Raw genomic sequence first — 134,254 nt, 5'->3', positions numbered from 1 at the left:
GAGTACAACTAGATGTTTTAATAGTGTAGTAATAGGAATAGGTTAATTTGATACTGGAGAACAAAAAACTCAGAAAGGGAACACTGACATAGATAACTATAGGAAGCAAGTACCATGTCTGGAGCTGAGGGAATGGAAGATAGAGGTTGAGATTGCAGAAACTAGAAGCTTGGAGGAAAGGTTCTATAGAGCAGGGACTTGGGGACATTTGAGGAAAGGGTATTGTCAGTATTGGGTAATGATAAGAAGCTGGAGGCTGGAACCAAGTGCTGCCACTGGAATGATGAATTTTTGCCCTGGACATGCGGATAGGAACAATAAGCAAACAGGAAACAGCAGGATTCTTTCCCCTGCTGCCTTTCTTTTTCACTCTTCTAGTCCTCCCTAGTGAAGCCCAAGAAAAATTCAGCTAGCAAAGGAGAAATGTTGTTTACAGAGGTCCAACCCCTGTATTTTGTAGTTAAGTATAGAATTGTGGTTTGGAGCTATGGAGAAAACATAGCTTAATAACCAGCACAATTGGCCATATATATTTTTTATCATTGGAACTAGGTTATTAGTGTAGGGGGTTGAGGGAGACTGTCATTTATGTTTGGGGCAAAAGGTGTTCAAAACTGGCTTAGGCAAAGTCTGAGATCTGGATACTTGATCTCTGAGGATAGTTACCATTGTTAATTTAGAGAAGATTATGTGTTTTCCTTTACACTTAGAAGAAACTATAGAAATAAAAGGTTTTTTTTCACATGAATATTGTATGTATGCTGTGTAGCTAAGTTTTATAAAGGAAATGTCTTTTTAAAAATTTAGTAACATTAAGTGCTGCAGTGTTCCAGACACACATAGGTATGTACATATATTATAAATTTTAATCTTAATAAACTTCTGGGATAGATACTATTAGATTGACTTTATTCTACACACAAGAAAGCCAAAAGCTTACAGGGTTTAAGTTATTTGTTCCAGGTAACAGGAATTGGAATTAGAATTTGGTCCTAAGCTTTTTCTGACTCCAGGTCTATTCAGAACCACTAGATTATACTTTCTTACAGTAACTTTGATGGAGTATCTCAAGGTATAAAGGATCACACTTTAAAAAATATAAAACTAAAAGAATCTGGAATTCAGAAGCTCAGTAGCAAAAGCATTGATTAAACATGTATGCTTAATCTAGCATGGCATTCATTTTATTATGTGTTCTTCCTTGGGAGTTAGTGTTTGGTGCCATACCTCTAGAAGCTAATAATCTTAGTTGATAGTTATAGGGCAGCGCATTGAAAAACTAGATGTTTGGGAAAGAAACATATTAATTGAAAATATAATATTAAGCAAATACTTACAGAGAAAGTACATGTTGAGTAGTGAAGACTCAAAGCATTGTCATTTTGAGAGTGGCGCCTGGGTGGCTTATCCCATTAAGTGTCCAACCTCAGGTCATGATCTCATGATTCATAGGTTTGACCCCCTGTGTCAGGCTCTGTGCTGACAGCTCAGAGCCTGGAGACTGCTTTGGTGTCTGCCTCCCTCTCTCTCTGCCCCTCCCCCACTCTTGCTCGGTCTCTCTCTCTCTCTCTCTCTCTCTCTCTCTCTCCCTGAAAAATAAAGATTAAAAAAATTTTGTTTTTAAAAACATTGTCAATTTGAGAGTAAAATTTAGAACATTTTTTTCCAATTTGCCTTTGTGGAAAAGATTGGGGGAGGGAGAATTGATTGAATAAAGAAAAAACTCTTAAATTCTTAGTAGGGAAAGGAAGGAAGCTTGGGTTTAGGAGTTCGGTTGGTAAGAGTATGTGTGGGAGGGTCTTTGAGACATCAAGCTGGAGAGGAGGAGGGTTTATGGATTGGACATGATACTCTAAAGCAAAGCTCTTCTAGGTCTCAGTGGAGGTGCATGTGTTAGAGAAGGGGTCAGTATAGGTCATTTTAATAGCAGAATGGTGAATTGTTCAGGATTTGGGTTGCAAGCAGGAATTCTTGGAATGCAGCATGGCAGTCATGTGGATGACAGTTTAGTTAGGTCTTGGAGATGTTGGTTAATTAAGCAGGCTAGGTTCACCCATATCCAGTTGAAATAGATCATTTGTTTACATTTCCTGATTCTGTGTTCAGTATCTGTTGTCCTATAGTTAAAGCATTCATTGAAAGCTTCATCTAAGACTGAAAGTTTGCCAAGTTAAATATAAAACTAGTGAAATCAAATCTTTTATCTGAGATAATATATTTACATTCGAGTTACCTCTGTGAGGTGTGCTCTGTTAAGTAAATCATTAATAATATTATCTGCCTACAAAAACCCAAATTATCCTTTTCTTCAGAACCCTGGAAACCTGTATGTCTTGTGCTAGTCTGAGAATATGTAAGATATTTTTTCATTATATGATAATTTTAGGAAGATTACTGACATTTTATAGAATCAAAGATCAGCAGGGTTACTTTCATCTTATACTTAATTAAAAATATTTAAAAGTGGGTTTTTATTCTGTAATGAAAGAAATAAGGATACTTAATGGAATCCCTGGAGTCCGACATTTCTGCTTTTAATATGCTTGTAACATTTGTCCAGCACACCACTGTGTTCTCTGAAAAGAGCGATCATTTTCACTGTATGGCGTTAAGATAGGCTATATCCCCAAGGTCTTCCAAAAGGTCTATGTAAGCCTAACAGGAAACGTGTACTGTTGTAGAACATAAATTCTGGCAACTTACTGATGCAAGCCTACTCCTGATGGATGGCTCTTTAGAGTAAAAATCACTCTACATATATCAGCTAAATGCTAAGTGATAAAAATATTTCCAAATCATATTCCGTATCATTGAGGACCTCCTGAAATTTAACAGCAGGTTAAAGATTTGGGGTTGTCCTACTGAGGAGCAATCTTTTGCTAGAAAATATGCATTTGCTTGTCTTGAAAGTTCATTCATTGAAAGTCCCTGCCAACCAGGTAGATTTAACCATATTTTAAGCAAGATCTGTTTTCTTTTTTCATTTTCCGTTAAGATAAAGTGTTCAATTAAATCTGAAATAGCTGGCCCTAAACTAAACTTTCCAGGGGACCTTTTCTATACCAGTCTTGCTGGGAGATAATTGTTATTAATCTAAGTCCTAAGGGATGGTGGAACATTGTTCAACATTGGCAATAAAAAACAAAACTCCCTCAAAGAGAAAAAAAAAAAGCAAGATTTGGGTTCTAAAATTTTGTATGAAGAACGCTTCAAATCTAATTGGTTGGTTTCACTGCTATAGCAAAGATTTAAAAGATAAAAACTGGGAAAGATTTAAAGAAATTAGAAAATGTAATATCTATCCTATCTACTTATTTGGTTTTGGGAAAAATAGATTATACTTGTGAAAAAAATTTTAATGTTCTTTTTTGAGAGAGAGAGCATGAGCCGGGGGGGGGGGGGGTGCAAGAGAGGGGGACAGAGGATCTAAAACGGGCTCTGCACTGGCAGTAGTGAGCCCGATGTGGGGCTCAAACTCCTGGACCATGAGGTCATGACCTGAGCTGAAGGTGGATGCTCAATTGACTGAACCACCCAGGCCCCCCAAAAATATTTTTTGAATTGCAAAATTAAAACATAAATTGTTACAATTAAGCTTGTCCTATAGTTAGAATTATTGGTCTATGGGTCCAAGTGAACTATAGTTCTGTAATCTTATACTGGTAATTCTGGAATCTGCAAGGCCTCTTGGGGACTCTTGGGTGTACCCAGACCCAAGTAGCTAGGATATGCTGGGACTAAATTTTAAACCCACATTACTTTATTTTTTGGAGTATTCATAAACATATAAGCAAGCCAAGTGGAAGTCTGTTTGAAGGAAGTATTCTTAGAGAACCTGGGTATCTCAAAGTAGAGAATTATATAAATCATATACTGTTAACATCTGGTGGAAGTAATACTGTTAACTATTTCCATTTGGTCAAAACAAGCTTAAAAATCATAATTTGTTTTTCTACTAAGTAACTACAGTCAAAAGATTTTTTAAAAATTATCTTAAAACTTAATCTTGATTTTTATCAGCTATTGGGGTCTTCACATCTAAAGGGTTAATTCATGTGAAAAAGAGAAAAGGCAAACCTTTTCTGAAAAGAGCTTTGTTTCTATTTAAAATTTGTATCTTGTCTTTTTCTAAAGAAGTACCTATAACAAACATCTCTAGACAAATACAGTAAGATTATTAAGTTAGAAACAGTAGATCACAAACCAGATAGAAGGAAGAAGAGACAAAGTCAACTGCAGTTATTTGAGGTTAATTTAAACCCTGAAATTAACTGTGGCTAAAAGCAGAGACCTCGGACTTATATTTTCATTACAAATTGCTGCTTTTTACCACTTTTGCTCTCTCCTTCTTCCCTTGTCCCCCCAGGATAGAGAAGTGTTAACTGAAGCAGCTTTCATTGAAGTGAGGGTCAGAACCTATAGCAGCCCACCTCATTCTTCAGCATCCCCCTGCCCCAACTCCCAGCACCATGAGGAAGGGAAAATGCTAGTCCCTTGCTATACCTTAGTGTTGTTAATCTAGTTAACAACTGATTCAAGAAACTTGTTCCAGGAATCCACACTGAGGTTAAAGATGAGTGAGGGCCAAAAGGTGAAAGTGACTTAGAATATGACTTACAGTATTGATGTAGAAGTTTCTAAAGTGCTGATTAATTCACATACTCATTATTTGCGTAATGACCCACTCCATATTCTAATTTCTAAGGAAAATCTAAAAACATGAAATTAAAGGAAAGTAGAATTGCTATATTGTTTGGCCTTGTATCTTAAAACACGGCTTAAGATTCTGAGAAATTAAGCATTGAGGAATGCGCTATATCAATAGTTGGTCAGGGGTTCCTAGGCCTCAAGGAAGCCAGAGATTTGGGAGTGCTGTGGGAGAAACTGGCAGGAGTTGGAATGAGGAGTGGCAGAAAGACACTGATGGCAAAGGACTGCTGAGTAGTTACTGGCTTGTGTGTTCAAGTGATTTATAGATTTACAATCTGATCTTGGATGTTCTGGGATATCCAGGACCTCAGGGTGTGGGGGAACAGCTAAAGAAAGACTGTATCTTCTAAATTTGTTTTTGCCTTGGTACTGACTCTGATTGACCTCAGTTTTCAAAAGGTTACAGAATGAAATCTGAATTTCATACTGTTCTAAGGTGATTGTGGGTGGCCATCTACTGATGGAATTGAACAGGAACACGTGATTCTGGTTTCATTTCAAGACCTGTTTCATTCCTGCATCTGATTGTGCTTTCAAGCCTAAAGGTCTCATTTGCCTTGTATACATTAATAGATACAGACCACTAAGAGGAATCATTAGCTAGATTCATGTAACTTATGAATCTAATTTTTAGAAGTGTTATTGTGTTGCATATTCAATTATGTTAATCTATTAACTAAATCTTTGTTTTGAGGCGCCTGGGTGGCTCAGTCGGTTAAGCCTCCGACTTCAGCTCAGGTCATGATCTCGCAGTCCAGGGGTTCCAGCCCCGTGACGGGGTCTGTGCTGACAGCTCAGAGCCTGGAGCCTGCTTCGGATTCTGTGTCTCCCTCTATCTGCTCCTCCCCTGCTCACACTTTGTCTCTCTCTCTCAAAAATAAACATTAAAAAAAAATTTAGATCTTTGTTTTGAGGGTGTTCTTTTTTGGGGGAGGGGTTTTGATTCTGATAATTATGAATGTATTAAGAACAGATTTACACGTAGAGCAGATGCCATTCAATCCAGAGGCCTTCTAATCTCCACCTTTAATCAGCCAATTCTTCTCTTAAATTTTTCCCTATGCATTTTTTTCAAGGAAGGATGTACTTAATCTCTTAAAATTAGAATAGTGATTTAGAAAGACAGAAAAATGGGACAAAATATATTTTCAACCTCCACCAGGGGGACCTATTGCTGCAACTAAAAAATTAAATCTGAGAAAACATGCATTTCATATGCCAATTACATGACAGTAATTTTTATTTTTTTTAGAACTATACATACATTTGAAAAATGCTACTATATTCCACACAATGGTATTTCTCATAATTCCTTTTTAAAATTATATATAAAATTAAAATATAAAAATAGGTATATGAGGGGCTTTTTTGATTTGTTAACCTTTTTTAGAATGACTATAAAATGAAAATATAAAGTCTTTATCAGAAATAATTTATATTTAAAATACCTAGGATAACATACAGAAAACAAAATCTTTTTCACAAAACATGTTTCTAAATTTTTTCAATTCAGTTTATTTTATTCCCTACTCTGGCTTTTGTTTGGGATCTCAAGGCTTACAGGTTTTATGAAACATTTTCGTTCATACTATAATATCCATAACCACAAAACAGGTAAGTTTTATAATCACAAAATTGGGAAATCTGTATTTTTGCTTCACTTCTAGTTGTGAGGACATTCTATTTTGTGCTTTCAAATTATACATGCTTTCTTAGCTTCACTTATTATTGTATTTGTTTATACTAATGTCCCTTAATACTGCTTAATATTTTTTATGGTCAACTAATTCCATTTCTATAATTTTAGCTGTTTTTATCTGACTCAACTATCTTCTTTTTTATTTTATTGATTAGAAGTAATTTAATGGTTTTCACTGGTGAGCAGAGTTTACAAATTTGTGGGGCAGATATTACTATTCCTATTTTTCAGATCAGAAATTGAAGCTGAGAGTGATTACACTACTTAAGTAGTATAAGGTACTCTGCCTTCTGATTCTAAGCTCAGTATTCTTTCTGCAATAGCATAATTGATTTTAACATATTACAGTTATGAACATTATAAACATTGTCCCAAGCATATTTCCTCAACCTAAACTAGTGAACTCATAATTTGAGTTAGTGTGCCTTCTAACCAGATATGTTCTTCTGTAAGAGAAATACCTTGCTCTAGATAACACTTCAGATAATTTCCTTTGTCCTTAATAAATATCAACATATGGTGTTTTACATACAGTAAGATATTTTTTGTAAATACTAGAATAATACACTTAGCTCAACAATGTTGTAATGATGCCTTTGAATTTTTGCTTATAACACACACACACACACACACACACACACACACACACACCATTTTTCTCTCCAAAGAAAAGTTTTAACTCTACATTATGAAGAATGGAATGCAACTTAAGCAGAATGAAATGAAAATGTATCCTAGACAGGAAAATGTTTACTTGTACTAAGAGAAGTGCATGGTAAAGTGCACTGAGATACAATTTCATGTGTTTGGTTACTTTTGTAATAAATTATGTTAAATGCTGGGATTTGGGAGAAATAAGCAGACATTTCTCCATGGTTGGGATTGAATATTGATACAACCACCATGGAGGACAATTGATAACATCTATCAACAGTATAAATGATAGACACCACCTGGCTCAGCAACATGTTCTCTGGAATTTAGTCTATGGCTATACTTGTACACACACAAAATTATTTTGAAGATTATTCATAAGTTTTTTATAGCAAAAATTGGAAACAAATGTTTCTTGATAGGAATTGATTAAATAGAATACTATACAGCTGTTAAAAGAATGAGAAAGCTCTATACTGAGCTATACTATGCAAAGAACTTTAAGCAACATTAAATGAAAACTGCAAGGTACAAAACAGTCTTATGTTACCTTTTGTGTAAAAAGGGAAGAATAAGAATATGTATTTTTCCTTGTACCTACATAAGCTCTTGAAAGATGTACAAGGGATTAATAAGAGTGATTACCTGGTTAGGTTTGGAGGCAAAAGAGGCAACAGAATAGCTGAAAGATGGGTAGGAGAGACACATTTTCTCCAGAATCATAAGAATATTTTACCTATTTTTAAAATACATGTGAGAAAGAATATATAAGCCAGAGACTAAGTAGGCACATACACTTTTGCTTCCTAAAATGACAGTAAAGGGATATATATTTTTAAATGCATACACTTGTAAGGACAGAGAATGGAAGAGGAAGAAACAGCAAGTTTTTTAAAGCTGGAAAGCAGGTGAATGAATGGTACTGACTCAGCAGACCTGGAAAGCCAAATTCTTTGCTGACGATGGGAAAAACTGAGAAGCTTTCACATTGTAAATTCTCCAGAAGGTTCAGGAATTGGTTTTACCAGTTACCTCTGGAAATGAGATTGAAGGTGGGGCTAAAAATAGGAGGATTGGATGACAGCCTCTTTAAGAAGTAGTTAAGTCCCCAGTTGCACAGCCAGGCAAATTCTCTTTTCCATTCTTCAGGTTTAGCTTTGGAGTAGAAGGGGAAAAAAAAACAACAGAAACTAAACAAACTCCATGAAGCTTTCTGGATTGAGATGTACCAGGAAGTGGTGGGGATGAGAGGGGGCAGTAACTTGATGAAAACGAATGATTAACTGATCATTTGCATACTGAATACCAAGACCCTCTCCTTCCCCTCTCTTTTTCCTCTTGGTACTCAGATTGTTGACAATCCAATCTAGACAAAAGATGCTTCATTATGAAATCTGACCAGTCAAGAGAAAAGTCATCTGGGGAACCCAGTGAAGTTACCAGCCAGAACACCCTACTATAAGGCTCACAGTTGACAAATGGTAGCATGAACTTAGAGGTTTTATTTATTTATTTATTTATTTATTTATTTATTTTCAATATATGAAGTTTATTGTCAAATTAGTTTCCATACAACACCCAGTGCCCATCCCAAAAGGTGCCCTCCTCAATACCCATCACCCACCCTCCTCTCCCTCCCACCCCCCATCAACCCTCAGTTTGTTCTCAGTTTTTAAGAGTCTCTTATGCTTTGGCTCTCTTCCACTCGAACCTCGTTTTGTTTTTTTTTTCCTTCCCCTCCCCCATGGGTTTCTGTTAAGTTTCTCAGGATCCACATAAGAGTGAAAACATATGGTATCTGTCTTTCTCTGTATGGCTTATTTCACTTAGCATCACACTCTCCAGTTCCATCCATGTTACTACAAAAGGCCATATTTCATTCTTTCTCATTGCCATGTAGTACTCCATTGTGTATATAAACCACAATTTCTTTATCCATTCATCAGTTGATGGACATTTAGGCTCTTTCCATAATTTGGCTATTGTTGAGAGTGCTGCTATAAACATTGGGGTACAAGTGCCCCTATGCATCAGTACTCCTGTATCCCTTGGGTAAATACCTAGCAGTGCTATTGCTGGGTCATAGGGTAGGTCTATTTTTAATTTTTTGAGGAACCTCCACACTGTTTTCCAGAGTGGCTGCACCAGTTTGCATTCCCACCAACAGTGCAAGAGGGTTCGCATTTGTCCACATTCTCGCCAGCATCTATAGTCTCCTGATTTGTTCATTTTGGCCACTCTGACTGGCGTGAGGTGGTATCTGACTGTGGTTTTGATTTGTATTTCCCTGATGAGGAGCGACGTTGAGCATCTTTTCATGTGCCTGTTGGCCATCTGGATGTCTTCTTTAGAGAAGTGTCTATTCATGTTTTCTGCCCATGTCTTCATTGGATTATTTGTTTTTTGGGTGTGGAGTTTGGTGAGCTCTTTATACATTTTGGATACTAGCCCTTTGTCCGATATGTCATTTGCAAATATCTTTTCCCATTCCGTTGGTTGCCTTTTAGTTTTGTTGGTTGTTTCCTTTTTCTGTGAAGAAGCTTTTTATCTTCGTGAGGTCCCAATAGTTCATTTTTGCTTTTAATTCCCTTGACTTTGGAGATGTGTCAAGTAAGAAATTGCTGCAGCTGAGGTCAGAGAGGTCTTTTCCTGCTTTCTCCTCTAGGGTTTTGATGGCTTCCTGTCTCACATTCAGGTCCTTTATCCATTTTGAGTTTATTTTTGTGAATGGTGTCAGAAAATGGTCTAGTTTCATCCTTCTGCATGTTGCTGTCCAGTTCTCCCAGCACCATTTGTTAAAGCGACTGTCTTTTTTCCATTGGATGTTCTTTCTTGCTTTGTCAAAGATTAGTTGGCCATACGTTTGTGGGTCTAGTTCTGGGGTTTCTATTCTATTCCATTGGTCTATGTGTCTGTTTTTGTGCCATGAAAGTACAGGTTTTAAACAACTTTTTAGTATCTCTACTTTTGTATATGAAAAGAACCAAGATCACTAAGTTCTAAAGGAGAGATTTTAACTTGAGAAATAAAGACTATAGTGGATGCTGTGTTGCACTGCTTAGCTCTGCCCTTCAAGGACTGAGGCATTCTTTTCTTCAGCTGCTGTTAATGTTGACTTAAAGGCTCACAGCAGAGCGGCTACGTAGTATTACTTTACCTCAGGGTTACATCCCTTCCCCAGAGTAGCCCATATACAGTCTGGCTGAGATTTAGGGTCTGAGTCATGGGCAGAAAGGTGTGTTTCCTTTGCCTCAATTAGGAACGCCTCAAAAGCATCATCCTAGCTCCAGAGCTCCCCGTGGGATTTCCTGTTGGAAGTGCCTCACAATTCAGTTTCTTAGTCTCTTAAGGTTATTTCTCTTGAAGGCACTCCCCAATTAACAATCTGCCCCTAAATCTGTCTCAGGAAACCCTACTTACAACAGGATCCAAAATGAATCAATAGAAAAAAGTGGGAAGAAAAAGATTAATAACTTCAGGTATATAAGATATTAAATCCTTGAGATAAAAACAAGATACCATAGAAGAAACATTGAATGAACATAAAAGAGCTTATGGAAATTAAAGAAAACATATGATGGCAGACATGAAAAAACTTGATATGTAAGTTGAAAGATAAAGTTGAGAAAATCTCAGAAAGTAGAAGAAAAAGACAAAGAGGAAAGAAAAGACGTTTTGAAGGTCAGTCTCATTATCTGGCATCTGAATAAAAGAAGTTTCAAAGAGAACAGAGAAGTGGTGTCATGGGGAGGATAAAGGGAAAACAATTATCAACAAAATAATTCAATAACATTTCTCAGAACTTAAGAATTAGTTTCCAGGTTGAGTACATGGCCCAATTATGAATAACTTTCAGAATCCTGAGGGGCATAAAGAAGATTCTGGAAGCTTCCAGGGAGAATATATAGGTCACATAAAAAATATTGCAAATCAGAATAACTTCTTAACAACACTGGAAACTTGAAGACTATAGGTCTATAGGTTTATTTTTTTTTTTTTTTTTTTTTTTTTTTTTTTTTTAAAGTAGGTTGGAGTTTGCGGTAACTCCTCTTTATTTATTTATTTTTTTTTTCAACGTTTTTTATTTATTTTTTTTGGGACAGAGAGAGACAGAGCATGAACGGGGGAGGGGCAGAGAGAGAGGGAGACACAGAATCGGAAACAGGCTCCAGGCTCCGAGCCATCAGCCCGGAGCCTGACGCGGGGCTCGAACTCACGGACCGCGAGATCGTGACCTGGCTGAAGTCGGACGCTTAACCGACTGCGCCACCCAGGCGCCCCAGGTCTATAGGTTTAAAATGGTGAAGAAAAATGACTTCTAAGCTAATACTTTATACCTAGCTAAACTATTAATAAAGTGTGAGATAGAATAAAGACATTTGCAGACTTACAAGTTCTCAAAAAATTTACCTCTCTGCTTGTATTTTCTGGAAGCTCATGGAAGATATACTTCCCTAAAAGGAGGGAGTGAAACAAAATACTAAAAGATATGATGTTCATGAAAGAACCATCAACACAGAAGCAAGGCAAAATCTCTATGATGTGGATTAAGAGCAATACCAAGATGCTAGCTCTAGGCTTAGGGAGTGATAGCCAGATTAGAGCAGGTCAGAAAGGGGTGGCAGAAATTATTCAGGAAGATCAAATTACTAGAATACCTGATGTGAATAAAACATTGAGAAGAGATTTAATAATTCTCAGGGAATTTGGGGTTAAATTTGTGATAACTACGTAGAAAACTAAGCAAAAGTAAAAATAATTCCATTATTAACTCCAGGGAAATGAAAATCTATGCAAGAAAAAAAGTAGTAATAATGTTCTTTATTGCTTGACTACAAAAAACACATCATAAAAGGTAAATCTGAACACTGATCTAACCAAAATTTATGAAATCATATTGGGAGGATGAAGGAAAGTGTGTTTTGTACACGTGTGTATATGCTCCTGCATGTGTATTTGCTAGAGTTAGAAAGAGAAATAATGTTCCTCTTCTATAGATAGAACTAGCAATGTAAGAATGGAGTGTACTTTAGTAATAAGAGCATAAACCAGGTCCAGACTACCTAGGTTTGAATTGTGACTCTGCTACTTTCCAGCAATATGACCTTGGGCGAATTACTTCTCTGCATATCAGTACTTCTACATAAAATGGAGATCATAGTAATAATACATATTACACAGGGTTATTGTGAGGATAATACAAACATGAGTTTATAACATCACCATACTGCTATATAGTAACTACTATATAAATATTTTCAATTTATGTTACCTGTTATGGACTAAACGGGGTCTCCACAAACTCATATGTTGAAGCCCTAACCCCCATTACCTTACAACTATAGGGAAGCCTGTATGTGGGGGGAGTTTGCCACACATGCTTTTAAACAGGTAATTAAGTTAAAATGAGACACTTAGGATGCACCCCAATCTAATCTAACTGGTGTCTTTGTAAGAAGAAGAGATTAAGACATACAGAGAGAAACACAAGGGATGCATGGACACAGAGAAAAGACCATGTGTGGACTCAGCATGTCCTTCTCACAGATGGCACACAGAGAAGGTGGATGTCTGCAGGCCAAGGGGAAATGCCTTAAGAGAAACGGAACCTGCTGACACTTTGATTTTGGATCTTCTAGCCTCTAGAATTGTAAGAAAATAAATTCCTGTTACTTAAGCCACCCAGGCTATGATACTGTGTTACAGCAATCCTGGCAAACAAATACATTATCATATTATTGAAATATTTTTAATTGAACACCAAAAGATTCAATTTAAAGAGCTGAGAGTGGTTGCCTCTGAGAAGCAGGATATGATGGTAGGGAAGAGACTGCCTTTTTGTGTTTTTTAAGTGAAAACTTTGTAGAGGTCATCAACTTCTTAAACTATGTATATTTACAGCTGACAAAAGCACAAACAAAAAAATGGAGGGCAGTGTGAAAAAAATCAGAATTATCTCTTGCCTTTTTTGATCTGAGTGAGAACTCTCTGAAGTTTTCTTTCAAGCACTGTGGACATCTGGGGTTCTATCAAAGATGCCATCAGATGGGGACTAACGGCACTTTGGGCACTCTTTATTAATGCAGGCTAGGTTTAGTTGAGTCTCAGTACTATCCACGTAGCTAATTGGGACTCATTGCTCCTGGGTAGGAACCTGACTTCACCAATAACTCTTGTAGTTGAGCCCCTTCAGAGAGAATTTGAAGCGATACTATATATTTGTTATGGGGATACTTTTTAATTATATTTCATATAGTTTCCTTCATCTGGCCTCTGTTTTCAGAGAAGATATAATCAGTTAGTATTAGAAAAGCCAACCGGAAGTGTTTGACCATGAGGAAATATTCTCATACACAAAAAGAAATCTTGAGATGGTTGGTTAATAAGTGGGGTATCTTGTTCAATGGCTCAGTGACATTATTAAGGACCTGGGTTTCCTATCCTTATTCTGGGCTGCAATTTGTAGCATGTTGGCCCCTCTCCTTTTAGGTGCAAGATAACTGACTGCACCAGTTCCAGGCCTCATGTCCTCATAAACATTAACCAAAGGCTGCAGAAGAGGACATCTGTATTCATGTCCCTCTTTAAGAAAGGAACCTTTTGCCAGAAGTCCCCAGCACATTCTCCTTACATCTCAATGACCACGATTGCATAATGTCATCTCTAAACTAAGTAGCCAGAGAAATGGAATCATCAGCGTTGCCTTAATCCAAATAGTACTCTGAAGATGAAGAGAGACACAGGCTTTCCTAAAACACACTCCTGACTCATACTTGAGTAAAGTCGGGATGATTTTAGCAAGGAATAAGTATTTTAGCAAGGATTAAGGGAGGAGAAGGGCAAATGCCATGGAATAGGGAAGAAGAAATATACATTTTAGCAGCAGTCCTGGTGTGATAGGAAGGGAAAGTAGAAAATTCTTTACTGGGAAGGAGAGAGAGAAAGGAAACTGGTAGATCAGAAATAACATTCTGGCTCCCTACCTTGGGGTTTGAATTTAGGGAGGGGTGTTTTGGGCAGAATTTAAGGGTGATAGAAACACCCAGATTCCTGGTGAAGGGAACATTAGTCGTGGCTTCTCAAGACATAGCCTAGGAAATTGTAAGCTTTTTAGGGAATCCTGAAATTGGGATGAAGCCACAGTCCATCTAGGCCACTGTGTCAGATGGCTGAAGAATGGGGCTAGGTGAAGGGTCTGATATTGTGTTTGAGTCCCATATGGTCTGAAGTTTTTGCAGAAAGTGGATTTTATGCCTAGAGACTCTGGCTGAGGCCGAGGACTTTCTGGACTGTGTCCAAAAGAATTGACAAACCCTGCTGCACTACAAGGGAGCTCCCTTAAGTGACAGCCTAAGGATAATGAAGACTTCAGTCTGCCTTTACTTTTCTCAGGAAGGAAAGGGGAAGAAAGGGGACTGAAGGGAAGGTGAAAAACAGGCCTAACATGTTCTTGACATTTGAACTTTGCATTGACTGAATATCCACAGCTTAAGATGCAAATAGATGGAATTATATTTAATTGGTAAGTTGCTCTCAACTGGAGGAATGTGATTCCAGAATAAGAGAACAGCTAAGGAGAAAAATGATCATTGTTCCTCATCTCAAAGCGTATGAGTTTTGGCTTTGCTATATTTTACATGTTTCAGGATTATCTTTCTTTTTTTCACCTTTTGAGGAAACATTCTGGGGAAGTGGAAAGACAAACAATGTGAAGATGGAGATGGATAGGATCCTCTTGAGAAAGGGCTAATTGCTAGATTTACATGAACATCAATTTACAGAGCATTAATTAGGATTTATATAAAAATGATGCAAAATTATTTAGCTGGCCACTTTCAAAAGTTAATATGGTTAATAAAATATTTTTAGTGTAAGTATACCAAACATGATGTCATTTACCTGGGTTTTTAAAAAATGCATGTGTTAAGATTTTTTTTTTTACTCTGTAAAGATAACCATGATTTGATACAGAAATAAGCAACCGGGTTACTTACATTTATTTTGTTTGCATTATGTTTTCTCTTTACTGCATATGTTTAACCAGGTGGAAAACAACAGAAAATGTTCATTTTCAAAAACAAATATAACCTGGTCGGGAGTCGAATTTACATTCTAATTGCATTATAATAAATCAGGAGATTTTTATGGTTTCATCTAGCACCCAGTTAAAACTCAACACATGTACAACAATAATAAGAAAATTTGTTGGCCAAAATGTTACAATAGCTACTAAAAATACAGGAATAAATTTTAATATTCAGACAAGAAATAACAGACATACAGAGTGTATTTGAGGCACATGTATCATTTGAACAAGAGCCAGAGTTATGTAGCTAAAGATTAAAGTGTGATTTAGAGATAGATTCCACGGCGTATGCACGTGCATCGCCTCCATTAACATTAGTAGAATTTACATGTACACAGAGGAGACAACTGGAATTTGTTGAAAGGCAAAGGATGAATGATTTTTAACTTTGCCTGTAATTCTAGAAGCATGGGACTGCATTATTAAAAGCTCTGTGAAAGGCCTTAATTTAAGAACTGAGATATAGAAGCTCTATATCAAAGTACTACTTTGTATACAAGCATACTACATGTGTACTTCATTTGTATTATTAGAAAAAAGCAAGCCAGGCAGGCTAAAGAATTTGTCAAAGACTGTTCTGGAGTCATAGGGCTTCGTGGGAAACAATATATGCATTTTGTTGTAGATCAATTTGAGGAGTATGAACAATTTTTAATCTGAGACAAAATGTAATTGATGTTATTGTAAGCCATTAGCAGGCACACGCGCGTGCACTCACACACACACACACACACACACACACACACACACACACCAGATACTTATATTACCTATATATCTCTATAAGCACATGTTTCCTACCCAGGTTTTAGGAGAATATAAATATTTTCAACAAATTGAGTATATATTTTTTTCTTGCTGCAAGAGTTGTTGCGTCCTAAGGTTGAGTCCTAAGATTCCAGGGAAATTTTGGAGGGAATTGGAGGGAAGGTAAATTTGTATCCTTCTCCCATGTACTACTTACCAGGAAATGACTGTCATTAAATACACCTATTCCTTTACTAAGTATCAGGAAGAAATAAATTACCTAAATAATGAATCAGACCAAGATGGTGACAAGTGATAGACGTAACTTTCTGTGGGAGTAATTGTATTGAATGTACAGTTTATTTTGGAAAGCCCCTTGGTAATACATTCATTCATTCATTTGGCACATTCTTAGTGAATGTCTACCATGTGCCAGTTACTTTTCTGACTTTGCTGACACAGAGGCAAATAAGATAAACTTCCTAACTTTGTGGATTTCACAAGTGAACAATATGTGTTAAGGACTTTAACAAAACTTCCGCGCTTTTTGATTGTTAATATATTTGTATTAATTCCATCTGATAAATACTTAGAGATTTGCACAAAGATTGGTGCACGTTAATTCCATTGTATCATTATTAAATGCCTAGGTACTTTTGCATATGTTTTGAAATTCTCTATAATAAGAAATGTATATTTCTAGCTGGTAAAAAGGAGTACTCTTACTCGTCTTGATTTTTTTCTGTTATTTTTGAAATTTCTGAGCATACATTGCCTTTTTAGTTGTAAATGTTTTTTTAAATGCCCTTTTAATCTAAAGATGTAAAACTGATGAACTTTGGGGGTAGAAGATATTTGTAAAAAGCAGATCCTCGCTATTTCCCTTGCTTACACAAATCATCTTCCCCTGATATTTGAAATATTGCTAGTTCCTGTGCCAGAATCCCTTAGTGGATTCCTCTGTATCATAAGAAACTAGCTCAGAAATGTTTGAGGTGCTGGCTATGAGTAGAAATATTTGGGCCAGAATTGAGCTTTAAGTGAGAAGAAACCATGGAAGGAGCCTGAGTGTTTTCCTACTTCTTACTAAGTAATGTGAATTGTCAGGTGCTCAAATACAAAATATGTCGTAATGTATTCACAGATTTTCCATTCTACTTCCAGGCAATGGAAGGGTTGAAAGTCTCACCCCGGTGGACTATGTCACATGTTTTGGCTAATGAAATCTGAGCAGAAGTGCTATGTATCAACCAGAGGTGGGAGTAGTAAGAGCCTGTCTGCACTTTATGGTGTTCCCCTGCTGTGATGATCATGAAACTCTGTGCTAAGATGGAGATTCTTTCCTTTCTTTCTTTCTGTCTCTTTCTTTCTTTTTTCCTCCCTCCCACACTCCCTTCCTTTCTTTCTTTCTTTCTTCCTTCCTTCCTTCCTTCCTTCCTTCCTTCCTTCCTTCCTTCCTTCCTTCCTAATGTTTATCTATTTTTGAGAGAGAGAGACAGAGAGAGAGAGAGAGAGAATCTGAAACAGCGTCCAGGCTTTGAGCTGTAAGCACAGAACCTGACACAGGGCTCGAACTTACTGATTGCGAGATCATGACCTGAGCCGAAGTCAGACGCTTAACCAACTGAGCCACCCAGACACCCCTACAGCCTGGGTTTCTTAGGGACTTCATGATAGTATTGAAATCTCCTGTGTTCCTCTTTTCATATTTAGTGTGGAAAAATTAAATGGGTTAAGTTGCTACATTTTAGAAGTTGTTTATTATCACATCATAGTACAGTCCTGTTGAACTAATAAAAAAGGTAAACAAAAATTATGATACTTAGTTATCTTAACCACACAGATTTCCATCCACAGATTGCTCACTGCATAGTTGGTCTTTCAAATGAATTATTTGATTTTTTTTTAACCCAAATGGTTATCATACAATAATGAGTCAGGAAGAGTTGAAATCTCAGACATCAGGTCATTTATAGTTTCAGTATCTACCCCCTCTATAGCAAAGAATGTCTCTAGGTTTTAACTTTAGCTTTCTCCATGGGCCATATCAGTCACAGGCAGTTCATAGGATGGTGGGGCTTGTTCCAGAATGGCTGTAAAATAATAACAAATATATATATTGTTCTCTCCCCCTCACCCTCATTCCTGACACAGAGCTCTCAAAACCCTTGTAAATGGGGTGCTAGGAGAATCTTTTTGTCCTAATATTTATCTTTGACCCCAGTTTCTGGCACAGAGCTCTTAAGACCTTTGTAACCAATCTCCCGAGCAGTAAGAGTGTCTGCCACAGAGCACCTAAATTCCTTGGAATTTCCTGGGTAATTGGAATGTCTTGTTCTAATGAGTTGACTTGAGATGGACTCCTGGGTGGGGCCAGTCACCAAAAAGGCCAAGTCATGATTTGAAGTTTGAAACTTTCAGCACCACCCTTCATTCTCTGAAGACAGGAGAGAGGCTGGAAACAGTATTCCATCATGCCTATGTGATGACACCACAGTACAGGATTCATGGAGCTGCTGGGTTGGCAAATACATTACTGCTGGAAGGAGGTATGTCTTCATGGAGAATGAATCTCCTATGCTTGAGATCTTCTCAGGTCTTGTCCTATGTATCTCTTCATCTGACTATTCATCTGTGTTTTTTTAATCATATCCTTTATCATATTATAAATTGGTAGACCTGTGTGTTTCTCTGAGTTTTGTGAGCTATTCTAGCAAATGATTGAATCTGAGAAGGGGGATCATGGGAACCTCTAATACGTAGCTAAGTTGGACAGAAGTTGTGGGCAACCTGGGATCCGACTACTTACAATTGGCATCTAAAATTGGGGGCAGTATTGCAGGACTGACCTCTTAACCTGTAGGGTCTGCACTAACTCTAGTTAGTGTCAGAGTTTAATTGAATTATAGGACACACAGGTAGTATCACAGAAAATTGCTTCGTATGAGAAAAAAAAAAAAACCTGCATACGATGGGTGTCAGAAGTATTGTGAGTGTGGTAGCAGTGTGAGAGTAAAAGAGAAAAACACAGAAGTGAGTTTTTCTTTACAAAGGGCCCATTACCTATAATCAGATCTGCCCATAGAGGGTCAGAGAGCAGCATGTGAGTTCTTTTGTGGCTCAGCCACAAAGCCATCTACAAAGATAGGGCCATTGCTTTAGATGTGGGCAAAGATTCCAAGATGTAGGATCTTGGAAACTTTGACCTTGGAGAATGGAGAATTTTTCTTTGTTTACTTATTTTTATTTATGTTAAACTAGAAGTTTCTAAGTATGATCCTGTGACTTACAATTTATCTATTACTTTGTAACCATACTGTTCTATTTTAGGTAAGTAGTTACAAACTGAAGGGACTTTTCTTTGTTAATTCTGCCAAGTATCCATTATAAACAAGTGCCATAGTTTTATAAAATAGATAATTAGGAAGCACCTTTCTAAGATCATGCACACTTCCCTTGGAGTGTATGTTTTATTGGTTTTCTCCACAGATTGATTTTTTTCTTTTTCATCTAAATAGAACCCCAAAGTTCCCAAATTTATATGGGCTCAGTTTTTACCACCAGCAGAGACAAGCTAGAATTGTTTAATCCTAAATACAAATTCCTGGAAAGAGAATCTGATTGGACAAGCTTTAGTGTAGTATCCAAATCTAGCCCAATTAATTGTAGCCTATGGCAACAGGTTACTGAGTACCACATTGGTTCCATGACCCATTTCTGGATGGGGTGGAATATTTGTTCTCAGAGAAGGAGGCTAACAACCTACAATGTGTAGGCTGCAGTGCAGAAGTTGGAACACAGTATCATTGGAAGTCATTGCCCTAGTGTATTATTAGTATAATTAAATTATTAGTATACTCCCAAAGGATTTAACTATCACAGTCATTTTTATATAATTTTTCCTTTGAACTGTTGTAGTTGTTAAAATATTTCTGTATGGTTTTTACTTAAGTTAATAATACATAGAGAATGTATGTGATTTGGGGGATGTAATTTTAACAACCAAGTTGTACTTTATAGTAAAAAAAATTACTTTGTACACAATCATAATATCAATGAATATATAATAACATAGAGATAAGAATGATATTGAGTTAAGTTTATAGGAAGTATATGAAATACTGATTTAAAAGATTTAAATATAACCAGAAGAGATATTTTATAAACCAAACAATACACTTTAGATTTCAAATTCAAAGAAGTAGTGATATCATTAAAGATTTACACTAGGGCAGTGTTTTCTAGAGTATTAGCTTTACAAGTGGCTCCTCCCAAAGGTTCTATGCTGTATGTAATAGAATCGTTCATTACATTCACTTCTTGAAAATTCACATTTCACATTAGTATATCAAAAGCTCTGATATGTCCAGTAGGAATGACAATTGTCTAACTTTGTAACCCCAAATCCTTGGAATACAGACTTTTCATTTAGCTAATTAAAAATGCTACAGAATTAATATTATGAACTGTCTTATTTTGAGGGCTTCATATCACTACCTGTTAGTTTTTGTATACTCATATAATCAATTAGAGTTACCATTTTATGAATAATACATATTTTAGAATGATAAGAACAAATGTCAGGCAAATGTTAGCATTTGCCAGCTTTCTCAAATCCCCTTTTGGTATTCAAACAGCCCTTAATAAGGACCATATCACTAGGGGGACATATTGTTGATGGCTGGTAATTGATGGATTATCAGTTTGTGTTGAACAACTTCACAGACCACCTAAGTGAGCATATGTTGTAAAGTCAGGCTTAGTCATTTTAATGTATACTTTTATATACTACAAGCATCTCATCTCCATGGATACCATAACAAACAGATGTTCTTAGCTGAAGTCACTTTGAAAGAGTTCAAGTTCAAGTGATGATAAATAGGAAAGAAAAAAATACTCTTTACCAAATAATGGTTATGTATTTAGTCATTCTTATAATTATCCAACTAATTTTTATTGAACATTTATTATGTGCTGGGTACAATGTGGAGATAGGCAGTCTCTGCCCTTTCAGAGTTGATATTTGTCATGAGAAAGAGGTTTGTCTACAATCTCATGCTAATATTATACTATCTTCCAAGAATAAATACAGGTTTCTTGGGAGGTAGGAGTTGGGGCTGGTATTAAGGAGGTTTGAGGTTAACTGTTAGCCAAATTACCGAAAACTTAGCATAATGGTCCTCAAACTTTAGTATGAGTATGCATTAGAATCATCTAGAGGGCTTGTTAAAACAAATTGCAGCCCCTCAATCCCAGAGTTCCTGATTTAATAAGTCTAGTGTGGAGCCTGAGAACTTGCATTTCTAGCAAGTACCTAGGAAATGCTGATGCTGCTGATCTTGGGACCACATTTTGATAATCACTGACATGGGGAGTTTATTACTTATCTATTGCTACTATGACAAATTCTCCCAAACGCAGGTGACTTAAACAGTAAGTATTTACTATCTTACATAGTTTCTGTGGGCCCAGGAAACTGGAAGTGCCTTAGCTGGGTGGTTCTCTCTTGAAGTCTCTCACGGGGCTGCAGTCATCTGAAGGCTTGGCTGGGACTGGAAGATCCACCTCCTACGTGGTTCACACACACGACTGTTGCAGGAGGCCCCAATTCCTCACTGGCTGTTGGCAGGAGGGTTCAGGTCCTTGTCACATGGATTTCATCATAGGGCTGCTTGCAGTGTCCTCATGTCATGGCAGCAGGCTTCCCCCAGAGCAAGTGATCTAAGATCCAGAGCAAGACGAAGCTGCGAAGACTTTTATGACCAACTTATACGTGATTACATGGATCACATTAAAAGTAAGTCACTAAGTCCAGCTCACATTTAAGAGGAGGGGAATTAGGATCCACCTTTTGGAAGGAAGAGTGTCAAGAAATTTCTGAACATATTTTAAAACCAGTACAGAGATTATACTGTAAGTAATTATTAGTTGTTAATTAATTATTAGTGAATTAATCAGTGATTAACTCTTCAAGGATGATAATATGATAGAAGTAAAGATGCTGAGGAATGGGAATTCAATATCCAGAATTTATTATTGTTATTATTTTTATTATTTAATTTTATTTTATATATAGAAAGAGAGAGCACAAGGTGAGGGGGAGGGGCAGAGGGAGAGAGCAATGTAAGCAAGCATCCACCCCACAACCCTGGGATCATGACCTGAGCTGAAACCGAGTCAGTCACTCAACTGAATGAGCCACCCAGGTGCCCCAACCCAGAATTTATTATTACTGTGCTTTTACTTTTAGTGATTTTAAAATATTTTGAAAATTATAGTAGTATAACAATATTATCCACATTTTGAATATTATTCATATTTTGAATATTCCTATTTTATAAAAATGTATTTTGTTTAAATAAAGAGGCATTCAAATAAAGAGACTAGAATGTCTCTTTATTTTATGTATGTATCTATGGATGGATGAGCCTATTTCGCTCCAAACATATGTTTGAACCAGGAAAGGTTAGGAGCATGGGGTCTTGTGTTTGAATTCTGGCTCCATCACTTACTACCTGTGTAATCTTTGGTAAGTTATTTAGCCTCTCTAGAATTCAGCTTCCTCATCTGTAAAATGCCCCTAATAATAGTACCTACTTTATAGAATTGTTTTGAAGATTAAATGAGATAATAAATGTTAAAGAGCTTAGAGAGTACTTGAATATTATTGTTTCATTGTTTATGATACATACATTAAAAATGGAACAATTCAGAAGGGGTTAAAAGGAAAAGTATAAGTTTCATTTAGAGTAGAGCAGCCTTCAGTGAATGTTTGGAGAGATAAAAATAAGTTTATATCTAAGCCAAACAGATAACTTTAAATTGTATTAAATACTGCTATACTTAAAAAAAACAACAACAACAAAAAAAAAACTTGGCTATTTCTTATAACTGGTACTCTAGCCTTTGCTATACTGTTTACCTTTATCCCTCTCCATCCTTCCTCCATTCTTAAGGAACACCCCCTTCCCCAAATTTCTTACATTTTTCATGCAGAGAAATTCTGTCCTCCCTTTCTTCTTTTTTTTCCCTTCTGACATGAATATTCCCGCCCAAATGGGTCAGCAGGATATTTTCCTAAACAAATGTTCTTTCTCTAAGAAGAATTTTGGTGCCAGCTATTTAATATATATTTTAAACTGTGTCACTTATACATTAATTCTTAAAATACCTATTAGCAACCATGGCTACCGATCACGCGCTGTTTGTTGTAACCATGAATAAAGTGAGCCTATGAGCTACTCAAATAGAAAGGTGTGAAAAAGTAGTTCTGGCGTATATCATGTGTGATGCTTGCGTATATTTTTGATAAAACCTGAAGAAGGATGTATCACGAACATTGCTTTTAGTAATGTCAATTGTGACTTTGTATTCCATGTCACCTAATTCTGACTAACGAAAATCTCAAAACCTCAATTTATCAGAAGGCAATTAACCTCCGTTTGGAGTTTTAAAATACACTTTCTTTAAAGGGCAAAGGTAAAAGCCAGGGTTATTGACTCTTAGAATCTGGCCCAGGATTCTGTGCCTTTAACATCAGGGGTTTAGAAAAAAAATGGTAAGTGGTCAGGATGATGACTGAGGTGTTATCAAGTCTTGTCATCAAAAAAGGCTTTAGTATGTTCTATATCCTTTACTTAGTGCTTCTCAGTTTCATCTTAAGATCGGAATCAGAATCACTCCAGAATTACACACATACATATAGTGTATCGTCTCTTAATTCAAGTGTAGTCTTTTAAGATAGAGCCCCAGAATCTACTATAGCAAGTTCTTCAGTAATTCTTCTGTACTATAAAATTTGCTCTGCTTAGTAAAAGAGTTTTAGATAGATGTCCAATAGCAAAGTTGAATCTACAAAAAGGATTTTCTATTCATGATTAGTTAACCAAAGGTTATATTAAACAATCTCCTAATTGTTCTAGCTAATTGAAATTTTATTATCATATGGTGGGTTGATTAATTTTGTTTTAAAGATTCTATTTGTACCCTTTAGTTAGACGTGAGTGAGTCAATGAATATTTAATGTCTGGTTTTAATGAGCCAGGTATTAGAAGAGTGGAGAGGTACAGCATGAGAAAAAGTCCAGAACCAAGGTCTCCCTACTTCTAGTCCAGTGCTGTTTGTGTTGGTTTTATCTAAGATTTTTTTTTTTGCCTCTCATGCTCTGTTTTTAGTTTGAGCATAATTAAAACTTCACTCAACTATTTTGATTTTATCTTTTTCAGATTTTATTAGGGGTGTGTGTGGAGGGGCGGGTACAGTTAGAAAGATCATTGGCTTTGAAATCACACTAGATTGTGAACTCCACTTCTGCCACATACTTGCCGAATTGACTGTGAACAAATGTAGTAAGTTCTGAGTCTCAATCTATTAAATGGGATAATTCCTACATTATAGGGTAATTGTAAGGATGAAACAAATAGATGCATACACTTCCTAGAGAAATTCTGCTCAATATAAAAAAAATACTTAGATTAATTTAACTTGACTGAAGGTATTTATCATTTTCAAATTACCATTTGTGTTTACTTTTTTCTAATAGGCAGTTTGAAGATAAGTAAAGGTGTTTTTCGGATTAGTTGGTTGTCCTTTCAATTCATAGTATGTAATATTGATCCCGCTTCTTTGTACGGAAAGCATGATTCAAAGTTGCAAGGTAACGAACAGTCTCATACTCAAACTGTATCTCTTTGAAGCAAATACCATGATACATGCTTTAGGAAGTGCAAAGGAAGGAATTTTAAGATAAATTCAGGTGTGTTGGATTCACTAGTAGAGAGACACAATAAATGGATGGAAAGGTAAATAAAAAATAGAAGATTAAAATAACATTCAGAGCAACTTTAGAAGAGCTGACTCAGGCAGTGACTGACTAGTTGTTAGAATACCCACCATTAGCGTGAATATGTGCTAATGCAATTCTCTGAAGAATAGTCAACTTTTACATAAAATAAAAAGCATCCACCTGAAGCTGATGTTGACAACCAGAATTATATCCCCCCTCCCCGCCGATCTCCAGGGCAACCCAGGGAGGGCGAAGGAATGCTGTCTATAGTTATTTATCAATCTCTATTGTAAGTTCCTAAGACATAAAACTGGACCTTACTTTTAGTTTTGGAAATTATTCTTGAGAACAGCATTGAAGTATGCAGTATTTAACCTTTCTTTGTAATGATCATAATAGACAAAGAGAAGAGGATTAAAATGATCAAGTACATGGAATGTTTCCTTTGTCCTGCTTATGGTATTAGAGCACGTGATATAAATTATAGCTTATATTTTTATTCTAAATACTCATTAATAAGTGAGTGGGGAAGCTGGATATGTGTACCTAGACAAAGTAAAATTAAAAAATCAAAGGCTAAATTAATTAATTTTAGGCATCTAATTTGAATATTTCAGGTATTTTTCTCCATATTTTCCCTTGCCACCAGTGATTTTTTAAAAATTTCATATATTTTCCTTCTTTATTTCATTTAATTTAGGTTTTGTGCAATTTGTGTGTGTGTATGTGTGTGTGTGTGTGTGTGTTATCTCTATGAACACTTCCATATTTTCTGGTTCCATTAAATGTCCCATACCCAGACAGAATTTTCTCTGCTCCAGCCCTGGAATCAGCCATTTTTCCAACGAGTCTCGGTTCCTTTTATTTATGTCTTTAGAAACCAAGATCTGGAGGCTAGATGTGTTCATTACTACTCAGGTGTCATTGCTTCTAGACCCTATTAATAGGCATCACAGAGAAACCCATTCTCTCTCTTTCCTCATCTCACTGTATAATAAAAACTGTGATTCATACCAACATCTCCAGTTCTAGTCCATCACCACTGAAGCCATTCTAGCCTTCCCCCTTCCATTATTTGTAAATCCTTTTTCTAAAAGTGAGATAGATACCACAGTGTATTTATTTGCTCAATTGTAGAATAGATACAGTTTCAGAACAATTTATTAATTAGGGTATAGTACTTCTATCAGTTTCTTTTGTCTTTAAAAGATTTTTCTTTTACATTTATTTACTTTTGAGAGACAGAGACAGGGCACAAGTGGGGGAGGGGCAGAGAGAGAAGGAGACACAGAATCCGAAGCAGGCTCCAGGGTCTGATCTGTCAGCACAGAGCCCAACGCGGGGCTCGAACTCACAGATCATGAGATCATGACCTGAGCCAAAGTCGGACGCTTAACCGAGTGAGCCACCCAGGCGCCCCTCTTTTGTCTTTAGAGTTAAAATACATATATTAAAAATGTTGTTATCCACAATGACTTGGATTAGTTCTTTTTTTCTTTGTCTCCTTAAATAGGGTTATGTTATTCATTTCTAATAGAATTAGGCTCATTTGTTGCTGTTTATATTTCCATTATGACTTTCTCCAAGTCTTGCTTAATTTTTAACATTTATTTGTATTTTGTGTATGTGAAACAAAGTCATTTTTCTAAAAATCAGAACTGTGTGTGAAGATAAATTTAGAGATAATCCCACTCATCCATTTTACCTGTTCCTTTTCCTCCATTCCTTCCATTCTGTTCCTACCCCTGTAGTTTCCCAATTTCATTTGTTTCTAGTTTATCCTTTCTATGTAACTTTTTGCTAAAGCTGGCAGATATATGTATATTTCCTTATATTTCCCTTTACTTTTTCTTACACGCATGGCAAAATACTATAGCTACTCTTTTGCATTTTGCTGTTTTCTCTTAACCATGTATTATGGATGTCCCTCTATATCAGTTCATAAAGATTTTTCTTATTCTTTTTTTAATAGCTGCATAATTCTCTGTGGATGTAGCATGATTTATTCATCACCATTCTATTTATGGGCATTTAAGTTGTTTCTAATATTTCACAATTATAAACAGTGCTGCAATGAATAACCCTGTACATGTATATTTTTCTATTGTTGTAAGTGTATCTTCAGGGTAAATTCCTAGAAGTGGAATAATTAGGTCAAAAGGTAAATGTATAAATAGTTTTATTAGACATTGTCAAATTCCTCTCCAAAAGGGTGTACCAGTAATGTACGAAAGTGCATGCCTTTCCACAGTCTCACAACAGAATGCATTCTCATGCTTTTAAATTTTTATTAATCTGGCTTGTGCAATACACTTTATATTTCTTGATTTTTAAACCATGTAACTAACTGCATTACCTATTAAAATAAAAAACAAATTAAAACCAAAAAAATCTTGTTTGTGCAAACCTTCTTTTTAATTCTCTTAAAATTTACTGTTGATTTGGAACTAACACTTTAAGAATTCCTCAAGGCACCTGAGTGGCTCAGTCATTTGAGGGACTAACTTCGGCTCAGGTCATGATCTCACAGTTTGTGAATTCAAGCCCCGTTTTGGGTTCTGTGCTGACAGTGTGGAGCCTGCTTGGGATTTACTCTCTCCCCCTCTCTCTCTGCCCCTCCCTTGCTCACACACTCTCTCTCTTTCAAAAATAAATAAATAAACATTAAAAAATAATAAAATTATACAAAAGAATTCCTCTTCATTGTTTAGGGTCTGTCAGATGATTTTTTGAGATCTTGTCATTTTATGAATTTTTTTTGGTCAGAATCATAAAATTTGCTCTATCCATTCACTGACTACCTATTGAAAAAATATCTTGAGTGGCCTCTATTTCCCAGACTATATGGTAAGACATAGTACTTGCCCTCAAGTTGCTTACTGACGGAGAGGAACATGTTAGCAAATAAATGGACAGTTATGAGATAGACACAGCTCTACACGGAGAAGCCCTTCCAGTGAGGGAAGACAGCCAGGTATATTCTGAAATTGCAAGTAGTTTAATGCAATTGGCATATAGAATTCAAGTATGTGCTCATAGATGTGGTGCAATGAGAGAGGAGCAGAGAGAAATATGGTTCGAGAGGCATGTTGAGAAGCTTAGATATCATCTAGAGGACAAAGACTTACTAGAAAGTTTTAAACAGAATAGAGGTATGATCAGGATTTTTATTACAGCAAGAACAATGAGGGGTTGCCAAAGAACTTCTGGTTTATCCTCAAAGTGTTAAACTATATCGTATACACAGAGTTATACTAGGTCATGCAAAAGAAAGGAATAATCCCTAAGACCAGAATTGACTGTGATCTTCTAGAAAGAAGTAACCTCTTTAAGAAAAAATGGTTCCATCAGAATGTCATCAGCAATGAAACAAGGTAAAGGAAGATGGTATCTGAGAGGAAGCCTTTGCCTGCTTTGGTGGTTTGAAGTGCGTCCTTTATTCAGAAAAGGAGCTGCTCTTGGTGTCTGGGCTTTTCCAGTAGAATTTCAACAACACTAGTGATTAAGGTGTTGAAAACCAAGACCATGTATACCTGTAACAGCTTATGGTTTACATTACAATGACTTTAAAATTCAGATGCTTCATAAATGGGTAAGGGGCATTAAGGACTCTATTCCTGAAATCATTATTGCACCGTATGCTAATTTGGATGTAAATTAAATAATAAATAAATGAAAAAAATAAAAAAAATTCAGATGCTTCATTAATGTGACTTTATTATTCCACTCTCTTCATCAAACTGATTTTACTGTTTCAGAAATTTGCCTGGGAAGATCAAGTTGCTAATAACTTTAGTGTTCATTTCAGAAAGTTCCTGAAAATCCTTTTAAACTGATATTAGGCTACTCAAATAAAGCAACATTAAAGGACTGTTTACTCCTCAAAATTGTTTTGAAGCCCTTTCTTTTTAAACCTCCCCCATTTTGTGTCTACCAATCTTAAACTATTAGATCATAGATTTGCCCAATCATAATGAAACCCCTCTTCTCATACCAAAAGATCCATCTTAAACCAAACTTCCCATATCTTATACATATCTGATCTTTATTTTACCTCTTCTGAAACTCCACCAAGATTCATGTCAAAGTAGTGGTCTCACTTACTGTGGCAAGCAATAAACTCAAGTTTGCTTTATGAAAAGGTTATTTTGGTGATGTTTTCAGGAAATAAAGTACCTATGAGAGTCATTTCTTATTCTATCTGCAAATGATGCTTTTTGCAATAAATGGTGACCAGTAGTTTGGGACCATAAGCCTAAATTGACAATCCAAGAATATCTCAGTTAACTTACTAATTTTTTGTCTTTCTTTCAACCTGGCACATGACATTTATAGCCAGAGACCTCAAGGAATGTCATTGTGCCCCCCTCATAATTATTGTTTTTCAAATTAGTGAATTTGGAAATGTATAATCAGTTCAGAAAGAAATAAGTGACCTATGTATCCTAGCCAATCAGCCTACACCAACCAAGAAAGATTTTTGAAAAAAAAAAAAAAGCTGTATAGATTTTATGTAAATTTGGTATTTATGAACACCAAAGTTTTAGCACTGACATCTGCCTGAGAAGAAACTTCATTTACAGCAGTGGCAGAAATGAAGTTCACTGTGAACTAGTTTTGGATACCATATGCTTTAACATGCAGAAGAGGAGGGGAAAAGAGGCATTCTCAAACAGATTTTTCTTGCTCTCACTGTGTATGATGTTGCATGACAACATTGTGACATCATAACTTAGGCTACTTTATTTGCTGTTGCACCAATATAGCGCCAAGGCGTGGAGTAGCACCTTTGGATGCATACGGTGCTTTCCTTTCATGAAACTTAAGGCACTTCGCAGGCATTTTCTTTCTAAACCTCACAACATCTCTCAAAGGTATTGCCAAACTGGAGACAAATTTCACAGTTTAATCATGTGGAACACATTGGTAAATATAGATGTGCCTTTTAGAAAGTTGCTTCAAAGTGTATTTGCAGCTCACGCGCCGTTCCTCAGGGTGTAAACCAGTGGTGTAATGTAAAGCTTTCGGCCCTCGCCCTCCCGCACGCGAGCTGGGAGGGTAGATGTGTTTGGCAGCGAGCAGTGGTGCAGGAGGGAAGGAGGGTGGGGCAGAAAAGGCAGGCTGTTTCGTTACCCGTCCTTCCCTTTCCTTCTTGTCTCCCCACAGGGGTGCCTCCTTTTCCCCTTTCTTTTCCTTTCAGCATCAAAAAGAAGACTGAGTTATAAAATTTAACTTGTAATTAAGAGTTTGGTTGGATTTTCAGGGCAGAACACAGCTGTCCATTTAATTCACAAGGCCTGTTGATTATAATCCTGGCAGTCTCTCTCTCTCCCTCTCTCTCTCTCTCTCTCTCTTTTTTTAGTATATGTGCTGCCGAAGCAAACACTATAATCCTGGCAATCTAACCAGTGCAGATAATATAGCTTTAAGGGAATATGAATTCTTTTGAAATGGGAAGTGGCAATATTACAGACCTGTTTCTTGCTCTAATCTCTTCAAATCAAGTATGAAAGGGAATGGGCCTTTTCTCAGGATATTTCTGCCTCTCAAACCCACACTTTTCCTTCCCTCACCCCCACACCTCCTAATCCCCTAGAAGGGATCCCTTCACGTGGAGCAGAGATCTGGATGTGAATCCTAGTTGCATCACTTAATAACTGTATGAACACTGAGTCGTTAAACCTCCCTGAGCCTGTTCCCGCATGTGTAGTTTATACATACTACTAACTCCCAGGGTTGTTATGAAGATTAAAATAACATGTATGGAAGAGCTGGAGGGCTGCCTGTAGAAGACAAGAGTGTGGTCAATGAGAAATATCTTTGACCTTCTGGTTTTCTGGGGATGATTAGTTCCAGCCTTTTGGGTATGATGCAAACCAGGACATTTTTGAGAGTGAAAGAGGGAGCCTCAGGACAACAAGAGGTATAAACTGGGACTGTCCCAAGCAAATCGGGATGTGTGATTGGTCTGTATAGGGAGAACTTTCAGATGGCAAATGCCTGTGCCTAATTGCACATGTAATTATGGAGATGGGTTCCTGTATTTTATGAATAAGAAGACATCATTTATTGCCCACATACAAGTTGAACTTCACTCCTATTTTCATAACTCTTTGTATAGCTTGTATTTCCCCAAATGTGCCACATAGACAACAGCTGACACATGAGACTGTTTCAAGTAGTATACAGCAAACATTATTTTTTTCTAAACTATCAAGTCAAATCTATAATTTTGGAAAAAATTTTTAAAAATAAGTTCATGTAGACCAACATTTGAATTGATTAAAGAAAACGAATCAAACTAAAATTGGATTACAGATATAGGAAGGTTGACCCGGAATGACTGATAGGTGGGAAAGCCTTCCTTGACAGGGTACAGCCAGTAGCATGAAAGAACAAGCTTCTCAGGATTTGGATAAACAGTATTATAATATATCACCTTTCATTCCAGGAAAGGTGCTTTGTAAGAGTTGGAGCTGAGGTAAATACCCAATTGTGGCCCAGGTGAGGGGAATAGAAATAGAGTAATTGCAGTTGAATATTAGCCATGGATACATTTTCTTTTTCTTTTTTAAATTTTTTTATGTTTATTTATTTTTGAGAGAGAGACAGAACACAAGTGGGGGAGAGGGAGCAGCAGAGAGAGACGACACAGAATCTGAAGCAGGTTCCAGGCTCTGAGCTGACAGAACAGAGCCTGACGCGAGACTCAAACTCAGAAATCGCGAGATCATGACCTGAGCCGAAGTCAGACACTGAGTCACCCAGGCGCTCCTAGCCATGGATATACATTTTCTGGTGAGTCTGGGGCTTTACCACACCATTTTTACACATTATTAATGTAAACCATGAATGAAGAATTGATAAAACTTGGCAAAATCTAATACATACACTGTTTTAAACTTTGTGGGGACGTTTTATTTTTGTTTATTTTTTGAGAGACATAATTTAGGGTGGAAACTAGTTTGTCTTGTTTTGAGAATTTCAGGAATAAAGACACCTCAAACTCCTCAAATTAAGTGAAAAGCTCATTTAATTCCCTGGTAATCAAAAAGGAATTTCTGATTTCTAGTCCCAGTCCGTTTCTAGTTTAAGCGCAGTCTCCAAAGAAAGAAAAATTGGGAAGGTGTTGCCACTCTGCCACTCAATATTTGTTACAAAGACCACTGACAGCAGTGGACTTCCTAAACTTCACCAAAGTTGTTTATACTTTGTTTTCTTTTTATTTGTGATGTCTTTCATCAGACTTGAATGCTTCTTATTCTGTTTGTAAAATGGAGACAATTTAGCTAATGTATCAAGACACCTGAGTATGAATGATTAGAGGTTAGTCCTTAGCAATTATATTCTACTTTTTCCTGAAACACATAGAAATATTTGATAGATGATCATTCACAGATATCTGTGTGCACTTGAGCTTAGGGTTTGTAAAGGTTTACAAGTATTTATGTATGATTTTATGTGTATTTTCAGAGATTTTTTTTTCTTGTGGAACTTTGAAAAATGAAGAGAATTAAGTTGTTTCTAAAAAGCCAAAGCAGCCTGCCATCTCTTTTTCTTTTCTGGGCTACGGTCCAATTTGCACAGCAGTTGCAAAGAAAAAGCAAACGCATCACTAGATTCAGCGAGAAATATTGTAACAGTATGTAATCTCTGTCAAGATAAAATTGCTTTGTGATTTACATTACAATAAATCCTGACCTTTAAGTGCTGCAGACTAAGCTAATCTGTGAAGTACTTTATTCCAACACTGAATCAGCGAGTGAAGCTCAACCAAATGGAGTGTATTAGTCCCACTGTGGTGTGGTTAAAGAGCCTATATATATCGAAGCAGATTACAGTGCATTGTTCTATGTGTACTATAATAAGTAGAATAATTGAAATATTCAATCTGTTTCATCATTGTGAAATAATAGAATTATTTTAACCTCCCTTCTGTTTGCCTATTATGGGAATTACAAGTAGCTTCATTTAAATATCATTAGGGCCTGATTTAGATCGATGAGAACAAGGAAATTCAGAATTCAGGCTAAAGTACCACATGACATTTCAACCTTAATTCACTTCTTATGGCTGTTAATTATTTTCTTTCTTTCTCTCTCTCTCTCTCTTTTCCCCCTTGATAACACAGTTAAGACATTGTGTTGAATTTCTCAGTACTAGCTTTGAATTTTTGGCTTTTTGTCTCCCCAAGTCAAGTGTTAGGTTTATCAATCATTGGAGAATAGAATTTTCAGAGATACTGTGAATTTAAAACTAAGTAGAATTTACCAACTTTGGGAGATTTTTAGCCATTATTTCTTCAAAGATTTTTCTTTCCTCTGTACTCTTGGCTTTTGTCTAGATTTTGATCACACACGTATTATGACAACTTGATATTATCCCAGAGGTCAGTGATACCTTTCTTCCCGCCCCCTCACCCCCAGTTTTTTTTTTCTCCGTGCTTCATTTTGGATAGTTGCTTTTGCTTGTCTTCAAATGCGCTCCCCCTCCCCCATGCAGCTCCTAATTTGCTGTTAATCATACCCAGTGTATATATTTTATTTCAGGTACTCAACTTTTCATCTCTAAGTGTTCCATTAAAAAAAAACCAAACCTCATTTCTCTCCTCATCACACTTGTGTTTGCTAATTCTATTATCTCTCATGTATGCTTCTTTTCCTGTGTGGTGAGTATTGATTGGATACTGGATATTGTGCTTTTGTTTTTGAGTGCTAAATGTTTTGGCATTTCTATAAACAGTGTTGTATTTTGTCCTGGCACACAGTTAAGTCTTAGGAACCAGATTCCTTTGAGGCCGAGTTTTTTTGTTTTTTGTTTGTTTTGCTTTTATTATTTATTTTTGAGAGAGAGAGAGAGAGAGAGAGAGAGAGAGAGAGAGAGATGGGGGGAGGGGCAGAGAGAGAATGAGGCAGAATCCAAAGTAGGCTCCAGGCTCTGAGCTGTCGCACAGATGCGGGGATCCAACTATGAGATCCTGACCTGAGATGAACTTGAGGCTCACCCGACTGAGCCACCCAGGTGTCCTGAGGCTGAGTTTTAAGCTTTATTAGGCAGATCCAGAACAGCCTTTAAACTAGGGCTAATTTGGCCTGGCAACAAAAGCAGTATAACCTGAAGATACTTCCTCTTGTTTCGAGTATTATGAGTCTTCTCACCCTGGTTGGTTGGGACAGGCAGAGTTTCTGGCCCTGTCGGAATGGAAAATTGGCCTTCTGCTTTCTGCTGCTTCTTTATTTGGTCAAAGGCACTACTTTCTCTTGCACGTACAGATTGGTACTCAGCTAAAGATCTGTGGGAAATCCTCCACTGATCTCTGGAAATTTCTATCTGTGGAGCTCCCTCCTCTCTGGCACTTTGCTATGGAAATTCTACCTGTCTTGGCTGCCCTGAATTCCAACTTCTGCCTCTTAAACCCAGCAAGACCACAGGGCTCAGTCTGGGTTTCCTTGTCTTCTCCGAGAACTGGAAACTGCCTTCAGGGAGTAAGGTGGAACGATAGTAGAGTTCACATTGTTTCCCTTTTCTTAGGTTGCACACTCCTGTGCTGCCTATTGTTCAATGTCTGAAAACAATTCTTTCCTACATTTTTGTCCTGTTTTCTCTTTGCTTAAGGTGGAAGATTCCCTGTTTCTCTATCATGGTCAGAAGCAGAAGTCACAAAACTAGAGTTTAAAAGACAGTTTCAGATTTTTATTTAACTATTTGTCCAACCATTCTTGCCAACATACATTTCTGGAGATGTCAAAGTAAGTGATAAGAAGGCTGTTAAAACAAATTCTGGACACAATAAACTGTAACAATGTTGATGCTCATGTCTAACCACAAAGCGATATAATGATTGCAAAGCACATAGGGCGCCGTAATCACTTCAGCAACTTCAGATGAGAATTTTTTTTTTTTTACTTCTTTCAGAGTTATATACAAGAAACCAGTGCTTCTTCCTAATAAAATGGAATTTCCTAATAAAATAGTGCTAGAGGCCTCTTCCATTGGTTCTTATGGTAACTGTTGCTCTGCTCTATTTTAAAGTTACATTGAGTTCAGGGGAATAGTTTTCATTTTAGTAAGACAAACTTTTTTTTTGTTAGTTTGTGGGTTTTCATTTTAGATTTTTTATAATAAATTTATAGGGTGCCTCGAAGGCAGCCCAATTTGCATCATAGGGGGCCACCTAAGAAAGTCACTTGGGACAGACCACTCTGTTCTGCCTTGGAGCACTATTGCCTAGAACCAGAATTGTTCATGAGATACCCCATATTATAAATAGAGACATCCTCAGGGCACCATATCAATGTACACTGGACATCTTCTCATGCATTTTGAGAGGAAAATAGCAGTTTTGATATCAGCAAGATGAGAGCAAGTATTCCTAATGCTAAAAGGATACCTGAGCGCTTGGCTGAAACATTAGTATTTTTAAAGGTCAATTTCATAGTTCCAAACAATTTTAAAATTAAAATATAGTGATTTTTCTAGAATCATTTGATTTAGTGCAAAGAGTACAAAGCTAATAGTTTGAAGGAAAGATTATTTAAAAATATCGATACAGGGGCGCCTGGGTGGCGCCGTCGGTTAAGTGTCTGACTTCAGCCAGGTCACGATCTCGCGGTCCGTGAGTTCGAGCCCTCCGTCAGACTCTGGGCTGATGGCTCGGAGCCTGGAGCCTGTTTCCGATTCTGTGTCTCCCTCTCTCTCTGCCCCTCCCCCGTTCATGCTCTGTCTCTCTCTGTCCCAAAAATAAATAAAAAACGTTGAAAAAAAAATTAAAAAAAAAATCGATACATTGACATATGTAAGTTTACACACACACACACACACACACACACACACGAATAGTCTTTCAAACTGCTATTTATTTTCTTAGCAATGTTTAAAAATTGCCAATTGATGGACTGGTATAACCTGATGACTTACCAATATTCAGATTTTCTGTGATGCTCCACAGACTAGAGTGTATGAATCTTTTGTGATATCAATGAAATCAACATATACCTCCAAAATAACAGTTTTATTTTTATTAGGAAGAAGCCTTGATCTTGGTTTGCAACACTTTCTACTGATTTGGGGGTTTTGTTGTCCTTGGGTCTGTGAAGACACCCCTCTAACTCCTTACACAGAAATGCTGACTCCACATTGATTGTATCGCTGTTGATGTTTTGTTGCTATTTGTTTTGGGGGTTCAATAAACTAAACACCTTATCACTGGAGTGCCTGGGTGGCTCAGTTGGTTAAACGTCCGACTCTTGATTTTGGCTTAGGTCCTGATCTCATGGTTTGTGGGCTTAGGCCCCACCTCAGGTTCTGCACTGACAGTGTTGAGCCTGCTTGGGATTCTCTCTTCTCTTTCTCTGCCCCTCCCCTGCTTGTGCTCTCTCTCAAAATAAATAAATAAACTTAAAAAAAAACACAATATCTTATCACCTATTTTGTTTTACATGTTGGTCTGCAGGTTTTTGGTTTTGCTGTCATGCTGTTTTCTGTTTTCATGACAATTTGAGGTGATTTAAAACTACCCCAACTGCCACCACTGTCTTCCCAGAATTTTCCCCTACCGTGACTTCTTAAAGCTTTTGTTTCTTCATCTGTTAAAGAGAACAAAACAATCTCCTAATATCCCTTCCAACTCTGAGATCTTTGACTGCATAAGATAACCGTGTTTGAACCCAAAATTGTGGAGGAAGGAGTATAGAAGGTATTGCCTCACTCTCATATTTTTGGTCCCTGAGTGTCTAAGATTAAGTTGCTGTGTGCCATATTTGTCTCCCGAGTCAATACTTGTCCTTACATCGATACATCTATCCATCCATCCTAATAAAAAGCCCTGAGCCTCTGCTCTGTACTACCTTTGTTTCTCCAGGTACTTATTAGGTTTGTTTGTGCTGTTTGAAGCTGTAAATAGCCTCACTATAAATGTCATTTCTCAGATACATGGCCACCTAAGCGGACTTGATTGGAGGTGGAACGTGAGTTTTATACTGTTGTTGTTGCTGTTGTTGTTTGGTGGGGGTAGGGGTAGGGATAAACTATTCCAGCTTTTTAACATAGACGATTTCTTGCCTGCCACCACAATCTGGATCAAATCAGGGCTTGAAGTTTCTCTAAGATTTAATAATCCAAGGAAGAAAGCCAATTGGCCTTACTATTCGGTTAGTAGCCAGACTCTATGAGCTTGGAAGAACTGAAAAATCGAGGCCTCAGGAAGTTCATATTATTCGTTTATAGGCATGTGACAATTCAGTGTTATCAGCTAGCTTTGTGTAGGCAGCTGCTTTCTCTTCTCTGAGGCAGGACAGTCCTGCTGAATAGTTATCAAGAGACTCCAGCAAATGGTGGGGGGAGGGGGGCGGGTGGTGGGGAAGGGAGAAGACACTCTCAGGCAGAAGATGCACTCAGGGCAGAATTTCAGGCAATGCTTCACTCCTCTGGAAGGATCCTGAGCTCAACAAATTGTCAATGACTTACCTTTTACCACACTCCCTGATGTCTTACAATTTATATAATAAACATTTATGGAATACCTACCATACACAGTCATTTTATTTTCTTTATCCTTTTTATCTTAATGTATTTTTTTTTAAAGTCATACTTGCATATGCTTAAGAAATCAAACAATACTTTAAGACTCATAAAAAATAGCTGGCTCCTGTTTTATTTCTCTTCTCTACAAATTCCTTCTCTCCAGATGCAACTGCTTTAAATTACTTTTAGCTGTTTTTTAAAAAAATATTTGCTTCCATATATCAAAATAACAGCTTTTACCATTATTTTTTGATTTGTCAGGTTTTTTTAAGGTTTATTTTATTTATTTTGAGAGAGAGAGAGAGAGAGCACGTGCAAGGGGGGAGGAGCAGAGGGAGAGGGAGAGAGAGAGAATCCCAAGCAGGCTGTGCACTGTCATTGCAGAGCCCGATGTGGGGCTGGAACTCACAAGTTGTAAGATCATGATCTATGCTGAAATCAACAGCTTAACCAGCTGAGACACCCAGGCACCCCTGATTTGTCAGTTTTAAATATTATTCATTGACTTTTTGCTCTAGAAGATTATGGTTTAGCTTTCTCATATCCTATCACTTCAACCCAGAAATATTTCTCCATTCTCATTCTTTCAGTAAAATTACACACTAAAACCTTGGTTTGTGAGCATAATTTGTTTGGGAAACACGCTTGTAATTCAAAGTACTTGTATATCAAAGCGAATTTCAAGAACCACTGGCTCAGTTGTGATCATGTGACATTCAGCATCATGTACTACTTGTCTTGCAAGACATCACTCACGTGTCAAGTTAAAATTTATTAGAAATGTTTGCTGGTTTTGTGGAATACTCACAGAATAAGTTACTCATAATCCAAGATTTTATCCTATATGTTTTATTTAAGTCAATATTTGTTTACATTGTTATGATCATATATTATGCATAGCAAACCATATGTTATACTGTATTTCATTGCCTTTCTGATATAGCTTATGTTTTCTTTGAAATAAAAAGTCTCTTTTTAAAAAAATTTTCTATGTAAATATCACTGATTCATCGCCAATTCTCTGACAGAACTGAAATTTTAATACTTTGAATGACCACTGTATTCACTCTGTGTTAGAAATAGCTCTTCTAGAGATCTGTTCTCCAGCCTTCATCTGCACTGGTTGCTCTATAGACTTGCCCCATAGCTGTCATCCTGAATATTCCACTTACATGTCTGTTACAACTTTTTACTGTGACCCATTTGACTCTAATGCCTTTTCTGAATTTTCTACTCTTTTATTCTCTTTATGTTTCAGTTTGGATTTTTTTTTTTCAAATGAACTATTTTCTAATTCATTAATCCTTTCTTTTGCTTGTCTAATGTGTTATTATACCCATCTATAGATTTCTTATTTTGAGTTTTTTTAAATTTTTTCATTCTAAATTTTCAGTGGATTGTTTTTAATATAGACTGTTCTGACAAAATTATTCATCTTGCGATTTATTTTCTTGAATGTTAGTGTAGCTATTTTGAAGTCCATATTGATACCTCTGATACCTAGACTACCTGTGGGTCTGTTTCTGTTTTATTTATTTATTTATTTATTTGCTCTTTGTTTTGAGTCATTTTTGTCTTTCTTGCATGCCTGGTGATTTTTGACTTAATGCTGGACATTGTAAATTAAAACTTATAGAGGCTCTGGATGATTTTTATCTTTTTCCAGAGACAATTTTCTCTTCTTTAGCAAGCAGTTAAAGGAGGGATGGATCACCTTGGTACATTTGCAGATAGTCTATTTCCAGTCTGTTCTTGCTTCTAGAGTATTTTCCTTTTGGGGATCTTGGCTAAAAGTCTGGAACTATTTATCAAGATCTCTTATCCTTGGTGGGCCTTGAACTTTAAGTTTTGTCTTCTTGACGCTGTGGTCAGTTAAATATTCTGCTTCATTTTTAGCTTCTAACTGCAGGTTTCTGCTTGTTTTCTTTGCTTCTAATCCTGAAAAGTTTAAGAATCTGCAACTACGTTAAAGAGAAAAATTCCAAGGAATGTCAGGTTTACTTCTCCCTGTGGTCCTCTTTTCTTTAGGATATTGGTTCCTCAAGTTTTGGAATCCTGGGTATCCCTGAACTTGAATTTGTGTCTCCCCAAACCATTGACACTGACAACAAACTCCAGGCCAACCCTTTTTTTCAGCTTCAAAACCACACAATACAAATTAACAAATGCTCTGAGGACCATCAATGAATGTAAGGCTTACTTCAATGCATTTTCCTTTCTCTGTGATCTTGGCTCTTCAAATCCTGCCTGCCTTAGTTGTCTTTAGTGCTTTAAAAGAACTGTGTTTACCCAGATTTTAATTTGGAAATCCTGACTTTCATGATTTGAATGTTTTTTTGTTTTAGTTCTGTAATAATTTATTGCCTTCAATTTTAGGTTTTATTTTTTTCTTTCAGCAATTCCTGGTATTTTGATATTGGATCTGTTAGATGGATCCCTAAATGTTTAACTGCTTTCTCTCTTCTATTTCTATATCTTTTCCCTTGGGCTAATTCAGAGAAGAATCTTTAATCTTAGGTCTTGGGGTATGGGATAAGTATGATTGCTGGTGTTCTGAGAGCCAAGTAGAGGATGGAGTTGAGGGAGAATGTTGTTCCTAAAGTAAACTTCCCCTCAAAGCTCTTGTTGCGACTTGATACCTTTCCCATGCCTTCAGCTGTAACCTATCCTTGGATTCAGAACTTGCCCTAGTTTATCCTCTTCAATGGATGAGAAAGATTTGTCTATAATTTTGTTTGAAGTCCCCCTGTATACCTACCTTCAGAAATACTTGGTGCTGCCAGTTGTCGAGGCTTTCCAAGTGCTGTGGCACGATTAGATCGTAGACTTAGTTTTCAGCTTTCTCTGATAGGTTGAGACACTTCCCTTTTTCCTATTTGCTTTTTACTTTCTAAAATTATCATGTCATCTCTTGTCTCCTACATTCTTCTCACTCATTTTTATTGTCCTTATGGATTTATGCTTAAAAGTGTTTTTTTTTTCTTTTCTTGTGTGTGTGTGTGTATGTGTGTTTTAAACTTTAGAGTTTTGGGGAAGGGCCAGAGAATAGGTGTGTTTAATCCACCATACTTAACAGGAAATTTTAGGTTCTTTATATATATCACAACAAATTTCCACAGCATGTATTTATATAAAGAAAATATGGAAGGAACACGGTAAATGATAAAGTTAGAACTAAAACTCTGTTATGAAAGCCTGCATTTTTGAATGCGGTATTTTTGTTGTTGTTTTACTTTGAAATTCTAGGTTTTACTTACAAACATGAAGAAATCCAATTCTTTTCAAAACTAAGTGATTCATGAAATAGGAATTTTTGCAACACACCTTTACCTTCTATTTTGTGCAATAAATTCTTGTATTTTCAGCACTCTATAATGAATTGTAAATTTTCAAAATCTAATGTAATTTTACTAATACATTTTTTCATTATAGTTTCTATTTTATGCTTGAAATTATGAATACTACACTCTGGAGAAATTATTTTTTAATTGAGACTTTTCTCTAAGTCAAGATTATTCTTCCCAATAGACTATATCCATTTTATTTCATAGAGACTAAAGTTTCTTGTTTAATCTCATGTTGTGTTTTTGCCTAAAGCCTGAAAACTTCTGGGAAGTTTCTTATTTTGTTTTCTTTTGGGCTGCTCCAAAAAGCTGTTCCCTTTTGCTTCTTCTCAACATGTCTTTGATCCTGGAGAGCCTTGGTAAAAATTTCCCCATGTATTCACCACACAATTAATGATTTACTTTTTCTTGATAATTTATGTGAAACAAGTAAGATTTTTTTTCGGAAGACAATTTAGACATTTTGTAACAAGTGTAACATACATATAATGCATAGAGAGTTTCTGTAAGAAATCTCCATCTAAAAATCATGCCAGCTTTACTTTCATATTCTTACTAAAGAATGGAAAGGGTCCTGCCTATCGGGCAATTTCACATGAGGAAATAGAGTTATGGTGGGCTGCTATCACTTCTAAACATTTTTGTTCCATGAGAGTTATAAAGGACCATATTTCCCTTTTGAAGCTGTCACCTACTTTCAGGCAAAAACTCTTTGTTTGCACTTTCTTCCCTATTTTCAAGAGGTAGGGCAGTGATATCAGCTAAAAATTTGCAGGAAAAATATCCAGATAATTACAGAACTAAAACCAATGTGAAAGCATCTGATGTTATATAATATTATTTGAATTGAGAATAGAGTGGGTCCCAAACTATTTCATTGGTCTCTGTGTCTCTTGGCTCTCTGAAACCTCCATATTATTGCTTGTTTGAAATAATCAAAATTACTTTCTTTTGTTAAATGCCTACCAGATTTTTTCACTTGTTTAAAAAATTTCTACTCCCTAGGAACTCTTTCATCCTATTTGATCAGAAACAGTCAATTGCTCTGTATCCTCTGAGTGATTTGTATATTCAGTTTATCTGCTTTTCCTTAAAATTTGCACTTAATTTTTATTTACTTATTTATTTATTAAGAGAGAGCAAGCAGGGGAAGGGCAGAGGGAGAGAGGGAGAGAGAACTCCAATAAGTCTCCATGCTTTCAGGGCAGAGCCCAATGCAGACTTGATCTCACCAACTGTGAGAATATAACCTGAGCCGAAATCAAGAGGTTAAGGAAGCTTAACATACTGAGCCACCCAGGTACTTCTTGCACTTCATTTTTTTGTGTGTGTGGTGATCCTTGAACCGTTCCATGGCATTTTTTCTCTCCCAACTAGATTACAAGCTCTTATAGTTAACAAAGGAGTGCCATTCCGACACATTAAAAAATATGCTCCATAACTGTTGTTCCCCTAAATACAGGAAATACATGCTTGTGTTTTAATTCTGGAGTGTGTGTTCTTTAGTGAAGGAACTGATGCGAGATTTCCATTTCCATGCGGGATCCTGGGTGGTCTGCCATGAGCAAAGAGACAACAGGTGGCTATCATATGGGACTCTTTTTAAATTAGGATAGTGACATGTAGGAGATTCTCCCTGTTATCCTACTGGCATACACAGCCCAGAGGAAGATAAAAATTAAATAAAAGGAAACAATTTCAAAATAAAGCGATGAAATTCTAGCTGAGTAAGTGATCAATTAGCAGATAGAAGTAGATTGAAGAATTTCCCAAAACAAGTAAGCAAAGGGAAATCTAGAAACCACAAAAGAATATGTATCTAGATCTATTATAAATCATGGTAACCTCTTCTATAACAAGGGCAGTTTCCAACAGGCAACTCTGGGTAAGAATTTAAAAACTAGTGTTAAAGCCAAGAAGCGAAAAATAAAAGCGTAAGCAAGAATAGCTTCAAAATGACTTTGTTTCAAAGCCTTTTAATGATAACAAAATAGTAGCAAAGAGGAACAAATCCCTGAAGGAAGAAAGGTACATGTAAGTATTAAATTTACAAATGTTAGAAAAAGAGAATCACAAATTAATGATGCAATTTCCCCCCAAGAGAAGCTGAAAAGGAAATTTAAATCATTTTGAGGAAATGACTCTCTCTGATGTTGAAATTACCTTTCTCTTTTAATATATAAACTATGTAGAAATATAAGTTATTGGTTCAAATGTGGGTCCTCTGTACCTTGAATCATGTCTGTCTTCCTTATATCCTATTATTTGGTCTATTATGAAGAAAGTTTGTATGACCATGTGGTGGCATGCATGTGAGGTCTTGCTGACATTTTAGACCAGACTGAAGGGCAAGACATCAAAGAACATAGAGAACAGAGAAAAAAATTGAGGAATAGCAACTGATTCAATGTTTACAATAAGAGATGGGAGATATGGTAGAAGAAGTTGGTTACCAGTATCTCCCACATAGCAGAGGCCAATAAATATTTCAAGTAAGAATGACAAGAATAAATACAATTGTAACATTAAACAAATTTGTCCCCCACCAAAAAAGATAATAAAAATAGCTGCAATGTATCAAATGCTTTACACATGCCAAGCACTGTTCTACATATTTTTATTTCTTTTTTCATTTGTAAAACACCTTTAGAAGCTAAACATTATCCTCAGTTTACCAATGAAGAAACCAAGGCTCAGAGTTGTCAAGTGTCTAGCCCAAGATCTCTTAGCCAGCAGCACTGGAGTGAAGACTGTCTTCCAGACCATCTAACCATAGAATTTGAACTCTCAGATATTATGATGATACCTCTTCTTGAACCAAATATTTATGCTCAGGATGTCCCCAGTGTTGTTTGTAGGATGAACTAGGTTTCAATATAGCACAGTATAACATTTTTGTTTTTGTTTGAATATTAAAATTGCCTGGCAAACGTCTTCATTTGGATGTTCTATAGGTCAGAGTCAGCCATTAAATGGTCTTAAACTAGAGCTTCTTGTCTTTCCTGCAAGCTGCTTCTTTCTTCTCCTTCTCCTTCCCCTTCCCCTCTCCTCCTCCCCCTCTTCCTCTCCCCTCCTCCTCTCCCTCCTCCTCCCCTCCCCCTCCCCCTTCTTCTACTTCTTCTTCCTCTTCCACCTCTTCCGCTGCTTCGTCTTCTTCTTCTCCTCCTCTTTCTCCTCCTCCTTTTTCTTTTTCCTCTCTTCCTCCTCCCCCTCCTCCTCCCCCTCCTCCTCCCCCTCCTCCTCCCCCTCCTCCTCCCCCTCCTCCTCCCCCTCCTCTTCCTCCTTCTTCTTCTTCTTCTTCCTCTTCTTCTTCTTCCTTCTTCTTCTTCTTCTTCTTCTTCTTCTTCTTCTTCTTCTTCTTCTTCTTCTTCCTCCTCCTCCTCCTCCTCCTCCTCCTCCTCCTCCTCCTCCTCCCTTATTATATAGTTAATAGCACTATGATCTACCCAGGAACCTGTGAAGAGTTGACCGTTTCTTCTTTCACAGCCTCCACAGCCGGTTTAGTCACTAAGTCCTAGGCTCTCACCTTTACAATATCTGTGTGATCTGAACCCTCTTTCTGTTTCACTGCTCATGCCTTTGTCAGGCCCACATTTCTTTCTCTTGTATTATGTCAAGAAGATTTTGATTTGTTTTACTGTCTCCCATCATGGTCATTTCCAATTCACAGTAATGCAGCTGGAGTCATGGACCCTGTTTAAAACCTGCTTCCCTAAAAAAAGAATTCTCTTTGCTCCCATGACTTCATTCATGATCTATATGCTGATAAATCACAAATTTATATCTCTAGCCCAGATTTTGCTTCATAGCATCCGTATTAATGTTTCCAATTCAATAAACCATCCACCCAATGCCTTGGACTTTCTCACTCTAATAATTAACAGTTACAATTCTCACAATTCTACTTCCTGAATACCTTTTCTTTCTTTCATTTTTCTGCTTCCAAACTGCCATGGTAATGGTCCAGTCTTCAACTTCTGTAATAGCCTGAGTCACTGAAGCAGCCATGATAATATGCTTCTAACTAGTTGCTTTGTACCCATGGTTTCCCACTTTTAATCCATTCTCCACACATTATATTTCATTAATGACAATACACACTTTTTTTTTTTTTTACATTTGGACTTCTTTGAAATCAGGGGAAGTCTTACAACTAATTTTGCATCTGCAGTTTAATTAGTAGCATTTTTAAAAAATAAGTCACATAAAATAATGATATATTTTATATTCAGTGGGTCCTTAGAGTTGATGAAATATGATAATAGGAAAAATCATCTTTTTGGATGTTACTATCCTGCACAGGATCTTCAGTGATTTCCCCTTTTAGGGTAAAATGAAACATTCTTAACATGCCTCTGAGGTCCTGCATATCTGACCTTTATTTACCTCTGTAGAATCATTTTGTGCTGATCTCCTCTTAGTTATCTATCCTTGAATCACATTAACTTAGTAAATATTAATTGGCTGATCACTGTGTGCTAGGCACTAGGATGATATATCAATGAACCCAAAAAACAACACGGCAACTGCTGGTATGGTGCTGACTATGCATTTGAAGACTCTTGGCTTATCCTGATTTATCATGTTATTTCTTGCCACAGAATACTTAGTCCCTCTCTCAGGAAGGGTCCTTCCTCCTCCCCTTACCTTTTGTTCTTCTACCTTTCTAAGCCCTACCTTTTACTCATCCTTCATGGCTTATGTGACACAGCTCTCCCCCACAGTCATTCTGTTCAATACTCTCATGGTTCCTGCACTTCTTTTCATGGCCGCCATAGCACTTGCTTTCTTGGGATCTGTCTTCCTTTCTGGGCTAATAGGCCCATGAAGACAGAGGCCACATCTCTTTAACTCATGGCTTTCTCCCCAGCTCTTAGTCTAGTGCCTGGGTCATATTAAGACCTCTTTAAATATTTATTGAATGAATAAGCAATGGAATTGGAAACATGTATTCAATTTCAAACCACCCTGAGATATTCTGAATTTCTACTACTTGAATATATTATTAAAACAAAGCACAGCAATAACAAAAATAGAACCATGGGGTTATGTGAGAAGTTTTAGGTTGACAGGCAAGATGAGAAGAAAATATAATATCAGTTTCAATCTGAGATGCACAGAAATTGATATTAAATATCATAAATATTTTCTTCCTTAAAGTGCTATAGTACTCTAGCATCATTATTTTGATTACGCATGAATATACTTACAACATTTGTACAGTAGTTTTTGTGTCTTGACAGATTATATCATATTCTTTCTCTGCTAGTCTTAAAAGCTTCCTTCTCTTTGGTCTATTCTTTGTATTAAAGAGGAGCTGCCTTTGTGAGTCATGGATTTGCTCAGTGGATTATGCTTATGAGCTAGTTGTACATTTAATTCCAAGTGGTGAATTAGCCTAACACTAGACATAGTCTGCTGTTTTGCAAATATGGGTCCGGTTATATGCCCAAGAAAGCAATTAAAATAGAAGCTCACTAGTGTCATTGTACTTTTAAATTAGCGTGTTTTCATTAGTGTTCAAAGCACTTTTTAACTGCTTACCTATTCTTTGCTTTAGATATAAAGTTTCTTCAACTATATGTACTCTAGTTCATTATGTGTGTTTCTTGTAATTGCCTCTACATTTATATTAGCATAATCTTCCTCAGTTACCAAAGAAAAATTTGAGAAATAGTGAAGAAAAAAAATCTTACTTTTTTGTAAGAAGAAAAATGTTCCACAATAAGTAGAGAAAGAACCACGATGTTAGGTTTTCTAGTTATTGAATTTTAGCTCTCTTATTTTTAGCAACATTTCCTAAATCCTTGGATGAAAAGGCTATAAAATGTGAAGTATTATTACCATAACCTATAGCAACAAACTACCTCAACATAGGTATAATCAGAAGGAAAATTCTTATAACCACATTCATATTCAAAGATCTTGTGATATAAGCCAACCCCTGTGGGGGTATTATTTTCAAACATAACAGGTTGACATTATATAATTACACACTGCTGGATATTGAAATAGCAAAAAAGGAAAAAGTGCTTATAGTAGTACTCACAGCACACTATTATGAGTATTCACCTTTATCCACACATCTTTAGAAAATTATTTCTAGTTACATATTATAGACTTTAGCAAAGATTTAGTGATTTATTTAATATCAATATTAGGTTTTGACATTAATGTCTTAGCAAGCATAGGGAGGTGTGGTCCTAAGACTCCCTTCCACTCAATTAAGGGGCCTCAAAGTGAACCTCTTCTCCATTATTCTGCATTCAGTTTGTTAAACAGACATTCACATATGTATGTGTAAATAAATATTCAAAATCCCATTTTTTTAAAAGTTTATTTATTTTGAGAAAGACAGAGGGAATGTGAATAGGGGAGGGGCAGAGAGAGAGAGGGATAATCTCAAGCAGGTTCCACACTGTCAGTTCAGAGTCCATGTGGGGCTTGAACTCACAAAACTGTGAGATCATGACCTGAACTGAAATCAAGGGTTGGATGCTTAAACGACTGAGTCAACCAGGTGCCCCCACAATCCCATTTAATTATTTTTATAATTTGCAGTTCCTCTCTACTTAATTTTTCCCTTTATTGACTTTTCTACTTTTGATGATAACGTTCTTTTCTAAGATAAATTCCTGTTTGTTTGTTTTTTGGTCCCCCTTTACTGTCTATTTTTATTTATGCTGATTGGAGAAGTGATGGGGATTTGTCACTATTTTTGATTTCTCAGATTTCTTTCTAATTATTCTCAGTGCCACCTTCTTCCCCTTTAATCTCTGGATTTTAACCACCTTATACCTTTCTCCCTTTCATATGTCAGGTTTCTCATATTTCCATTCTCTTCAGTTAACATGAGCTTTTTGGTCAGTGTGATGCACTGTGAAATGTGGTTTCACAAATATTTAGGCTCCAAATACTGTCAAATCTTGGAACTCTGCCTAGTCTCTCTCTCAAATTGGTCAGCTTACTATCTTACATCTCTTCTTTCTACTCTGTTATGTAAATACAATCTATTGGTTCCTTTTTGATTTCTCCTATCTGGTCTTCTTTTCTAGAATGGAATGCATATAATTGTAGGGTGTATAATTTCATATTTAATATTCTCAGCTATTTTTTTTTTTCAAAAGTGACCTACCTATGGTAAATTAGAGAAGATAAGAGAGACAGAGAGCTAGAATATGAGACTGAAACACAAGTATAATATATTTTGGGGATAGCATTAATAGACCATACAAGAATAGTCACTATTTAAGAGTAAATGCTAGTAGAGCCACAAACTAGTAGTATAAATAGTAGTCTAGAGAGTAGTATGCTTCCTTCCTCAATAACAAAAATCAACCAGTCAACCAACCATGCCATAACAGAGTAGGCTTGTCCTAATTAACAAGCTCAGATTTAAGTGGGTACATGCTCAATAAAAGTGAACCAAGACCCTTCATGTGGTTATAAGAGGCCTAAAGGGGTCTTGGAGTTTACTAAGTTAGCTTCGGTCACTGACTCTGTCCTCTCTCCTTAAATCTCTTGCTCTTTCTTTCTATTGGCACAAGGCAAGGATCTAGATGCTAGGATGCAAGATGGAGGTCATTTAAATACCACTTCTTCAACCCCCTACTCCTCACCCATGCAGGGACTGAGTAATAACTACAACAGGTTTTCAGTAAACATTTGTGGATAGAAATGATAACTGACAAAAGAAATTCAGTTAGCCTAGTTTGTTCATCTGTTTGCTTGCTTTTAATAAATTATACCTGGAGAATCCATATTAGGGGCACCCTAAAACTTCTGTAGGTGTCATCTTGAGGTATGCACTTACAATCATGATCTTTCAACTGAAATAAATTTGGAAAATCTTGTTACCACTATAAAACTAGAAATCAGTATAAATAGGCATCAAATAAAATCCAAATGCAAATTCTCTGGAAATATAGTGTGATTATTCTGCTTTATCTCCCATAAAATCTGCTCTTCACACCCTTTATGGCCTCTTTGGGGTGTTGCTGTTTATGAATAAAAATATTACTTTAACAACAAAACAAATTTCTTTGCTCTAATTAGGCAAAATGAAAGCCTTCTGTTACAATTTATATTATTAAAATTTTGACATTTTCTAATGGCATAAAACAAGTTTTATTTTTAACAAAGTCTTATATTGGAAAAGTGCTTTGAGGAGATTTCCAAGTTCTAGTGAAGCTTAAGTTTTTGTAATTATTTGATACCAAAAATTATGGTGTAATAAAGTAATTTTGGTAGTCCTTTTTTCCATTTTAAATAGTAATTGACCTCTAGAATTATATGCACCAGAGTAATGTTACTAGTGATTAAAATGTAAAAAGATAATAATTATTAAAAGCTTCAGGCATAATAGAACTCATCATTTCTGGCCAACAGAGTCTTTAGGGTAAAACAGTTAAGTAGGATTTGCCTATATCAAAACTACTTGGAAGGATTCTTTAATCTGGACCTTTATTTATGAACCCTACAAAATTGTTGAAAAGAAAATGACCAAACTATATAACTGTATTTAAAACAACGAACTATAAAAGCCTTTCTTCCATAGTTTATGTTTTTTTTAATATATCTGTATCTATATAACTTATAGCATATGACAAGATATATTTTTTTCTTGCATCAGGACCTTTATTAAAGCTTTTGAAATATACAATTACAAACACTCAAAATTGATCTTAAAAAAAGTCTTTTTTGGAAATTTTGTTTTTTCCAAAATGTTTCCTATTTAATTTTCTTTTTTTAATATGTATAATTTTTTTTAGTGTTTATTTTTTTTTTTTTGAGAGAGAGAGAGACAGAATACGAGTGGGGGAGGGGCAGAGAGAGAAGGAGACACAGAATCTGAAGCAACTCTAGGCTCTAAGCTGTCAGCATAGAGCCAGATGCGAGGCTCAAACCCATGGGCCATGAGGTCATGACCTAAGCCGAAGTTGGATGCTCAACTGACTGAGCCACCCAGGTGCCCTCTTTTTTTTTTTTTTTAAAGATTTTATTTTTAAGTAATCTCTACACCCAACATTGGGCTCTGGGCTCATTGGGCTCAAATTCACAGCTCTGAGATTAAGAGTTGCCAGATAGCCACCTCATCCTATTTAACTTTCTAAAAGGAGTGGCTATTTTATGCTGCAACTGCCTTGTTCTATTCAAAGCATTCCAGGCCTGTGTTTATTCTGCAAATATTTCTAAGCACCTGTGGTGAGTAGGCATTGCGCTAGATACTATGGATATACTAGTGAATTAGATGGCTGGCCATCCCAGCCCTAGGGGTTCTTACATGCTAGTGGAGAGTACGAATAAACAAAAAGGTAATTGCCATATAATAGAGAGCTGGGATTGGGGTAAATTGAGAATGCTATGGGAACATGTAAGAAGGGCATATAGTTTAGTCTTCATGGGTCCAGGAGAAGAGGCAGTGAAATTGAACCCTGAAGAGTGAGTGGGACTCAGCTAGATCAGGTGGAGAGGAAGAATGAAAAGACTCTTCCAGGAAGATGAAATAAGAGGTACTCTCTTGAACGGATTAGGTTTTCTTTACATAAATACTTTTTGTACACTGGTGATGGGAATCCTGTTTTAAATTACTCTTAGCTGGGAAAAGTCACTATTTGCTTTGTGTAAGCAGGTGCTAAAAGAAATATCTTCCTATGGAGATGAGTGAAACCTTTTCATGGTTGACTATCCCCCCTAGTAACAGCAACTAGCTGGACTACTTACTTGCATATAGTACAATGAATGCAAACTTGACTGTTTGACCTCGCTCTTACCTATTTAACAGGTCTACTCATTAAGAAGCTGCACAAAGTAAAAGAATACTTGAAAAGAATATGGCTGTTAATACTTGCAATGTGTTTGGCTGTGTGTAACAACAAATAAATCCGATCTGAATTGTTAAACAATAATTGGTTGCCAATGATATAATTGGCAAGTCAGGAGTAAGGCAGCCTTTTGTCATACAGTTGCTGGTGTTGAGTCATTGAGGACCCAGCTTCTTTCTGCCTGTGTGTTCGGCCATACATGGCATGAGCTTCATCTTATTCCTGTTTCTCCCTTGTGGTGACCATCAGGGCTATCAGAGCCATGTGATTTCTTGTTGACATTGAACAGAAGAAGGTGAAATCCTCTGCCTCAAGTATGGAATCAAGTTGTTTCTTTTAGTCTGACATAGTTAAAGACATATCCTACCCTGGACCAAAAACTGAGACCAAAGCACAATGTTTTGTTTGCTCAGGGGAGAAGTATACTTAAAACAGTGAGGAATCAGGATATCCCCCCCTGAGTCATGGAGAGGAGGCATGGATACCTAAGAAAAATCATCTTTTTGCTAGGAAGGAGGAGGGGAGGAAGGTTGTGGGATAGAGAAACAGCAGTGTGTCCAACCACGTTGTTTGCTACTCCTTCATATTTGTTTAATTCAAATTCGGCCTCCTGACCAGAGAAAAAAATACTTCCATATCATTGGGAAAAAAGGTCATAATTCTAATGGATTCTAACTCTTTGAACCATGTGTAGCTTGGTAATTAGGGGGCGATGAAGTAAATGTTGAATTGTGGAGACCACTGTTTTATCTTTCCTTTCCTTTGCTTCCTGAATTGTACTTTTGAATTTCTATATTGGTTTTTGTGGTCCACGTTTACCATAGAGTAGAAAGAAATTGCAGGCATTTATTTTGCTGTAAAAGTATTTTTAGATGTTTTGTGGGCTCTGTATCAATTACTGTATAACATAGAGTTAGGAAGGAATGTGCAAAATATATTTAGCAACCTTTGATAATATTTTAAGAGCATTTGATTCTGACACATGCTATATAATTTATAGAGATGCAGGTTACATCATTATAAGGTTACATATTGGGAAATCTAAAAAAAAAAATCCTTAACAAAAATACCTTCTTGAAACACAGACTGAGGAATGTTGCCTCAAAGGAAAAATATGCAATGATTGCTCAGGTTTTTGTTTTTCTTTTCTCTTAATTTTCTTTTTGAATATCTTATGCAAGTGTAGTTTTGTTCCTTCTCATCGTGACAAATAGGTCCCCGAACTTGAAGAAATTTATGTCTCTTGAATGATTGACCCTTATTTTTTATTCAGGACGATTCTTTCCCTCTGGCTACACAGGGTGGAGTGATGTGCTTGCCAGAGGCTGGACTAAGATAAACATATTCGCCCATGGAAGTAGCAGAGAGCAACTACATATGCAAACACAAAAGGTTTCCTTTTGCAAGTTGGTTCAGGGCGACCTTTGATGGACAGAAGGGAGCATAAAATTAATAGTTTAACTATAAGAAAAATAATGATTTCCACCTAATATTTGCATAGTGACACATTTTTTCAGAGTGCTTTTGTAAACATTAACTCACATGATGAAGTGGCTCTGTGATAAGAGAAGGATGGTAGTGTTATAACCATTTTGCAGATTAGGAAATCAATATATATGAAGGTTAAATGAATGGCCCACGATCTGAAGAAGAATGGGGTTGAGAAATTCAAACTTGTTTTTCCCCTCAGTGTATGTTTCTGTGTGTGTGTATGCTCTAGTAAAACATTTTACTTCCCTCTTAAAGTAAGAGAACAAAACAAAGTACAAAGAAAAAAGAGAGCTGAACAACAACCACAAAACCTGCTATGTTAAATATTCGTAACGATCAATTTCTGGAGAACACACATTTGCTGCATTAGGAACTCTTGCAAGGTAGCCATTGTGAATTGTAGTTGAATGACTTAAAATACTTTAAAAAATACCCTTTGAAATACAGTATTTCCATTTTTGCTCTTCATTTTTCTATCAGACAGAGGTCTCACACCCCCAGTTCAATGTCCCTCAAGTGCATTTCTTCCTCTTAATGCTTTTATCCTCTTCCTCCCCCTCCTCCAAATCTAAACTCATCCCTCTTATGAGGATGTTTGGGCCTGAAATTACTTGTGAAGCCTCCACTTAAAGCCTAGAGACCCTTAATGGACCCTCTTACATTATTTACAGTGTAACTGTTTAGGAAAGTACGTTAAGGGGAAGGATTTTTGTTGGGAGTCTTTGAAATCATATATAGTATATCATATGCTGGTTACCCATTCCTAGGAATGATCCAGATACAATCTTAAGGATTTGGTGATTGGCACATAGTTGGCCTTCAATAAACAGCCATAGATAACTGTAGAATTTGCTGCTGGAGTCACTGTGTTGTGTGATTTCATGCTTTCTGAATACAAAATAGATTTTTGCGTAAGGTATGCTTTTTGACAGCTGCTGATAACATCTGAGAGACAATTTAATTCGTCTACAACTTCAGCAGCAGCAGCAAAAAAAAAAAAGCCAATAGTCTCCATCACTACTCCTGCTTCTTTGATGAATATCAATAAATATGGATGAAACACCTGAAGGAGCACACAAATTCATAGTTAGCAAATTTGCCAAGTATGCATACAATGGGTGTACTGCATGATTATGTTTGTTGAAAATAAGAAAGAGAGACACAAAAATAGGGCTAGTGAGAATGAAGAGTCAGTGACAGCATCGCATAAGGCTCATGAAGTATCTTTTATCTTGGGTAGTTTAAAGCATTTGAAAATGTCCTCATGACACCCTCTGCTACTAGTAGATGGTAAAGAAATATCAACTCCATTTAAATGAAAAAAGGATGTTGAAATGGGAGTTGAAAAGTTAAGCAAATTGCTTAGTGCCTTGGTCTCAGAAACAGTGGCTGAATCTATCTGTGGCAAGTATATTGTGTCATTTGCCCCTAAGCAATCTTTTTCTAGCTCTGTATAAATTATCTACCTGGCAAAAAGAAGACTGAAGCTGGGAGCAAAAATATACTTCTGTGGGTGTAATTGTATTCGTGGCCAAATAGAATTTGGACTTCTTCCATCAGCAGGAGTGCCTGGTGGTAGTACTAACTTTAAAACCCTGAATTGTCAACAAACAGAAGGAGCCTAGTTGAACAGGATTAGAGAGGAAGAAATGAAGAGATGGGATAAATACACACACACATCCAAGGATTTAACCTGAAACTTCCTTGAGGAAGATGAATTTGTGGGAGGGATCCTTTACCCTAGGGCAGATCTTATTTCTTTCTCTCAACTTCCTCAACTACAATTCTAGTCCCCCTTTGCTCCTTGCTTTTCCCAGAAGTCCCACAGTCAGAACCAGAACAACAGGATCTGGGGCAGGTTTCTTCCTGGTGAGGAGTAGCAGTACTGACAATATTCCTTCTTCCTGCTGAGGTCACTGAGCATTTTCCTGAAGCACCTCACTGGGTCATAGTTGCCTCTCCTCTTTTACTTCTCTCACATCTTTCTTACACACCACCTCCAAGCACACCAGTCCTTGCTCTTGCTCAGACAAACAGGGTGTGTTCCTGCCTCAGCCTTTGCACTTCCGATTTCCTCTACCTGGAATGTTCTTTTTAGTCGAATAATAGCTTCGTCATATGCCTTCTCTGTCCCCTCAGTGTAGATTTAGAGTGACAAATTATACTGTTTTGCCTGAGACTGAAGATTCTTAAGGCATTCTTTAGTTTTAAAACTCAGTCCCATGCAAACTATGATGCTTTGGTCACCCTATTTAAACCGCAGCTTCTTCTCTCTGGTTTCCCTCTTTTATTGTTTTTCTTAGCGTTTATCGCCACCTAATACATTATACACTTTACCTGCTTATCTTGTTTACTACCAATTGGTTTGCTTCCTCTCCCAGAGCTCTCTCCAAGAGGCCAAGGATTTTTTAAATTTGTTTTTATCACTGTTGTATCCCCGGTGTCCAGCATAGTTCAGAATAGGTACTCAGTAACTGGTTTTGAATGAATAAGTAAATGAATGAGCAAAAAGTTTAGAAAGTGTTTGTCATATACAAAGAAACTATGTCAGAGATGTATTTCCTGAAGTGAATTATTTGAATCCATAAAGTCTTGGTCAAATGTAGTTTGATTCTCAAAATAAATGCATTATTTCCTCATGAGTGATACATTTCTTAGGAAATGTAAATAATGTCTTTGTTCATAATTTAAAATCAAACTATTACTTAATTCATTTTTAAACTAAATTTTTGCAAAAATAGACTATTAGTAGAATTTAGTGTTACACCCAAATATATTGGTGGATCATTTATGTTGGTTTAGGACAACTGATTTTAATCTTTTGGAATGTACTTGTAGTGGAAATTCAGTTAGTTTTAACTCATATAAATCTCTTATTCACCCCATGAAAACTTAGGCATATGCTTGGTTAACAAACCTAACATTTCTCTTACTATCCAGTTATCATTGACTGGATGAATGGAGGTTGACTTCAACAGGCAAATGTACAGAAAACCAAATGAATTATTATCTGTCTTCACCAGACAAGAAATCAGAAACGATGAGCTGCCATATATGTAGGGTGGCACTCTTAGGTGTCTGACTTTTACTGACCTTGGGACCTCACCTGGAAAGCCTGGCCAAGTTGTCCCATTGTTGTATGGAACATTGTTGACAACTTGGGTTGTCACTCACATTTCCACGTTAGTGACATGCCATGGGGAGAACACTGCATCTGGGGACAGAAGCCCTGTGTCTTCATCCCTTCTCATTATTTAATTTTTTGTGTGGTCTTGCATGATCTCTTAACCTCTAAGAACCTGCATCCCATAATCCAGAAATGTGTATGATAAAGGCCCATCCACTTTAGTGGATTGATGCAAGCTTGAAATAGGAGTAGAGATGCTTTGAAAATCATTAGGTGCTGTGTAACCATGTAAGGTAAGTAAGTGAGGTAAGGTAAAGTGAGGAGAGGTGAGGTGTTTCCTGGGTGCATATGTTGGAGGTGATTGAGCAGCGACTGCCAGATGGGGCTGAGTTTGGTTTTTATTCATATCTATTTTCCACCTCACAGGTGAAGGTTTTTCTCTCACCAGTCATATCCAGAGAGCATCAGGAATGGAGCCTGTGTTCTTTTCCATTCAGATCTAAGAGTCACTTAGATTTTATTCTCAAAGTACATGGTTAAGGAACTATTCTCCTAGTGGCTTCTTACCAGTTTTAACCAAGTCACCTTTATGGAAGCAGACTACTCACTGAGAGTAGGGTTTTGTTCTCTCCTTTAAAATGGGAATCAGAGGTGCTTGACTGGCTCAGTCAATGAAGTATGTGACTCTTGACCTGGGGATTGTGAGTTCAAGCTCTGCATTGGGTGTAGAGCTTACTTAAAAAAACAAAAACAAAACCAAAAAAACTTAAAATAGGCATAAGTCCTCCATTTTCAAACTAGATTCTATCTTGGGAAATTGATTATTAGCTACAAAGATTCCAAATAACATAGTGGTTCAAACAGACTCTGGAGCCAGGCTGCTTATGATCAATCCCATCTCTGCCATTTACCGAATACTTGGCATTGAACAAGTGACTTATTCCACATGTGTCTCCATCTCCCTTACCTCACAAAGTATCTGAGAATCAAGAGTAAATAATGGAAAGTGTTGAGAACAGCTCCTCATGTGCAGCAAGTGCCATGTAATTCTTACTGTGTTATTATACATATACATATAACATATATGGGGCTATATATATACATGTAACATACCATTATTATGATAATCTAACTGACTCCTCACTCAAATGGGGTGGCTTGGTCCTTACTCTAGACTTGGCTTCTCTCTCGTATTCTTTTTTTAAGGATCTGCTAAGAGCACATTGATTATACTTCATTTCCCTTCCATGAACTTTAGGGCACTTAATACAAATTATGTATTATCTCTAAGGGTAGGGATATTCCCTCCTGCCAGTCTATTCTTTCCTCTGCAAAAATCCACCATGGACTTCAGGTATAATTTTTAGATTGTTACAACATGCAGAACAGGTCAATCACAGTTCTTACCAATTACTGTGCCATCGAAGGGAGATTGCTCTGCTCATAGGGAGCCCTCTGTTGAGGGAAAAGCTATATCTGGTTTCTCACCCATATCTTGCAATGATGGAATTGCCTGTCTTGTCTTTAGGTCAGGGTGGTTGACCCGAGGAAGGACAACTGGCTCAGTGCAGCTGGTCCAGTAAATGGCCTATGAGGTGACATTCATGTTTTTGTTGAAACATGGATGATTATTTAGGCCAACTCAGATGTTGTATTTGGGTGCATCTTACTGAAGATATATGGAGAGAGTAGGAGTTATTGTATTAGCAGCAGTAGGGCTGAGTGAGCTGAAGTAAGCAATTGTCACTTAGACAGTAGGCTATGAGCAAGCAGAAATCACACATCATAAGCAGGCGGCAAAAGACATAGTATAGCACAGAGTGAGATAGTTGGCTTGGTAGTAGCAAGAGCAGAAGAAGCAGAGGTTGGAAACACATCTGTACCCATACAAGTGAGTAAGAGAAAGAAATTGACAAAATCCTTCTGTTGAAGGGGTGATAGGCTAACTATCTCCCATATCTAGTTTGAGTCCTTCAATTTTTGAATGGCTCCAAATTCCAGAGGTCCATTCTATGGTTGTTACTGGATTTTCTGGAGATTATGTGAGTGTGCATGCTTAAAATATATAATTATTATTTGAAGTAATCTGAATGAAGTTCTATTCTTTACCAGCCAAAAAAATGTAAGGATCACTCCAGATACTTACTAGTCTTTCCTTTAAAAAAAAATTTTTTTTTGTTTATTTTTGAGACAGAGACAGAGCATGAATGGGGGAGGGTCAGAGAGAGAAAGGGAGACAGAATCTGAAACAGACTCCAACCTCTGAGCTGTCAGCATAGAGCCCGGCGTGGGGCTCAAACTCACAGACCGCTAGATCATGACCTGAGCCGAGGTTGGACGCTTAACGGACTGAGCCACCCAGGCACCCCTTTCCTTCTTTTTTTAATAGAAGGAAATAATAATGAACTTTACGATCCTTTGTGGCATTTATCATTACAGGTCTATCTTAAAATGATATGTAAATATATTAACTTTACTCAAGAAATGTTTTTGGATAGATAAATAAAAAATAACCATTGTTAATTCCCCCCCTTTTTTGTTGAGATATATTTCTCATCCCCTCCCAAAAAAGGTAGAATAAAAAGTAAAATAAAATTTAATGTAAAAAAAAGTAAAATAAAATGTTAAGTGTTCAGTTTGATGAGTCTAATAATTGGATTCACATGTATAAACATCACTACAATTGAGATTAAAAAACATTTCTGTCATCTCCAAAAGAGCTCTGTGCCCCCTTCTAGTCACTCTTCCAACCCTCCAGAGGTGGTCACTTTCTGATATTTGTCACCATGGATCATCTATTCTTGGATTTCAGATAAAAGGAATTACACAATAGATATTCTATGTGTCTTGTTTCATTTGCTTAGCACAGGATTTTTGAGATTCATGCATGTTGTATGTGTTTCAGAGGTCGTTCTTTTAAATTACTGAATAGTATTCCATTGTATGAATATAAAATAATTAGTTTATTATTTCCCCTGTTGATGGATATTAGGATTACGTCCCAGTTTTTGGCTATAAATATTTCTGTGTAAGTCTTTTTGTAGACATTTGTTTTAATTTCTTGAGTAAGTACCTAGGAGTTATGACAGTATAGATGTATGTTTAATTAGTAGCTGTCGACTCATTTTTCAAGGTGGTTGTACCATTTATACTCCTATGAGCAAAGTATAAGAGTTCTAGTTACTCCATATACTCGCCAACATTTTGCATTGTCATTTAAAATTTTTTTTTATTATTTTAATGTGTTTGGAGTGATAACCTTATTGTGGTTTTAATTTGAATTTCTCTAAAAATTAATAATGTTAAGCCATTTTAAGCTTATTTATTTATTTTGAGAGAGACAGAGAGAGTGCCAGCAGGGGAAAGGCAGAGAGGGAGGGAGAAAGAGAATCCCAAGCAGGCTCTGCACTGGCAACAAACACCTGACATGGGGATCAAATTCATGAAACTGTGAGATCATGACCTGAGCTCAAATCAAGAGTCAGACATTCAACCACGTGAGCCACCCAGGCATCCTATGTTAAGCCCTTAAAAAAAAAAACAACTTTTTTATTGACCTTTCGCAAATCCTCTATGAATTGTTTACATCTTTTGCCCATTTTTATTAGGTTACTTGTGGTTTTACTGCTTATTTACAAGAGTTTTTACATAACTTGAGTCATTTTTCAGATATGTGTAGTGTGTGTGTGTGTGTGTGTGTGTGTGTGTATGTATGTATAAAATTTATTTATTTTCTGAGCCATTGCCTTACCTATTCATTTTCTTAATGGTGTTTTCCTGATGAGCAGACGTTTTTAATTCTGACGCTGTGAGCTTCCTCAAAAAATTTTTAGGACATTTTATGAACCAGAGTAACAAGTTTTAGACATCTCTGATAAAATATTTCAGGATACCACAGGGAAATCAGATTTCCTGAAAATACTTTTTTTTTCCCCCCCAGAAAGATCAGTAGTTCGGGATCAAGAATATGAATTGTCTATGTGATGTCTATACTTTCTGATGATCGTGACTCTAATAGTGGTGGTTGTTACAAAATTAACTAGGTTTTCTATTTAAAATTTGGAGCACATCAAGTCATTGCCATCTTGAAGTGAACCATTTACTTTCTCAATTAAATGACTATCTTCCATATTTGAATTTTTACCTATTGGGTTCTAAAGTATGAGAAGTGTTTAGTCTTAATATATATGTGCAAAGCCAAGTTTCTCTGACATATTGGCCTGTGGCTTACTTGCATTCACAGTAACATCATTGCTCAGAGGTGGCTTTGGGTATGCATCCTAAGAAACTGAGGAAGTAGCTTTCTCTATTTAGGACACTTTAAAACTCAGCTTTCCTAGGGGTGCCCGGGTGGCTCAGTCAGTTGAGCAAATGACTTTGACTCAGGTCATGATCTTGCACTCCCTGAGTCTGAGCCCTGCATTGAGCTCTATGCTGACAGCTCAGAGCCTGGAGCCTGCTGTGGAATCTGTGTGTCCCTTTCCCTCTGCTTTTCCCTGCTTGCGTGCTCTCCCTCTCAAAAATAGATAAATATTAAAAAGAATTTAAAAAGTTGGATTTCCTGAAGATGTCTTATCTTTTACAAAACGTTTGACAGATACAGATCCCACACTGGTCAAAAGCAGGGAATTTGGAAGCCAGTGGGTCTGAATCTCAGTTTTACTGTTCACTAGCTGTGTGATCTTTTGTAAATTACTCATACTTTCTGTGTCTCAGTGTTTTTTGTAAAGTAGGGATAAGAGCACTATCTCATAGTGTTGTGAGAGATGAATGAACTGATATACATAAAGCACTTAGGACAGTGCTTGACACATAGCAGTTACTCTGTATTAGTTGTTATTGCTGTGATTATTATTATTCTACTCCACAAGAACTTGCAGGAATGCCTGACTTTGCTTACTAGTTTCACAAATAATAATAATAGTAATAGCAACAACAACACGTCGTGTATTAATTTGGCTGTTTCCACATTGCAGATATACTCTCTGACGCCAGCCTTCTTCCACTCAGAATACTTTCTCTAGTCTCAGATGGCAGCCCACCCTCAGGCTACTAACAGTAGCCTCCACACCTTCTGTTTGATACTATACACGAGCGCAGGTGCTTCTCTTAGTTTTCTAGAATCCGCCAGAGACCTGGTTGTTAGTTTTATCGAAATGAACTGAAGGTTCCTGGGTGATGCAAGGGAAGAACAACAGAGATGATAACTTGATGTTTATACTAGGGGAATTCTGGATTCCAGTAAAAACAACAAAAGGTCACAACAAAACAAAACAAAACAAACAACAACAACAAAAACACAACACCCTGCAGCCTACTCCTGCAATAAAATGAGGAGAGTTAGGAAGACCTACAAACTCCAAATAAAATATAAGTTGGGGGAAGAACATATGAAATCAGAACAGCATGGGCTGCCAAATGGTGTAGGGTGGCAGGTGCTGTGGGAAAGAACTGGGAGCGAGATTTTATAGCAGAAGCAGAACACAGAAAATAACAGCAAATACTCACCCCCGAAAGGAAGGAGCCCTACCTGAGTGAGACCTGCTGTGGGCATCAGGGCTAGGAGAAGCAGGGAGAACAGATGTGTACAGTTGTACTGCAAGACGCTAGAGAAAGTACCTGGCACAGTAACAACACAGGACAGATCCCCTGAGCTAAAGAAACTGGGAAAGCAATCTTTACCTCTCATCTCCCATTCACTAGGTTCTTTTGGTCATAGGGAAGCCAGGAAAAAAGAAACTCGTTCAATTATGAATAAAAAAGTGAAAATGTTACAGCCACACATAGAAGTCATAAAGAAAGACAGAAAAGTCAGAGCTTAGCAGTGGAATAAAAACACCATCACAATTACAAGAAAATTGCAGGGGCACCTGGGTGGCTCAGTCAGTTAGGCTCCCGACTTCAGCTCAGGTCATGATCTCATGGTTTGTGAGTTTGAGCCCCACATCGGGCTCTGTGCTGACAGCTCGGAGCCTGGAGCCTGCTTCAGATTCTGTGTTCTCCTTCTCTCGCTGTCCCTCTCCCACTCACGCCCTGTCTCTCCCTCTCAAAACTGAATAAACAGTTCAAAAAAAAAAAAAAAAGAAGAAAATTGGAAACAATGTTCTTCTAAGGAAAAGTGATATGCATATAAAGCAATCCCATCTATAAAAAAATCACAAAATAGAAATAAAGGAACTTAGAGAAAAGATGGCCAGACAATAATAGGAAGACGAAAATGGGAATTGACAGAATTCAGGAAAGAAACTGGAGAAACAGATACAATTATTTCAGAAATGCAAACTAAATTACAAAAAGCAAAGAGACACTAAATGTCTTGAAAACGTAAGGGTATGGGGAAGAAAAGAAAAAAGAAAAAGCGAAAAATAAAAAGCTAGGGAGGAAAATGGTAGAGAAGATGAGGAAGATCTACAAACATAGAACTAGTTTTTGAGAAAGGAAAACAAAAAATGTAACATAACACATATTTAAAATTACAGTTCATGGGAACATCCCTAATATCACACAAAATTTGAATCTACAGATTGAAAGGACCTATCATATACCTCCAGAAAACTAATCAACAATGATTAATATTAAGACTTGAGATAAACTGATAAAATTTTTGGACTTTAAAGAATAAAAAATAATCCTCTGGGTAACTAGGTGAGAAGTCCAAGTAACTTATGAGGAAAAAAAACCAAGTTACACCAGACTTTTCAATAGCAATATTTAATGCTGACAGAACATTGTAGAGCTTGGTACTCCAGAAATAAAGTGGGAGCCAAGGAATATACATCTAGCCAAACTCTCCCTCACATGTAGAAGTTTCAGATAAAAAGTATAGAGCAAATAAAAACTTGCAGGTGCACTTTTCCAACCAGGAAGTAGTCAGTGGCAGAAGGACCATCTGTAAGTAATACATAGATATAAATATAGTAGCAAGAATAGAACAAACATATAGGGGGATAAGGGTGACGTAATAGTGTACAAATGTTGTATGCCTTGATGATGTAAGAAGTGAACACCTGAGGAAAAATGGGAGGAGAAGGAAGACAGATGGTAGGAAGTAGAATAAACTCAATCGTGCTCTGTAAGTCATAACTGGAGGTAAAGTGATATTATTTAAAGGTGGCAAATCTGGGGCGCCTGGGTGGCTCAGTCGGTTGAGCGGCTGACTTCGGCTCAGGTCATGATCTCATGGTCCGTGAGTTCGAGCCCCGCGTCGGGCTCTGGCCTGACGGCTCAGAGCCTGGAGCCTGTTTCAGATTCTGTGTCTCCCTCTCTCTGTGACCCTCCCCCATTCATGCTCTGTCTCTCCCTGTCTCAAAAATAAATAAACGTTAAAAAAAAAAATTTAAAGGTGGCAAATCAGGAAGTAGAATTGCAAGCAGATATACAAGGTTTTGAAAATTAGCATTATGAAAAAGAATTGTTGACTTGGATGATGAGAAAAAGGAAGGTAGGGGGAAGAAGAGTTTAGGAAAAATAGAAAAATCAGTCAAACTGTTATCCCTTAAAATATTACTATGGCTAGCTGTTACAGTTTAATAAAGAAAACATAGGAATGTGTCCAAATTCATTAATGAAGTAGGTATAGCATGGATACCAAAACTACTAAAGTTGCACAAGACAAAAAAAAAAAACCCAGAGAACAATATCAATTCTAGATATTGATGCAACTCTACTCAATACAATATAAGCAAACAGTTTTCAACAATACATTAAAAAAAAGAACATTTCATGACCAAGTGGGGGTTTACCCCAGAAAAGTGAGGATGGTTTGATATTAGTAATTTAAAAGAATTAAGGGGGGAAAACATGATTATGTCTATAAATGCTCAAAAAAGCATTTGTTAAATGGGTAAGGGGCACTAAGGAATCTATTCCTGAAATCATTCCTGAAATCCTGAAAACAATATAGTATATATATAATGCTATATATATATATATATATATATATATATATATATATATATAGCAATACTATATATATATATATATATATATAGCATTATATAGTGCTAATATAGTTAGCACTATATGCTAACTAATTTGGATGTAAATTTAAAAAAATAAAAAAAAGCATTTGACAAAATTCAGTCTCCATTTCTGCTTTTTAAAAAAATAAATTGGCAATCGATAAACTATATGTAGAAATGTATATATGTATAGATATAAACATATATACACACATATGTACATATTTGTATCTATCCCCAACACAACATCTTACATGATAAGGAAGCATTGGAGGTGTTCTCAGTAGTCAAGAATAAGACAATGACACTAGTTTTCAACATTACTCTTTAAAATTTTACCAGCAGTGTTAGCTAGCACAATTAGATAAGAGAAGAAAATTAAAACAAGAATGGGAAAGGAAAAGGCAGTCTGTGAATGAATAATTGGAGAATTGCAAGAGAAACTGTTAAAAAAACAACTACAAATGAAACTCAGAAAGGTAACAGGATATGAAATTAACATACACAAATAAATAGCCTTGCTAGACACAGAAAATGAGTCAGAATATATCATTGAAGACAAGACCCCATTTACAATAGCAAGAAGAAAAATAAAATACAGTACCTAGATAAAAGTTAACAAGAAATATGCAAATCTTATAAATTGTTCTATATATTTATAAAAACCCAAGTTGTTTCTCAATTTGTAGAGAAAAACAAACAAGCAAAATGTACCCCAAAAACCCAGCACTTATTGTCTATTTCAGAAAAAAAAGACAAATCTATTGGTATTTTTATTGGACTTGTATTACATTTGTAAGCTAATTTAGGGAGTGTTTAAATTCTTAGAAATTGAGAAGCAAAAGACCAGCAACCCAATAGAAAAATAAAGCAAAGGGCATGAATAGACACAACACAGGAAAAAAACATTCATGTAATCCTTAGACATATGAGAAGATACTCAATCTTAACTCATACTAAGTGAACGATATGTTAAAATGACACCAAGGTACACATGTCACTTATCAGATCATCACATAAAAGTCTGGTAATACATTCTGTTGGCAAGCCTGTAGGAATAGGCGCTTTCTTACACTGCTGGGGGAAGAGGATGTAAAATGGTATAACTTCTTTGGAAGGAAATCGGTAGTATCTAACAAAATAACAGTTGACTTTTTACCCAGCAGTAGGAATCTTATGGATAAGTCTGTGCAAATTGTTAAGTCTGCCTATGGCCATGGGAAAATTCATTGTGTCCGTTTTAGTTGTGAGACCCACCAGCCAAAACAAGAAGGGTCCAACAAGAAGGGTACTTTGTGCATTGTATGGCACAAAAATCACTAAATATCGTGGATCCTGCACGTTTCATTGCAACATGTTAGTTTTCAGTGTACACATACAGATATTAAGGTGATACACTTCCTGTTTACATGAAATGTAGCCTCATCACTGAATCTGAGGCTACCCGCAAAGTCATCTCCATTGCCCATCTGAATCTGAACATGGTAGCAGTTGCTGGTTTCCACACATCTGCTTCTGTCAGGGCCTGGAGCATGTGCAAGCGCCTGCATTTCATCTTGAGATGTTGATGGAGAAGGTGTCGAATACAAAGAGATGCCAGATAAAACTTTTCTGCTCCCTTTGTTTGTACCTGGTGTCAAGGATATTGTGAACTAGTAAAGATTTGTAGTATCTTGAATCATCTTTGTACCAAAGGGCAGAATAACATGTAGCAAACTCCAACACACACACACACACACACACACACACACTCACACGAGAAATAGACAATATTGTGCAATATGGTTCAGTATTGTGCAAACTCCACGCACATGTGACCTAGTACCTGAGTGTAGGTGAAGCTGACAGTGCTCTGTCCATCTCCGTGTGCTTTCTAGTCCAGCTCCTGGTCTGTTTTCACAAATGAAGTTCAGCTTATCCAATAACCAGGAACACCTTCCAGTCTTAATGCTCCCAGGTCCTGTGCTCTGAACTCTAAGGCTCAATGTGAACAGAGACATTTTTGCCATCCCAATCTCACTTGGGTCTCAGGTGGCCTCTCCTGTTCCTGAATCTTCCTGCTTGCACTTCTTTGTAGGGAATCCCTGGTCTTAGAACATTTCTGGTGTGTCTTTGCTCCAAACAATCACATCAGAACGTAAGAGCCCAACCTCAGAGTATTTTCAAAGTCTGGTTTAATCTTAATTTGAACTGTGAGGGAGTTTCCTACAATCCGTTGCAGTAGAAGCCTTTTGCAACCTGGCTGTGCTTCAGAAGCATGTTTGGAACTTTCTATAAATATTGACGTGCAAACTCCATCACCAGAGATTCTGACTCAAGTTCACCTTTATATCCTTGAAACCAATATAATATCAGGTATCTTTCTAATAGTTCTGAATCTTAGTTCCTCCTCTTCCATGAGCACACTTCCTCATGTACAAGGAAAGCAAGAGTTTGCAGGTATGCTGCAATGAAAAGGGAGATTTAAGGGAATTTTTCTTTAAAGAAAAGAGTCTGCAGGGGTCAAACAGAGCCTTTTCTGTGATCTCATTGAATAATTCAGCTCTTTGGAGCCACAGCTTCCCAAACATTGCTATTTTATATTTGTATAATGAAGGGACTCATTGTATTTTTTCAAAGACAAGGGAAAAAGTGGTGTATGATTTTCACATCTTATGCAACATAAAGTTGTTCACAGTTTTCAAATGGCAGTTTTTCTAGCTTCAAGTTTCCAAACAGCTTAGAGCATCTTAGAGAAATCTTATAGAATAAACCTGCTTAAAAATTGAGAATATTCTTTAAAACTTTTGGATTGCCTTATAACCTATAGCAAAAATTTTAATGAAGACCTGAGTTGCTTTGTGATGCAAAGTTCTCTTTACCTATACAACATGTGGCATTTTAGGCCAGTTAATCTCTACATATTGTACTTGTACCATAATTATATTGTTATATCAATTCAATTAGTTTTTTCTAGAAATCTATTCAAGTTTATTTTGTTCTCTTTGAAAAAAAAGTGTCTTAGGATAGAATCATTTTTATAAAAGGAAATCTTAAAAAATAATTGAAGAAATAATTTATGTCATTTTTATAATTTTAATTACGACTTTGAAAATGTTGCATGTAGATAGACCACTGTCTCTGAATCGGCTTGTGATGTTTCTGTATTAGTCTGCAGAATTTCTGTTTCTGTATTAGTTTCTGTATTAATCTGCAGATTAGATTGGATTTCAGGGGGTTTATATCTCCCTATTAAAAATTAAAAATTCTTTTGGAATTGAGGCATCTTGGTTTCGGCTCAGGTCATGATTTCACGGTTCGTAAGTTTTAGCCCCCTGTAGGGCTCTGCGCTACAGAGACTGCTTGGGGTTCTCTTTCTGTCCTTCTCTCTCTCTCTCAAAATAAATAAATACACTTAAAAAAATTCTTTTGGAATAAATTAGCCAACTCTGTCCAAGAACTTGTGTGAAAGATTTGGGTGCTCTTGTCTCAAGTCATTAGTGTATCTCTTTCTCACTGCCTCTGTGCCCCTCTCTTAGTGAATTCACTTTCCCACTATAAGCCACTTAAGGAAAGAACTTATTCCCTAATAAAGAGAGTTAAAAGGCCAATTTGTTAGTAAGCAAAAGTCTCACTCCCTCTCCCCCATCTTTCTCTTATTTATTAGTTCATTCATTTGCTTACCATAGGTACTATCATAACTAAGGAAGAGCACTTTGTGGCTAGACTCTTCCCCTATTTGCCAAGAAGATAAAAAGTGTTAACAGAAGAGAAGTCATTTAAAAGCAAATACACGTGCAACTTTGGATAACATTACTAAGATCCCTGTTTAAAAGAAGCCCATCTTCTCCAGAGTATCTTATGTTATTACTACGCTAGAGATAGAGCTGGATAGAAGAATGCAGATGTAACTGGAACTGAGGAATCCTACCAGAATTCTGTTTCTTCCTTTGATTGCTCTTAGAAATTTCATTGGTGTTTAGGATTTTAAAAATTTCACACTCCAGAACAGTTGAATTCCAAATTCTAAGGTCATATGTGTGGATACATATCATTTTTTTGGTGAAGAAATAAGTTTGTACGTGGTATATAGAAATGTGAAATATAATCTCTGGGTGGCAGCATGTATTCACCAGCTAAAAGTCCCTCTTAAATAATGCCGTTTTCATTTCTCTTATGGGTTGCTAAATTGATGGGTCAGCAGTATTCTATGGTATAGTGTGGCTTGGTCATTTGATAGCCCCCGTTATGTACTTTTTGAGCAGGTGATAAAATATAGAATTAGTGATAATGCAGTTAACTAGATTTGTATGTGATTGTACAACTAAATGCAAAGAAATTTGATTAATGCACCAATATCAATTTTTAAGACTCTCTCTAGTGAAGTTTCATAATGCTCTAGTTTCCCTATTAAACATTTTTTACTGCTTTGGAAACAGTACCCAACCTTATAAAAATTACAATTAATATAAACTTTGAGGTACAGTGAATATATCGAATAACAGAATTAATGCTCATTGGAAAGATGGAATAAAACCAATTAGATAAAATTTTCCAGATATTAATGTTAAGTCCTATGGTTATTAAAATAATATAAATAGAAAGTATAATATTGCCAAGACCTTATTGGCATTGTGGTTAATCCTAAATGCAATATGACACAAAGAAAATATGTTTTGACTGTTGAGGCATATAATTACAGGTTGCATTAGTTGAGGCATGGCATGGTCCACATCAAGAGAGATCCTTTTTTTGGGGTAGTGTCTGCTGGTTAGACCAAACTTGTGTTATATTCAATTCTAGGTGCCCCCCTCTAAGAGGGACATTGGTGTACTAGAATATCAAAGAGAAAGGGGGAAGGTAGAAGGTGGAGAGTCTGGAAAGTACAAGAAAACACTTGAATGATATGGAGGTGTTTTATTTGGAACCAAAAAGAACCTGGATACATGGCAGCCATGTTTGAATATTTGAAAGGCTGCCATGTTGGGGAAAGAGACTTTTTTTTTGTTGTTTATTTTGGAATAATTGGTATAAGGTGTGGGGCTATTATTGGAATCAGGAAAACTTTTCCGGTAAGAATTAGAACTATTCAGCAAGGAACTTTTGGCTGTTAATTTCCCATCATTGCAAGCGCTCACCCGATTATCCAGTGTGTGATCATCTGTCAAGGATTGTTGTACTACTAAAACCTCTAAGAGCCTTCTAGTCCTCAAGAGTTTTTACTTTTACTTTCAGATATTTAGTGACATACAGGCAGAATATCAAGATGAGTGATTGTACTTGTGTTCTGCATTTGGATTTTTGTTTGTTTGCTTGTTTTGTTAATGCTGGCATACCCAAATTGTTAAACAGAGTCTTTTCTAATTTTCTTAAGTTGCCACTACTGACAGCTACTTGCGTACATATTTGAATGATATTAGACAAATGAAATAATGTCGTCTATGATATGCTATGGTATGGGTTTTAGGAAAGATTACTGATTTAAAACAAACCTCGAGATCATATATAGAAATGAGATATCTTATAATAATATTGTTGAGACATGTTTTCCACCTTGTTCTTCACTGCAGTTTTTCATACATCTGATATCCCACAAACACTGAATTGAAATGACACTCAGATTATTAACTCATGTTTCTGCTTCTCTGGGTCATTTGGAGAGGTTCCAATCTTCCCAAGTATATTTTCCCTGATTTTAAAAAGTGATTTTATTTTTAAATGAAAGATTTTTATGTGAATCACAATGTGGAATTATTTATCACTTTAAGAAAACATTATGGCTACATTATACTGATTTACATTTATAATTAATACTTATAAATTAAATAGCAAATATAATAATGTTAGCTGGTTTATCATTTATGCTCGTTGCATTTTGAAGTGTATTATTGGCTTATTTCTCATTTAATCAATATTAAAAAAAGGTTTGGTGATTTTCTTAAATAATTTTTTTAATAAAAAAGGGTAAAATGAAGGCAACAGCGGTACTTGAATTTTGTGTTTTGTTTTGTGTTATCATTAAGAGAGAAGGCTACATATTGCCTTGATAGAGACCTTAATACAGCTTTTATTTCCCCGACTACTGTGAGTACTTATTTTCAAAACAATTGAGAAATAACAGAAAATAAAGATGCAACAAAAGGTTTCAGGAATTAAGTTAAAAGTTTTAACAGAGGCCTTTAGGCATTTATTCTTTGGCTAGGTTGTAGCTTCAACAATTTATTTTCCCTAGGGACAAGGGGCAGAGTTGACCTTTATCCCACACTTTTATTTTCTATGGTAATAGGGCCTTTGGGTGAGGCCATCTATATATTCCATAAATATAACTGTTATTGACATAAATGGAGTGAAGCATATAAACTAGCATTCATTGTTGAAGATCTTATAATGTTTGTCACTCACCTAGACTTCTTGTTTACAGTCTCTGTGGACACAATTGAGGTTTTAGCATTAGTCTGACTATATGTATTTTTCTTCCTCTAAATTGTAGTCATTCCCTTGTGAATTCAGTTCTACCCCTGAGGTTACATCTTTCATTTTACATTAGCAACTCAGCATTTCAAATATTTATATATTCAGGTTATCAGCTGTCTAGGGAAAAATAGGGTATTGTACACTTAAATCCTTTTACCTGTTCCAATTTTTTATTTATTTATTTTTTATTTTTTGAGCTGATCAGGAGAGGCAGCATGGCCTTCCTTTTGTACTTAGAAGGACACGTTAAAAAAAAATCATCCTAAAAAAGAAATTTGGCCTGAAATTGATTTTAAGCTTTAATAGAGGTTTAAATGAAAGTTCACTAAAAATAACTTTTTAAGTTAATTTATTTGTGATAGAGTGGAGGGGGTGAAGACGGGTAGAGAGAAAGGGAGACAGAGGATCTGCAGCAGGCTCTGCACTGACAGCAGACAGCCTGATGTGGGCTCGAACTCATGAACAATGAGACCATGACCTAAGCTGAGTTGGATGCTTTAACCAACTGAGCCAGCCACCCAGGCACCCCTCATTAAACATATTTTTATAGGGGCGCCTGGGTGGCTTAGTCAGTTGGGCGTCTGACTCTGGATTTCAACTCAGGTCATGATCTCACGGTATGTGAGATGGAGCCCTTCGTTGGGCTCTGCGCTGACAGCGTGGGGCCTGCTTTGGATTCTGTTTCCCCCCCCACACACCTCTCTTTCTCTCAAAATAAATAAATAAAAACTTAAAAAAAGCCCCCCCCCCCAATTTTTTTTAAGAGCTATGCGATTCAAAATGAGAAACTATGAAAAACTATATATTGAAAAGCAGCCCTGCAATTCTTACCTTTCCCACGCTCAGTTCCCACTCTCTGCCAGTTAGTAGAGTTTAGTTTATGCATATACTTGCTACAAATACAGATATTAATCGTTTCTTTATCAGAAAACTGGCATTATACTACACACATTATTCTGTTTTTTTTGTCTAAAACTTAACAATGTATCCCTCATTCTTCTCATAGCTGTATAGAGCACTTTTTCATTCTTTTTTTAGTTACATAGTGTTCCATTGTATTGATGTGCTATAAATGACTCAATCATTCCCCTATTGATGGATATTCATGTTGTTTCCAATATTTCACAATTACAGAGCATAAGGACTTACTTTATTTGTATACCTGTTTCACACTTGAGCAACGATATCTGTAGGATAAATCCAAAAGAGATTTAAAAATTTTTGATTTTCTTTTTAAGAAACAGTTTACTAATACTAAAAGATTCTGCAATATCGATGCCAACACTTTCCCCCTTTTTAAACTTGGGCATGTGGAACCCAAAGTTTTCTGTCCCTTTTATAAATGCCTGGCCAAATCTTGCATGCTTTTCTTCTATATGTGCTCTAGAGAGCCTGGGGCTTTCAAAGCAGAACCCCTGGCTGGGCCCAGCAGTGTCTTCATTCCATAACCATGTTTCTTGTTCGGAGAAATACTTTTACAAACTGGCTCTCTGCTGCTATATGTCTCCTTCAATTATCATTTCATTGTCTAAGAACAGGTCTCTTCTAAGCATGAGAGGAGGAGTTCTTTATTCTTTTACTAAATTGGTCAGCCAAAGAACAGCTTTTGGTGAATAAAAGATATTCTCATTTTAGCAAATGAAGGGGAAGTTCTATTCCCTCCAGTCCAATGCAAAATGTTGTTATTCCTTAAAAATGTTCTAAGTGCTCAAAGTGCTGGAAACTGTTCAGAACGTACCACAGAACCCAGTTCCTCCCTACATTCAAAATGTTTACATTCTAAAAATGACAAGAGAGGGAAGGTTGGGAAGGTAGCTAGATCCGGAACAGATGGGCACATATGCCCTCTCTCCTTACCAAATGCAGTCCTATGGATGGCTCAACAGTTAATGTAGATTTCTCTTTACTAAGTTTTGTAAGTAACTCTGCTGTGCACAGCCAAATGACTTGAAATGTGAAGATGTAATGCCTCTTTGCTGTGCCCTGCTGTTCAAATGTTCTCAGCTTTGACAATTTATCTTGCTGGAAAATGTCTTCAGAATGTCAGTCACTTTGGTTTCCACGCTTGCCATTTGCATGTTGCACACCTGCTGATATCTTCGGTTGTGTTCTATTGTTATTTTTCTGCGCGGATGGGGAAGGTGCAATATTGCATTTTCAGACTTGGAGTTCAGTTTGTGCTCACTTTGGAAATAATTCTCATAAGCTCAGCTTTTCTCCTTAACATCAGTATCACCTACAAACCACTGTTTACTGAGTGCCTGGTGAAATTTTAGTGCCACATTATCCACTTGGGGAGATAATTATAGGTGAATGCAAAGACAAGTTCTTTGTGCCAAAAGGATTAGGTCCCACATGAGGATATACGTAGATACAGAGGAACATAGAATCACAAAGGAGTACGTGCAAACAGCGTTATCTAGGCAAACATAGGAGCAGATTTAAATCAAAATGTGTTAATAGTGGTTGCATCTGATAAGGAGTAAGCATTTGGGGGGGGCATGAAAGGGAATCATAACTCTGTGCCTGTTCTATCGTTTTTTTTTTTTCCAAAGAGTAGGTAGTAACTACTTTCAATGAGCATGTAATTATTTGCTTAATTAGAAAATAATTTTTAAAACAGCAATACAATAATTTTATGTAACATTTAGGATAACATAGGATACTTTTGGCTGCGAGTAATAGAAAACTTATCTTAAAATTATCTGAAATAATAAAGCATTAGTTACTTGACATCGTCAAATCACAGAGTAGAATACTTTCAGGGTGAGTTAATCCATGGCTCAATGATGTTATCAATGAATGAGTTTCTTCCACTCTCTCTGTTCTGCCATAAATACAGTCGCCTGTCAGGGTCATAATAATGTTCAGAGGCTGGAAACAGGAAGAGGGTGCATTCTTTCTTTCTTTCTTTCTTTCTTTCTTTCTTTCTTTCTTTCTTTTAAAAATTTTTAAATGTTTAATTTTTTTGAGAGAGACACAGAGTGAGAATGGTGGAGGGGCAGAGAAAGAGGGAGACACAGTCTGAAGCAGGTTCCAGGCTCTGAAAGGTCAGCACAGAGTCTGATGCGGGGCTTGAACCCATAAACTGTGAGATCATAACCTGAGCCGAAGTCAGATGCTCAACTGACTGAGCCACCCAGGCACCCCATAGGGTGCATCTTTTCTTATGTCAGATTTTTCCCATGTCTCTAAAATCTTTCAATATTAGAAAATTTCAAGCATACACCCTTTACCCAGCTTTAATAATTATTGACATTTTGCCAATCTGTTTCATTTATTTCTTTTCTCTACTTTTTTTGGCTTGAGTACATTCAATCAAGCATTACATATTTTGCCCGTAAAAATTTCAGCATGCATTTAGCAAATATAGACATTTTTTCTTAACCATTGTATCTTTATCACATATAAAAGTCATAATAATTCCTTAAAATCATTTACACACTAATCTATGTTCAATTTTCCCCAACTATGTAAAGAAAAAAAGAATAATTCAAATAAGGTCCTTAAACGACATTTGGTTGTTATATTTCTCTAAGCCTCATTTAGTCTTTAACCATCTCTGTCCATTTATTTATTGAAGAAACTGCTATTTATCCTGTAGACTATCCACATTCTGAATGTGACTGATTGCTTCCTTGTGCTGCATTTACTTTGATCCTCTTCCTTATATTTCCAAAAATAGAGGTTTAAATATAGAAACTTGAATAGATTCAGGTTTACTTCTGTTTTGTTTTGCAAGAATATTTCATAAGTGATACTGTTTACTTCCTAAAAGTTCAAGTTAGAGCACAGGTAATGTTGTTCCAGTTTTAGTGATATTAAGATTCATCAGTGAATTCAGAAGTTTTCAATAAATTCCATTCTTTATAAAATCCCATACCAACTTTTGCATAATATTTTGGCCTCTACTGATGCTTGTTGCCTAGCTTCATTACCCCTTAATGGCTGTATTTATTAACTGGAATTCTTGAATAAAGAAGAATTTTTCCTTATCAACTATTTGGTTACACAAAATTCAGGAAACAGAATAAATGCTTTATACTTTGTTTTCCTTATTTTTTATTTTCTCCTCTTCTTTTTTAAGAGTGATGAAATTCGTCCATCTAACTCTCTTCAAAAGTTTCTCCTTACTTCCTGCTTGCTACTTTTGCAACACTTGTCCATTTTTAGAGCCATTATCTGCAAAGTAAATGGAATTGCCACAATTGACTTGAACCACAGGAGCCCAGTCTTTTGAGAAGAACATGGTTGACTTAATGTTTGAATGAACTGGGTGTATTTAGTAATGAAAAGGAAGAAAAGTTGCTAGTGGGTAGGTAACAACAAAGCACAGTGGAACACCACTATCTGTATGCATGTGATTGTTACCTCCTTGATTTTTGATCACTAGTAAGTTAACAGAATTTACTAAAATAAACCTTACACTTTACCTATATACTCTGAGTACTCTTTAGATTCTTTGAATCTTTACCTTTACATGTTAACCAAATCCATTGTAACTTGTAATGGTAAATTTACCTCACTGTGTTACTTCCTTCTCTTTCAATGGCCTGCCATCACTTTATGATTCCATGACCTGAATCCTTTCCTGGGGTCCATCTGAGAGCCATTGAGTTCCTGCTACCCAAGGCACTTGATTAGTATTTGAAACCTCTGTGTGAAATTAAAGCTTAGAAGAACACTGGAAAGATAATTTTTACTATAGACGAGTCAAATTTCCATAAGATAGGGTTTTATCCCAAGTTAGCTATATTCTAGCCCCAAAGAGCTGGTGATTTTACTACCCACATTGATGCCTCCTAATTATTATGATCTTTTCTATACAACAGGAGGTTGATGTCTTTAATACCTAGGGTCAGATTCTTTACTGGCTTGCTTACATATGTGAAATCATAAGAGATAAGACTAAGAGATTGATTATGGGGTAATATGTGGGCAGAAGAAAATAAGGTCTAACCAAAAGAAGTGTTCTATGTTGGTTTTCTGAGAGATGAAGCAAAAAAAAATATGGTTCTGCGGAAAGCCAAGTTCATTGTCTAGAGAGATTGGTATAAACATAAGATGAAAAGATGTGGGGTGACTATAAGGGTAGAGTTAATAACAGCAGAGTTGGGACAATAATATCCAGCTGATTTTTATTGAGCATTATGATGGTCTAAACCATGTTCTAAGCACTGTACATATATTAACTTATGTAATCATATACAACCCTGTGAGGTAGGAAAATTATTCCTTTTTTTTTTTTTTCTTCAGGTAAGTTCTAGGACAAACACTGTAGATTCCAAGTTTATGGCTTTCTGGAAAAGGTAAAACTATGGAGACAGTAAAAAGATCAGTAGTTGCTAGGGTTTGGGGGAGAGAGGGACGAATAGGTGGAAAACAGAGGATTTGTCAGCAGAATGAAACTACCCTGTATGTTACTATGATGGTGGATACATGCCATTATATGTCTGTCAAAACTTGTCAAATGTACAACACCAAGAGTGAACCTTCATGTACTCTGCTCTCTGGGTAAAAATGATGTGTCACTGTAGATTCATTGATTGTAACAAATGTACCATTCTGGTGGGGGCCATTGATAATGGGGGAGGCTATGCATAGGTGAATGCAGGCAGCATATGGGAAATCTCTGTACCTTCCGCTCAATTTTGCCATGAACTTAAAACTTCCTTAAAATATAAAGTTTATTCTTTTCCACTGGAGCTTTTTAATTCTTTGGGAGCTTCCTAAAGATTCTAACCATGAATCCTTTATTCCTGAGATCCCATGTTTGGCCTTCTCTTTTTACCAAGAACTAATTGTTCAGGTTTTTAAGAATTCTGTGAACTCTCCCTTACCTTTCATTAAATTACTTCTTATGTGTAAGTTATCCAGAGTTGGCTTCTATTGCTTAAAACCAAAGAACCCTAACTACATATCCACACATACTCATCCACATTTTATGGTTCATTTTTGAAAAAGCATTTGGCTTACAAATTTAGTCACATCTTGACCAAATGCAAAAGAGCTTTAAAGTTATTCAAAACCAGTTGAAATTTCAACACACTTTGAACATGACTTTGCAATGTTACCAAAGTGAAGTTACCTTAATTTTTCACCAACCTAAATTAGTAAGAGCATTAGAAGGTATCTGTAGTAGTTGTAGGTAGACATACTGTTATAAACATACTGTATATTTTGTTTATGTAAATTTTTCCTACAAAATGACAATTTCATGTGGTTCAATTTATTACACACATGAAAGAGAATCAATACTTTTCTTCTTTTCATGTTTGCATTTCTGTGTTCTTAAGAGTAATATGTGTAGGCAATAAAATGGATGAAAGGGAACTTGTGAAAATATAGGAAAAGAGGAAAGGGTGAGGATAGGATGTAAGTAGGAAGAGGTAGGTCAACAATGCTTGAAGAGAGAGTGAAAAGAAAAGAAGGTTGAGCTGCAAGAGGGAGAGAAAGGAGACGTGTGGAAAGTTTAGCATTTGCCAGGCTCTCCCAGTTTCTCTCCATACCACCAGCACACTGGATGAGTCTCTGGTGTGATTATGTCCTCTGATTGTGCCCGGTTCTTATAACTTCCCTATGGATATACTAACTTCTAGGAGGAAACATGTTTTCAAATAATTTTTTTCTTTCAAATAGTTATCAGTCAAAATTTCAAAGCCTGTTATTGTTAATAATGTGGTTATATTTACTCCATTTACCGAGAATCAGTAATAGGCTAAGAACTCACTTAATCCTCACAACAACCCAGTGTGCTAGGTTCTATTGCTCTGACTTTGCAGATACGCAGTCTGTAATTTAAAGGGTTTAGATAACTTTCCCAGATCTTTCTGCTCGGTATTAGCTGAATAGAACTGGAACCCTGGTCTTTACTTTCACTCCTTACTCTCTCATGGGCAGCTTCCCCAATAGCTTTTTTCCTTATCCTCTCTTTAAAGTCTCTCCCAGAATGACTCCTTAATGCCTCATGTGTACAGATTCTTTGCTTCTCCCTCTGTGTCTCACAACCTTGTGATCTCTACTGATCCACTGAGTAAATCCTAACTTGTCCAATGCAAGGGAAGAGGATGCCCGGGAAGCAATGTTAGAGTTTTTGGAGTCAGGCAAAGGCTCTATGAACTCTCCTCATACATTAATATTTGTTCCTGTTATGTTTGTTTGTGGATTTTTTCATAATTCTAATCTTTACTGTTTTAAACCATTGACCTAATTAAAAACTTGACACTTTATTGTTTGCATCTCAATGTCTGAGTTTTCTATATATTTTGATAACTGTTTTCATTTTTACTACAGAGTGGTGAATAAATACATGCTTCCATTCTGTAAGTCTCCACTTTTTTTTGTAATCTCATAAAGCCCTTTTGTTAACAGGCCATCTTAGAACAAATCAAATTGTCAAGTACTTATCAAGTGTATATAATAATGTGTTCACCCCTGTAATAAGTATTGTGGAGAGGCAGAAGTTTTGGTTGCAAGGTAGCTGGGATTATAAAATTAACCAAAGGGGAAACAAGAACAAGGAGTATGGGACAACATCTGCTAAAGTAGAAGGTGGAGATTAGAAAAAGTATAAGAATTCATAGAAATAAGAGGTTGCTGGGGCTGGGAATTGCCATGGGGGACACAGGATTTCAGCTGGCTCTTTCAGGAGAGCATCCCTTGGGGGGGATGAAGAGGGGAGAAAACATTCCAGACCAAGGGAGCATGATTAAAGGCAAAGAAACAGAAATGCACGAATGTCAGGGAATAAGGCTGAAGTGATAGAAGTCCTTCTGTTTTCATGCTTGTTGGGTTAATATTTGATGTGTGTCAACAGTTATCTTTCTGTGCTGTGCACGTTTTGGTAACTGTCAGCCACAGTTCTCTTGCTTTTCAGTATTTCTAACTTGCTTTGCTGTTGTACAGGTTACACTGTTTGGGCTATTATTTTACCTCGTGGTAATGAAGTAGTAATATTTTTTTTGGTTCATAAATTGTTTCATGTGTAGATCCCAGCATTTAGCATAATACCAGGCATATGACTGGTACCCAGTTAATGTTATTAGTGGGATGATTGATTACATGTGGTGTATAAGGCTTAATTAGGTTTTAAAAAAATTATTCCTGGGGCACCTCGGTGGCTCAGTTGGCTGAGCATCTGACCTCGGACTCTTGATTCAGCTAAGGTCATATCCCATGGTCATGGGATCGATCCCCACATCCATCGCTGAGCATGGAGACTGCTTCAGATTCATTCCCTCTCTCTCTCTTTCTCTCTCTCTCTCTCTCTCTCCTCTCTGTCTCTCAGTCTCTCTGTCTCCCCGTCTCCCCTGCTCTGCCCCTGTCCTGAAGTCAGGCATGCATTCTCTCTCTCTTCAAAAAGAAAATTATTCTCTGAAGTCTTTATATAATTAGAGTGGTGTAAGAAGGGACAGACTCGGGTATATGTCACCATCCCAGGGATTTGTAATAGTGGATTGAAATATTTTCCTTTCTCCTGTGTCTGTGATGAAGAGGGAAGGTGAGGGCAAGAAAAACATTGTCACTTCAGGGAAAACACCAGGAAAGATCTAAGTGTGAGAAGCTTTCCAAGTGTAAGGAGGATCGCTCCGCTTTGCTTCCCTTTCACTAACACTGCATTGTTGTGACAAGATCCTAGATACCATGGCAGACCTGTGGGTGGCCTCACTTGCAAACACCTCAGAGATGTGCTTTCCTTGTAACCAAGCCATGAAATCAAATTTTGTTTGGAAACTGACTGGCTTATACTTTCCTTTGAAAGTAAGCATGTCACAGGTATTTATTTCCGGCACAACAGCTTCATCGCCATAACTAATAAATTCTTTACACTGAGACCAACTTTCCTAAGCACTGGCATGGTTAGGAAGTGCTCCTGGAGTGAAGACATTTCAAAGACATTTTAATACAGTGGCACCATGCGGAGGGCATTAATCTTTCTTGTGATTTCCTCTTATTGTAACAATGGAAAAGGCTTCTAATGTGCAAACCTCGTTAAATCAATCATCTTGGGAATTTAGATGCACAGTGTGATAAAGGCAACAACTTTCTCTACCTTAAGGCAATTTTCCATATGTCTTGGAATTTGGGATTTAAGGAAAATAAGTTCTTTGATGGATTTATGATTCAGCATCAAATATAATATCTGAATTATTCTCTTTATTAGCGAAAAGAAATAGAAAGTCCTAAATAGCCAATAAAGTGAGTTTCATTTTTAGATAATATTTACTGTTTACACTGCTGCTTTGGACAATCCTTTGATATCTTCTAAGCTGTAACTATGCTGACAGAATATAATAGGAAATGTATTAATTTGGAGCAAGGAACTATTTAACTGTTCTTGATTTATTTACATCTCTCTGCTATTTTTGTTAAGAATTTAACTGCTTTTATTTGACAAAGCAATTTTATGAAGAAGATTAACAAGTGTGAGGAAAATGCTTAAGACAAAATGTCCTATGTTAATTATACCTCAAAAAACAAAACAAAAAAAAGACAAAAATGTCTTAAGAGATGCAGATTTCGTCTAGGCTTGACTTCTTCCTGTTTGTATATGGAAATGTACGTTGAAAAGGAACACTAACTTCCATAATATTTTAAATTTGGACCTAACTGCGCCTGGGTTATGCCTGTATAACTACAGCGTTAGTCCTGGCAGGTGGGAGTGACAAAGTTGTGGGAGGCACTGTTTTAATGTTAGAATGAGATTGGCCAGAGAAAATGCACAATTAAAGCATTTGCTTTAAATTTCTGTGCTATATTTGGGAAAGAAATTGATTCAAAATGTTAAATTTGATTTGCTTTTATTAAATGTCATCTATTATTTACCTGGCTGCTGGGGTTTATCTGGACATTTCACAGCAAGACGGATAGTACGGGAAGGTCTACGGGCTTCCAGGAGCACACTAGCACCATTGTTTGTGCATCTGTATCGAAACCATCCTGGGATTAATTTGGTCAAAGGTTAGAGATTGCTGGATCTCTAGTAAGCTCTGTCTGAGCTATGGATACTGGTTCCAGGAATACCTAGATCTATAGACCAAGTGGGGAACTCGTGGTTTGAACTCAAGAATTCCACAAATCGATATCATATTGAACCAGTTTTCTCACTGCTTTCCTATAGTCCCTGGTTTGGTATTTTTGGAAGTTACATCAACTCTTTCAGAGACATTGATGCTATACCCATGTGAAACAATTATACTGATTATCTAGCTCTATTTCAGTTTGAATTGTACTTATTATGTGGCACTAAGGTGTTAAAAACAGACAAAAGAATTAACTGAAACACAAGAACTCTATTGTTTGCAATTAATTCATGCTTAGTATTAGGAAATTAAAAATGTCAAGCAATCACATTTCAAAAATTATATACGTACATACATATATTATAAACATTTTGTAGAACTGAGATTATATTTCGTAGTCTCAGAAAGGTTAGTGTAGCACCATTAAAAAAATCTTAATTGGGGGCATCTGGTGGCTCAGTTGGTTAGGTGTCTGACTTTGGCTCTGTTTGTGATCTTGTAGTTCATGGGTTCTGGCCCCGCATCGGGCTCTGGGCTGACAGTTCAGAGCCTGGAGCCTGCTTCAGATTCTGTGTGCCCCTCTCTCTGCCCCTCCCCCACTTGCACTCTATCTCTCTTTCTCTCTCTCTTTCTCAAAAAAATGAATAATCATTAAAAATTAAAAAAAAAAAATCTTAATTGTATTACTTCTCATCCTGAAGGATCACTGACTATAATCTTTAAACATTTGTTAAACACTGGTTTTCCTTAGAAAACCAAGATTTGAATAAGCACTATAGCCTTGGAAGAGAAATAGAACATTGCAAGTATTTGTACATGGCTAAAAGCTCACATGACATTAGGTAAACTTGCTCTCTCTCTTAATTGACAGTCTATATCTCCATGGCTCAGAAGAAAGTGACAGGTGTGGGAATGAAACAAGCCATCAAATAAGTGCTTATCTAGTGTCTAACTGAGCAGTGGTCATTTTCCAAATATACTTCATTTCTTAAAGTGGATTTACATATAGGTGGTATCATACGCATTTTCGAATAAGAATACCATCATTTTCTTCCTTCTCCTCCTCTTTGTCCCTTTCTGTCCATTACCACCGCCTCCATCTACATACTTATCTGCCTTTCATAGAGTTTGAACCTAAAGTTATCCCCCATAAGCAATTCAGTGGCTTTTGCTTACCATCGAGCTTTGACAAAGTTTTCCTCTGTGATGATCTATCTCTGTGGTTAAATGAAGTTGCCTACAATGCAGGCTATATTTCTTTGCTGTAGTTCTCTGAGGAAGCTGGAATGAGCAAGTCCCTGTTGTCTGTTTATTTATTTTTTGTATAATTTTTGAGATTTGAAAATGTGAACTGATGTTGACCTGGTCACTTTCAGGAGACTGTGCAAAAGAATTTTTGGTTCTATTAGGAAAGCTTTGAGAGTGGATGAGAAAAATGAGCAGAATATGTCCCTGAACACTGATGCTTAGATAATAATGGGGCTAGAGAAGTAAAAGGCAACAGTACCCTCAGTGGCTACAGGGCTGGCTTCTTTTCTCAGCAGTGCAAAAAGCAACCACAAAGCAAGGTCTTCACTGGGTAGAAAGGAAAGTACTCTTACAGTCCAATCACAGATAAGGTGTGTGAGGACCTTAGAAGTATAGGGGAGATGGTAGGTACTTTAATGGAAGGCTTGGAGGAAATACCGTTTTATGGTACTGGTTATTATAGCACATATATATATTATTGTATACAATATACTTTTTATTATTATACTATGTAATAATAAAATACCATAGATTATATAGTATTCGTTATTACACAATTAACTATTTTTTTTCAAAACCATGAAATAAAATACTGTATAGATACAATGGTGGTGTTATTATTGTACTCTTACGCCTTCCACCTGCTGCCAAAGATGCCTAGGAAACTTTCATATATAATATAGGACATAGTTGTTCTATGCGTGTGATTCTGATTTAGAGTAAGAATGAATTGTGTAATAATTGGATAAGAGTATGTGTCAGTCTATAACAACGGAATTCCAGATTTATATTAAGAGGAGCATGATTCATTAATAATGTGGCCTTTTTAAAAAGTTTATTTATTTATTTTGAGAGAGAGAGAGAGAGAGAGAATGAATCCCAAGCAGGCTCCATGCTCTCAGCATCCTGATGCAAGGCTTGATCTCATGAACTGTGAGATCATGACCTGAGCCCAAATCAAGTATCAGGCGCTTAATCAACTGAACCAGCCAGGTGCCCTGTTAATAACGTGGTCTTATTTCCTCTCCTCACTCTGCTGTGAGAGTAGAGGCCTTGGCACTTAGTTCTTGACTTAGCCAATCCTATTCATTCTACCCTTGTCATCACCCTGCATCGCTGTCATCTATAGCTCAGCTCCATCTAAGGAGAGACATGCCTTTATTCCCACCCTGCTCTATGCGTGCCGTCATTCTGGTATACCCAGTTTTGCTCACTGCTGCCTATTTTGTGTACTCGGAAACTTTTCCTAGAGACTGATGCTACCTTTTACACCTTGTTTGATGAATATTTTAAATGTTTTCCAAGATCCTCATGAGCACAATTTGATATCAGTGGCCTTTTTTCTTCCTTTGTGCCTTTGACATTTAATACCCGTTCCTTTATTAAGTTTTCCCATCTATTTCAAACAAAACCAATTTAGCCAGCAGAACTCCGGATGGGGGTGTTTAGGTTTGGAGACCACCTTGTTTATGCCATACTTGTAAGGATCCTGCAAGTGGCCTAAAGTGTTAGGGCTACAGATGGATATTCCAAACTCAGGGTATTTCCAAACTCAGCTTTCGAGAAAGTGGTTCTTGCTCCTACAATGTTAAGTAGGTGAGCGCCTTAATATTGTTGAATGAGTTTGGGCTGGTTAATAGAGTTGGTTGTGTATAGCAAAGGAGGGGTGGAGTGTTTGGCAGCTTTCTGGAGAATGGTAGAAGTGGGAAGAACACAGAAGAAAACATGATAAAAATTAAACCAGGGAAAGTATTATCAAATACTGTTGAGCCCTGAATAAGGTGGAAAGAGTTTTGGAATTGATCTCCACCTGGAAGGAGCTGAGAAGAAGGAGTACCAGGTTAGTTAGAAACTTTTGGGTGGGCTATGGGGATAGGATCCCATTCATTGGCTGCAATGGTATCTTCATGTGTGGGAATCAAAGGTGACTAAGACCTATCCTCAAAGACTAACTAGTACATTTTGCACTGAATGCACCTTGTCAAAAAGCAAAGTCAAGTACAAATAACTACTATTCAAAACCTGGTTCAAACCTAAGTGGCCAGTCAAGAGAGGAATCTACATAAGGAGTCAAGATTATTAACAAATACAATCATCTTAAACAAGGCTAGGGGTTATAAAAGAAAGTAACTCCAGGAACAATTCCAGAGTTTATATGAGGACCGTTCCTGATGTTTATTCAGTGGTGGAAATCTTGGAAGTTAAAAGCAATTGAGGAAAAAATACATGGTAGGAGTTTGTAGAAGCCAGTCTATATCACTCTCTGACTTCTTTTAGAAATGTTTTAGTCTCAGAACAGAACAAGCAGAAGAGAACAGGTAGGAATTTTAGGCTTCGGAACTGGCTGTGCAAATAATTGGCAGAGTTTGAGGTGGAGTGACCAAAGAGAGATTAGTGGACTAGATAAAATGAGGTTCTGACTTTCTGGGAGAGACCAATTGCTAGGAAATAATTGTATGATGGAGTTAAGTGATATAGACTGTCATGGTACACATTCTTAAATAAGTTCTAGCTAGATACTACCTTTCTCTCAGGTGTTAAAAACTCTCCAAAAGTCACATTCAAAATAATCTGACCCTCCTCCTCTCTGTTTATATTTCAAATTTTCATTTCTTCTTTTACACTGTAAAGGATGTTTGCAACATTAACTTTTCATGTATCTTTACAATGTAAGGTTTCTGTGAGAGGTTTAAAGATGTGGTGCACGTGACAAATGTACTCCCTACATTATTCATGTATCAATCTTGAGCTCGAAGAAATCTTACATTCTTGATACACAGAGCTGTGTGACTGTAGCAGAAATGACTGGTCAGTCCAACTTGATGCCTGTTCAGTGACATCCCTGGGGCAGTGCATGAGTGAGAACCTGGAGCCTTAAATTTATCACCACTGTGGTATTAAGGTTAGTTGTAGGAAATAATATTTTATAGTTTCATGTTCAATTTAATCACATACTGAGGTGGATTATTTTAAATATAAAGAAATTATATAGAAAATATCTAGTCTGTGTACTCATTGTAATTAGCTCATCTATATAATTGAGAAACAAGATTTGGGGCTGAACTTGCTAGTGTTTGGCTTGTATTAACTGATTTCCTGATCCCTTCTCTACTTATTCCTCACAATCTAAACCATCAGTCTATACAAGTAGCATGGCTATATTTGGACCAGAAAGCATGGTACTCTTGGGCGCCTGGGTGGCTCAGGCCATCTGGCTCAGGTCAGATGGTTGAACATCTGACTCTTAATTTTCACTCAGGTCATGATTCCAGGGTTGTGGAAAGGAGTCCTGGGTTGGGCTCTGCATGGGGCATGGAGCCTGCTTGGGATTCTCTCTCTCTCTCTGTCTCTCTCTCTCTCTCTCTCTCTCGGTCTGCCCCTCCCATACTTGCATGTGCTCTCTCTCAGAAAAGAAAAAAATAAGACTATTTTTTATAAAGTGTTGAGGGGGAGCACCTAGGTGACTCAGTTGTTTGAGTGTCCAACTCTTGATTTGGGCTCAGGTCATGATCTTGCGGTTCATGGGATTGAGCCCCATGTCAGGCTCTGCGCTGACAGTTCAGAGCCTGCTTGGGAGTCTCTCTCTCCCTCTCTCTCTCTGCCCCTCTCCCATGCATGTTCTCTCTCTCTCTCTCAAAATAAATAAGTGATCTTAAAAAGAAAAAAGCATGGTACTTTTCGTCTATCAGAAACTTTTACAGTGAAATGGGCCTATGACACTGTCTTCTTATTGTCAAAACGACATAGATAGATGGACAAACTGCATGTGTACAATGTCATTTTATTAACAGGTTTTAAAATTTACTGTGTACAGACTATCTGTGGACATATATTGCTTGTGAAAATTATCATTGATCTTTAGAGGTCATTTCAGTCTCTACACATAGTGGAAATCGGTGAGGATGTTAACAGTTTGAGATGGTCTTAAGTGATGAAGGACAAATTTGGACTAATGTCTATTTGTGGCTACTAAGAAACCCATGAGCTTTATTCGCCACCTACACAGGTACACAATTAGTGCCACCCAACTAAGAACGACCCCTCTTGTATAACCAGCTAAATTCCCCTGGCTGCTGGGGCTATATTTTTTGCTTGATGCAGACATCGGCTAGTTCCTTCCCAGGTGCCTGCTCTTTGTGTTTTCTACAGACTTTTCTTCCTCAGTGGCCACCTGGTTTATATTCCTTTTGTTTGATTCTAGCTCCCATCTTCTTTGGTTCTGAATAGTTTTGCAGAGATCAGCATATTCTATTTCTTGCTGAATGCTTCCCTTTCTGTGAGTTACATTTTGTTGTTTTTGTACTCTCATTTAATCTTTTTCTTGCCTCTTTTCTAATTAACTCCATCGTTGCCTCCTTCATTATGCTTGTAATGAGGTCACAAAGGTGTTCTGAAATTTCTGCTTTTCCCATCTGCTTCAGGGTTCCAATTAGTTTTCTTTGGAATTCTAAAGTTTTTTGCTTGGTAGAAGCTTCCAATAAGGCTAACTCTAGGATGGCCTCTTTTCCTCCATCAGTTCATATGAAAACTTTCAAGATTATTCAGGCTCTCAATGGTGTAAAAGGCATCATTTTCTTTAGCATAGAAATGGAGTTAGAGACAACAACAGTTGAGCTACACAGAAAATTTAAATATCTTTTGAAAGAGTGTGAAGTCTGTTCTTCCAGATTGCAAGTAGATGCAGGTGAGAAATTTCAGAAAGACACTTTTATCCACACTTGGACGTGAAGGGTATGTAGCTAACACAACAAAATGAATTTTAAAGGAAATTTGCAAATAATATATTTTAAGGAAAAAGTTTCTTAACTTTAGTATCTTGCTCCTGGAGCATTATTCTCATATAGAATTTTTCAGACTATTGTTCAGCCATTGCTTTGGACTGAATTGTGTCCCCCTGAAATTCATATCTTGAAGCCCAGCACCCAGTGTGACTGTGTTTGAAGACAGGGCCTATAAGGAGGTAATAAAGGTTTAAAAAAGGTCATAATCTTGGGACCCTAATATGATAGGATTGGTGTACTTATAAGAAGTGGAAGAGAGACCAGATGTCTCTCTTTTTTTCCCCATGTGCTCTGAGGAAAGGTCATTTGAGGATAAAGCAGAAAGGTGGCCATTTGCAAACCATGAAAAGAGTTATTACCAGAAACCCAACTTTGATCCTAGACTTTTTAACCTGTAGAACTGTGAGAAAATAAATTTCAGTTGTTTAAGCCTCCCAGTCTATAGTATTTTGCTATGGCAGCCAGAGCAGAGTAATAAAGCCATTAAAAGAAATTCTTTTAAAGAGAGAAGCACTTATGTAGTTTATAAATTATTTGCAGCAAATAGAGATCACGGGGAATAACTTCTAAAGCCTTGACTCCCTGAACGGGTGTGAGGGGGTTTCTGTTCGTTAGGACTAGGGTGAATATTCAGAAAGGAGAGTTTTGTCATCACATGGTACTTAGGAGACATGCCTATCCATATGTCCATGTTATGTTAATGAAGCTTGTGCTTCAACTTGGGTAGAGATTTTAACATTATAATGAGGTAGAGATAACTGTCGGACACTTCATGGTCCATCTGCACCGTTGTGAGTCAGTGGTCAAGCTCAAACTGGTCTAGGCCAGTGGGAGCTCTTCATGTTGTTTGCCTCTAAAAGATAAAGTTAACATTCCTGGGAAGGATGGGGTCAATGGGGGTCTTGCTGGTGACAGTTTAACCTCATTAACCCTATGGGACACAATTTCATATGCACCAAGATCCTAACTTAAAAAGTATAGAAGGAATTGAAACCCTCATATGTTGCTGGTGAGAATGTAATCTAGGCAAAGAGAGCAGCACATATACACCAAGACCAAAGGTAAGCCAGAGTACTGTCCATACAAGAAATTTCAAAAGCTATAAGATTGTTTGGAATTTAAGGATGGCTCAGTCGGTTAAGAGTCCAACTTTGGCTTAGGTCATAATCTCATGGCTTGAGAGTTCGAGCCCTACATTGGGCTCTGCACTGATAGCTTGGAGCCTGGAGCCTGCTTCAAATTCTGTCTTTCTCTCTCTCTCTTTGCTCCTGTCCTGCTCATGCTCTGTCTCTCTCAAAAATAAACATCAATAATAATAATAATAATAATAATAATAATAATAAAGACTATTTGGAGTTCACTGAGTGGAGTTGTAATGAGAGGTAAAGTTGGAGGCACTAGAGGGCACAGATCATAAAAGGCCCTGCATGGAGGGCTGAGAGCTTTGGATTTTATCTTGATGCAATGGTGAATCTTTAGTAGGGTTTTGGATCAAGAGAATTCTCCATTATATTGGTACTTATCTTGTTTTCTTTTTCTGTTTGTTTGTTTTATTTTAGAGAGAGAGAGAGAGAGAGAGAGAGAGAGATGGCGAGAGAGAGAACTTAAGCAGGCTCCATGCTTAGTGTGTAGCCTGACACAGGGATTGATCCCAGGACCCTGGTATCATAACCTGAGCTGAAATGAAGAGTTAGATGCTCAACCCACTGAGCCACTCAGGGGACTTAGTACCTATTGGTTTTGAAGAATCCTCTGTTTGGGTTCCATTTACCTCTAGGTAAATAGTAGGTATTTACCTAGAGGCTAACAAGAAGTAATTTGAAGGTAAAGGAAGAAGAGGCTTGGGAGGTCTTTAAGCAGTCATTTTATCACTTTTTACTCTTCTCCTACTTTCACCTCTTATCCTGTTGAACAGGAAGTTAAAATCCTGGGTCAGAAAGAAAGGGAGACACTTAGGCTGGGGTTTTGGACTGGTTGGCAGGAGAAGAGAGCTGTGACTCTCTTGGAGCTTCACTCTGGAGAGATATTACCAAAGGCTGGCTTTACTCTGAAGTGACCAGAGACTCAAGTTAGGGTTTCCAGCTCTCCCTAGATCTTCCACCCAGCAGGTGTGGTCTTGTCTTCTCTACCCTGTCTATCTACCTAGCTACCCTATCTGAGCTTTTGATATTGACAGCTTGTACTGACAGGTGACTCTTAGTTAAAATTATAATTACTCTGAATAATATTTTAATTCCATCTTATATTTTAAATTTATGTTATTTAAACCCTCTGTACCACTCTCTTATGTAATAATGACATTGTATTTTCCATATATTTTGGCCACTATAGATAATTTCTGGCTTTTAATCTTATCATCTTCACATACAATATACCATATCGCAAACCAACATTATATACAACTAACTAGAGGTGGAGTCCTTAAGTGCTTTCATGTGGGAAGCGGTGGGTTCATTGTGGAGAATGGAGCTGTTGTAGGGAGTCCATGTGAGGGACAATAGCAGCCTGAGCTGACCAGACATAGAGGCAGAAATGATGGAAAATAATTAACGTATAAACAGTGGACGTGGTAATGCCGAATGATAATAACAAAGAGCACTTACAAGCCACTTTATTTTGTGCCAAACACTGTACTGTACTTTACCAGGATGTTCCCATTTTACTTATTTAATCCCTACAACAGACTTTGTGAGTTAGAACCCCATCACCTATTCAGATACATCCAACCTTGACTGGCAGCATATTTCAGCTGAACTTCTGAACAGCTTTGGTCATAATAGTATTGATTTTCTATCAGTTCCATTAACATGCTTTGTTCCTCCTAACTCAGGGCCGTTGTGTATGCTGTTCTCTATCTGGAATGCTCTGCACACCCATTCCCTCCTACTTCCAAGTCAAAAGCAGTTATCCAGTTAACATTTACTTTCAGATCTAGCTCAAATGCTTCCTGCTCAGAGAGTCCTTCCTTATTCCCAAATCTAGGTGAGATCTAATTATTTCATGATCTTATGACACTATGTATCTTTTTTCCATCAGTAATCTGAGTTATAAATTTATGTTTATTTGAGTGTTTATTTGGCTCATTGGTATTTCTTACCCAAGGTTATAAATATGGGGGATAGGAACCATACCTAGGTTTCAGTTTTATGTATTTATTTATTTTTTGATCATCATAATCCCCCCAGCACTTAACACATTGCATGGCATATAGTAGCCATTTGATTAATATTGTTTAGACAGACTGAATTTGGAGACTTTTACTTTCCTCTGTTTACTTTTGAAAATTCATCGGTTTACAATGATCCTCTCACTACACTTATGATACCCCTTCCCATTACTTACAGTGACCATGAGTACTCCAAAAACTATGGCATTCAGGGTTTCTCTTCAATGATAGTCATCATGCTACTCTGACTTCCTTCTTCCATCTGCCTCCATGATTCATTCCTCTCCCTATTACTAGCGTTCCTCCAATGAAAACAAAGCCTTTTAATTTTGTAGATTCATGATCAAACACAGAGACATATGCCTTTGAGTTGACCACTCTTCTAGTCAAAACCTGGAGCAGTTATTTTTGAGACAAAAGGATGGGAAATGATCAAAGGCTGGGAATTTTAGTGCAAATAAAGGTTGTTTCATGCATTTTAAAGACATGACATTCATAATATCAGAGTGCAAGATGAAATCGCTAAAGTAAAGATTGCATTTCAAGAAGGTAGTAAAACTTTCAGCTTCAAAGGCAGGGAGGACCAACAACTTGATTGCTTCTCTCTACCTGCTTGAGGGAAATTTAAAAATGAGGCAGAAAAAGAGACATCTCTGAACTGAGTTTTCAAAAAGTCAAGGAATTACAAAATTGAATCTACTTTGCGATTTTTATTATGTAAAAATATTCTATGTATATAAAAGTGAAGTGACAAGATGAAAATGTTTTTTGAGGTAACAAGATTATAGGTGAGTTTTTCCTTTATTTCATTTTGATTAACATTCCTATTATCATGTGCAATATATAACATATTTTTCAAAGACCTCCAGACCTTCTGCAAAGTTCCAAATTATAATTACTGTGTATTTACCATGTGCTAAGTTTCCTATTATATTATTTGAGTTATTTCCAAACACAACCCTGAGAGGATGATGTTGAAAAGGTTTAAAAAAAAAGATAGAAATTTGCTCCAGGTCCGGTACCTTGTGAGAGGCAGAGCTGGTATTTGAGCCCTGTTGGATCAGACTTCAGTTTTGATCCATTGTCCTCCTCTGTCTCCTTTTAGAGTCACTTTTAGAGTCACTTGACACAATCTCCTCAAAGACTTTCCAAACTCCCTGATATTGTTGCACGTGCTTCTTCCTCTGCTGCTTTTTTACAATTAGTTAATTATTTCAACAAATATTTATTAAACATTTGCATTATTATTCTGGTTTCTGGATCAACAAAGGTAAACATAATGGACAAATCATTACTCTAAGGCCATCTAGTAAAAGAAAGATAATAAACTGTAAAAATAGCAAATAAGAAAGCTATGAGGTCACAGTTAGTGATATGCAGAGAATGAGTGTTTGTTATCTGTAAGTGACTAATTATTGGACCCCAGAAGCTTCACATAGTGTGAAGACCTTGAATCTGAAACACTGAATCTGAGACCTGAATGATAAGGATGATACCAGCAAAGGAGCAAATTTTTACAAAGGCCCAGCATGGTATGTTTAAGTGATGGGAAGAGAAGACCAGTGTTGCTAGAGCATAAAAGATGGAGAGGGATGTTATTGGAGAAGAAGCATGTAGCTAGGTCATGTAGGGATGTGTAAACCAGGGTAAGGAAAATAATTTTAGTTTAATGGACATAGAAAGTCACTGGAGGATTTCAAGTAAAAAAAAATACTATTCCTGTTGCTGAGAGGAAAATGGATGGTAGGGGAACAAGAGTAGAGACTCATAATGCTGCTTTGATATTGTCATACACTGACACTGGGAGCTGACAGTGGTTTTGATGGGAGCAGTGGTTTGCAGGCCAGGGTGTTTGTCAGAATCACTTGGATGGCCTGTTAAAACACAGACTGATGCCTCTTCCTCTCCCTCCTGAGTCAGTATTTCTGGGATGGGGCCTAAGAACTGTTCAGCAAGTTCCCAGATGATACCGATGCTGACTTGCCAATGGACAAAGATGTTAATAATACAGACAAAAGGGGAAAGATTCAGAATGTATTTCACAATTACAGTGGTAGAACTTACTGATGAACTGAATTTAGGGAGTGGAAAAAAAGAGGAATTGACACTTAGAATTTTGGGGAATTTGGGGAGTACTCTTTACTGAAATGAGGAGTTCTTAGGAAGGAGCAGTTTTTGGTGGGATAGAAGTAAGGGAAGAATCAAGATTCAACTAAATTAGCGACAAATATTTTATATATTTATACTGGATTATTTAAATATAACTTTACATCATTAATTACAATGATCTAAATCCTTTCACTGAACAGGGAAGGTTAGTGCAGGTAGCATAGCTAGCTTGAGCAGATCCCAACTAAGTGTTGGGGGTCAAGATGGCGGCTAGACCAAAAGAGGCCACAGTGAGGTTGTTGGAAGCCAGAGGTATGATTCAGGCCAGCTGAACTGACTGAATCAAAATATCAGAAATAAGTATGGTGGACTCTATATGATAGAGTTGGCTGGTATTTTTGTCTAGGGCATGTAGGATGCATTGTGTTTGGATGAAATAGACCAATTTGCACAATGAGTGGCAATCCGGAAACATGTTTATCAATATGTACACATGATAATAATTACAACTAACCTTTACTGAGTGCATAGTACTTGCTAGGCATTGCTAAGTGCTTTATATAGATTATTTAATTTAACTCTTACAATACCCTTGCCAAAAGCCAAAACTTCAACTGACTACAGTAAATTGGCTTTACTCCACAATTGGGTTTTGTCCCATCTAGAAAGTAGAAAGGAGCTCTGAAGAGCTGTAGAAAATAGAAGCCTTTTGTAGGCAGAAGGGGGCAGGAGTAAGGATGTCATAAACAAAAGATAGTATTATTTCAGGCAAGCTGACCTTCCTTTGGGGAAGGGGAGTGGACCAGGGTCTATTAGGCAGATTACCTCTCTGGGATTGATCAGTAAATTCCAGACTGATATGTTTAAAATTCTAGTCTTTGGGAGACGTTGAAACTGCAATTAGGTTAGGTTTTAAGACCTTTTTTGCTGACGTAGGGCTTAGAACAAGTGACTCTATTTTGGACCTGTTGTGGTTTTTTGAACACCATATACAAGGAAAACTTCTTTCCTCGATTCTCAAAACACTTCTGACACCAAATGTGTGGAGTTTTGTAAACCAAGCAATTCTCCATTTGTTGGAGGACACCAACTGGGAGTCCTACTATATAACCCAATTCTGACACTGACTGGAATTAGTGAAGACCCCACGGGTTAAGGGCTCATTCCCAGAAGAGGGCTCCCCACGTGAGACACCAATTACACGTCCCAGGTTGTCACCTGTAGTTCTGACTGACTTGCTATAAATCAGGGATTCTGCAAACCCGTCTTTGGGTTTGATAATTTGCTAGATGGGCTCACAAAACTCAGGAAAGTGCTTTGCTTATTATTATTGTTTTGAGAAATACAACTCAGGAACAGACAAATGGTAACAGTGCATAAGACAATATATGCGGGAAGTGGTGTGGAGCTTCTGTGACTTCTCTGGGTGGGTCACTTTCCCCTCACCTTGATGTGTTCACCAACCTGGAAGCTCTCTCAGCTCTTTGGTCAGGGTTTTAATAGAGGCTTTACCAGATAAACATAACTGATTAAATCATAGGCAATTAGTGATTAACTTAATATCCATCCCCTCTCCTTCACTGGAATGCTGGGGGGATGGGCTGAAAGTGCCAAACTCTCATCACATTGTTGGTTCCCCTGGCAACAAGCCTTCCCATTCTTAGGGGCTTTCCAAAAGTCAATTCATTAACATAAACTCAGGTGTGGTTGAAAAGGTTTTGTTATAAATAACAAAAGATACTCCTTTTACCTCTATCACTCTTGAACTATATCAGGAACCAGGGACAAAAACCAAATATTACAACTAAAGATACCCCTTACACCTTTTTCACTTAGGAAATTGTAAAGGTTTTAGGAGCTCTGGCTGGGAGCCAGAGAATGAAGACCAAAATACATATTGCTTGTTTTATCACAAATTCATGCTTTATGAGATAGGTATCATTATAATCCAATTTTATAGAAAGGGAAACTGATTCTGAGAGGATCGAGGCAGGCAGGCAGTGTCTAGGGACCCAGAGGTAGTCCCACAGGACCTGTCAAGAGGGTCCTTGGCTTCAAGCGGAATAGAAATCAAACTCCAGCCAAGAGGAAGTAAGAGCAGATTGAAGATATATGGAGAGTGCAGATATGGACAGAGGATCTATGGAATGACTCACACAGAAAGACTCAGAAGTCTCCATGGCAGGCCCAGAAAGAAGGTTGAGTGAGCCTTGTCCTTGCTTGGGGACTGGAGTTTTTACTGAAGATTGTGGTCTGGTATACGTATCCTCTCAGGCATCTAGAAACTGGTCAAAACAAGGACGAGAGTGCTCAAGTGTCCTCCGTGGTAGATGCTACTTACTGTGTCGGAAGACTTGAAAAACTCTTTGACCTTTAAAAGGAGGACATACGTTATCTGTTTTGTAAGTCATGTGTGTAAGGTGGAGGTAGAGGTCCTAGCAAAAATAGAAGCAGGAAAGGAGGAACAAAAAGTTTTCATGGGATTCCTTTAGTTTCCCTGTCTCAGGGTAACTTACCTGAAGTGACATAGCTAGATAATGACAGAGCTGGGATTCCAAACTGGGTGCTGTTCAATTTCGGTATAGTTTGGAAGGTTTTAATCTGTACCAGTTTGAAACAAACATTTTGCTGGGAAGATTAAATAGCTCTTTGCTGCCTAGTCTATAAAATGTTTAATGTCAGGCTTTAGCCAGGGACGTTATCTCCCTCCACCCACTTATGACATTACTTCTATTGAAGAAGCTAGATCTAGTAGCATCATATTATTGATTGCTCCTCTTCCAGGAGTGTATTTCATTGTAAGCTTGAGGACTGTTTGTGTGATTTGTGCCTGAATTCAGTATCTTCAGCACAGAATTAGCTAGAGTTTATATCACTGTTTTTTTTAAAGTGTTAATACATTAATCATAGTATGAAAGGGTTAAATTTCCTTGAGAAGACTTTTTTTTTAAACTTCCTAGAAAAGGGAAAATCCTCACATACTGAAAGGCCAGGCTCTTTGTCTACTTCCCCTCCCTTTTCCTCATCTTATATCTTTGCTTTCTCTCCACTTGTCATATCTTCACTTTCCAAAATGATGTTTCCTAGGAAAACAGAAAGAACAAAAAATAGCCCAACACACAACCCCTTAAAGATAGGTGTGCCTTTATCCTTTGCCCTTGCTCTGAATGTGTCCCTCTGCTTAGTACATGTCTCTTCTGAGCCCTGACTGCTGGTGTGGTCCCTGATAGTCCCTTACACAGACAAGAAGGAAAATTCAGTAGGTTTGCTTAGGGGATCAGAGAGGTAAGAAAGATATCTTCTTAACACATTAAATTTCGTGGAATTTTTTTTAAGTTTAATTAATTTATTTTGAGAGAGAGAGACAGAGAGAGAGAGAGAGAGAGAGAGAGAGAGAGAGAATCCTAGGGAGGCTCCACGCTGTCAGCACAGAGCCCTGTGGGGGCTGGATCCCACAAACCATGAGATCATGACCTGAGCCAAAATCAAGAGTCGGATGCTTAACTGACTGAACCACCCAGGCACCCCTCATGGGAATTTTTTTTCTGCCCAGAGAAGCTTTCTAGGGCTGTCCACTTGCTATTTTCTCAGGTCTCTGAATGAGTTTTTCATTTAGACAACTTGAGAAACTGAGCAAGGGTGGGAATGTTGAGGAACTCCTGAACTGAACATAGGTTCTTTGAGGGCAGGGAGATAACTTTTATAAAAGAAATCTATTACCTGCACCTACTGTATTATGTCAGGTAGTAACTTAGTAAATATTTTTCAATTTTTAAAAATTTCATAGAAATGGCTTTTCAGACTGTGCAGCAAAGACCACAGATACACAGTATGTTTAATCCATTGCTGGCTGCCTTTCATTTCTGCAGAAAGGACTTTCAAATACATCTTATATTTATAAGTGAATAATACTTGAAAAACAAGACTTTCCTCATTGTATGAATTTCTGTGCTTTGAAACAGTTACAGAATTACAAACATAAAGCAAAATAAGTTTTGATCAGGTATTGATTTGAATTAAATGGAAAAGCAAGAAAATCCTGAACTGGTCAAGTATATAGACAGAAATATGATATGATTGGAGGTTGGGAAGGTGCTTGGCAGAAGTTCTTGTTTCTAAATATTTCTCTAATAGCACAGAGAGGTTCTTAGCTGGGAGGTTCTTGCTAATTTAAAACTGATCTCTTGAAAATAGCATCGAGTTGTCATTAACACTTGATATTGGAAATATTTGATATCTAATTAAGAGTAAGAGTTAATGAGAATGGGGTCCAGGGTAGGTTGAATAGAATGGAGTTAAAGCATTTTGCTGGAGCTAGCTTTTTGTGGAGATGGGTGGGAAGGAGTGAGAAGAAAACAAAGAGAAAAACTGCCCCTGTTGGGCATATAGAATCTCCCATTCTGAGGGGGACTGACTGCCTTGCTTAAAATGCCTGCTGGCAGGAAGGTGGGGGGATTTTAACATACTACACGACTGAGCTTTTCTTCTTTGGCCAAAACAGTTTATCTTGCTTAAGGGGATGGTAAGGGGGTAATGAATCTGAAATAGGGGCAGATGTTTTATAGAGGAACCAATGACCTGTGGCATGGCCTAATACAACAAGGTGGGTTGGATCAATTAGACTGTCCCTTTTAGTTATTTGAACTAAATTAATGGAAAGAAGTAAGAGCTCGAGCTGAAAGGATGCTGTCGTGTGAAGCTGGCACCACAGTGGACCATAATGAAGTCAAAGTTTTTAGGGAGCTGACAGAAACAGAGTGTAACTGGTTCTTCAAGCCTGTGGGTAATCTCATAATAAACTTTGCTGTTCTTATGATGGCCTATGCCAATCCCACTTGTAGTCAAAGGAATCCAACTAATATATTGCCTGATTAATTTTTGTTTAGGGTGATCTTGACAGCAAATATTGAAATATGTAATCACTATGCTACTAAATTTCTAGATATAAGAAGCAGATAGTGTTATTTAAAAGGAATGCATCGGGGCGCCTGGGTGGCTTAGTCAGTTGAGTGTCTGACTTCGGCTCAGGTCATGATTTCACAGCTTGTGAGTTCTAGCCTCGCGTCGGGCTCTGTATTGGCAGTTCAGAGCCTGGAGCCTGCTTCAGATTCTGTGTCTCCCTCTCTCTCTGCCCCAACCCACTCGCATTCTGTCTCTGTCTCTCTCAAAAATAAACAAACATTTAAAAAAATTTAAAAAAATAAAAGGAATGCATCAATTTAATATGCTCATTGGTAATCTAATTTCAGAATCTCTCAGCTCATGTCAGTCTTCTTAGCCCACCTACTTCTTTGATTTAATCTTGTATGAATATAGGTTCTGAGACTATGCATAGGTTAAAAGAAAAAAGGATGACTATTTTTGACCTAGAGGGATGTTAGTAAGCATAGGTAGACAACTATGAAATTATCTATAGCACTTGATCCTATCAAATAGATGTGAGGGAAATTTCAACCAGATTTAGCTCAACACTACCATGTAGTAACATCAGGGTGTGCCCAAATTGAGTTTATTAAGCTTTTTTTTTTTTTTTTTGATTAATCCACTTTAGAAAGTATACCTTATAGGAAAGTTTCCCTGTGGCATCATTCCTAGCATTTTGGTTCCCACAAACGATTAGCTGTATCATAGGATATGAAGAAAAAATAAGAGCAAAAGATCATGAAATGAGACCATATTGTCCAAACATGCTATGTATGCCTTGGCAAACAGAATGCATATATTAAGACAAATCACATCTAACTTGCCAGAGAACTGGATCAAAGCTGGCACAAAAAAAAGACTCTTGTTGGACAGATCAGTCAGCAAAGCTTAAACTGTGGTCCCTGTGAAGTAGGGAGATCATTCAATGTATCGTCCAGACTGGGACACTTTTGAGAGTAGTAGGGACACTACTATTAATTGCTAGGTCAGTAGATGTAAACCAGAAGGCTTTTAGGAAACTGGATGTATGGTCGCCCTACAAGGAAGCCAATTCATCATTGCCTCTGAAAAAATTTCTTTGATGGCCAAAGAGCTAAAAGGTAGAAAGTCCTGAATTAGAAAAAAAAAAAAAAAAATCTAAAATCTGGGTCTCTTGAAAATGCATACTGTTAAAATGACTAATAAAAGTCAACATATCAGAATTTTTGCCTTTAGGGCCACATTTTGAGAAAGTTTATTTAGGCACTGTAGTGGGAACTTGACCTCACTTAAAAGCGACATCTCCAATACTGCTGTGAGGAGTCTTGGCTGCCAGGGGCACAGATCACTTAGGCCAGGCACATAAACTCTGAAGAGTTTTGGGGCCAGATCACAAACACTGGAATTTAGTTTAGTTTAGTTTTGTTTTTAATTGAGATAAAATTCACATAACATAAAATTTAGCATTTTAACCGTTTAGAGTTCAGTGTCTTATGGTATCACCATCACCATTATCTGGTTGTACAACCAGATGTTGTACAACCATCACCATTATCTGGTTAGGGGACATTTTTATTACCCCAAGAGGAGGCCTCATACATATTAAGGAATCAGTCTGTATTCCCCACTCTCTTGGCCCCTGGCAAGCAGTGAACTGTTTTTTGTCTCTATGCATTTGCCTTTTCTGGATATTCCATATAAATGAAATTGTACAATCTAAGGACCTCTGTGTCTGACTTCTTTTGCTTAAGATAATGTTTTCAAGATTCATCCATGTAGTAGCATGTATCGGTACTTCACTACTTTCCATGGGTAAGTTATATTCAATTGTATGGATGTACTATATTTTGTTTATCTGTTCATCTATTGATGGTCATTTGGCTGTTTCCACCAAATGGAACTATTTTGGACTATTTTGAATAGTGTTGTTACGAACATTTTTACACGAGTCTTTGTTTGAACACCTGTTTTCAGGTTTTTTGTAGTGTATATACCTAGAAGTAGAATTGCTGGATTGTATGGTAATTCTATTTTAAACTTTTTGAGGAACTATGGAGTTAGTTTTGTGGGCAGGACAACCGTAAGTGTATTCTCATGGAGGTCACCCAGGAGAGGGAATTGGGAGTGGCCATCTATGTATAGGACCATTTCCTCAAAAAATTGAGGCATAAAGATGTACGTCACTTTCTAACACATGATGGGTGTATATTTGTTTGGTTATTTCTAAAGTAGGAAAACTCAAGAAGGAAGCCTTAACACCCAACCCCTTACTTCACCAATAGATTTACATATAAAACAAAGTAGGAAACTTGGCAGGAGTTTTTGGTTAAGAATTTTCTCTGTGTCGGGGCACCTGGGTGGTTCAGTTGGTTAAGCATCCAACTTTGGCTCAGGTCACGATCTCATGGTTCGTGCATTTGAGCCCCGCGTCGGGCTATGTGCTGACAGCTCAGAGCCTGGAGCCTGCTTTGGATTCTATGTCTCCCTCTCTTTCTGCCCCTCCCCCACTCATGCTCTGTCTCTCAAAAATAAATAAATATGAAGATAATTAAAAAAAAAAGAATTTTCTCTGTGTCCAACACTTCTATTGGTGCTACTGAGTCCCTCGTATTTCTTAGATTTATTTTGTTTACAAACCATTACAAGTTACAAAAGGAAATATCCCTATGTTTTTTACTTTGTACTTGTCATATACCACTTACCTTCAGAGGTTAATCTTTTAGTATCTTAAGAACCATGTTATTTCCTTGTTTTGATGAGCAACTACTAATACACAAAGAAACTAACATACGATATAAGCACACTATTTCTTTTCCCTTTACTCTTTATAAAAGTACTATATTTATCTTTTTGAAATAATTTCTTTTCTATGAAATAATTTATGTACTAGAAATAAACCTCTTTGTTGCATAAGAACAGAAAGACCACATGTCTTTGGAAAGCTAACAGATAGGAGTCTGTGTTTTTTACTATTTTACTAATATTGTTTCAGAAGTTTAAATAGAGAGTTGACTAGCTTCCAAAATTAAGTTGAGAGTACTGTAATTTACTTTGGTTTCTTTTGGATGGAGTGTCCAAGAAACAAGTTTTATCCTGAGTTTTGTTGTTTTCAACTAACGAACAGATATGGGATATCTAGAGGAGCAACACACATAATGACTACCTATTATGATTAGAAAGTGTTTCAAATTGTTTCCCAGCTTCACAAAAGCTCTAACCCTCTGCCTTTTAGAATGTTCACTCAACAAATTTATTCAACTTATTCTTCTTCTTATTTTTTTTACTTGAGAGAGAGAGAGAGAGAGAGAGAGAGAGAGAGAGTGTTGAGTGGGAGAGAAGAGCAGCTGGAGAGAGAGAATCTTAAGCAGGCTCCATGCTCAGTACAGAGCCAGATGCAGGGCTCAATCTCACAACTGTGAGATCATGACCTGAGCCAAAATCAAGAGTCAGATGCTTAACTGACTGAGCTATGCAGGTGCTCCTCATTCAACAGATTTATTACATATGAGCACAAGATATATTCTATAGATGTGAGTACTTTTGAGCTCATATGTGTTAATTTCTTTGCATTTAAATAGCATGGGGGGGAGGTAGATTGTAGATATATACACATATTTATAATTGTATAATTGTATGATTATACAAGAGTCAATTGATTATATTTTCATTCTCCTTTATTTCAAGATACAAGATGAAAATATTCTGTACTCTGCCCTTTATTAAGAGAATTTTGAATATTTTTGTCTTTCCATTATTGTGGCATTTATTTTGCAAAACAAATTAACTTCCCATTTATGCTCCCAAGCAACACACCTTTATTGATTAACTAAGACAATTATAGTTTTGCTTTATTAAATTCTAAATGTTTCTTATATTATAAAACTAGCACAGATGATAAATAATAATAAAAAATTTAAGATGATAATAAAATAATTAGAGGCAATGGCAATAAGAAGGATGAACTAATGAGCAAGACTAGCAAAGGTAATGTTTCATGTAGACAGAAAATGTGTCTCACACACTGAAAACCTTGCAAAGATGTTGGAGGTCAGCACTTTGGTGAGATAATTAATTTTTATCATTTTGGAGATCCAGGCTAGTCCTATTGTATGTGTATGTATGTATGTGTGTGTGTGTGTGTGTGTGTGTGTGTATTTCTACAGAATCAACAATGAAATGTAGACCATAATTTTTAAGTTTTTTCCCCCAAATTTGTTCAACACTATTATTGCAAACCTTGAGGTCTGAACACAATACTTGGGTGTTCAGTGTTGGAAAGAGGATGGTTATCAAAGGAAAATCACCCTGAAGTACCAGATTCTTTTGAATGGCAAAGAAATAAAAATAATCAGGAAGAAAGAACAGCAGCAGAGGGACAGCATCTGTTTCACTTTTTTAAGAACCGCATCTCATGGATCCATTCATTAAAATTCCAATGTGCCTATGCTTGCTTTCTGTGAAGCTGCATTTTAACCCCATTAGATTTGGAAAAGAGAAAGAGAGGAAGGGCAAGAGGGAGAGATGGAGGAAAAGCGTCCTCATTATAAGTGTTTCACATCTACTACATTGGATAATATCTACTATGGGGATTGTAAACTTTCAGGCACAGTGATATATTTTTGAACATCTGAGATACTACACACTGAAAACACCATGAAATAAAAATAATCTCTTCACACTTCCCAACTGGCTGTTTATCAACTTTTTCCTTTCCCACATTCATGCATGAAGTGTCCCTTTGCAGCCAGAAACCCTGTGGTGTTTTTGGCTCTGATTTGGACAGTAACTCGCTTATTTTCAGAGTTAATGGCAAAAAGCAAAGAAAAATGTAGTCCATTAGTGTGTTACGTTATGTAAAGAAAACAAGATTGCTAAATACTGCCATCCCGTATAGTTTCCAAGCATTTATTTAAAGCTCTTAATTTCAAATCAAACATCAAATCGAACAGCCTTGAATAATAGAATTGGAAAAAAGTTAAGTCTCTGTGCGTCTTACAGTGATTGACCCACTTATTTAAAGTTTCTGTAAACGCATCCTCCATCAAGCAACCTCCAAGGGGAAACACACAAATGTATATATACTTAAATAACCACAGCAAATATTTAATATTGACTTTCCTGTTTTTCTTTCCTTCCCTTCACCCCAAGGGGAGAACAGTGTAGGGTTTAATTCTCTCCATAGCTGCATGCTTGTGCGTGTGTGCGTTGCAAATTTAACAAGCAATGATGATAAAAGATGAGCAAAGTGAATTGCTGGACCAAAAGGGTATGTGATCTAGAAACTTGCTTTGAGGTTCATCAGGTGCAAGTTTTTATAATGGATACTGAGGACGAATGACATTGCTAGTTTGTCGATGAGCCTGAAGCTAAATATATGCTGTTTGGCAGAGGGTTGCAAAGGACATGATAGCGCTACTGAAGCAGATTTTTCTTCTTTAGGCAAGGGATGCTCCTGCTAATAGGCTATTTCAGAAGCTCAGTGCAATACTAGCTTCCGGGCCAATAGTTCCAAGGAAATGTTTTATTTTCTCAGAACAATTAATGAAATTATGCAATCATAGAATTAAAGGGCATTTTCTCTCAATTTATGTAAAAGCAAGAAAAAAAAGACATATCTCAATGCACTAATTATATGTATAAAGGCAGTTGCATACTTATTCTTTATATCTTTATAAGTGCATAAGAAATAGTTTAGAAGAATACACTTCTAACTGGTAACAGTGTTTACCTCATGGGAGCTGATTTGGATTGGGGTGATGACTGGAGTGGGACTTTAGAATTCTTTGTACTATTTGTAGTGTAGTGCACATGCATAAATTTGTCATTTGAAAAATTAAAATAAGTTATTTTTTATTTAAAAAATATTTTTAAGGTTGATTTTATTTTTGAGAGAGAGAGAGAGAGAGAGAGAGACAGACAGAACATGAGTGGGGGAGGAGCAGAGAGAGAGATGGGGACATAGAATCCTAAGCAGGCTCCAGGCTCTGAGCTGTCAGCACAAAGCCCGATACGGGGCTCGAACCCATGAACTTCAAGATCATGACCTGAGCTGAAGTCAGATGCTTAACTGACTGAGCCACCCAGGTGGCCTCCAAATTAAAATAATTTAAAGTTATCTTTTCCAGGTTCTTGCCCGACAGAACATCTAAGTTATTCAAGATAGCGTGTTATTTTTCTAGTTAAAAATTTTATTGAAGGAAAGTTTCATTCCTAGGCATCCTAGTATATTTTAGACTCACCCATGGTTAACATTTTTTCCTTTATCTCTGAGTTAAATTAAGAGAACATAAATATCTTTAAGCATTTCTTTTGGTTCTCTTTTCTTTTTTAAAAGTTGAATATAAGTGAAGAATGCCGAGCAATGTTTCATGAAACAACAGGGCATTGATGAAAATACCCAAGTAATGGCAGCATTCAGGACAATTTGACTATCAACATCCCCAATAACATGGAATTATTGCTAGACTAAAGTGTAAGAGCAAGAGTAGAACAACACTACATTTTGTGTATAAAGCCTTGACTTACAAATATCATAATCCAAAAGACTAAATTTGCGGGTGAACAGTGCAACACACATCAAGAGTTGTGTAGTGGAGTTTTCCCTTTCATCTGCATATGTAGCATTTACTTTCAGTAGGGGTATTTTTATAATAGAAGATATACCAACACAGTATAATTTGGATAAATCAATCCCCAGACTCTTGATGTATGGCTCTTCCCTTGCTAGGTTCCATTGAGTGGCTCACGCCTCCGGATGCCACATTGGCTAGAAGGATGGTATTGTATTTGTGGGGGCCAACCAGTTTATAAATTTGTCTAAGAATTTCAGAAATTATGCAAACAAAAAGGAAGCCCTTCCCCAGCAGCACTCATGCATACAGATGAGGCCTGCATCAGCTCGTGTCCTTGACTGCCGTCAGTTTGCTTTGCACTGACATGTTCTGCTGCTGCTGAGCCTCAGACTTTCTCCATCTGCTAGTCTATGCAGCACCAATCTTTACCCACCTGGTCTTTCACAGGAAGATGACTCTGTGTGGTTTTCAGTGGGGTCTCAGTGTCTAGTCTTTAAAAAAAATTTTTTTAATGTTTATTTATTTATTATTTTTTTTGGAGAGAGATGGAGAGTGGGCAGGGGAGGGGCAGAGAGAGAAAGAGAGGGAGACACAGAATCTGAAGCAGGCTCCAGGCTCTGAGCTGTCAGCACAGAGCCTGACACGGCTCATGAACGGCTAGATCATGACCTGAGCCAAAGTCAGCCGCTTAACCCACTGAACCACCCAGGGGTCCCTAGTCTGTTTAATTATACACACAACTCTTCTCTTTTGAGGCCCCATTGCTGAACACAGAGTTGCTTCAGTCTGCCCATTGAGAATCCCACAGTTACCTGGGTACCCTTCCCTCCTGTTAGACAAGGGTATTATCTTCTGCCCAGAAGTTTACTCTCTAGGCCAGGCATTTCTTCATTCCTTTAGGGCCCTTTCATTTATTAGGCTACATCTGCTTCTCTTCCCTAAATTTCTTACCTGACTTTTCCTCTTGTTTACTGACAGCTATTATTGTACCCCTGATATCTGTTTACTTAATTGCCTGATTTACATACTGTCCAGGCTTCCTGACTACTACTGCCCTTTGTTTAGTATGACTCAAAAAGGTCATTCTTCTATATTAGCAAACTATTTAACAAGATAAACATCTTGAGTTTCTAGTAATTGAGAATTCCAGGGATTGTGTCCCATGAAGCAAATAATTACTAAGAAGAATGAGATAATGTATGTTAAGTTGCATAAATAATTTTATGAAGGGTTGATTTATATTGAAAAGGATCGATGTATAAAAGCACAATGTAACTATCTTTAACTTTTTTTGTTTTAAATTTTTGTCCGTATATAATGGGGAAAAATCCCTTTTATTGCAAGCCCGATGTATATCATGATCATAACTATTTGTGCTATTTGTGTGGCCACATCATGGTCTGAGCAGATCATCAATTACTTTTTTAGAAAAAGTACAATTAAAAATATGTTGGATGGGGTGCCTGGGTGGCTCAGTTGGTTAAGTGTCCAACTTCGCCTCAGGTCATGATCTCACGGTTCTTGGGTTCGAGCCCCGCATCAGGCTCTGTGCTGACAGCTGAGCCGGAAGCCTGTTTCAGATTCTGTGTCTCCCTTTTTCTCTGCCACTCCCCCACTCGCTGTCTCCCTCTGTCTCAAAAATAAATAAACATTAAAAAAATTAAAAAATATATTTTGGAAAGCCAAAGCCTATAATTTTGGTTTACATATTCTAACAATTTAACATTGAAATGTTTATATCATCTTAGAAACTCTAATATGATAACTTTATAATAACTGAAAATATTAAAGAGGAACAGCTTTATGTATTTTTTGTAAATGATGACTTCTTCCAAGATACACCAGTATAGTTTTATGGAGAGGATATTAGCATCAATTTAGATTGATAATATTGTTACCCCTTTGCTTTTAGCTCTGCTTAGCTGACTGAGATTTGCTTTCATAGCAATTAAGGCTGTCAGTTCAGAAAACCTGATAAGGTTGCCACAGTCCTTAATAGCTATATTGTTTGGGCCATTGTTTTTACCTACATGTAGAATTCTCTTGTAAGGTTAAACATAATCTAGTCTTCCTTTTATGTAGTTCTAGGTCATTTAGCTTGAATCTATACTTAAAAATCTTTGTCCATGCTATAATATCCTGTGACCCTAATCTTTCTTGGAAAAGCTACTAAAACCAAGAAATAGGGGGAAATGGCTATTAATAAGGGTTTTGGCATGTATTTTCCTTTTCAGATCTTTGAATTAGACTGTTGAACATAGATCTGTGATAACTTAGGTGAGTGAGGCTTGCACAGTTTGATTTAACCTCAAGTACTTTTGTTAAATTTTGTTTTTTTTATGAAATGTATTTCACTTCTGACATTAGGAAGATTGCAGCTTTGAAGAATTCATGTGGACCTTCGGCAATCATTTTATTTTGCTAATGAACTAGAATTGATCTCTGTAATTGAAAGATAATGATACTATTTGACTATAATGACTAAATACCAGATGAAACTCTGTACAAGTGAAATTCTACACAATCCTGGATATAATGTGACTGCTTTATCTTAATTGTGAAATCACATTGTGTATCTTCTTGAAATTGTTTAATTATTAAAGAAAAATATCAGATGAAATGAACAGTGAGAAGGATGCTGAAGTAGGGGTCTGTAGACTTGAGTTTAAAACTGGATTCTTTGGAAAACCTTGGGCAAGTCACTTAATTTACTTGGGACTCAGTTTTTGACCTATAAACCTGGTAGAACAAGGTTATTTAAGGTCTCTTCCAGCTCTTCCGTCTCTGGAATCTGAATCCCACCAAATTGATTTTTCATAGTCAGTAAAAAGTCTGAACAAAGCTGAACTGTGAAATATTTGACAAGCATTAACAGGATTGAACATGTTTTAGACATTAGGTGTTCTGTAGGAGAAGAGAACAGTTAAGATCTACTCCCCCCTCCACCCCACTTGTATTTTTAAAAATTTGTTACACTGTGCAACAGACGGTTACTCTAAACTGGTTTTATACTTCTTGTGGTAAGGATGGAGAGACAATGCTTAAACATATAATTTCACAGGACATGTTGTGCTTTATAAACGCAGTGACAAACAGTGGGTTGGGTTGGAGATCTGGATCAGCTTGGGTGGTACATGGTCCAGACTATACTAGATTTATCCTTGATAAACAGGGTCATGAATCTTATTGAGATTTTTTTTTCCATGGAGATAGGAAAAAAAGGAAAGACAGAAGCAAAAGTGCCTGCAATACCAGAGCACCTGCTTTATTAAATCTTCCCCAGGGAGGTTCATTATTAAGCTCTGAAATATAAGATCTTACTATAAATGGCAGATAGGAACCTGTACTCTCTTCACTTGTAATATGCATATTTTACTGATTTCTTATTAAAATCAAATTTACCAATCAGCTTATGCACAAAAATATACTTCTTTGTAGAATTATATGAGTGGATACAGCATATTAAATTGTACAGAGAATGTTCACATATTCATTAATAAAGATTCCTGCATGAGACAAAACGATTCATTTTTATTGCCTTTGCATTTCTAGAGTCTGTGTAAGATAACTGTCTTAAAAATATCAGAGAGAAGATTTTAGAAACAGGTAAAACAGACTTGCTTAATATACCAAAAAATATCTAGCTTTATTTTTACTGAGAGATAAAAATAGTATATGCGCATATATTTTGAAATGAAAGGATATAAATAAAAAAGCAGTTGTAGAGAAGATAACCTGAATTAATAGACTGCTATTTATCTGCCTTAGTATTCACATGAGGCTAGATTTTAGCCATTTACATTAATAAACTTTTTCCCAAATAACCTCTGAGTTACAATACTTGATTTCACTTAATACATTTTTTTAAAGGGCAGAATTTTTTGAAGGAATAAGTATTCTATTGTGTTGTAAAGAAGAATCATATTCTCATAGTTTTTTGTCCTGAATAAACAAATTCTGTGTTTGCCACTCATTGAAACACTAAATAATTCACTTTAATTTAGACAGAGGAAAATAGAACTTTTATTGCAATTCAGAAATTGCATAGCATTCAAGGACTGTGAAAGATAGGAGGTCTATTTGATTTAAACCTGAAGAAGAAATGTGAAAGGAAGCATCTAGCATGGAAAAGAATTTGGGATTAGGAGTATGTTACTGGAAGGTCTAGGTGAAATGATGGTGAACATAACATGTGGCTGAGGCATGTAATAAGCCCAGTAACAGCATGGGTGCACCAGTAATCGTGACAAACCTATGTTAATTTTTCTGTGATTGGTTGGCTTATCTGAATAATGGGGACGATGGCAGAAAATATAAGGCAAAAACACAGCAAAATTTGCGTGGAAACTATAGTTGCAAATTATTTTGAAATGAAAAGTTAATTTTCTGTAGGAGTCTAAGTAATATATCAAAGTGGATTTTAATGTCGTAACTTACTAGAGAACTCCAGAAATAGGGATGTTATTTTTTGGGGGAGGATCCTTAATGCTCAGAAAAATGCAGTATTCATAATATGAATTGGAATAAAATCTATTCCATGATTTCAGAAATTTTCTAAAAACTGATAAAAGATAATTTTGAAAATCTTCTGAAAAAAGAGGTAATTGTACTCCAATAAAAAAAGCAGAGAGAACACAGAAACATCAAGGCTTATATATATAATTAAAATCTTTTCCTATCATTAGTCACTTTCATTTTCCAAACTGACGCTATTTTAAAATCAATATATAGATGTATATATTGGGTTTTGGTGATTAACTTCATTACAGTTATTTTCCAAACCAGGAAAAAAAGGCAATGATGTTACAACTAACTGTGAGACCAGAGTGCTGAACAGGTTTGTTGAATTCTGTGCATTAGGCTCAGGAACCGGCAAATGCCTGGGTGAAATTCTTGAAGATGCTCCCGTTCTTCTGAGCTGGTTCTTCAAGCACAGGCAATTTCAGGTTTCCTTACCCAGGAGCTCTTTCTGATTCTTGTGACCTAAATTTGCAAATACATTATATGGGCAATGATAAGTTGCACTTTGATGCATTAGGTCTGTAAATGCTATTTTATTTTAGAGACTGAAAAGAGGGTAAACTTCTGTTTGCCTAAATATTGATAGCTAGTGGGGGAAGGCAACGGAGATAAGGCCATCTTGCCTATATTTGGCCTCTATGTAGATTCTGTAATGATTTAAGAAAACTGCAGCTCAGAGTTCATTTTATACTCACAAAATAGACAAGTGATCATGGTAAGACAGAATGAAAAAGAGTAGCTTAGAAATATAGAAATAGAGCTGTCTTTAGAATAACCTGATAGGTACACTATGAAATGCTTAGGGTATAAGTGAGGGTTTGGGGAGGGGGGAGAGAGAGAGAGGGAGACAGAAAGAGAGAGATGGAGACAGAGAGAGTGAGAGAGGGAGAACCTTAAGACTTTAAGGCTTTGATTGGCTCTTTTACAGTGTGTATGGTTTAATATTGCTTTTTACCTTGAGATTTACATGGGTTGAATTGGGATAGCGATTCACCTCAGTGGCAATAATCTTTTCAGTGTTTAGTGTCCCTAAATGCCTTAATCTGGCTTTGGGTACCTTGGTTTTTTGTTTTGTTTTGTTTTGTTTTCCTGTGCCCTTCCAAATTTTTAACACTGTAGGTATTACCCTTGTCTTCTTTCAGAGAGATGACAGAAAAGTAATGTGATATTGAGTGTGATTTGTGTATCATGATTAGAGATGTTATTAGAAATAAGAATACAGCAGTTTACAGAAAACTGGTTTAGAGAACAGTAGTTCTTAAGATCTGAACATGTGGCCATTGGGCCAGCAATAACAGTATTACTTGGAGGTAGCCAGAAATGAGAATCTCTTCCCCCAATACTGAATCAGAAACTCTGGTAGCAGGCCTAGCAATCTGTTTTAACAAGTCCTCCAGGTAATTCTTTGGTGTGCTAAAGTTTGAGAAGGAATGTCCGGAGACCAGAGCTCTTTCCTCAGTTCTACCACTTTCTAGCTGTTAGATCTTGGTAAATTTGCTGAGCTTTTCAGAGTCTCTCCTCCTTGTGTCTGTAAAATGAGAGATGGTCAACAATGGCCCTTCCGGTTGTGACATTCTGCGAGTGTGGAATTCTAAGTACTTGGTGAAAGGGAATGCGGTAAGGATAAACAATGCCAAGACATCCAGCTACAGAGATAAATCTGATATTGCTCAGTTACATGCTCCTTCCACATGTTTAATGTACAGCGATCCTTCTCAATCCTCATTAGCTCTGTATCTTTCATGTAGCAGTTACTGTTAAATAAAATGAGCCTGCTAAATAACTCAAGACCAATTCAATTCCAAGTAAGTAGGATAGATTACAGTGATGTTATTTTTAATTGTTGAAGATGACACAAAGCATCAATGATATTATTAAATGTAATTTAGAAGTACACAGCTTTTAGTGGAATGGCTTTCACCAAATTCACTGTAAATCGAGTGCGCAGAGAGTACATAATTAAGTCTAGAAGCAATAATAGGGTGACATAGCCCCCTTTGTACGTGATATAATGTATTCAAAGTTTAGAAAGTGATAAACATACTTTTTAAGAAGGACCTGCTAAAGCACACTTTGGATAGCCCAGTGGAGATTAGTTCGTTCAAATGGCCAAAGGATACATCTTTTACTTGTAGATTTTCTATTCTCCTAACAGCAATTTTCAAATGGTAGCCTGCTTTTCAATTTTTGCAGAGGTATGATACATGATTTGGAAAGCTATAGCTTCTTCTGAAAAATGCTAAATGTATCTCTTTAAAAGTATTAGCTATGAACATGAGTATTTGTGTAATATAAACCAGGATTCAGGTCTGCTCTAAGAAACTATGAATTCTGGATACTGAGAAGTGCAGGTGTGACATTTCATTTCGTGTATTTGGGTTACATCAATACTGGAGAGAAAGTTAACCTCCTTCTTCATTCCATGTTTGTAATGATATGAGTCACTATATTTTTAAAAGGCACAACAGCGATAAATTTGTTTTGAGTAACTTGAAATAATTGGGCAGAAGATTTGTTATGTTAAAAAGACAGATTAGCCCACCAGACACAAGTGGCAAAGGTATGATCTGGCTTTCCTTGTCTGTGTCTGTTCATAATCTCATTCAACCAATTTGAGTACAAGATATACTTAGTAGCTTTGTTTAAAAGGCTCTGTCTATGTATATCCATGCTATTTTCTTTATACAATTGAATGCTTAGTAATTGTAAGCTTGTTTATGGTATTATGGAAATAATATGACAATAACAATTAATTTTTTTTTTTTTGCTTATATTCTAGCTATACGTAAACCAGGCAGTTATTTTAAAAAAGATGCTTGTAAATGAGATCTTGGAGTCGCTGTGTAGAAAATTATGTAAGACCAATTTCAATTGAGGGTGACTTCTGCATTTTGTAGAAAGTTATCATATACTCTCCTTTACAATAAATGATACCAAATTATTTTCTTTTGGCTTTCGGTGGACACTGAAATTCTTTGCATCAAAACCTGTTGTTAAAGATACAAAAAGAAGACAATAAATGGTGGCATATTCTTTTAGAGTGGCAATGTCATTTGTCCAGAAGGGGGAGCTCTCAGTCCGCATGCAGCAGAGCAAAGCAGACAGTCTAGTATCTTATCTGCTGCTTGGAAATTGTCTGACAGGAAAATATCAACACAAACCATGCGATTTGCCGCTGGAGCACGCTGGACCTCATCTGCTTAAAAAGATGCACGGATATAGTCATCACAGTTCATAATTTAATAAACTGCTAAAAAAACCACACATTTTCATTTTAGCGACTTTGGTCTCACAACTAAATTCACATTGCTACAAAGACATTTGAATTTTGCACTAATATGTCATGAGCACTGCACCCATTGCAAATTAATGAGTCTCTGAATAGCACTGTGCATTTGTCATTTGAATTTATGCTAATGCAATGAGGTCTCCTGGTGATGCTGATAGTCCATAGCAGCTGCTCGAACCACAGAATGTACCGGCACTTTTCTTCTACTTTCTATTGCTACCTCTTTTCTTGGCTTTTCTGGCCTGTCACTTAGGCGACAATTCTGGAGCTGGTTATTGATAGGGCTGCTAATTATCTTTGACTTTACACTATTGGCCTGACCCCCAACACTGAGCAGAAGTAATGGATCAGTGTTGAGAGAATTATGTACATCATATGGTGACAGCCTCAGACCAGGAGGTCAGAAGGAGTTCATGGAGAACCAGTGGTATTTACAAAGGATGTTGGTATGGAAATTGGTAATATTTTTCAGTGATATTGTGTAATTTATATCGAAAGGTCAATCTAAGAAAGTGACGGTAACCTTTGTGATCATAATGAACAGCGTATGTGTGTGTGTGCAAAAAGAGAGGGTGGTCCTTTTTTTAATCTATTCTGCAATCTAAGAAAATGGTCATGGCACTACTTCTGGGTAATCAGGGCATTTGAGTCTTTGTTATGGTTATACACATTACTTATTGGTCAAAGAGATGTGTTGGCACATTTGGATCTAGTGGAGGGATTGTTGGCATGTTGTGTGTAGGAGGGAGATGCACAAATAACCATTTTCATGGGACACAAATCAATGACAAAAGTTTCTCACTGTTATCTTCCTTTCCCAAGTCTTAATTATGAAATTAAAATTTTTTCTTAGACTATTGTTTCCATTTGACCTGCTTCTGGAACGAAAAATGAAAGTATGTAGAATTTATTCTAATAGATTCAGGAAATTAGATTTGGTGTTTAGTAATGTCATGGAAAAATTAAGCAGAAAATTAAAAGCTAAAACCAGAAGTATCCATTAGATTATGTATCTTTTGAAAATCCTTACTGAATTTAAGAAATGTTCTTTTTTCCTTCCCCGGGGCCAAAGAAAAGCATGCAGACTTTTTCTTTCAAATAAAAAAAAAAAAAACATTTTCTTTACAAGGGACAAACAAATGCACACCCTGGTTAAAATGTGGCATTGTTAGCTTTCATTTCCTCCATTGTAAAAGAGGCTGAGATAAGTAAGACTCGATTCCGGAATTATCTCCAGGGGAAAAAAACATTCCAAGGCAGATACGTATAATTATTTGTTCAGTGATGTCAGAAAGTACGTAGTATAGAAGTAAAAGTGACCGATCAATCTCAAATAGTGCCCAAGAGCAATAAGGCTGTTTTTCTTGTGAAACTCATAAAAGGAAGAGGATTTTTATCCTGATTCCACAGGCCACTAAGCTGCTCAGGGCACAAGCCCCAGGAGATACTAACACTTCTATTTCTCTCTACCTGTGGGTACCAACCTAAGGTTTAAAAGGCCACTCTAGAGAAAGAAACTTGACTGAGAAGGCAGCACATAGATTCTTACTACAGCGCCTCTGTTTTCCATCAAGGCAGGGAGACGTTTTTCACTCTTCTTGGAAAAACTTTGAAATGTAAACTGTTTCGATTGATGGCTCCTTCTGGCCTTGGCAACTCTTTTTGGTAGCTGGTGCTCTTTCTGTAATACTTGTTAAAAACGTCTCCGAAGCAAAGATGTTGTTTTTTATGTGATTTTTTTTTTTTAAGTCAGCACATGTGTGAGTACAGACAGGCTCTCATCTTGCACGGCGGAGACTGGCAGGTGAACACCTTCTCCTGTTGCCCTTATTCATTTGCAATACTTTATAAGATTAGTCTCTTTGAAAGCTGTTTTCAGTCTAAACTGTCAATCGTCTTCGAACGTGGTCCCTCTCACTGGGGATGACTCCTTGGAACTCAAGAGAATGTTGTGGCCTGAAAGTCCCTTCCTTAGCCCAGAGATGTCTGCGTGAGCCTCTGTTATCTTGCCCCTAACCCTTCTACAAGACAGCCTGGGGGCAGCTTTCCAAAACAGGACACACATCTAGGGTATCATATGTTTCAGAGCTTTAAACTACAGACATTATTTCCACCTCCATCCACATAATTGTTACTGTTTTATCTAGTGTTGGAAATTTCATTTTTGGTCAACCATCTATGAAATGATTATGCATATGGGCTTTCTTAGATTCTTGTAACATTCTTAAACTATATCCTTGTGGAAAGAATTTAGGTGGTGACATAGATCAATCTGCTTAAACCAATTGATTTAGAAAGTGAAATTGTCAAACTGCATAAAGCAGTATGAAAAATGACCATTTTAATCAAAACATTGACTGCTTGTATTGATCTGTTGGACTTATAATGGCTAAATTATTTCTTTTCTTTTTTCTTTTTCTTTCTTTCTTTTTTTTTTTTGAGAGACAGAGAGAGAAAGAGCGAGCACTCGTGAATGGGAGTGGGGGTATGAGGGTGGGGTGGGGGAAGGGGCAGAGGTTGAGAGGGAGAATCCCAAGCAGTCTCCATGCTCAGTGTGGAGCCCATGCAGAGGCTCAATCCCACGATCCTGAGTCGAAATCAAGAGGCAGACACTCAACCGACTGAGCCACCCAGGTGCCCCATTATTTCTTTATCCTGTGCTATATCAAGTCAAGTTCATGAATACATATTCTTATTTGTTGGGGACTTATTTTTCTTTGTCTGATCGTATTGTATGCATTATACTGTTCTCTGTTTTGCAGCTGTTGCTTTCCTTTGGATGCATCACAAAGAGGAAAGCCCTGTGACCTCTTTCTGAGTGAAGCGACCCTCTTCTCCAGTGTCTTGTACTCTGAGTTCTCTCATTGCCAGACACTCTCTCCACCAATAGCACATTCTAAGGCAGGCTGCAAATCAATAGCTTTTTGACTTGTGAGTGTTAAGGCAGACACTGATTGTGTATAATCGTAAGGGCAGGAGGCCATGCTGGCTGTAGTCCTCTTCAGGTGGCTGCTCAGGGGTTCAGAGATGCTTCTTTCCTTCCATTCTCTCATATATTTGTACACACGTTATACACACACACATTCACCCCCACCCCCCCCACACACACATACTTGTTACCTGATACACAGGCACACACACGAGGTTAGATTGGGATTATCATACTCTGCTATTTTTAGCTTTTCTAATTACAGGTAAACAAGAAATACTTGTGTAAAGTTATCAAAAATATTTCTTAAACATATTTTTTAATTATTTGATGAAATATAGGTAAATTTAATATGTCTTAAATCAATAGGAAACATTTCATTTCCTTCTTATGACACTAAAATTTTAAGTAATGATTGATTCCATTTCATTTTAGCGTTGAAGCACATGTGTGCTTGGTCCATTATGATTCCTAAGCAGTATGTATAAGCCCTATGCCAAGGTCCTTGCCTTCAAGAGGTTTTAATCTGGTATGGACACAACATTGAAAATGACATAATGTAAATAAATATAAAGGTATAATCAATATAAAGTTGTTCTTTTGTATTAAAGTGATGTGTATTAGGGAATAATTTTCAGAACCATGTTCTTGATTTCTTACATATAATTCTTATATTCTTTGTTTTTCAGAATATGTGAAAAAATACAAATCAGTAACTAAATGACATAATGGTTTTGCAAAGTCAGTGCTTGACTTGCTCCTCTTTCCCTCATCTCCTCTTTTTTTTTTTTTTTTTTTTTTCTTGGTCCTATTAGGGACCTCAGAGCTACACTGTGACCTCATTTCCCTTGCCATGAGGGGGGATATTTAAGCCAAGGAGAAACCAAAAAAGAATGAGACCTCTCTGTAGAGCCAAGTGGAAGTTCTGGTATCATTGGCCTTTTTGAAAAAGGATTCAGTTTTCAATAAATTCCTGCCCTTTCAAAGCTTTCTTTCTTTATTATAATGGGTTAAATTTACTAAAGAGAATTATGGCAGTTTACTCCCAGGTAGGCCTTAATGTTCTCATTTCTAAAGTAAGATAAATTTGTAAAATTTATAAATTTGTTAGATGATATCTAACAAACCTTCTAAAGAAAAAAAATTCTCTTTTCTATGCTTCCAAATGATAGTATCAAAGTTCCAATTTTGGTTACTTTGGGTCCTGGAGATTAATGCATAGCAAACAAAACAAAACAGAACAAAAACCTAAAAATATTTAAATCAAAGTATGTTTTGAGTTTAATTAAAAGGTAGTGGAAAGAAAAAAAATATCAATTCATCCTAGTAAGATTTTTATTTTAAGAATTGAAGATATTTGTAGGAAGAAGACAACTATATATATGTGTGTGTGTATCTATCTATCTATCTATCTATATATCTAGAGAGAGAGAGATGGAGTAGGGTAGGGGAGAGAAAGTGAAAAATTAAACAAATTATTATTACTGTGGTGAGAACACTTAACATGAGATCTGCCTACTTGACACATTTTTAATTGTACTATACAATATCATTAACCACAGGCATTATGTTGTATAGCAGATCTCTAGAACTTATTCATCTTCGTGAGCGAAACTACATGCCAGTTGAACAACTCCCCACTTCTCCCTCCCTGAGGTCTCTTGTAATCACCATTCTACTCTCTGCTTTTATTATTCAGCTTAAAAAAAAGAAGGAAATCCTGTATATGTGACACCATGGACGAAATTGGAAGACATTATGCTAACTGAAAAAGGCCAGTCACAGAAAGACAACTACTGTATGCTTCTGCTTATATGAGGTATGTGAAATAGACTCCTAGAAGCAGAGTGAGCAATGTTTTAGGGAGTGGAGGAGAATGGAAGTAGAAAGGGACGTCACATATAAATCACTTCTCTCAAGAGCATCACTGAATCTCTGGTATCACCTTCCAAGTTCTTCAGCTTGGCTTTCTTTTACTAAATAACTAACCATTTCTGCTTCTTTCTGCTCCAGACACTGGAATATAAAAGTATAAAGACTCTTGAACCCTCAAGGTATAAAATAAGTATGCATCATTCCAGTTATGTGTACTATGTGGAGGGGGAGGGGAAGGGCAAAGATATTTAAAAACTTGTAAGTGCACTGATAAGAGAAAAATTATTGAAGTGAGGAAATTTGAGACTACCATCCAGCATTTATTTAAGGTCACTTGAGAGAGCTTTTAAAATCATAAACGAGAAAGGGAAATTAAAATGCTAAGAATATTACTTGAACAATGTCTGCATAATATAATGATAGGGCATTTGTGGGGCCTGGTCCAAATTATGCAAGGACATTAGAGTAAATTTTCACACTCTTTTTTAAAACTTGGGAACACCGTGGTCGTGTGAACTAAGGCCCTGCAAGGGGAGGCAACTGATCCTGAAAATATGATCCATGGCCCTTAATTTTTGGTTAGATGACTAACAAACTTTAGATTCACAAGCTTGCAAAGCCTGTGTCATATCCCTTGGCCTCTTTGTGTTTCCTGGAGGGCCTGACTTTAGGGTATGGTCTCTGCAGGGCAGGCGTGTAGGAAGTGCTTGCCAAGTGATTTATTTTGCTAAAATATGATAATCGGCTTAGTAGGACTTGGTAGCTTAAAAAATCATAAACGGTATGGGAAAGATGTCTACATTTCTAAATCTTTCAAAAAAAGCCTTCAGAAATTTTATCTGGCACTATGAAAATAGACTCCACAGAAGATTCTTCCCCTTCCTCCTCCCACTCCCCAATTTAAATCAACTAATTAAGAAAGACTGTAACTAGAAGGGAATGATTAACTCATTAACTTAATCATTGTCATACTTGTGAATATGGACTTGTACCAGAGTTAAGAGGTTAATGAATTCAAATATATTGTCAAAACTGCCTATGGTTTTCAAAGAGGAGGATTTTATGCTCTGTAGTTTATATGCTTAGAAGTTAGGACTTGGCTGTGATAAAGTTTGACATCAAAACAGGTTACTAAAATTGTGCAGAAAACGGTGAGTAGGAAAAACAAGAATTTCTCTTTATCACCATTGCCAACGTCACTGCTACCTTCAACGCCACTGCCACAAATTCTACCATTATTTTTACGTGGATTTTTCTTTTTTCACCTGGGTAGCAGGGAATTGACCTGTTTGGGCATAAGGCTGTCCATACATAGTGATGTTTGAGCATATATCCTTACTATTAATGTTTTATAGCAATGGGTTGATGGATTAATAGCTAATGAGCCATTACCTACCCTGTTATCCATCAAATATAGCAGGCACTGAGCTAGGTACAGTGCGTGGATCTGGTGTTCAACAGAATAGACACTGCTCTTGCCCTGGCAGCCCTTACCCCTGGGGAGTTGCATTGAATATATGATACAAATAATTGTCTCATCATAAATTGTGATTAGTATTCACTAAAGCACGAGAGAAGACTAGAGATTATTGCCTCGTGATGGGACTCTATTTAGATTAGGAAGCTTCTCTACAGAAGCAGCAATTATGTTGGAACCTGCAGAATGAGGAGAAGTGACCTGGTGGAAGGTTGGGAGGAAGAGAAAACAGCACGTGCAGGAGAAGACCATACCAAGACTTTGCTGACATGGGATTTAGGATTTTATTTTAAGAGAAATAGAAAACCACTGAAAAATCTTAAGAAGGATTGACATGATCAGAATTTTATTTAAAGAAAATCACTGTGGCTATTTGTGTAAAATGTGCTGGAGGAGAGAACATAGTAGAAAAATGAGAACAGTGGTCTAGCTAAGGGAGGATGGTGTCTCAGATAAGAAGGCAGAGATGGAGAAAGGGACATTGATTCAAGATGTAATTTGAGTTGATGGTTAGATTATGAATATTGAATGGATATTGAATTGATAGGTAGAATTGATAGATCAGATGCCTGTTGAACAATGTGTAGTAGGGAAGGGTTTGCAAGAATATCTCACTTGTCAGAGATTTCCTACCCCACTAACCATCCACACAATTGTATGGTAATTCCATCCTTAGAAGAGAAACACTGTGCAGCACAGTCATATAGCACAACTCCAGGGGAACCCTCACAATGTTTCCATGTGTTTGGTGTCCCCTGGAATTGTGCATTGGAATGGCCCTGGGGCTATGGAATATTGATTGTGCTTTGTTGTCTGTAAGGATTATAAAATAGGGTGTTGTTTGCACTGAGGGCCCCCATGTATGGTTATGTTTTCCTGAGGATCTGGCTGGGGACTGGAAAATGTATCCTGTCATGGGACTGGGTCTTTCCCTAGGAAGCAGGCACTTTTTTCTAGTTGGTCTATCCCAACTAGGAGAACATTTAATAATTCACTGTTCAGAGTGTTGCTCTTGTATAATTTGTACATCTTAAAGAGTGATCTTTTTCTAATTATGTACTAGTTGTAGCCCTGTTTCCATTACTCAGATATACGTGTGCCACAAATTCACCTCTTCAAACCATACAAGATGTTGGTAGACAGGGCATTAACACAAACATTTATAAGTTGGAGATTAAATAGACATCAGAGGAAAATTATCCATAGTAGTAAGAAGAAGTCATTTGTCAAGGTAGGAGATTTGGAATCCAAAGCTTCCAGTTATCATTTTCAAATCCCAGTTACGTTCACTTGAATAAGTAAAATCTTTAAGCACGCCACTCCTACATCATCATGGTCTGCTTTCACCTTGGAATTCTAGGTCCAGTGTCACTAGTGTTCCGTCCCATGTTCACAGCTGCAGATCACTGATATCACCTATAACAGATTCCTTCCTTGGCTAATAGGAAATAAGCCAATAGAGAGAAACTCAGTATCTGTCCTTCTCCCTCTCTTTCCCTATGTTCTCCAAGTCTAAAGGGAGAGCAAATTTAGACTTCCAAAGCTGTTTTTTTTTCTACTCTTTTGATTTCTGAGTTTGATAGGCCTCTGAGTCAAAAGCTAAGGAATCTTGGTTCCATCTTTTACATTTAAATTTAAAGTAATCCAAATCTCCAACTTTAGGTCTCAACAATCTAAAGCAGAATAGAACATCTATTTTACCCATAGTTGTGCTGTCACTTTCTTCACTATTGCAGCGAATGCACCACCATCAACCCGTTTGACTAACATGGACGTTAACATGACTAACATTGACTAAACTATAAAATGTTCCTTTTATAGTTCCTTTGTTTTATAGTTCCTTTGTTCTCCTTTCTCTTCTCACCCTCATCTGGTCCCTAAAGCCTATTTCTTGAATCTGTCTTCTTTCCTCCATATCCATCGACCAAGTAAAGCAGTTAGAATGAGTTTTCTCAAATGCATTTTTGATCACTTCATTCCTTTGCTTAAAATTCTCCAGTGACTTTTTATTATCTTCAAATAAAATTTATTGGCAAGTCAGACAAAGTCTTTAATAAACAACTGATGTCTCCCAGCTACCTGTTTGTCTGTTTTCATCCCCTGCCATTCCCATTTAAGTTACAGTGAAATGTAGATTTTGACATACACCTGGTCTTTCATAAGGCTGTGACTTTTCATATTCTTTCTTTTTCCTGGCTCCTCCCTTTATTTTCAATGTTACAAATCATTCCACAAGTCTCAGATCAAAAACTATCTCTGATAAGCACTGAAACAGCCCCTGCACCTGACTCAGGCACCCCCTTCCTAGGTGGAATTAAAGGCTTCCCTTGCATTCTGTGCTTGGCTCTACCATGTGATTTCATTGTGCCGTCTCTGTTGGTTCATTTTTTGGTGTAGCTCTGGTGTATTGAAGAGTGGCTAGGAAGGTGGCCTTTTGGAGTTACACAGACCTAATCATATGTGACCAGGTAAGTTTGGGTTTCTAAATCTATTTTGATGGATTATTGATTTAAAAAGATAATGAAAGTAAAATGCATAACTGTACCTGGTGCACACTACGTGTATGGTAAGTATTGTTTGTTGCTATTGGTATCAGTCAGAGTAGTATCTTTTATCCCTAGTTTCTAACATGATGTATATCACTTAACAGATACTTAGGACATTTTGGTTGAATATGTGATTAATGTTATTAACATACCTGATTAGATAAGATTATCTTTAGAACAATTTTTTAAATCTATGGATATTATTCATAATAACCAATATGACTAAGTCTTGGTTATATATACCACTAAAGGAGATTAATCGTGTGAGCAGCTCTCTAAATGTTTCTTTTATTGAAATTTGTAATATGCTTTGACATTATTGCTTGAATATTAAGTACAAATATTTGGTCATGGAAAAGAATTTGAACCAAGCAATAAAGACAAACTGCCAACCATAGGCAGGCCTGCAAGTATGCAGAGACTTGTGCTCTGATTGACAGTCAAATTTGGCGTCTAGGCTCTGAGGGTTGGGAGGGACCTTAGAGACCATGGAACCCAACTTTCGACATAACAAATGTTTCTCTTCGTGCCCTATCCCATAGGTCATTATCTAGTATCTTTCTGACCCTTTCCAGTTTCCAACACCTTTAGCTTATGAGACTTCAAATAACTCTAGGGAATGTTTTAACTTTTTTGAGCAAAATCCTATTTTCCTGTTAACTTCCATCTATTTGTCTTAATTGTTCCCTGTGAATGTATTCTGAGTATTGATTTTACTTGATGAAAAGCCAAAACAGTACTTTATATCAAAGATGGTTATTTTATAGAGTACACTAGCACATTTCTACTAGAAATTCTGGGGTTTCTAAGGTAAAAATCAAGACTTCTGTGATGAGAGAAAAATTAAATTATTCTAAAAGTTTTAATCATACTTCCTCTTTGGGAGAGACTTTTTTTTTGTCTCTTTGCAAAGCAAATAATTGGGCCATTTGAGTGTGAAAAGATAGGTCTCAGGATGTGGTCTGGAAGGTGAGGACTCACTGGCTCTGCTTGAAAAATATGTTTTTTTCAAGGGCTTCCCAAGAGGGAGAAGGTAATAGGCAGGGGATAGGGGGAGAAACCAGTATCTATAAAGCAAAAAAGAAGAGGGTGAAAATATAGCCTGTGGAAAAAATATTGGTGTGGTATGTTTGGCACAAGCACTTAAGGAGTAGGGGTGTCTACAATACATTTTTATTTTTTTGGTTTGCGCGATGCTTCCATGTATATTACCTTCTATCTTCAGACATATTCTACTTAACCTGTAGTTAAAAATCTATGCTTCACACTCTGCCTTTTTATTCACTAGTGCCTTTCATTTTTGGTAGTCAGGGAAGAATTGATAGAAAAATGGGCTATATTTCATGATTAGGTGAACAGAAGAATAATAACAAAGCAGAGAACCTTGAGGATATTTGGGGGGTGGGTGGGCCTGAGACTAGATTTTCTTTGTTTCTTTCTTTTTTATAAATGTTTATTTATTTTGAGAGAGAGAGAGAGAGAGAGAGAGAGAGAGAGAGAATGAGCAGGGGAGGGGCAGAGAGAGAGGGAGACAGAGAATTCCAAGCAGACTACACACTGTCAATGCAAAGCCCAACACAGGGCTCGAACTCATGAATTGTGAGATCATGACCTGATCTGAAATCTAGAGTTGGATGCTTAACCAACTGAGCAACCCGGGCTCCCAAAGACTGGATTTTGTATTCATCATATTGTGATATAAGGCTAATTAAAAAAAATTAATGCAGGGGAGATTGAATATAGTTGGAAGAGTTGAAGACACTCAGACTATTAACATAGGGTATCACTTAAAAAATTGATATCTCATGGTTGGAGTGGGGTACTGTGGATGTGTCTGGTTATGTTGGGGTGTGAAGTGATGGGATTATCTGACTCTCCTTTGCTGTTAATATTTTCTGTGTTATCTGAGTAGAAGCACTGCCTATATTCTGTTAACATACCTCTTGAAAAGTGGATGGTTGTTTCCTTATTTTGGATTTCTATATATTTAAATGATACAAAAGCATATTATTTGAGATAAGATCTAAGTATTTTACTTTCTTTCTACTCATGGACTCACCTCTTACATAGTTGTAAATCATTTGCTCAAACTGTGATCTTCCTTGGTTGGTGGTTCTAACTAAAGAAGTCCTATGGTGTAGGGTGAATACACTAAACTTGGAGTTGGAAGATCCTGTCTTGCATGTTAACCCTGCCAATCACAACTAAATGAATGCTTGGAATGTCACATATTCTGAGTCTGAATTTCCTTATGTATAGAATTCAAATAAAAAACGACTTTTCTGTCTCCTTTATAGAATTGTGGTGACTGTCAAATGCCACGATATGAAAAGATCTTATAAACCAAATACCTTATATAAATAGGAAGTGATGTCATTTAAAATGTTTAATAAATACCCTCTAAAGAAATGGCATGAGGCATAAGGGATAATTAAAGCACACTAGAGATGCTTTTGAAATCTTTTCCTAAAAAAAAAAATAACCAATTGGAAGAAATGGAGATAATATTTTTTTGCTTGTCAATGAAATCATTATTTTGTTTCTATAACTTTGTAACTATCTAGAGCTGAGTGAACCATCCAAATGATGAATTTTCTGTATGTTAATTCACATCTTCAATCAATGAAATTCTTCAGATAAATTGCATGTCTTTTAAAAAAGTTGGTAACTATGCGATACAATTTACTGCTTTAGCAAAGTAGCTACTCAGTGTAGCTACTTTTTTTTTTTTTTTTTCCTGTGGAGGGCAAATGATCATTAGTCAAAAAATAAATAAATAAATAAAACAAGAAGAAGGAAAAGCCCTAAACTTCCAAACTTAAGCAGTATAATCTATTTTCTAGTGAGAGGCATAAATATACATTTCAAAAATCATACAAAAATACAATTTTATTTTTTTGATGTTTATTTATTTTGAGAGAGAGAGAGGGCACGAGTGGTGGAGAGGCTGAGAGGCGGAGAGAGAGAATTCCAAGCAGGCTCTCCGCTGTCAGTGCAGAGCTTGACACAGGGCTTGATCTTACAATTGGTGAGATCATGACCTGAGCTGAAATCAAGAGCTGGATGCTTAACTAATCGAGCCACCCACGTGCCTCAAAATACAATTTTATACCATGGCCAGTTAAGGAATGAGAGACACTGAGGGAAAGAGAAAAGGAAAGTGTCTGAGGACAGAATCTTTCATTCATTGCATTTTGAATTCGTATATTTCTTTGTTCTACCGCCTAAGCTCTAGCTCTTCTTTCCAAAGGTTTGGAAAAGCATCTTTCTCCTACCCAATGGCTATTGAAATCAATGACTGTTTCCTGGTACCGAATATCTCTTTCTTGGCTGCTCTATTGGTTTTCCAACCCACGCCTCTGCCTCTCCTGGATACCCACCTTGATCTGAAGGCCAGGATAATCTCAGTGTCTGTGGTGGGAATGTGGGAACTAGCACATCTTTAAATCATCTCTCTTCTGGTGATTTAAGTCCTGTTGCTTTTTCAGTATTTGTATTTCCTTCTCACAACCAATCTTAACTGCTGAAACTAACTGCTTGGGACATACCCGACTCTTTATGAGAATCTCAGGATGAAGTGTTAGACATGATGTAGGGGCCTCAACCATACAATTAGAGTTCTATTTTGGACCTTTGCACAACTGGATGAACTTATCAGTCAAGGAAGGGATGTTGGGTAGGCAATTAATAAGGAAGGTTGCCAGGGGCTTAATGAAATGAGGTTCAAGACTGGTTTCAGTTTATTGTCTGGTTCCCCCTCACCAGTCTAATTAAAGCACAGATTTGAAAGCTAAGGGGAAGAATTGAACATTATCCTGATTAATTTTCATACTGGTAAGACCTTAAGCTGACTTCTTACCTTCTCTGGGCCTTTTTGTTTAAAAAAAAATTTTTTTTTACATTTATTTATTTTTGAAAGACAGAGACATAACACAAGTAGGGGGGTGGGCACAGAGAGAGAAGGAGACTTAGAATCTGAAGCAGGCTCCAGGCTCTGAGCTGTCAGTACAGAGCACGATGCAGGGCTTGAACCCACAAACTGTGAGATCATGACCCAAGCTGAAGTCAGACACTTAACCGACTGAGCCACCCAGGCTTTTTTGTTTTTTGGCATGCATAGAACAACTGCTTACATGGTGAGCCATTTTTCCCAAGAGACTGACGCTTCCAGAAAACCCAGTGGATGACTTTTCACATCTTATAACCTGGTGTGAACTTATGATGCTGCCAAATTGGAGGTCTTACCGAGCTTCAGTTGGACCAAAACACTAGTGAATGCCGAGGGCCAGCACAGTGCCTACTTAGTGACTGTTGCTGACTGCCTCACCCATGCTACTGGTGTTGAAGTTAATTCCATTTGGAAACAAGTCAGATTTTGGAGGATGCTAGAATTTTATAGTGTGTGCTTATGTTTATATAATCAGCACATTTTTTAATTAAGTGAGAATTAGTTTGTTTTACTAAGTATAGTTAAAAACCTTTAAAAACCAAGCTAGACTGTAAAATATAACTTACACAATTATGCATAATAACAATATATTATATAGTGCTTACTATGTGTAAACATGATTTTCATTGCTTAGCCTGTATTAGTTCATTTAATCCTCACAACTCTGTGAAATTAAGTTTTTCTATTAACCTCAATTTACCTGTCAGGATATTAAGGCCAAAGATGTTAAGTGATTTGCATAAATTACATAAAACCTAATGGTTATACAAAACATCCCACCTTTTTTTCTTGCACGACAAAAACATTCAACAGAATTCTATATGGACTCATGTTTACAGGGATTTGTGTAGGAAAAGGCAAAAAATCAGGAAATGGGTACCTGATTTAGAGATTTATTGAATTAAGATCTAGTGGCCAGGAGGGAAGATTTGAAGACTCACATGGCAGTGTAGATGGTAGTATACAAAGTGTAAGAGTGCTGGGAAATTCAATATACAAGGAATATGTGTCTTGAAATTTTGTGGAGATAATCTATAGATGAAGTAGTGAGTAAAGATGGACAATGAAATAATTTGAGGAAAAGCAAGAAAGGTTAATTCAGGGAACTTGTGTGGACAAAGTATAGTCCTGATGCGGATTCATGGCTGAGTTGTTCAAAGAAGGCTGTTTTGATATTCAATAGAAGAATTGGTTGATACTCTGAATGAGAAGATTGGGCTGCACTAATGACCAAAGAGATCCTGTCTTTCAGTTGGGTGGGAAAAGGGACAAACTGCTGAGAAATTCACCCAAGCTGTGAGACACATGGGTGGCAGTGAATAACTGTATGCATTAAGAATGGCTATAAACATTGTATATTTGAGTCATATCTCAATCCAAAGGAATTGTCTAAAAATGGGGTAATGATCAGTTGGATGCAAAGATAATACCTTCTTTTAAAATGCCAACATTTAAAAATGCCTCCAAGAATTTGACGGGCCATGGTGGACACATTTTTCCTTTAGAGCTTAGTCCTCTTTGAACCAAAGTTCTCTTTTTACAATATTTATTTGGCAATATCACCTATGCTTTCCTGAAATAAAATCCACGGATAATATAAGATCAATAACACTACACTATCAGAGGAATTCCAGATTCCTATATAGAATTCTGAAATTCCAGATTTCTATATAGAGGAAAATAAATGAAAATATTAATATTAAATTAGTATATATTTCCATATGTAAATGTTTTGGCAAAGTGACCCTGAAAGACTTAATGAAGCAGGCAGGTGTATGCTCCTATTTGAGGAATTGCTGTGGATTTAATTATATAAATACAAACTGACACAGTTGTGTTATACTAGCAGTCCAGATACCATGAGTAGTATTGCTCTCAGTGATGTGATTTTCTAGAATGATGAACAACTGTAAGTATGCTTTCAAACAAAATAAAATACAGTCTTCTCTCTCTTTCCATTGTAGCTACATTCCTTGAATATTATGGACCTAAAGACTGTACAAAGTATACTTTGTGTTTATATGTAAAAGGAATTTAAGTGGGAAACTCGGGTTTTTCACCTAATTAAATATTTGGCATGATATTCTCAAGTCAAAAGAGATGCTGACTAATTTCTTGTGGTGCAAGATGTCTGGCATTCCTGGGCCCCATCCACTAAATGCTATTAGCACCCTCCATCACTATGGCAATAAAATACTGAAATGCCTGATTCAATCTTGGGCACCCATAGTTTTTAGTCTGCAAAAGCGTAAGAAATCAGTAGTGTCTCAAGATGATCAGAAGATCATTTTTGCTTTGTTGGCACCTGCCTAGGCCATGTGAAAGCAAAACAGTAAAACACCCGCAAACTGAATGGTTTAGAGCAACAACGCTATGTTATTTCTCACAATTTAGTTGATTGGTTGGGCAGTTAATTCCTATGAATGCCAGTTGAGCCTCTCTAGTTATGAAGATAGTCCAAAATACCCCCATCCGTTTTTAAATTTTCATCTGGAAAACTTATACTCAGTCTCCAAATCTCAGTTAGATATCACTTTATCTGGGAGACATTTTCTGATTCTGTATACTAGACTGAATTCCCCTTGTAGTACTCCCATAACATTCATTTCCTAACACTCATCACATTTTTAATTGCTTGGGTATTTTCACTGTCACACTATGAATTCTGTGAAGGTGAATCTTATATTTTGTTCATCATCGTATCTTGGTTATCTTGTCCCAGAGAGTTAAAGGAAACATATTTTTGCATTATATTGTATTAAGTTGATTGAAAATCAATTGCCAAAAAAATGTGGCCTAATAGTTTTAGAAAGGGTTGGTGGATTATTTAAAATGTCATTGTATCCACTTAATTAACAAAATTTCCCTTGAAGATGAAAGAAAATGACATTTTTGATAAATAGAAAAATATTTGTACAATTAATGTATATTCACCCTTCAACGAAGCATCGTATCATTACGTTCTCCACTATTCTGCTAGTGGGTGCTTAGACTCTTCTTTGGACATGCATCCTTATCCATCTGGATTTCTAATCACTTCCTATCCCATATTTCTTGGGTATACACTCTGAATCTTGAACTTGGTTTGAATTTGTAGTTATTTGTATGAAAACCCTGGATATCTTTTTTCCGCAAGAGATTTGTCTATGTTTTTGAGTCACGCTTAGGTCTCAGTACAGCGTATTCATCCATTATGCTTGATGGTTGGCTATACTCTCTCCTCATTCACAGGCGACACCTGATCAGCACAAATGTGAGTCTCAGACCTGCTATGTATCTAAGCCCATGTTTTGTCCCGATCCTGGGAAGGAATTGAGGCACCCACAAAATTGATGGAGGAATGAATCTAGAACATGATTCTTCGTAGTTCCACTTTCCCTCTGTGTGATCTCCAGGCAAATTATATTGGTTTATTCACTTAAAAGTCCCTTAAAATACATTCTTATCACCAATCTGTGAGTCCTGTCATGGTTCTAGGATTACAACTTGGGGAAAAAAAATCTGACTTTAGTTAATATAAAGTCCACTTCTCAATTTTCTAGGATTTAGATCACAGAGGCTTTATTGAGCTATCATGTTAGCTGAACCAGTGCAATCTACTTTAACAACAATTTAAGTTCTCCCTGTAAAAAGCGGGCCCTGGTGTAGATCATTTCTAGAGTCCTTAGCAAATGCAGTATCAGAAATTCTGGAATTCCTCTCAATTGCTTCTTTGTGTATACCCCATTGAAAACTCTCTGGCTTACTGGTTTCTCTCTGTCTCTACTTGGTGCAGTATTAATTCTTAGGAAACTGGAACCTGGGAGAGTAAGGTGGGATGTGAATAGGTAATTTTTTTTATTTGCATGCTGCCTTACACATATGCTTAATCAGCCTTGTAGTTTGAATAAGTAGTAGAAGCAATGCATGTATTTGAGCTATTTTGAGACACTGAAAACATTGTGTCTCTTTCAAAATTGGCCATGTCTTTCTTGATTTTCTTCCCACTCTGAACATAAAACAGGTGCACCAGCAATAGTTGGCACAAAGTGAAAAAGTTTTTGCACTGAAGACTGATCATTTCTTATAGTTCACTTTATCTTAGTCATCACTGTTGATTCAGAGATATTAAGTATGGTAATAATTTGAAGCCAAATTACTCAAGATTTGGCCAGCGCTAACCAGGGTTTGCTTTTACTGTGGGAGGAACTTGCAAAAGGCAATATTGATTATGTCTGGGATATGCCAATTATAATTTGACATTCTGATTTCTGCTTTTTGTTTAACTTAGAAGCAGATTCTGCTTTGCTCTATTTGTGAAAGACAACTGGATGAGGGAAGATCACTGCTTGCAATAAGACTAGCAATTTCTCTGAAATCAGAGGCAGAGAAAACAATATCTACTTTTTGCTTTTTCTGACTCAAAATGTGTGGAGATGAGGAATATCACTGAACATTAAGTAAAGGAGAAAGATGAAAACAGGAATAAAGCCACACGTGATAGTTGAGATGAAAATGAAAACAAAATATAATTAAGTACTTGGAAGATTTAAGTATGATATGTAGAGTAATGAAAACAATGAAAAAATTATGTTGCCATGAAACAATAGTTGGGAACTGAAAGGATGCAGGGTGAGTTGATACATAGAAAATGGATATTACAGAGAAATAAGTTGCCACTTTGTGATCAATACACTCTATAACCCAAAACAGAGATACTATTCTGTCTGAGGTAATTGCACCTTAACAGGTGTAACAGGAGGCCCTGTTAAAATGAGGCCCTTCTCTCAGTTTTGGCTGAGTCGTGAAGATGTTGGAGGCTACATTCAAGAATGAATTATGAGGGAGACCCCTTACCTGAGAATCAGAGAGATGACTATGAAGGTTATGTTGAGGACCAAGAAAGAGGGGAGAGAGCAGGATTTCGTGAGGGGAGCTTTTGGAGAGAACTCTGAGTTCTGTGGAGGTTCCCCCAGCCTCTACACAGGACTGTTTGGAGTCTTGTGAGTGAAGTTCAGCTCAGGGAACTACTTGTGTGTTTTTTAAAGTTAGGAACAGAGAGGACTGAAGTCTGATTCATGCCTGAGTAAGCTGAAGCAGCCTTTAAGGAAAAAGGAACATGTCAGGAAAGTTTCTGTATATGCCTGTTAAGGGGCCAAAGGTGTATGAATTGTAGCCATGAGGAAAATTCAGTAAAAACATTAGCCTGAAGTCAATTAACCATGGGACTCTGCAAAAGAAGATGATGCATTAGGGTGAGGAGGTCCCAGAGTCAGTGGCTAAGGGGTATGCCACTCAGGTCAGAAGCCACAAGAGGTTTAGAAGCAACCAGTCATAGGTGAGGCACTGCCTTGTTCAAGGGAATCACATTTGCAGGTGCTCAGCATGACAGTCTCCAAACAATCTCTAAAAACATCTATGAGAGAATGATTCTGTGAGGTCTGAAGAACATGGTACCTCTCCATGACAGTAAAGTTGCTAAGAACCTTTCTATGTCTTTTTCCTCTCCCACCTCTCACCACGTATTTGAACCTTTAAGAACAAGACCAAGCAGCTATTGATTATGGGAGAAAGATAAGAAAAGTGAGGGAAAGAGGGAAGAAATGGACCACATCTAATTCCTGAAGGCGGGTGGCCCATCTGCTGCCAGCCTTAGCTGGAGAGTAGTGAAAGAGTCTTAGCTGTGAATGAAGTTTGCAGCGTTCATTAATAGATTGGATTAAATACTGTAATGTCTGAGAGAAGGGTTAAAGTGACCATAGGAGTTTCTATTACCAAGAAGAGACTAGAAAATCATGGGGCCTGCTTGACTTTTAATTCAATGACAGGCATGAATTTCCTGCTCTGATCACATTTAAAAGTACAAAGGAAGACAGAAATCATAGAGATAACTTTTGATTGTGTGCCATGAGCACTTTTCAAAGTACTAGCTCTGGAGGAAAAAGCCTAAGCCCTTTCTTGAAGGAGAGGTTCCTTTTAGTTAAAAGGTCATGAGCTTTAGAATTTGTTTTAAAATCTCTGATCTCTCATCTTAGCTATAACCTCAAATAATTTACATAACTTCTCTGAACCTCATCTATAAAATGAAACTAATAATTTGTGTGGATCCAGATTTATGCCCAGGAAATATTATTTTTCTCTACCTTTTCATTCCCTTTTCAAGATAAAATTTGAATCAATTATTTTAAAAACTAAACTTCATGAAACATGGGTGTAGACATTGTGGGGTACCCAAAAAGACTCCCACAGGTCTTGGTTACTGTTTATAGATATGTAATTCTCTCTAGAAAACAGATTGTAAATTCCTTGAATGCGAGGAACAGCAGCTATGATGAACATCCTCAAATATGACAGTCAATGGAGACAGAATTACAGAGGAAAGATCACCAACATGGGTTATTAGAGATAGCTATGATGTGAAGTGGTCAAGTTCAGCTGTATGGATAAAATCAGACCAACTGGATTTGATAGGATGATGGCATTACATTCAAGCACGCAGGATAGAATCTACAATTATTTCCAAATAGAAAAAGATAACTTGAGCAAAAGTGGAAATGGGCAAAGTATAATGAGGGAACAATGAGCTGACATTTGTGATGGAACAGAAGACTGGCTTAGGTTTTGGGATCCCTTTGTAGGAGACAGAAGTAAGCCAGTTGATTAAAGATTCTTATGTATCTTACCCTTTTGCTTGGTACACATATATGTGCTATTTATCCTAAGGTGAAGACCCTGAAAGTTTTGGGTGGGAAAAAAAACATCACTTGAGAAAAATTAATCAACTTTGGCTTATAGGGATGGATTAACTGGAGAAGAGACTAGAAACCGTGAAACCATTTACAGATTTTTGCCAGAGCTAACTCATAGGGATCCTGAACTCAGAAAGTAAAGCTGTGAGGATAGAAAAGGATGAAATATAATGAGAGAAGCATTGACAGGCTTCAGAAAATATTTGCATTTTCAAACATGATACAAGGAAAAGTCTCTGAACCAGCTCCATTCAGCTGAATTTTCTGTGATTTTTGAAATTTTCTCTACACTGTGCAATGTGGTAGCCATTAGCCACATGGGGCTATTGATCTCTTGAAATATGGCTAGTGAGAAATTGAACTTAAAATTTTATTTGATGTTAATTATTTTAAATTTGAATTTAAATAGCTCCATGTAGTAATGGTTACTATATAAGTACAGCATCTCTTTCACAACAAATTGCAACATCCACACCTGAGTTGATAAAAGGATATTTTGAGTATTTCATTGTCAGCATTGCCTCCTACCCAGTGACTTGAACTTGGCACTATTGCTGTCTTTGGCAATCTGTGCAATGATTTGAATACTTTATTATATTTTTTTCTGACTGCATTATGGAAACAGAAAAATGAAAATGCTATTACTAGTCTTAATAAATGTGTCTCATCAATTAAGTACAATTAAGTCATGGGTGGAAATTATTAGGCATCCTGAAAGTGGTAAAACTTCTGTGTCAACCTAACCTGGGGAGAAATAAAGATAAAATCATATACAAAAATGATAGAAATATATTGCCAAGCATAATTCAGGATTTCTATAATTTTGTTATTATTGTTCTCATTATTTAGCAAAACTCTTGTAGATGCAGTGACATGGAACATTATCATTTACTTTTCTCACATTCCATTTCTGGTTACAATTTTGACAGTGTATTTTATATGAATGCAGGCACATCTTTTATATATTGCTTTTCGCAATATTGTAAGCTATTACTATCCTTATTTGTAATGAAGAAAATGAGACTAACTTTTCTACAGTTAGACATCTAGTAAATGACAAATTTTGAATTGATCTACCTGATTCCCAAATTTCCATTAAAAAAAAAAATACTTGTTTTAAGTAGGCTCCCTGCCTGGTGTGGGGCTTAGACTCACAACCCTGAGATCAGGAGTCACACGTTCTACTTACTGAGCCATCAGGAGCTCCCAAATCACCATTTTTGTAAGTAGATGAAAATGTGACAGAAAGTCCTCAAACTAAGTATATGCAGTAATCCATGTTTAACATTTTTAATTTGGGTTGTTCAGATCAGGCTTATTCTCTCAGCATTAAAGCTAGACTTGAGGCGCCTGGGTGGCTCAGTGGTTTAAGCATCTGACTTCGGCTCAAGTCATGATCTCACAGTTTGTGAGTTTGAGCCCTGTGTCAGGCTCTGTGCTGATAGCTCAGAGCCAGAAGCCTATTTCAGATTCTCTGTCTCCCTCTCTCTTCGCCTCTCCCCTGCTCGCACTCTATTTCTCTCTCTCTCTCTCTCTCTCTCTCTCTCTCTCTCAAAAATAAATAAACATTAAAAATTTTTTTTTAAATCTAGACTGAATCACATATTTGAATCATTAGAGATTTGATGATTGATTACATACATACAATGTATTATTATGTTAATAAATAATACTTAGTGTTTATTAATGAGGTAAAAATTAATTTCTTAAGACAACATATATATTTTCTTATATAATAAGGAAGTATTATCTGTGAGAAATTCTACACTGGACTGTAACAATCACCATTCTGATTTTTTTTTTTCTGAGACTAAAGCATTCTTACTCTTTAAGTTCATGCAAGGAAGTACAAGAAGGATTGGTCCTTTGTTCTATTCCCAGTTGTCAGCAAGGAACCACAAAAGTGGTTGTAAACCCTTGCTCAACAAACAGCAGTCTTGTTCTGAGATCCATGCCTCTGAAAGCCCGCCAATCACTAAAAACAGTAAAGGTCAGCTAGTACCTATATATTCCCATTTTTAAAATTCGGCCAATCCCAGAATTCTGTGCTTCCCTCAAACCCAATACAAGATCAGGTTTTTGCTTTGCTTAATAGACTGATTTTTGCCTGTGTCTTAGCCTGCAACAAACACATCTCTGTTTCAGATATAGTTAGGAGGTGGTTTCCTCCCTCAATATTTCTTTCCTATTTTACTAGGTGAGTGATGCTCTCCTAGTATCTATGACTAGATGTGTTTGGCAGGGGACAAATGACAAAAGAAACATATTTCTTTCCTGATTTCTCATCCCCCTCCCAAGAAGACTCAAAGAATATGCTAAAAGATGGATATAGTGACCAGTTACAGTTAGACCTCATAAACTAATAAATGTTAAATGTCCTTCTTTCTCTATCTCCTTTTTTTCTTAGGGTTCCTCTAGTACCTACTGAGAATGGGCTGAACTTACATAAGATCCAAGGGAATGGGACTTCTTTACTGACTTCAAAAAAGAAATTGTTGAAAATACTTTCTTTTATTATATAAAACACAAAATTTATATAAAGAAACATCTGGTTATTGATTTAATGCTAAATTTCATAGGGTCTTATACTTGATCTCTATTGTAATTTATGTTACAGAATATCTTTCTGCCCCTTGTAATTCCTAATGAGAGATTCTGGAATGTCATTCCTGTACTTTCTTCTGCAAGAATAGCATTGCCCCTCCTAGATGGGGAGTATCACCGTCATTAATAGTAGTCCATAAATGATTACATGGGCCTTGTGGTTTTTCCCTCAGGGCTACAAGATTCCTGGATCTTCAGAGCTAGGACTTGAAATCTGACAACATTTGGCACATATATGATACCACATTACTATGTCCAAATGAACGAGATTGCTAATGTGCTTCCTGTGAGGGATTAGAAATGGGGCAAGTCACATTAAATAAAGAGTATAAATCTTGATTGGGGAGTTTCTCCGTCAAGCCGTGTCTTCCCATGGCATATAATCTTAATATATTTTAGCATTCGTGAGTTGATAAAGATTACTTCTATGGGATCAAGCTTTTAGAACATATACAACAGGGAATTAGGTAAAATAAACTGGAAACTAATATGCAGTGGTGTGGTGAAATCCCTGTGTATTGGCTCAGCAGAGCTGATTGTTAGATTTTCAGGAATTTTCTAGTTGGTTGACATCACATTGGTAAGCTTGAGCTCTGCCATGATGGAAGTCTTTACACCAGTGGAACTAACAAATACTGTAAATCAAGGTTTTCTCTCATTCCCACCCCCACCCCTTGTGCCCTTTGTTTATAGTTATCTTTGTCTGAAGATTGATTTTGACACCAGTTTATCTTTATGAGCCACATGGGCTCCATCATGAAAATACAGTGTTCTTATTTCTTTGTGGAAAAGGGATAACAGTAGACAGAGTTGTTTTCTGACTAAATTGAAGTGGAATTATTTACAAATTCTAAAATGCAGTTTAAAGGATTAAGTTCTGACCCAGTCTGCTCCTCCTTTCCTTTTTGTGGTGACAGAGAAACTATAGGCTCATTGGTATCAGGCATAGGTCTATTTTCATAGTGGCTACACTATTTTACATTCCCACTGACAGTATACAAGGGCTCCAATTTCTCTACAACCTCATCAACACTTGTTCACTTGCTACCTTTTATTAGTGTGTCTGTGATAACAGTCATCTTACAAGCGTAGTGTTATTTTATTGTGGGTTTTTAAAAAATTTATTTATTTTGGTGGGGGAGGGGCAGAGAAAGAGGAAGAGAAGAATCCCAAGCAGGCTCCATGCTGTCAGTACAGAGCCCAAGATGGGGCTTGATCTCAGCAACTATGAGATCATGACCTGAGCTAAGATCATGATGCTTAAAGTCTGGACGCTTAACTGACTGAGCTCCCCAGGTGCCCTTTACTGTGGTTTTTATTTGCATTTCCCTGATGATTACTGATGTTGAGCACCTTTTCATATACCTGTTGGCCATTTATATGTCTTCTTTTGAAAATGTATATTCATGTCTTTTGCCCATTTCTCATCAGGTTACTTTTTATTACCTATTTATGATTATTATTATTAATAATACTTATTATTATTATTATATTTTTGCTATTGAGTTGAGGTTTTGCTATTATTTTGGATATTTTGGATATTTACCCTTTATGAGATAAATGGTTTGTAAATATTTTCTTCCGTTTTATATATTGCCTTTTTCCCGTTGTTGATTGTTTCTTTTACTGTGCCTAAGACTTTTAGTTTAATGTTGTTCCCCTCAAATTAAAAATAGAACTACCATATGAGTTGGGAATTCCACTTATGGGTATATATTCAAGATAACTGAAATCTCAAAGAGATATCTGCACTTCCAAGTCCTTTGTGGCATTATTCACAATAGCCCAAATAAGGAAATAATACAAATATCCATTAAAGAGTTAATAGATAAAGAAAATGTGACATATATGTACAATAGGATAATGTTCAGCCTTTTATAGAAAGGAGGAAATTCTACCATTTGTGATCACATGGATAGATCTGGGAGACATTATGCTGAGTGAGGTAAGTCAGTCAAAGAATGACAAATATTGAATGATTCCACTTATAGGAGGAATTTAAAATGGCCAAACTCATAGATGCAGAGAGTAGAGTGGTGATTTCCAGGGAAGGGGGAAATTGAGAATTCTTGTTTTTTAATAATTTGCTGTCATCCTAGCTAACATAAGTGCATACAATGTAGTCTTGGATTC

At 36.8% G+C, this 134,254-nt stretch overlaps 1 long non-coding RNA gene across 3 annotated transcripts; it reads left to right on the top strand.

The window, feature by feature from the left end:
* The first annotated feature begins 29,445 nt into the window (after nucleotides 1–29,445).
* On the top strand, nucleotides 29,446–131,984 carry LOC122201017. 3 transcript variants are annotated; one of them, XR_006194042.1, is made up of 5 exons: nucleotides 29,446–29,555; nucleotides 114,642–114,761; nucleotides 118,692–118,762; nucleotides 122,091–122,301; nucleotides 131,925–131,984. It is a non-coding gene; the product is annotated as an uncharacterized LOC122201017 (long non-coding RNA). The 3 variants fall into 3 exon arrangements; XR_006194041.1 differs by lacking the exon at nucleotides 118,692–118,762; XR_006194043.1 differs by lacking the exons at nucleotides 29,446–29,555; nucleotides 118,692–118,762 and adding an exon at nucleotides 31,429–31,479.
* Nucleotides 131,985–134,254: the final 2,270 nt, after the last annotated feature.

Source organism: Panthera leo, chromosome A1 (genome assembly GCF_018350215.1).
Source record: "Panthera leo isolate Ple1 chromosome A1, P.leo_Ple1_pat1.1, whole genome shotgun sequence".
NCBI lineage: Eukaryota > Metazoa > Chordata > Mammalia > Carnivora > Felidae > Panthera > Panthera leo.
The sequence above is the reverse complement of the archived record's forward strand: the minus strand, read 5'-3'. Positions and strand labels throughout refer to the sequence as shown.